We start from the raw sequence: 144,179 nt of genomic DNA, 5'->3' as shown, positions 1-144,179 counted from the left end.
GCTGAGCTGTGTATCTAATCCTATCCTGTGTGATACTGTCTGCTGAGCTGTGTATCTAATCCTATCCTGTGTGATACTGTCTGCTGAGCTGTGTATCTAATCCTATCCTGTGTGATACTGTCTGCTGAGCTGTGTATCTAATCCTATCCTGTGTGATACTGTCTGCTGAGCCGTGTATCTAATCCTATCCTGTGTGATACTGTCTGCTGAGCAGTGTATCTAATCCTATCCTGTGTGATACTGTCTGCTGAGCAGTGTATCTAATCCTATCATGTGTGATACTGTCTGCTGAGCCGTGTATCTAATCCTATCCTGTGTGATACTGTCTGCTGAGCTGTGTATCTAATCCTATCCTGTGTGATACTGTCTGCTGAGCTGTGTATCTAATCCTGTCCTGTGTGATACTGTCTGCTGAGCTGTGTATCTAATCCTGTCCTGTGTGATACTGTCTGCTGAGCCGTGTATCTAATCCTCTCCTGTGTGATTCTGTCTGCTGAGCTGTGTATCTAATCCCATCCTGTGATACTGTCTGCTGAGCCGTGTATCTAATCCTATAATGTGTGATACTGTCTGCTGAGCTGTGTATCTAATCCTATCCTGTGTGATACTGTCTGCTGAGCTGTGTATCTAATCCTATCCTGTGTGATACTGTCTGCTGAGCCGTGTATCTAATCCTATCCTGTGTGATACCGTCTGCTGAGCCGTGTATCTAATCCTATCCTGTGTGATACTGTCTGCTGAGCCGTGTATCTAATCCTCTCCTGTGTGATACTGTCTGCTGAGCTGTGTATCTAATCCCATCCTGTGATACTGTCTGCTGAGCCGTGTATCTAATCCCATCCTGTGATACTGTCTGCTGAGCCATGCATCTAATCACATCCTGTGGGATATGGTGTGCTGAGCTGTGTATCTAACCCTATCCTGTGTGATACTGTCTGCTGAGCTGTGTATCTAATCCTATCCTGTGTGATACTGTCTGCTGAGCTGTGTATCTAACCCTATCCTGTGTGATACTGTCTGCTGAGCTGTGTATCTAATCCTATCCTGTGTGATACTGTCTGCTGAGCCGTGTATCTAATCCTATCCTGTGTGATACTGTCTGCTGAGCCATGCATCTAATCCTATCCTGTGTGATACTGTCTGCTTAACAGTGCATTTAACCCTATCCTATGTGATACTGTCTGCTGAGCCGTGTATCTAATCCTATCCTGTGTGATACTGTCTGCTGAGCCGTGTATCTAATCCTATCCTGTGTGATACTGTCTGCTGAGCCATGTATCTAATCATATCCTGTGTGATACTGTCTGCTGAGCCGTGTATCCAATCCCATCCTGTGATACTGTCTGCTGAGCCGTGTATCTAATCCCATCCTGTGATACTGTCTGCTGAGCCGTGTATCTAATCCTATCCTGTGTGATACTGTCTGCTGAGCTGTGTATCTAATCCTATCCTGTGTGATACTGTCTGCTGAGCTGTGTATCTAATCCTATCCTGTGTGATACTGTCTGCTGAGCTGTGTATCTAATCCTATCCTGTGTGATATTGTCTGCTGAGCTGTGTATCTAATCCTATCCTGTGTGATACTGTCTGCTGAGCTGTGTATCTAATCCTATCCTGTGTGATACTGTCTGCTGAGCTGTGTATCTAATCCTATAATGTGTGATACTGTCTGCTGAGCTGTGTATCTAATCCTATCCTGTGTGATACTGTCTGCTGAGCTGTGTATCTAATCCTATCCTGTGTGATACTGTCTGCTGAGCCGTGTATCTAATCCTATCCTGTGTGATACTGTCTGCTGAGCAGTGTATCTAATCCTATCCTGTGTGATACTGTCTGCTGAGCAGTGTATCTAATCCTATCATGTGTGATACTGTCTGCTGAGCCATGTATCTAATCCTATCCTGTGTGATATTGTCTGCTGAGCTGTGTATCTAATCCTATCCTGTGTGATACTGTCTGCTGAGCCGTGTATCTAATCCTATCCTGTGTGATACCGTCTGCTGAGCCGTGTATCTAATCCTATCCTGTGTGATACTGTCTGCTGAGCCGTGTATCTAATCCTCTCCTGTGTGATACTGTCTGCTGAGCTGTGTATCTAATCCCATCCTGTGATACTGTCTGCTGAGCCGTGTATCTAATCCCATCCTGTGATACTGTCTGCTGAGCCATGCATCTAATCACATCCTGTGGGATATGGTGTGCTGAGCTGTGTATCTAACCCTATCCTGTGTGATACTGTCTGCTGAGCTGTGTATCTAATCCTATCCTGTGTGATACTGTCTGCTGAGCTGTGTATCTAACCCTATCCTGTGTGATACTGTCTGCTGAGCTGTGTATCTAATCCTATCCTGTGTGATACTGTCTGCTGAGCCGTGTATCTAATCCTATCCTGTGTGATACTGTCTGCTGAGCCGTGTATCTAATCATATCCTGTGTGATACTGTCTGCTGAGCCGTGTATCCAATCCCATCCTGTGATACTGTCTGCTGAGCCGTGTATCTAATCCCATCCTGTGATACTGTCTGCTGAGCCGTGTATCTAATCCCATCCTGTGATACTGTCTGCTGAGCCATGCATCTAATCACATCCTGTGGGATATGGTCTGCTGAGCTGTGTATCTAACCCTATCCTGTGTGATACTGTCTGCTGAGCCGTGTATCTAATCCTATCCTGTGTGATACTGTCTGCTTAACAGTGCATTTAACCCTATCCTGTGTGATACTGTCTGCTGAGCCGTGTATCTAATCCTATCCTGTGTGATACTGTCTGCTGAGCCGTGTATCTAATCCTATCCTGTGTGATACTGTCTGCTGAGCCGTGTATCTAATCATATCCTGTGTGATACTGTCTGCTGAGCCGTGTATCCAATCCCATCCTGTGATACTGTCTGCTGAGCCGTGTATCTAATCCCATCCTGTGATACTGTCTGCTGAGCCGTGCATCTAATCACATCCTGTGCGATATGGTCTGCTGAGCTGTGTATCTAACCCTATCCTGTGTGATACTGTCTGCTGAGCTGTGTATCTAATCCTATCCTGTGTGATACTGTCTGCTGAGCTGTGTATCTAATCCTATCCTGTGTGATACTGTCTGCTGAGCTGTGTATCTAATCCTATCCTGTGTGATACTGTCTGCTGAGCTGTGTATCTAATCCTATCCTGTGTGATACTGTCTGCTGAGCTGTGTATCTAATCCTATCCTGTGTGATACTGTCTGCTGAGCTGTGTATCTAATCCTATCCTGTGTGATAATGTCTGCTGAGCTGTGTATCTAATCCTATCCTGTGTGATACTGTCTGCTGAGCTGTGTATCTAATCCTATCCTGTGTGATACTGTCTGCTGAGCTGTGTATCTAATCCTATCCTGTGTGATACTGTCTGCTGAGCTGTGTATCTAATCCTATCCTGTGTGATACTGTCTGCTGAGCTGTGTATCTAATCCTATCCTGTGTGATACTGTCTGCTGAGCTGTGTATCTAATCCTATCCTGTGTGATACTGTCTGCTGAGCTGTGTTTCTAATCCTATCCTGTGTGATACTGTCTGCTGAGCCGTGTATCTAATCCTATCCTGTGTGATACTGTCTGCTGAGCTGTGTATCTAATCATCTCCTGTGTGATACTGTCTGCTGAGCTGTGTATCTAATCCTATCCTGTGTGATACTGTCTGCTGAGCCGTGTATCTAATCCTATCCTGTGTGATACTGTCTGCTGAGCTGTGTATCTAATCATCTCCTGTGTGATACTGTCTGCTGAGCTGGGTATCTAATCCCATCCTGTGTGATACTGTGTGCTGAGCCGTGTATCTAATCCCATCCTGTGTGATACTGTGTGCTGAGCTGTGTATCTAATCCCATCCTGTGTGATACTGTGTGCTGAGCCGTGTATCTAATCCCATCCTGTGTGATACTGTGTGCTGAGCCGTGTATCTAATCCCATCCTGTGTGATACTGTCTGCTGAGCCGTGTATCTAATCCCATCCTGTGTGATACTGTGTGCTGAGCCGTGTATCTAATCCCATCCTGTGTGATACTGTCTGCTGAGCCGTGTATCTAATCCCATCCTGTGTGATACTGTGTGCTGAGCCGTGTATCTAATCCTATCCGGTATAATACTGTGCTGAGCCGTGTAAAGACATTTAAGTTGAACTTTCTTGAGTCACTGCCTCATTACCGCACGGACGTGAAAGCCTCTGCCTTACACCCTATCATGTGTGATACTGTCTGCTGAGCCGTGTATCTAATCCTATCATGTGTGATACTGTCTGCTGAGCCGTGTATCTAATCCTATCCTGTGTGATACTGTCTGTTGAGCTGTGTATCTAATCCTATCCTGTGTGATACTGTCTGCTGAGCCGTGTATCGAATCCTATCCTGTGTGATACTGTCTGCTGAGCTGTGTAGCTAATCCTATCCTGTGTGATACTGTCTGCTGAGCCGTGTATCTAATCCTATCATGTGTGATACTGTCTGCTGAGCCGTGTATCTAATCCTATCATGTGTGATACTGTCTGCTGAGCTGTGTAGCTAATCCTATCCTGTGTGATACTGTCTGCTGAGCTATGTATCTAATCCTATCCTGTGTGATACTGTCTGCTGAGCCATGTATCTAATCCTGTCCTGTGTGATACTGTCTGCTGAGCAGTGTATCTAATCCCTGTCCTGCGTGATACTGTCTGCTGAGCTGTGTATCTAATCCTATCCTGTGTGATCCTGTCTGCTGAGCTGTGTATCTAATCCTATCCTGTGTGATACTGTCTGCTGAGCCGTGTATCTAATCCTCTCCTGTGTGATACTGTCTGCTGAGCTATGTATCTAATCCTCTCCTGTGTGATACTGTCTGCTGAGCCGTGTATCTAATCCTGCCCTGTGTGATACTGTCTGCTGAGCTGTGTAGCTAATCCTATCCTGTGTGATACTGTCTGCTGAGCCGTGTATCTAATCCTGCCCTGTGTGATACTGTCTGCTGAGCTGTGTAGCTAATCCTATCCTGTGTGATACTGTGTGCTGAGCCGTGTATCTAATCCTATCCTGTGTGATACTGTCTGCTGAGCCGTGTATCTAATCCTATCATGTGTGATACTGTCTGCTGAGCCGTGTATCTAATCCTATCATGTGTGATACTGTCTGCTGAGCTGTGTAGCTAATCCTATCCTGTGTGATACTGTGTGCTGAGCCGTGTATCTAATCCTATCCTGTGTGATACTGTCTGCTGAGCCGTGTATCTAATCCTATCATGTGTGATACTGTCTGCTGAGCCGTGTATCTAATCCTCTCCTGTGTGATACTGTCTGCTGAGCTGTGTATCTAATCCTGTCCTGTGTGATACTGTCTGCTGAGCCGTGTATCTAATCCTATCCTGTGTGATACTGTCTGCTGAGCCGTGTATCTAATCCTATCCTGTGTGATACTGTCTGCTGAGCTGTGTATCTAATCCTATCCTGTGTGATACTGTCTGCTGAGCCGTGTATCTAATCCTATCATGTGTGATACTGTCTGCTGAGCTGTGTATCTAATCCTATCCTGTGTGATACTGTCTGCTGAGCTGTGTATCTAATCCTATCCTGTGTGATACTGTCTACTGAGCTGTGTATCTAATCCTATCCTGTGTGATACTGTCTGCTGAGCTGTGTATCTAATCCTATCCTGTGTGATACTGTCTGCTGAGCCGTGTATCTAATCCTATCCTGTGTGATACTGTCTGCTGAGCAGTGTATCTAATCCTCTCCTGTGTGATACTGTCTGCTGAGCTCTGTATCTAATCCTATCCTGTGTGATACTGTCTGCTGAGCTGTGTATCTAATCCTATCCTGTGTGATACTGTCTGCTGAGCTGTGTATCTAATCCTATCCTGTGTGATACTGTCTGCTGAGCTGTGTATCTAATCCTATCCTGTGTGATACTGTCTGCTGAGCCGTGTATCTAATCCTATCCTGTGTGATACTGTCTGCTGAGCAGTGTATCTAATCCTATCCTGTGTGATACTGTCTGCTGAGCAGTGTATCTAATCCTATCATGTGTGATACTGTCTGCTGAGCCGTGTGTCTAATCCTATCCTGTGTGATACTGTCTGCTGAGCTGTGTATCTAATCCTATCCTGTGTGATACTGTCTGCTGAGCTGTGTATCTAATCCTGTCCTGTGTGATACTGTCTGCTGAGCTGTGTATCTAATCCTATCCTGTGTGATACTGTCTGCTGAGCCGTGTATCTAATCCTCTCCTGTGTGATACTGTCTGCTGAGCTGTGTATCTAATCCCATCCTGTGATACTGTCTGCTGAGCCGTGTATCTAATCCTATAATGTGTGATACTGTCTGCTGAGCTGTGTATCTAATCCTATCCTGTGTGATACTGTCTGCTGAGCTGTGTATCTAATCCTATCCTGTGTGATACTGTCTGCTGAGCCGTGTATCTAATCCTATCCTGTGTGATACCGTCTGCTGAGCCGTGTATCTAATCCTATCCTGTGTGATACTGTCTGCTGAGCCGTGTATCTAATCCTCTCCTGTGTGATACTGTCTGCTGAGCTGTGTATCTAATCCCATCCTGTGATACTGTCTGCTGAGCCGTGTATCTAATCCCATCCTGTGATACTGTCTGCTGAGCCATGCATCTAATCACATCCTGTGGGATATGGTGTGCTGAGCTGTGTATCTAACCCTATCCTGTGTGATACTGTCTGCTGAGCTGTGTATCTAATCCTATCCTGTGTGATACTGTCTGCTGAGCTGTGTATCTAACCCTATCCTGTGTGATACTGTCTGCTGAGCTGTGTATCTAATCCTATCCTGTGTGATACTGTCTGCTGAGCCGTGTATCTAATCCTATCCTGTGTGATACTGTCTGCTGAGCCATGCATCTAATCACATCCTGTGTGATATGGTCTGCTGAGCTGTGTATCTAACCCTATCCTGTGTGATACTGTCTGCTGAGCCGTGTATCTAATCCTATCCTGTGTGATACTGTCTGCTGAGCCATGCATCTAATCACATCCTGTGTGATATGGTCTGCTGAGCTGTGTATCTAATCCTATCCTGTGTGATACTGTCTGCTGAGCCGTGTATCTAATCCTATCCTGTGTGATACTGTCTGCTGAGCCGTGTATCTAATCCTATCTTGTGTGATACTGTCTGCTGAGCCGTGTATCTAATCATATCCTGTGTGATACTGTCTGCTGAGCCGTGTATCCAATCCCATCCTGTGATACTGTCTGCTGAGCCGTGTATCTAATCCCATCCTGTGATACTGTCTGCTGAGCCGTGTATCTAATCCTATCCTGTGTGATACTGTCTGCTGAGCTGTGTATCTAATCCTATCCTGTGTGATACTGTCTGCTGAGCTGTGTATCTAATCCTATCCTGTGTGATACTGTCTGCTGAGCTGTGTATCTAATCCTATCCTGTGTGATATTGTCTGCTGAGCTGTGTATCTAATCCTATCCTGTGTGATACTGTCTGCTGAGCTGTGTATCTAATCCTATCCTGTGTGATACTGTCTGCTGAGCTGTGTATCTAATCCTATAATGTGTGATACTGTCTGCTGAGCTGTGTATCTAATCCTATCCTGTGTGATACTGTCTGCTGAGCTGTGTATCTAATCCTATCCTGTGTGATACTGTCTGCTGAGCCGTGTATCTAATCCTATCCTGTGTGATACTGTCTGCTGAGCAGTGTATCTAATCCTATCCTGTGTGATACTGTCTGCTGAGCAGTGTATCTAATCCTATCATGTGTGATACTGTCTGCTGAGCCATGTATCTAATCCTATCCTGTGTGATATTGTCTGCTGAGCTGTGTATCTAATCCTATCCTGTGTGATACTGTCTGCTGAGCCGTGTATCTAATCCTATCCTGTGTGATACCGTCTGCTGAGCCGTGTATCTAATCCTATCCTGTGTGATACTGTCTGCTGAGCCGTGTATCTAATCCTCTCCTGTGTGATACTGTCTGCTGAGCTGTGTATCTAATCCCATCCTGTGATACTGTCTGCTGAGCCGTGTATCTAATCCCATCCTGTGATACTGTCTGCTGAGCCATGCATCTAATCACATCCTGTGGGATATGGTGTGCTGAGCTGTGTATCTAACCCTATCCTGTGTGATACTGTCTGCTGAGCTGTGTATCTAATCCTATCCTGTGTGATACTGTCTGCTGAGCTGTGTATCTAACCCTATCCTGTGTGATACTGTCTGCTGAGCTGTGTATCTAATCCTATCCTGTGTGATACTGTCTGCTGAGCCGTGTATCTAATCCTATCCTGTGTGATACTGTCTGCTGAGCCATGCATCTAATCACATCCTGTGGGATATGGTCTGCTGAGCTGTGTATCTAACCCTATCCTGTGTGATACTGTCTGCTGAGCCGTGTATCTAATCCTATCCTGTGTGATACTGTCTGCTTAACAGTGCATTTAACCCTATCCTGTGTGATACTGTCTGCTGAGCCGTGTATCTAATCCTATCCTGTGTGATACTGTCTGCTGAGCCGTATATCTAATCCTATCCTGTGTGATACTGTCTGCTGAGCCGTGTATCTAATCATATCCTGTGTGATACTGTCTGCTGAGCTGTGTATCTAATCCTATCCTGTGTGATACTGTCTGCTGAGCCGTGTATCTAATCATATCCTGTGTGATACTGTCTGCTGAGCTGTGTATCTAACCCTATCCTGTGTGATACTGTCTGCTGAGTCGTGTATCCAATCCCATCCTGTGATACTGTCTGCTGAGCCGTGTATCTAATCCCATCCTGTGATACTGTCTGCTGAGCCGTGCATCTAATCACATCCTGTGGGATATGGTCTGCTGAGCTGTGTATCTAACCCTATCCTGTGTGATACTGTCTGCTGAGCTGTGTATCTAATCCTATCCTGTGTGATACTGTCTGCTGAGCTGTGTATCTAATCCTATCCTGTGATACTGTCTGCTGAGCCATGCATCTAATCACATCCTGTGGGATATGGTCTGCTGAGCTGTGTATCTAACCCTATCCTGTGTGATACTGTCTGCTGAGCCGTGTATCTAATCCTATCCTGTGTGATACTGTCTACTGAGCCGTGTATCTAATCCTATCCTGTGTGATACTGTCTGCTGAGCCGTGTATCTAATCCTATCCTGTGTGATACTGTCTGCTGAGCCGTGTATCTAATCCTATCCTGTGTGATACTGTCTGCTGAGCCGTGTATCTAATCCTATCCTGTTTGATACTGTCTGCTGAGCCGTGTATCTAATCATATCCTGTGAGATACTGTCTGCTGAGCAGTGTATCTAATCCCCTCCTGTATGATACTGTCTGCTGAGCTGTGTATCTAATCCTATCCTGTGTGATACTGTCTGCTGAGCCGTGTATCTAATCATATCCTGTGTGATACTGTCTGCTGAGCTGTGTATCTAATCCTATCCTGTGAGATACTGTCTGCTGAGCAGTGTATCTAATCATATCCTGTGAGATACTGTCTGCTGAGCAGTGTATCTAATCATATCCTGTGAGATACTGTCTGCTGAGCAGTGTATCTAATCTTATCCTGTGAGATACTGTCTGCTGAGCAGTGTATCTAATCCCCTCCTGTATGATACTGTCTGCTGAGCTGTGTATCTAATCCTATCCTGTGTGATACTGTCTGCTGAGCCGTGTATCTAATCCTATCCTGTGTGATACTGTCTGCTGAGCCGTGTATCTAATCCTATCCTGTGTGATACTGTCTGCTGAGCCGTGTATCTAATCCTATCCTGTGTGATACTGTCTGCTGAGCCGTGTATCTAATCCTATCATGTGTGATACTGTCTGCTGAGCTGTGTATCTAATCCTATCCTGTGATACTGTCTGCTGAGCTGTGTATCTAATCCTATCCTGTGTGATACTGTCTGCTGAGCTGTGTATCTAATCCTATCCTGTATGATACTGTCTGCTGAGCCGTGTATCTATTCCCATCCTGTGTGATACTGTCTGCTGAGCTGTGTATCTAATCCTATCCTGTGATACTGTCTGCTGAGCTGTGTATCTAATCCTATCCTGTGTGATACTGTCTGCTGAGCTGTGTATCTAATCCTATCCTGTATGATACTGTCTGCTGAGCCGTGTATCTATTCCCATCCTGTGTGATACTGTCTGCTGAGCTGTGTATCTAATCCTATACTGTATGATACTGTCTGCTGAGCTGTGTATCTAATCCTATCCTGTGTGATACTGTCTGCTGAGCCGTGTATCTAATCCTATCCTGTATGATACTGTCTGCTGAGCCGTGTATCTATTCCCATCCTGTGTGATACTGTCTGCTGAGCTGTGTATCTAATCCTATCCTGTATGATACTGTCTGCTGAGCCGTGTATCTATTCCCATCCTGTGTGATACTGTCTGCTGAGCTGTGTATCTAATCCTATCCTGTGATACTGTCTGCTGAGCTGTGTATCTAATCCTATCCTGTGTGATACTGTCTGCTGAGCTGTGTATCTAATCCTATCCTGTATGATACTGTCTGCTGAGCCGTGTATCTATTCCCATCCTGTGTGATACTGTCTGCTGAGCTGTGTATCTAATCCTATACTGTATGATACTGTCTGCTGAGCTGTGTATCTAATCCTATCCTGTATGATACTGTCTGCTGAGCCGTGTATCTAATCCTCTCCTGTGTGATACTGTCTGCTGAGCCGTGTATCTAATCCTATCCTGTGTGATACTGTCTGCTGAGCCGTGTATCTATTCCCATCCTGTGTGATACGGTCGGGTTAGGATGTGGTAATGTAATCCTCTGGATATTTGGCCAGCACTGATCACTATTTACAGGTCAACGTTCGTCATGAAGCAAAGGAGTAATAACAACATGGCCGTGATAAGATTGTACCCGCTGGACTCCCCTCCGGCCCCGCACAGCGGACTCTGAACGAGGCGTCAGCGCAATGTCATTATATCGTGTTTACTGAGATTAACGGGCAGATATACCCGGCAGACTGGTGCATGACCGGCCAGGGATTTTTTTTTTAAATAAATTGGGGAACGCGGGATAGTGTGGGGAGTGTTTTTCCAAATATACTATTTTATGTGTGCTTTTATTTTTGACTTCCTCTCCATTACTAACCTCAGGGCTTAATGCCGGATGTGATTTTTGACAAATCACAGCTGAAATCAACCCCAACTACCATTACCCAAATTGCCACCGCAAAGCGCCATGGTTGTCACATCTCATGTGATACTCCACTTCTGGGGCGGCTGAAGCTTATATTCTTAGGCTGGGAAGGACCCAATAACCAGGGACCTTCCCAGCCTGATGATATAAGCTCGCAGCCGTCTGCTTTACCTTGGCTGGTTATGAAAAATAGGGAGGACCCCACTTGGCTTTCTCAATTATTAGGTTAAACAAAGCTAAACACCCTTTAGTGCCACATGAAAGGTACTAAAGGGTGCAAGTTTATTATATGTAGGGGGTTGTAACATTTTAGATCTCCAGTACATCTATCTATTCTATGTATCTATTATCTATCTAATATCTTTCTATCAACTATATATATCTTTATATTAGATTGTTTATTAGTTTTGAAAACTATATTTAAGTTACATAGAGCATTATAATATCTAAAAGATTATGTTACAAACGCATGTCATACTGATGCTAGGTGGAAAAAAATTACACACTCGTCCTACTTTTCTGGATCCACATCAGAGCAATTTTTTTTTTACGCAGATGTGAGTGAGACCTTATTCTACACTGCTCAAAAAAATAAAGGGAACACTTAAACAACAGAATATAACTCCAAGTGAATCAAACTTCTGTGAAATCAAACTGTCCACTTAGGAAGCAACACTGATTGACAATCAATTTCACATGCTGTTGTGCAAATGGAATAGACAATAGATGGAAATTATTGGCAATTATCAAGACACCCTCAAGAAAGGAGTGGTTCTGCAGGTGGGGACCACAGACCACATCTCAGTACCAATGCTTTCTGGCTGATGTTTTGGCCACTATTGAATGTTTGTTGTGCTTTCACACTCGTGGTAGCATGAGATGGACTCTACAACCCACAGAAGTTGCTCAGGTAGTGCAGCTCATCCAGGATGGCACATCAATGCGAGCTGTGGCAAGAAGGTTTGCTGTGTCTGTCAGCGTAGTGTCCAGAGGCTGGAGGCGCTACCAGGAGACAGGCCAGTACACCAGGAGACGTGGAGGAGGCCGTAGGAGGGCAACAACCCAGCAGCAGGACCACTACCTCTGCCTTTGTGCAAGGAGGAACAGGAGGAGCACTGCCAGAGCCCTGCAAAATGACCTCCAACAGGCCACATATGTGTATATGTCTGCACAAACAGTTAGAAACCGACTCCATGAGGGTGGTATGAGGGCCCGACGTCCACAGATGGGGGTTGGGCTCAGAGCCCAACACCATGTAAGACGCTTGGCATTTGCCACAGAACATCAGGATTGGCAAAGTCGCCACTGGCGCCCTGTGCTCTTCACAGGTGAAAGCAGGTTCACACTGAGCACATGTGACAGACGTGACAGAGTCTGGAGACGCCATGGAGAGTGATCTGCTGCCTGCAACATCCTTCAGCATGACCGGTTTGGCAGTGGGTCGGTAATGGTGTGGGGTGGCATTTCTTTGGAGGGCCGCACAGCCCTCCATGTGCTTGCCAGAGGTAGCCTGACTGCCATTAGGTACCGAGATGAGATCCTCAGACCCCTTGTGAGACCATATGCTTGTGCGGTTGGCCCTGGGTTCCTCCTAATGCAGGACAATGCCAGACCTCATGTGGCTGGAGTGTGTCAGCAGTTCCTGCAAGATGAAGGCATTGAAGCTATGGACTGGCCCGCCCGTTCCCCAGACCTAAATCCGATTGAGCACATCTGGGACATCATGTCTCGCTCCATCCACCAACGTCAGGTTGCACCACAGACTGTCCAGGAGTTGGCGGATGCTTTAGTCCAGGTCTGGGAGAAGATCCCACAGGAGACCATCCGCAACCTCATCAGGAGCATGCCCAGGCGTTGTAGGGAGGTCATACAGGCACGTGGAGACCACACACAATACTGAGCCTCATCAGGAGCATGCCCAGGCGTTGTAGGGAGGTCATACAGGCAAGTGGAGGCCACACACAATACTCAGCCTCATCAGGAGCATGCCCAGGCGTTGTAGGGAGGTCATACAGGCACGTGGAGGCCACACACAATACTGAGCCTCATCAGGAGCATGCCCAGGTGTTGTAGGGAGGTCATACAGGCAAGTGGAGGCCACACACAATACTGAGCCTCATTTTGACTTGTTTTAAGGACATTACATCAAAGTTGGATCAGCCTGTAGTGTGTTTTTCCACTTTAATTTTGGGGGTGACTCCAAATCCAGGCCTCCATTGGTTAATAAATGTGATTTCCATTGATGATTTTTGTGTGATTTTGTTGTCAGCACATTCAACTTTGTACAGAACAAAGTATTCAATGAGAATATTTCATTCATTCAGATCTAGGATGTGTTATTTGAGTGTTCCCTTTATTTTTTTGAGCAGTGTATATATCTATATATATAATTGTCTTATCCCGTCTGTCTGTCTGTCTTTCTGTCTGTCCAGGAAATCCCGCGTCGCTCATTGGTCCGGCCGCGGCAAATCAGCGACGTGGGATTTGAGAAAAAGATGGCGGCCGTTAGCGGCTCATCTGCAGGACGGAGGTCAGCGGCGATGCAGCCGGGAGATGAGGCTGCGCGAGGGGTCATCTCCCCGCTGCTGGCAGCAGAAGTATCCCGACCGGCGGCGGCGCCGCTGACCTCCATGTGGCTAGGGTGTCAAGGGAGGACCGGGGAGCGGCGCTGCCGGTCGGGATACTTCTGCTGCGAGCAGCCGCTCATCTCCCGGCTTCTCGCAGCGGAAGTACCCGCACAGGCAACGACGCTCCCCGGTCCTCACCAATACGATTCCGCTCCCCGGTCCTCACCAATACGATTCGCCTCCGGCCGCAACCAATCAGTGATCTTGGCGCAAAATTTAAACAGCGGCCGCGACCAATCAGTGATCTTGGCGCAAAATTTAAACACCGCTGTGCTGATTGGTCGCGGCCGCTGCCCGCGACCAATCAGCGATTTTGGCGCCACATTTAAACAGCGGCCGCAACCAATCAGTGATCTTGGCACAAAATTTAAATACCGCTGTGCTGATTGGTCGCGGCCACTGCCCGCGACCAATCAGCGATTTTGGTGACACATTTAAACAGCGGCAGCAACCAATCAACGATCTTGGCGCCACATTTAAACACTGCTGTGCTGATTGGTCGCGGACGCTGCCCGCGACCAATCAGCGATTTTACCGCAAAATTTAAACAGCGGCCGCGACCAATCAGTGATCTTGGAGCAAAATTTAAACACTGCTGTGCTGATTGGTTGCGGCCGCTGCCCGCGACCAATCAGCGATTTTGGCGCCACATTTAAACAGCGGCCGCGACCAATCAGCGATCTTGGCGCCACATTTAAACACTGCTGTGCTGATTGGTCGCGGGCAGCATCCACGACCAATCAGCGATTTTAGCGCCACATTTAAATACTGCTGTGCTGATTGGTCGCGGACGCTGCCCGCGACCAATCAGCGATTTTCCCGCAAAATTTAAACAGCGGACGCGAACAATCAGCCATTTTGGCACCAAATTTAAACAACGCTCTGCTGATTGGTCACGGCCGCCGGCCGGCCGCGACCAATCAGCGAGATTGGCGCCAAATTTAAACAACGCTCAGCTGATAGGTCGCAGCCGCCAGCGGCGACAAATCAGCGAGACTGGCGCCAAATTTAAACAACGCTCTGCCGCCAGCCGACCGCGACCAATCAGCGAGATTGGCGCCAAATTAAAACAACGCTCTGCTGATTGCAACGGGTCGGCTGCATACATATTCTAGAGTACCCGATGCGTTAAAATCGGGCCACCATCTAGTATACAGTTATATGAAAAAGTTTGGGCACCCCTATTAATCTTAAGCTTAATGTTTTATAAAAAAATTGGTGTTTTTGCAACAGCTATTTCAGTTTGATATATGTAATAACTGTTGGACACAGTAATGTTTCTGCCTTGAAATGAGGTTTATTGTACTAACAGAAAATGTGCAATCTGCATTCAAACTAAATTTGACAGGTGCATAAGTATGGGCACCCTTATCATTTTCTTGTTTTAAATACTACTACCTACTTTTTACTGACTTACTAAAGCACTTTTTTTGAAAAATAAATGATGGTCCAACTAAACACAAACCGGATGGAATAGCATGCTGCTGCAAGATGCTGTGGTAGCCATACTGGTTCAGTATGCCTTCAATTTTGAATAAATCCCCAACAGTGTCACCAGCAAAGCACCCCCACACCATCACACCTCCTCCTCCATGCTTTATTAAAGAAAAGAAGTGGAATATTCTTGAATGGCCAAGTCAGTCACCTGATCTCAACCCAATTGAGCATGCATTTCACTTGTTAAAGACTAAACTTCAGACAGAAAGGCCCACAAACAAACAGCAACTGAAAACCACCGCAGTGAAGGCCTGGCAGAGCATCAAAAAGGAGGAAACACAGCGTCTGGTGATGTCCATGAGTTCAAGACTTCAGGCAGTCATTGCCAACAAAGGGCTTTCAACCAAGTACTAGAAATGAACATATTATTTAATTTGTCCAATTACTTTTGGTCCCTTTAAAAACAGGGTGGCACATGTTAAGGAGCTGAAACTCCTAAACCCTTCATCCAATTTTAATGTGGATACCCTCAAATGAAAGCTGAAAGTCTGAACTTCAACTGCATCTGAATTGTTTTGTTTAAAATTCATTGTGGTAATGTCTAGAACCAAAATTAGAAAAATGTTGTCTCTGTCCAAATATATATGGACCTAACTGTATACACTGCACAGTACCACTTCTCCTGTCCTGTATACTGGGTGTAATTCTCAGTACCTGTATTATTCTGTATATATACACTGCACAGTACCACTTCTCCTGTCCTGTATACTGGGTGTAATTCTCAGTACCTGTATTATTCTGTATATATACACTGCACAGTACCACTTCTCCTGTCCTGTATACTGGGTGTAATTCTCAGTATCTGTATTATTCTGTATATTTACACTGCACAGTACCACTTCTCCTGTCCAGTATACTGGGTGTAATTCTCAGTACCTGTATTATTCTGTATATATACACTGCACAGTACCACTTCTCCTGTCCTGTATACTGGGTGTAATTCTCAGTACCTGTATTATTCTGTATATATACACTGCACAGTACCACTTCTCCTGTCCTGTATACTGGGTGTAATTCTCAGTATCTGTATTATTCTGTATATATACACTGCACAGTACCACTTCTCCTGTCCTGTATACTGGGTGTAATTCTCAGTACCTGTATTATTCTGTATATACTCTGCACAGCACCACTTCTCCTGTCCTGTACACTGGGTGTAATTCTCAGTATCTGTATTATTCTGTATATATACACTGCACAGTACCACTTCTCCTGTCCTGTATACTGGGTGTAATTCTCAGTATCTGTATTATTCTGTATATATGCACTGCACAGTACCACTTCTCCTGTCCTGTATACTGGGTGTAATTCTCAGTACCTGTATTATTCTGTATATATACACTGCACAGTACCACTTCTCCTGTCCTGTATACTGGGTGTAATTCTCAGTATCTTTATTATTCTGTATATATACACTGCACAGTACCACTTCTCCTGTCCTGTATACTGGGTGTAATTCTCAGTATCTGTATTATTCTGTATATATACTGCACAGTACCACTTCTCCTGTCCTGTATACTGGGTGTAATTCTCAGTATCTGTGTTATTCTGTATATATACACTGTACAGTACCACTTCTCCTGTCCTGTATACTGGGTGTAATTCTCAGTATCTGTATTATTCTGTATATATACAATGCACAGTACCACTTCTCCTGCCCTGTATACTGGGTGTAATCCTCAGTATCTGTATTATTCTGTATATACACTCCACAGTACCACTTCTCCTGTCCTGTATACTGGGTGTAATTCTCAGTATCTGTACTATTCTGTATATATACACTGCACAGTACCACTTCTCCTGTCCTGTATACTGGGTGTAATCCTCAGTATCTGTATTATTCTGTATATATACACTGCACAGTACCACTTCTCCTGTCCTGTATACTGGGTGTAATTCTCAGTATCTGTATTATTCTGTATATATACACTGCACAGTACCACTTCTCCTGTCCTGTACACTGGGTGTAATTCTCAGTATCTGTATTATTCTGTATATATACACTGCACAGTACCACTTCTCCTGTCCTGTATATTGGGTGTAATTCTCAGTACCTGTATTATTCTGTATATATACACTGCACAGTACCACTTCTCCTGTCCTGTATACTGGGTGTAATTCTCAGTATCTGTATTATTCTGTATATATACTGCACAGTACCACATTTCCTGTCCTGTATACTGGGTGTAATTCTCAGTACCTGTATTATTCTGTATATACACTGCACAGTACCACTTCTCCTGTCCTGTATACTGGGTGTAATCCTCAGTATCTGTATTATTCTGTATATATACACTGCACAGTACCACTTCTCCTGTCCTGTATACTGGGTGTAATTCTCAGTATCTGTATTATTCTGTATATATACACTGCACAGTACCACTTCTCCCGTCCTGTATACTGGGTGTAATTCTCAGTATCTGTATTATTCTGTATATATGCACTGCACAGTACCACTTCTCCTGTCCTGTATACTGGGTGTAATTCTCAGTACCTGTATTATTCTGTATATATACACTGCACAGTACCACTTCTCCTGTCCTGTATACTGGGTATAATTCTCAGTATCTGTATTATTCTGTATATATACACCGTACAGCACCACTTCTCCTGTCCTGTATACTGGGTGTAATTCTCAGTATCTGTATTATTCTGTATGTATACTGCACAGTACCACTTCTCCTGTCCTGTATACTGGGTGTAATTCTCAGTATCTGTGTTATTCTGTATATATACACTGTACACTACCACTTCTCCTGTCCTGTATACTGGGTGTAATTCTCAGTATCTGTATTATTCTGTATATATACACTGCACAGTACCACTTCTCCTGTCCTGTATACTGGGTGTAATCCTCAGTATCTGTATTATTCTGTATATATACATTGCACAGTACCACTTCTCCTGTCCTGTATACTGGGTGTAATCCTCAGTATCTGTATTATTCTGTATATACACTGCACAGTACCACTTCTCCTGTCCTGTATACTGGGTGTAATTCTCAGTATCTGTACTATTCTGTATATATACACTGCACAGTACCACTTCTCCTGTCCTGTATACTGGGTGTAATCCTCAGTATCTGTATTATTCTGTATATATATACTGCACGGTACCACTTCTCCTGTCCTGTATACTGGGTGTAATTCTCAGTATCTGTATTATTCTGTATATATACACTGCACAGTACCACTTCTCCTGTCCTGTATACTGGGTGTAATTCTCAGTATCTGTATTATTCTGTATATATACACTGCACAGTACCACTTCTCCTGTCCTGTATACTGGGTGTAATTCTCAGTACCTGTATTATTCTGTATATACTCTGCACAGCACCACTTCTCCTGTCCTGTACACTGGGTGTAATTCTCAGTATCTGTATTATTCTGTATATATACACTGCACAGTACCACTTCTCCTGTCCTGTATACTGGGTGTAATTCTCAGTATCTGTATTATTCTGTATATATGCACTGCACAGTACCACTTCTCCTGTCCTGTATACTGGGTGTAATTCTCAGTACCTGTATTATTCTGTATATATACACTGCACAGTACCACTTCTCCTGTCCTGTATACTGGGTGTAATTCTCAGTATCTTTATTATTCTGTATATATACACTGCACAGTACCACTTCTCCTGTCCTGTATACTGGGTGTAATTCTCAGTATCTGTATTATTCTGTATATATACTGCACAGTACCACTTCTCCTGTCCTGTATACTGGGTGTAATTCTCAGTATCTGTGTTATTCTGTATATATACACTGTACAGTACCACTTCTCCTGTCCTGTATACTGGGTGTAATTCTCAGTATCTGTATTATTCTGTATATATACAATGCACAGTACCACTTCTCCTGCCCTGTATACTGGGTGTAATCCTCAGTATCTGTATTATTCTGTATATACACTCCACAGTACCACTTCTCCTGTCCTGTATACTGGGTGTAATTCTCAGTATCTGTACTATTCTGTATATATACACTGCACAGTACCACTTCTCCTGTCCTGTATACTGGGTGTAATCCTCAGTATCTGTATTATTCTGTATATATACACTGCACAGTACCACTTCTCCTGTCCTGTATACTGGGTGTAATTCTCAGTATCTGTATTATTCTGTATATATACACTGCACAGTACCACTTCTCCTGTCCTGTATACTGGGTGTAATTCTCAGTATCTGTATTATTCTGTATATATACACTGCACAGTACCACTTCTCCTGTCCTGTATATTGGGTGTAATTCTCAGTACCTGTATTATTCTGTATATATACACTGCACAGTACCACTTCTCCTGTCCTGTATACTGGGTGTAATTCTCAGTATCTGTATTATTCTGTATATATACTGCACAGTACCACATTTCCTGTCCTGTATACTGGGTGTAATTCTCAGTACCTGTATTATTCTGTATATACACTGCACAGTACCACTTCTCCTGTCCTGTATACTGGGTGTAATCCTCAGTATCTGTATTATTCTGTATATATACACTGCACAGTACCACTTCTCCTGTCCTGTATACTGGGTGTAATTCTCAGTATCTGTATTATTCTGTATATATACACTGCACAGTACCACTTCTCCCGTCCTGTATACTGGGTGTAATTCTCAGTATCTGTATTATTCTGTATATATGCACTGCACAGTACCACTTCTCCTGTCCATACTGGGTGTAATTCTCAGTACCTGTATTATTCTGTATATATACACTGCACAGTACCACTTCTCCTGTCCTGTATACTGGGTATAATTCTCAGTATCTGTATTATTCTGTATATATACACCGTACAGCATCACTTCTCCTGTCCTGTATACTGGGTGTAATTCTCAGTATCTGTATTATTCTGTATGTATACTGCACAGTACCACTTCTCCTGTCCTGTATACTGGGTGTAATTCTCAGTATCTGTGTTATTCTGTATATATACACTGTACACTACCACTTCTCCTGTCCTGTATACTGGGTGTAATTCTCAGTATCTGTATTATTCTGTATATATACACTGCACAGTACCACTTCTCCTGTCCTGTATACTGGGTGTAATCCTCAGTATCTGTATTATTCTGTATATATACATTGCACAGTACCACTTCTCCTGTCCTGTATACTGGGTGTAATCCTCAGTATCTGTATTATTCTGTATATACACTCCACAGTACCACTTCTCCTGTCCTGTATACTGGGTGTAATTCTCAGTATCTGTACTATTCTGTATATATACACTGCACAGTACCACTTCTCCTGTCCTGTATACTGGGTGTAATCCTCAGTATCTGTATTATTCTGTATATATATACTGCACAGTACCACTTCTCCTGTCCTGTATACTGGGTGTAATTCTCAGTATCTGTATTATTCTGTATATATACACTGCACAGTACCACTTCTCCTGTCCTGTATACTGGGTGTAATTCTCAGTATCTGTATTATTCTGTATATATACACTGCACAGTACCACTTCTCCTGTCCTGTATACTGGGTGTAATTCTCAGTACCTGTATTATTCTGTATATACACTGCACACTTCTACTTCTCCTGTCCTGTATACTGGGTGTAATTCTTAGTAGCTGTATTATTCTGTATATATACACTGCACAGTACCACTTCTCCTGTCCTGTATACTGGGTGTAATTCTCAGTATCTGTATTATTCTGTATATGCACTGCACAGTACCACTTCTCCTGTCCTGTATACTGGGTGCAATTCTCAGTACCTGTATTATTCTGTATATATACACTGCACAGTACCACTTCTCCTGTCCTGTATACTGGGTATAATTCTCAGTATCTGTATTATTCTGTATATATACACCGTACAGTACCACTTCTCCTGTCCTATATACTGGGTGTAATTCTCAGTATCTGTATTATTCTGTATATATACACTGCACAGTACCACTTCTCCTGTCCTGTATACTGGGTGTAATTCTCAGTATCTGTATTATTCTGTATATATACTGCACAGTACCACTTCTCCTGTCCTGTATACTGGGTGTAATTCTCAGTATCTGTGTTATGCTGTAGATATACACTGCACAGTACCACTTCTCCTGTCCTGTATACTGGGTGTAATCCTCAGTATCTGTATTATGCTGTATATATACACTGCACAGTACCACTTCTCCTGTCCTGTATACTGGGTGTAATTCTCAGTATCTGTGTTATTCTGTATATATACACTGTACACTACCACTTCTCCTGTCCTGTATACTGGGTGTAATTCTCAGTATCTGTATTATGCTGTATATATACACTGCACAGTACCACTTCTCCTGTCCTGTATACTGGGTGTAATCCTCAGTATCTGTATTATTCTGTATATATACACTGCACAGTACCACTTCTCCTGTCCTGTATACTGGGTGTAATCCTCAGTATCTGTATTATTCTGTATATACACTCCACAGTACCACTTCTCCTGTCCTGTATACTGGGTGTAATTCTCAGTATCTGTACTATTCTGTATATATACACTGCACAGTACCACTTCTCCTGTCCTGTATACTGGGTGTAATCCTCAGTAGCTGTATTATTCTGTATATATACACTGCACAGTACCACTTCTCCTGTCCTGTATACTGGGTGTAATTCTCAGTATCTGTATTATTCTGTATATATACACTGCACAGTACCACTTCTCCTGTCCTGTATACTGGGTGTAATTCTCAGTACCTGTATTATTCTGTATATACACTGCACAGTACCACTTCTCCTGTCCTGTATACTGGGTGTAATTCTTAGTAGCTGTATTATTCTGTATATATACACTGCACAGTACCACTTCTCCTGTCCTGTATACTGGGTGTAATTCTCAGTATCTGTATTATTCTGTATATATACTGCACAGTACCACATTTCCTGTCCTGTATACTGGGTGTAATTCTCAGTACCTGTATTATTCTGTATATACACTGCACAGTACCACTTCTCCTGTCCTGTATACTGGGTGTAATCCTCAGTATCTGTATTATTCTGTATATATACACTGCACAGTACCACTTCTCCTGTCCTGTATACTGGGTGTAATTCTCAGTATCTGTATTATTCTGTATATATACACTGCACAGTACCACTTCTCCCGTCCTGTATACTGGGTGTAATTCTCAGTATCTGTATTATTCTGTATATATGCACTGCACAGTACCACTTCTCCTGTCCATACTGGGTGTAATTCTCAGTACCTGTATTATTCTGTATATATACACTGCACAGTACCACTTCTCCTGTCCTGTATACTGGGTATAATTCTCAGTATCTGTATTATTCTGTATATATACACCGTACAGCATCACTTCTCCTGTCCTGTATACTGGGTGTAATTCTCAGTATCTGTATTATTCTGTATGTATACTGCACAGTACCACTTCTCCTGTCCTGTATACTGGGTGTAATTCTCAGTATCTGTGTTATTCTGTATATATACACTGTACACTACCACTTCTCCTGTCCTGTATACTGGGTGTAATTCTCAGTATCTGTATTATTCTGTATATATACACTGCACAGTACCACTTCTCCTGTCCTGTATACTGGGTGTAATCCTCAGTATCTGTATTATTCTGTATATATACATTGCACAGTACCACTTCTCCTGTCCTGTATACTGGGTGTAATCCTCAGTATCTGTATTATTCTGTATATACACTCCACAGTACCACTTCTCCTGTCCTGTATACTGGGTGTAATTCTCAGTATCTGTACTATTCTGTATATATACACTGCACAGTACCACTTCTCCTGTCCTGTATACTGGGTGTAATCCTCAGTATCTGTATTATTCTGTATATATATACTGCACAGTACCACTTCTCCTGTCCTGTATACTGGGTGTAATTCTCAGTATCTGTATTATTCTGTATATATACACTGCACAGTACCACTTCTCCTGTCCTGTATACTGGGTGTAATTCTCAGTATCTGTATTATTCTGTATATATACACTGCACAGTACCACTTCTCCTGTCCTGTATACTGGGTGTAATTCTCAGTACCTGTATTATTCTGTATATACACTGCACACTTCTACTTCTCCTGTCCTGTATACTGGGTGTAATTCTTAGTAGCTGTATTATTCTGTATATATACACTGCACAGTACCACTTCTCCTGTCCTGTATACTGGGTGTAATTCTCAGTATCTGTATTATTCTGTATATGCACTGCACAGTACCACTTCTCCTGTCCTGTATACTGGGTGCAATTCTCAGTACCTGTATTATTCTGTATATATACACTGCACAGTACCACTTCTCCTGTCCTGTATACTGGGTATAATTCTCAGTATCTGTATTATTCTGTATATATACACCGTACAGTACCACTTCTCCTGTCCTATATACTGGGTGTAATTCTCAGTATCTGTATTATTCTGTATATATACACTGCACAGTACCACTTCTCCTGTCCTGTATACTGGGTGTAATTCTCAGTATCTGTATTATTCTGTATATATACTGCACAGTACCACTTCTCCTGTCCTGTATACTGGGTGTAATTCTCAGTATCTGTGTTATGCTGTAGATATACACTGCACAGTACCACTTCTCCTGTCCTGTATACTGGGTGTAATCCTCAGTATCTGTATTATGCTGTATATATACACTGCACAGTACCACTTCTCCTGTCCTGTATACTGGGTGTAATTCTCAGTATCTGTGTTATTCTGTATATATACACTGTACACTACCACTTCTCCTGTCCTGTATACTGGGTGTAATTCTCAGTATCTGTATTATGCTGTATATATACACTGCACAGTACCACTTCTCCTGTCCTGTATACTGGGTGTAATCCTCAGTATCTGTATTATTCTGTATATATACACTGCACAGTACCACTTCTCCTGTCCTGTATACTGGGTGTAATCCTCAGTATCTGTATTATTCTGTATATACACTCCACAGTACCACTTCTCCTGTCCTGTATACTGGGTGTAATTCTCAGTATCTGTACTATTCTGTATATATACACTGCACAGTACCACTTCTCCTGTCCTGTATACTGGGTGTAATCCTCAGTAGCTGTATTATTCTGTATATATACACTGCACAGTACCACTTCTCCTGTCCTGTATACTGGGTGTAATTCTCAGTATCTGTATTATTCTGTATATATACACTGCACAGTACCACTTCTCCTGTCCTGTATACTGGGTGTAATTCTCAGTACCTGTATTATTCTGTATATACACTGCACAGTACCACTTCTCCTGTCCTGTATACTGGGTGTAATTCTTAGTAGCTGTATTATTCTGTATATATACACTGCACAGTACCACTTCTCCTGTCCTGTATACTGGGTGTAATTCTCAGTATCTGTATTATTCTGTATATATACACTGCACAGTACCACTTCTCCCGTCCTGTATACTGGGTGTAATTCTCAGTATCTGTATTATTCTGTATATATGCACTGCACAGTACCACTTCTCCTGTCCTGTATACTGGGTGTAATTCTCAGTACCTGTATTATTCTGTATATATACACTGCACAGTACCACTTCTCCTGTCCTGTATACTGGGTATAATTCTCAGTATCTGTATTATTCTGTATATATACACCGTACAGCACCACTTCTCCTGTCCTGTATACTGGGTGTAATTCTCAGTATCTGTATTATTCTGTATGTATACTGCACAGTACCACTTCTCCTGTCCTGTATACTGGGTGTAATTCTCAGTATCTGTGTTATTCTGTATATATACACTGTACACTACCACTTCTCCTGTCCTGTATACTGGGTGTAATTCTCAGTATCTGTATTATTCTGTATATATACACTGCACAGTACCACTTCTCCTGTCCTGTATACTGGGTGTAATCCTCAGTATCTGTATTATTCTGTATATATACATTGCACAGTACCACTTCTCCTGTCCTGTATACTGGGTGTAATCCTCAGTATCTGTATTATTCTGTATATACACTCCACAGTACCACTTCTCCTGTCCTGTATACTGGGTGTAATTCTCAGTATCTGTACTATTCTGTATATATACACTGCACAGTACCACTTCTCCTGTCCTGTATACTGGGTGTAATCCTCAGTATCTGTATTATTCTGTATATATATACTGCACAGTACCACTTCTCCTGTCCTGTATACTGGGTGTAATTCTCAGTATCTGTATTATTCTGTATATATACACTGCACAGTACCACTTCTCCTGTCCTGTATACTGGGTGTAATTCTCAGTATCTGTATTATTCTGTATATATACACTGCACAGTACCACTTCTCCTGTCCTGTATACTGGGTGTAATTCTCAGTACCTGTATTATTCTGTATATACACTGCACACTTCTACTTCTCCTGTCCTGTATACTGGGTGTAATTCTTAGTAGCTGTATTATTCTGTATATATACACTGCACAGTACCACTTCTCCTGTCCTGTATACTGGGTGTAATTCTCAGTATCTGTATTATTCTGTATATGCACTGCACAGTACCACTTCTCCTGTCCTGTATACTGGGTGCAATTCTCAGTACCTGTATTATTCTGTATATATACACTGCACAGTACCACTTCTCCTGTCCTGTATACTGGGTATAATTCTCAGTATCTGTATTATTCTGTATATATACACCGTACAGTACCACTTCTCCTGTCCTATATACTGGGTGTAATTCTCAGTATCTGTATTATTCTGTATATATACACTGCACAGTACCACTTCTCCTGTCCTGTATACTGGGTGTAATTCTCAGTATCTGTATTATTCTGTATATATACTGCACAGTACCACTTCTCCTGTCCTGTATACTGGGTGTAATTCTCAGTATCTGTGTTATTCTGTATATATACACTGCACAGTACCACTTCTCCTGTCCTGTATACTGGGTGTAATCCTCAGCATCTGTATTATGCTGTATATATACACTGCACAGTACCACTTCTCCTGTCCTGTATACTGGGTGTAATTCTCAGTATCTGTATTATGCTGTATATATACACTGCACAGTACCACTTCTCCTGTCCTGTATACTGGGTGTAATCCTCAGTATCTGTATTATTCTGTATATATACACTGCACAGTACCACTTCTCCTGTCCTGTATACTGGGTGTAATCCTCAGTATCTGTATTATTCTGTATATACACTCCACAGTACCACTTCTCCTGTCCTGTATACTGGGTGTAATTCTCAGTATCTGTATTATCCTGTATATATACACTGTACAGTACCACTTCTCCTGTCCTGTATACTGGGTGTAATTCTCAGTATCTGTATTATTCTGTATATACACACTGTACAGTACCACTTCTCCTGTCCTGTATACTGGGTGTAATTCTCAGTATCTGTATTATTCTGTATATATACACTGCACAGTACCACTTCTCCTGTCCTGTATACTGGGTGTAATTCTCAGTACCTGTATTATTCTGTATATACACTGCACAGTACCACTTCTCCTGTCCTGTATACTGGGTGTAATTCTTAGTATCTGTATTATTCTGTATATATACACTGCACAGTACCACTTCTCCTGTCCTGTATACTGGGTGTAATCCTCAGTATCTGTATTATTCTGTATATACACTGCACAGTACCACTTCTCCTGTCCTGTATACTGGGTGTAATTCTCAGTATCTGTATTATTCTGTATATACACACTGTACAGTACCACTTCTCCTGTCCTGTATACTGGGTGTAATTCTCAGTATCTGTATTATTCTGTATATATACACTGCACAGTACCACTTCTCCTGTCCTGTATACTGGGTGTAATTCTCAGTACCTGTATTATTCTGTATATACACTGCACAGTACCACTTCTCCTGTCCTGTATACTGGGTGTAATTCTTAGTATCTGTATTATTCTGTATATATACACTGCACAGTACCACTTCTCCTGTCCTGTATACTGGGTGTAATTCTCAGTATCTGTATTATCCTGTATATATACACTGTACAGTACCACTTCTCCTGTCCTGTATACTGGGTGTAATTCTCAGTATCTGTATTATTCTGTATATACACACTGTACAGTACCACTTCTCCTGTCCTGTATACTGGGTGTAATTCTCAGTATCTGTATTATTCTGTATATATACACTGCACAGTACCACTTCTCCTGTCCTGTATACTGGGTGTAATTCTCAGTACCTGTATTATTCTGTATATACACTGCACAGTACCACTTCTCCTGTCCTGTATACTGGGTGTAATTCTTAGTAGCTGTATTATTCTGTATATATACAGTGGGTACAGAAAGTATTCAGACCCTTTTAAATTTTTCACTCTTTGTTTCATTGCAGCCATTTGGTAAATTCTAAAAAGTTCATTTTTTTCTCATTACAGTACACTCTGCACCCCATCTTGACTGAAAAAAAACAGAAATGTAGAAATGTTTGCAAAATTAAAAAGAAAAGCTGAAATATCACATGGCCATAAGTCTTCAGACCCTTTGCTCAGACACTCATATTTAAGTCGCATACTGTCCATTTCCTTGTGATCCTCCTTGAGATGGTTCTACTCCTTCATTGGAGTCCAGCTGTGTTTAAGTAAACTGATAGAACTTGATTTGGAAAGACACACACCTGTCTATATAAGACCTCACAGCTCACAGTGCATGTCAGACCAAATGAGAATCATGAACTCAAAGGAACTGCCCAAGGAGCTCAGAGACAGAATTGTGGCAAGGCACAGATCAGGCCAAGGTTATAAAAGAATTTCTGCAGTACTCAAGGTTCCTAAGAGCACAGTGGCCTCCATAATCCTTAAATGGAAGAAGTTTGGGACCACCAGAAGTCTTCCTAGACCTGGCCGTCCAGCCAAACTGAGCAATCGTGGGAGAAGAGCCTTGGTGAAAGAGGTAGCAGCCCTCCACCAGTCGGGCCTTTATGGCAGAGTGGCCCGACTGAAGCCTCTTCTCAGTGCAAGGCATGAAAGCCCGCATAGAGTTTGCTCAAAAACACATGAAGGACTCCCAGACTATGAGAAATAAGATTCTCTGGTCTGATGAGACGAAGATAGAACTTTTTGGTGATAATTCTAAGCGGTATGTGTGGAGAAAACCAGACACTGCTCATCACCTGCCCAATACAATCCCAACAGTGAAACATGGTGGTGGCAGCATCATGCTATAGGGGTGATTTTCAGCTGCAGGGACAGGACGACTGGTTGCAATTGAAGGAATCATGAATGCGGCCATGTACAGAAATATCCTGGATGAAAACCTCTTCCAGAGTGCTCTGGACCTCAGACTTGGCCGAAGGTTCACCTTCCAAAAAGACAATGACCCTAAGCACACAGCTAAAATAACAAAGGAGTGGCTTCAGAACAACTCTGTGACCATGTGATATTTCAGTTTTTCTTTTTTAATAAGTTTGCAAAAAACTCTACATTTCTGTTTTTTTTTCAGTCAAGATGGGGTGCAGAGTGCACTTTAATGAGAAAAAAATGAACTTTTTAGAATTTACCAAATGACTGCAATGAGTGAAAAATTTAACCCCTTAAGCCCCGGAGCATTTTTCGTTTTTGCATTTTCGTTTTTGCTCCCCTTGTTCCCAGAGCCATAGCGTTTTTATTTTTTGGTCAATATGGCCATGTGAGGGCTTATTTTTTGCGGGACGAGTTGTACTTTTCAACGCCATTACTAGTTTTATCATATCCTGTACGGGAAAACAGGAAAAAAATTCCAAGTGCGGTAAAATTGCAAAAAAAGTGCAATACCCCAGTTGTTTTTTATTTATTTTTTTTACCATGTTCACTGAATGCTAAAACTGACCTGCCCTTCTTATTCTACAGGTCATTACGAGTTCATAGACACCAAACATGTATAGGTTCTTTTATATTTAAGTGGTGAAAAAAAATTCCAAAATTTGGTAAAAAAAAAAAATAAAAAAATAGCGCCATTTTCTAAGACCCGTAGCGTCTCCATTTTTCGTGATCTGGGGCTGGTTGATGGCTTATTTTTTGCGTGCCAGGCTGATGTTTTTATTGATAACATTTGGGGTAGATCCGATGTTTTGATCGCCCGTTATTGCATTTTATTGCAATTTTGCGGCGACCAAAAAACGTAATTCTGGCGTTTAGAATTTTTTTCTCGCTACGCCGTTTACCGATCGGAATAATTCTTTTTTTATTTTGATAGATCGGGCGATTCTGAACGCGGCAATACCAAATATGTGTATGTGGGGTTTTTTTTTATATATTTTATTTTGAATGGGGCGAAAGGGGGGTGATTTAAACTTTTATATTTTTTTATTTTTTTTTATATTTTTAAAAACTTTTTTTTTTTACTTTTTGCATGCTTCTATAGTCTCCATAGGAGACTAGAAGCAGCAACTGTCCGATCGCCTCTGCTACATACAGGGGACCAGCAGATCCCCTGCATGCAGCAGAAATGGTCCTGTGCTATGAGCGCCGACCACTAGGTGGCGCTCATAGCGACAAGATCATGACAACCACAGGCGTCTGCTGCAGACCCTGGGTTGTCATGCACGCCCATCGGCGACCCGCGATCACGTGACGGGGTCGCCGGTGGGCGGGGCTTATGACGCGCTACCCGGAAGCGCGCGTTAAATGCTGCTGTCGGAGATTGACAGCAGCATTTAACTGGTTAACAGCCGCGGGTGGATCGCGATTCCACCCGCGGCTGTTGCGGGCACATGTCAGCTGTAAGAATCAGCTGACATGTGCTCGGTTCAGTGAGGGCTCAGCGCCGGAGCCCTCACTGAACCGGCGGTACGCAGATATGCGTACTAATACGTCCCCGGTAAGTAAGGGGTTAAAGAGGTCTGAACACTTTCCGTACCCACTGTATACATTGCACAGTATCACTTCTCCTGTCCTATATACTGGGTGTAATTCTCAGTATGTGTATATACAGGTGCTTCTCACAAAATTAGAATATCCTCAAAAATTTTATTCATTTCAATTTTTCAATACAAAAAGTGAAGCTCCTATATTATATAGAGTCATTACACACAGAGGGATCTATTTCACGTGTTTATTTCTGTTAATGTTGAGGATTATGGCTTACAGCCAATGAAAACACAAAAGTCATTATCTCAGTAAGTTAGAATACTTTATAACAACAGCTTGAAAAATGTTTTTAAAATCTGAAATGTTGTCCTAGTGAAATGTATGTTCAGTAAATGCCCTCAATACTTGGTCGGGCTCCTTTTGCATCAATTACTGCATCAATGCGGCAATGTGGCATGGAGGCGATCAGCCTGTGGCCCTGCTGAGGGGTTATGGAAGCCCAGGTGGCTTTGATAGCCGCCTTCAGCTCATCTGCATTGTTGGGTCGGGAGTCTCTCATCTTCCTCTTGACAATACCCCATAGATTCTCTATAATAGATTCTCTATGGGGTTAAGGTCAGGAGAGTTTGCTGACAATCAAGCACAGTGATTCGGTTGTGTGTAAACCAGGTATTGGTACTTTTGGCAGTGTGGACAGGCGCCAAGTCCTGCTGGAGAATGACATTTCCATCTCCATAAAGCTTGTCGGCAGAGGGAAGCATGAAGTGCTGTAAAATGTCCTGGTAGACGGCTGCGCTGACTTTGGTCTTGATAAAACACAGTGGACCTACCCCAGCAGATGACATGGCCCCCCAAACCATCACTGATTGTGGAAACTTCACACTAGACCTCCAGCAGCTTGGATTGTGGCCTCTCCACTCTTCCTCCAGACTCTGGGACCTTGATTTCCAAATGAAATGCAAAATTTACTTTCATCTGAAAACACCTTGGGTCACTGAGCAGCAGTCCGGGTGTTTTTCTCCTTGGTACAGGTAAGACGCTTCTGGCGTTGTCTATTGGTCATGAGGGGCTTGACACAAGGAATGTGACACTTGTAGCCCATGTCCTGGATACATCTGTGTGTGGTGGCTCTTGAAGCAATGACTCCAGCAGCAGTCCACTCCTTGTGAATCTCCCACAAATGTTTGAATGGCCTTTTGTTAACAATCCTTTCAAGGCTGCGGTTATCCCGGTAGCTTGTGCACCTTTTTCTACCACACTTTTTCCTTCCACTTCCCATTAATATGCTCGGATACAGCACTCTGTGAACAGTCAGCTTCTTTACCAATGACCTTTTGTGAATTACCCTCCTTGTGGAGTGTGTCAATGACTGTCTTCTGGACATCTGTCAAGTCAGCAGTCTTCCCCATCATTGTGGAGCCTACTGAAACAGACTAAGGGACATTTTTAAATGCCCCTGAATCCTTTGCAGGTGTTTTTTTTTATATCTAATTTACTGAGATAATGACTTTTGTGTTTTCATTGGCTGTAAGCCATAATCATCCACATTAACAGAAATAAACTCTTGAAATCGATCACTCTGTGTGTAATGACTCTATATAATATAGGAGGTTCACTGTTTGTATTGAAGAACTGAAATAAATTACATTTTTGATGATATTCTAATTTAGTGAGAAGCACCTGTATATACAGGACAGGAGCAGTGGTACTGTGCAGTATACGCTGTAGGAGCAGATACAGACATTATGTGGGCTGACATGCGGCCGTTCTGTATCTGTATTAGTCGGTGATGTCGTCTTCGCCTCAGTCCCTTCTTCAAGGACGTTTGATTTTCTGGATCCATTTACAGTGTCTGGATGGGAATATTCTCCTGGGGGGCGGAGGATATAAATAGTGACATTGTATCAGCGGGGGGTCGGGGTTGTTATCATGTAACACAGGCGAGCGATGTCACACTGCTATTGGCTACTGACAGGTCATGTGACTGCGGGAATTCTCAGACAGGAGATGGTCAATGAGAGCCCTGATAGTATCTGTATGCAGGGTAATGATTAACACTAGGCAGCAGCTGATAACAGAGAGTAATAGCTCTCCTGATGTGATATTGCCCCTGGTCAACCTGTAATGATTTTGGACTGGTCTCCAGCGCAGGTTATTGGTAAATTCACTGGTTAACCTGCGGTCGCTCATCAATCCCATGATCATTACCTGTGGCCACATTACCCGGCAGGCACCGGCCCGCTCACGGATTCCTGTAGCTCCTGGTGCGGTAAATCACCCATCATGGAGTGACGCAGCGCCCGCTGATAAGGAGACATCGCCCATCAGGGGTCACGTCTCCAATGTGAGATCCGGAAAATCAGAGGAGACAAGCAACAACAATATCATCACTTGTCACGAGGCTCCCGGGGTTTACTGGTAAATCAGGGTACAGGATAATGACACTGGGGGTACAGGATAGTGATACTGACACTCGGGGTACAGGATAGTGACACTGACACTGGGGGTACAGGATAGTGACACTGACACTGGGGGTACAGGATAGTGACACTGACACTCGGGGTACAGGATAGTGACACTGACACTGGGGGTACAGGATAGTGACACTGACACTGGGGGTACAGGATAGTGACACTGACACTGGGGGTACAGGATAGTGACACTGACACTGGGGGTACAGGATAGTGACACTGACACTCGGGGTACAGGATAGTGACACTGACACTGGGGGTACAGGATAGTGACACTGACACTCGGGGTACAGGATAGTGACACTGACACTCGGGGTACAGGATAGTGATACTGACACTCGGGGTACAGGATAGTGACACTGACACTGGGGATACAGGATAGTGACACTGACACTGGGGGTACAGGATAGTGACACTGACACTCGGGGTACAGGATAGTGACACTGACACTGGGGGTACAGGATAGTGACACTGACACTCGGGGTACAGGATAGTGACACTGACACTGGGGGTACAGGATAGTGATACTGACACTCGGGGTACAGGATAGTGACACTGACACTGGGGATACAGGATAGTGACACTGACACTGGGGGTACAGGATAGTGACACTGACACTCGGGGTACAGGATAGTGACACTGACACTCGGGGTACAGGATAGTGACACTGACACTGGGGGTACAGGATAGTGACACTGGGGGTACAGGATAGTGACACTGACACTGGGGGTATAGGATAGTGACACTGGGGGTACAGGATAGTGACACTGACACTGGGGGTACAGGATAATGACACTGGGGGTACAGGATAGTGATACTGACACTCGGGGTACAGGATAGTGACACTGACACTGGGGGTACAGGATAGTGACACTGGGGGTACAGGATAGTGACACTGACACTGGGGGTATAGGATAGTGACACTGGGGGTACAGGATAGTGACACTGACACTGGGGGTAAGGATAGTGACACTGGGGGTACAGGATAGTGACGCTGACACTCAGGGTACAGGATAATGACACTGGGGGTACAGGATAGTGACACTGGAGGTACAGGATTGTGACGCTGACATTCGGGGTACCGGATAATGACACTGGGGGTAAAGGATAGTGAAACTGGGGGTAAAGGATCGTGTCACTGGGGGTACAGGATCATAACACTGACACTCGGGATACAGGATACTGACACTTGGGGTACAGGTTGACGACACTGACACTTGGGGTACGGGATAATGACACTGGGGTATGGGATAATGACACTGACACTTGGGGGTACAGGATAATGACACTGAGGGTAAGGGATAATGACACTGACACTTGGGGTACGGGATAATGACACTGACACTGGGGGTACAGGATAATGACACTGGGGGTACAGGATAATGAAATTGACATGACACTTGGGGTACGGCATAATGACACTGACACTTGGGGGTACGGGATAATGACACTGAGGGTACAGGATAATGACACTTACACTCGGGGTACAGGATAATGACACTGACACTTGGGGGTACAAGATAATAACACTGACACTCAGGGTACAGGATAATGACACTGACACTGGGGGTACGGGATAATGACACTGGGGGTACAGGATAATGACGCTGACACTGGGGGTATGGGATAATGCCACTGGGGGTACAGGATAATGACGCTGACACTGGGGGTACGGGATAATGACACTGGGCTACAGGATAATGACGCTGACACTGGGAGTACGGGATAATGACCATGGGGTACAGGATAATGACACTGACACTGGGGGTACGGGATAATGACGCTGACACTGGGGGTACAGGATAATGACGCTGACACTGGGAGTACGGGATAATGACCATGGGGTACAGGATAATGACACTGACACTGGGGGTACGGGATAATGACACTGGGCTACAGGATAATGACGCTGACACTGGGGGTACGGGATAATGACACTGGGCTACAGGATAATGACGCTGACACTGGGGATACAGGATAATGACACTGACACTGGGGTACAGGATAATGACACTGACACTGGGGTACAGGATAATGACACTGACACTGGGGTACAGGACAGTACTATTGGTGGAGATATTACTACCACCTTCCATCCTCCATCCTCCTTTGTGCTGTTTGTTATTTGCTGTCAGTGCTGGTGATATAATCACTATCATTACTGACATTTCTGGTTGCACAGATCTCATTGTATCAATGTTTCTGATGTTTCCAAAATCTGTGTAGAGCAAAACATTCAGACAATGAGGTATCACTGTGTGTCTGTCAAGTGGTGGAGGAGCGATGTTCTGCAGAGAGGTCGGTAGTGTAATAATCTGCAGGATATATCACTGTGTGTCTGTGAAGAGGTGGAGGAGCGATGTTCTGCAGAGAGGTCAGTGGTGTAATAATCTGCAGGATATATCACTGTGTGTCTGTTAGGAGGTGGAGGAGCAATGTTCTGCAGAGAGGTCAGTGGTGTAATAATCTGCAGGATATATCACTATGCGTCTGTTAGGAGGTGGAGGAGCAATGTTCTGCAGCGAGGCCGGTGGTGTGGAGGACAGTAACAAGTGTAGCGTAGAGTAGCCAGTGTCAGGGAGGACCAGTGTCCGGTGTGTGGGGTCCGGTGGGGGCAGTAGCAGCCCCGGGGCATCCTCCTCGGAGCGTCCTGGTGCAGGATTCCTCCGCACTCGCCCTCCGCTGCAGCTTTCTCCATCCCTGCTGAGGATGATGTGAGGCAGCGCCGGCTGCGGATGTGCCAGGATGTGAGGAGCAGGTGGGGGGCAGAGACCACCGCTCACACCTGCAGGGCAGCGGCAGCAGACGGAAGGAGCGGTAGCAGACATCTGCAATGAATGACCTCTAGCAGGGGTACGGAGCTGCAGACCCCACATCTCCCCCAGGGCTGGACGCCTGACATCCGCAGCACTGCAGACCCTGGTGAGCTCTGCTGGGGCACTTCTCCTTCTACAGTGTCCAGCAGGGGAGCTGCGTACACCGCTGGATGTCACCTCGCCTTCCATGAAGGTAGGAGGGAGGCATGGGAGCAGGGGAGACGGATAGACGGGTCCTTTTCCTAGTTATGTCAACTTCCCCAGAGTTTAGATTGCAGGGAATCGCTCACTCCCGATTTATGAGATTTTGGGAAAGCTGACAACCATCTCCAGCTATTGGGAGATTGCTTTGTGGTCGCAGAGCTGCTTATGTCCAGCAGAGGGCGCGGCAGATGACCCTCCTGTAGATATTTGTTACACTTTCTAAGGTGGGATGAATATACACATGACCCAACGCAGTGTACGAGGGCCGCTGACGCTATAGGGGGCACCTCCACTGACAGTTTTGTACCAGAGCAGATGTTACAACGTTAAATAGTCCTTTCCCTTTAAGGTTGGTATTATAGCAGTGGATAGCAGTATATATCAGTATACCGCACCCCCACCTACATACAATATACCTGCCTCCCATTACCGGCTCCTGAGTCACATAATGGGGGAACAACGTGCCAGCACTATGTGATTAACTGCTGAGCCCCCAGAACAGAACAAAACCGCCGACCCCCCGGCCCCCGCACACTCACATCATAGCACCCTATAAATAAATAATCACGTCCCGACATCAAGACTCAAATTGACTTTTTCACCCGAGCAGTAAAATTAGCTGCGTCTTAACCCCTGAATAGCAGTCGTGATGTTTGCTGCTTTTCATGATCGCGTTTTGAAAGTCAGAACATTTCTGATATTGTCACTATGGCGGTATAAGCGCGGTTTACTGAACACTTCTATGGCGCCATTAAGTTTTCTCAGAGATATTAATACACTGCCAGTATCTGCTGTGGTGCATGGAAGAGATCAAGGAACGAACAACAAGCAGCTAGTAGATAAGAGCGTTATTATAGTAGTTATATTCTTGTACATAGGGGCAGTATTATAGTAGTTATATTCTTGTACATAGGAGCAGTATTATAGTAGTTATATTCTTGTACATAGGGGGCAGTATTATAGTAGTTATATTCTTGTACATAGGGGCAGTATTATAGTAGTTATATTCTTGTACATAGGAGCAGTATTATTGTAGTTATATTCTTGTACATAGGGGACAGTATTATAGTAGTTATATTCTTGTACATAGGAGCAGTATTATAGTAGTTATATTCTTGTACATAGGAGCAGTATTATAGTAGTTATATTCTTGTACATAGGAGCAGTATTATAGTAGTTATATTCTTGTACATAGGAGCAGTATTATTGTAGTTATATTCTTGTACATAGGGGACAGTATTATAGTAGTTATATTCTTGTACATAGGAGCAGTATTATAGTAGATATATTCTTGTACATAGGAGCAGTATTATAGTAGTTATATTCTTGTACATAGAGGGCAGTATTATAGTAGTTATATTCTTGTACATAGGAGCAGTATTATTGTAGTTATATTCTTGTACATAGGGGACAGTATTATAGTAGTTATATTCTTGTACATAGGAGCAGTATTATAGTAGATATATTCTTGTACATAGGAGCAGTATTATAGTAGTTATATTCTTGTACATAGGGGGCAGTATTATAGTAGTTATATTCTTGTACATAGAGGGCAGTATTATAGTAGTTATATTCTTGTACATAGGAGCAGTATTATTGTAGTTATATTCTTGTACATAGGGGACAGTATTATAGTAGTTATATTCTTGTACATAGGAGCAGTATTATAGTAGATATATTCTTGTACATAGGAGCAGTATTATAGTAGTTATATTCTTGTACATAGGGGCAGTATTATAGTAGTTATATTCTTGTACATAGGGGCAGTATTATAGTAGTTATATTCTTGTACATAGGAGCAGTATTATTGTAGTTATATTCATGTACATAGGGGACAGTATTATAGTAGTTATATTCTTGTACATAGGAGCAGTATTATAGTAGATATATTCTTGTACATAGGAGCAGTATTATAGTAGTTATATTCTTGTACATAGGGGCAGTATTATAGTAGTTATATTCTTGTACATAGAGGGCAGTATTATAGTAGTTATATTCTTGTACATAGGAGCAGTATTATTGTAGTTATATTCTTGTACATAGGGGACAGTATTATAGTAGTTATATTCTTGTACATAGGAGCAGTATTATAGTAGATATATTCTTGTACATAGGAGCAGTATTATATTAGTTATATTCTTGTACATAGGGGGCAGTATTATAGTAGTTATATTCTTGTACATAGAGGGCAGTATTATAGTAGTTATATTCTTGTACATAGGAGCAGTATTATTGTAGTTATATTCTTGTACATAGGGGACAGTATTATAGTAGTTATATTCTTGTACATAGGAGCAGTATTATAGTAGATATATTCTTGTACATAGGAGCAGTATTATAGTAGTTATATTCTTGTACATAGGGGCAGTATTATAGTAGTTATATTCTTGTACATAGAGGGCAGTATTATAGTAGTTATATTCTTGTACATAGGAGCAGTATTATTGTAGTTATATTCTTGTACATAGGGGACAGTATTATAGTAGTTATATTCTTGTACATAGTGGGCAGTATTATAGTAGATATATTCTTGTACATAGGAGCAGTATTATAGTAGTTATATTCTTGTACATAGGGGGCAGTATTATAGTAGTTATATTCTTGTACATAGAGGGCAGTATTATAGTAGTTATATTCTTGTACATAGGGGGCAGTATTATAGTAGTTATATTCTTGTACATAGAGGGCAGTATTATAGTAGTTATATTCTTGTACATAGAGGGCAGTATTATAGTAGTTATATTCTTGTACATAGGGGCAGTATTATAGTAGTTATATTCTTGTACATAGGGGCAGTATTATAGTAGTTATATTCTTGTACATAGAGGGCAGTATTATAGTAGTTATATTCTTGTACATAGGAGCAGTATTATAGTAGTTATATTCTTGTACATAGAGAGCAGTATTATAATAGTTATATTCTTGTACATAGGGGGCAGTATTATAGTAGTTATATTCTTGTACATAGAGGGCAGTATTATAGTAGTTATATTCTTGTACATAGGGGCAGTATTATAGTAGTTATATTCTTGTACATAGTGGGCAGTATTATAGTAGTTATATTCTTGTATATAGGAGCAGTATTATAGTAGTTATATTCTTTTACATAGGAGCAGTATTATAGTAGTTATATTCTTGTACATAGGAGCAGTATTATAGTAATTATATTCTTGTACATAGGGGCAGTATTATAGTAGTTATATTCTTTTACATAGGGGTAGTATTATAGTAGTTATATTCTTGTACATAGGAGCAGTATTATAGTAGTTATATTCTTGTACATAGGGGCAGTATTATAGTAGTTATATTCTTGTACATAGGGGCAGTATTATAGTAGTTATATTCTTGTACATAGGAGCAGTATTATAGTAGTTATATTCTTGTACATAGGGGCTGTATTATAGTAGTTATATTCTTGTACATAGGGGCAGTATTATAGTAGTTATATTCTTGTACATAGGGGGCAGTATTATAGTAGATATATTCTTATACATAAGGGGCAGTATTATAGTAGTGATATTCTTATACATAGAGGGCAGTATTATAGTAGTTATATTCCTGTACATAGGGGCAGTATTATAGTAGTTATATTCTTATACATAGAGGGCAGTATTATAGTAGTTATATTCCTGTACATAGGGTACAGTATTGTAGTAGTTATATTCTTGTACATAGGGGCAGTATTATAGTAGTGATATTCTTATACATAGAGGGCAGTATTATAGTAGTTATATTCTTGTACATAGGGGGCAGTATTATAGTAGTTATATTCTTGTACATAGGGGGCAGTATTATAGTAGTTATATCCTCGTACATAGGGGCACTATTATAGTAGTTATATTCTTGTACATAGGGGGCAGTATTATAGTAGTTATATTCTTGTACATAGGGACAGTATTATAGTAATTATATTCTTGTACATAGGGGAGCAGTATTATAGTAGTTATATTCCTGTACATAGGGGGCAGTATTATACTAGTTATATTCTTGTACATAGGAGCAGTATTATAGTAGTTATATTCTTGTACATAGGAGCAGTACTATAGTAGTTATATTCTTGTACATAGGAGCAGTATTATAGTAGTTATATTCTTATACATAGGAGCAGTATTATAGTAGATATATTCTTGTACATAGGAGCAGTATTATAGTAGTTATATTCTTGTACATAGGGGGCAGTATTATAGTAGTTATATTCTTGTACATAGAGGGCAGTATTATAGTAGTTATATTCTTGTACATAGGGGGCAGTATTATAGTAGTTATATTCTTGTACATAGAGGGCAGTATTATAGTAGTTATATTCTTGTACATAGAGGGTAGTATTATAGTAGTTATATTCTTGTACATAGGGGCAGTATTATAGTAGTTATATTCTTGTACATAGCGGGCAGTATTATAGTAGTTATATTCTTGTACAAAGGGGGCAGTATTATAGTAGTTATATTCTTGTACATAGAGTGCAGTATTATAATAGTTATATTCTTGTACATAGGGGGCAGTATTATAGTAGTTATATTCTTGTACATAGAGGGCAGTATTATAGTAGTTATATTCTTGTACATAGGGGGCAGTATTATAGTAGTTATATTCTTGTACATAGAGGGTAGTATTATAGTAGTTATATTCTTGTACATAGGGGGTAGTATTATAGTACTTATATTCTTGTACATAGAGGGCAGTATTATAGTAGTTATATTCTTGTACATAGGGGGCAGTATTATAGTAGTTATATTCTTGTACATAGGAGCAGTATTATAGTAGTTATATTCTTGTACATAGAGAGCAGTATTATAATAGTTATATTCTTGTACATAGGGGGCAGTATTATAGTAGTTATATTCTTGTACATAGAGGGCAGTATTATAGTAGTTATATTCTTATACATAGGGGCAGTATTATAGTAGCTATATTCTTGTACATAGGGAGCAGTATTATAGTAGTTATATTCTTGTACATAGGAGCAGTATTATAGTAGTTATATTCTTGTACATAGAGAGCAGTATTATAATAGTTATATTCTTGTACATAGGGGGCAGTATTATAGTAGTTATATTCTTGTACATAGAGGGCAGTATTATAGTAGTTATATTCTTGTACATAGTGGGCAGTATTATAGTAGTTATATTCTTGTATATAGGAGCAGTATTATAGTAGTTATATTATTTTACATAAGGGACAGTATTATAGTAGTTATATTCTTGTACATAGGGGCAGTATTATAGTAGTTATATTCTTGTACATAGGGGCAGTATTATAGTAGTTATATTCTTGTACATAGGAGCAGTATTATAGTAATTATATTCTTGTACATAGGGGCAGTATTATAGTAGTTATATTCTTGTACATAGGGGTAGTATTATAGTAGTTATATTCTTGTACATAGGAGCAGTATTATAGTAGTTATATTCTTGTACATAGGGGCAGTATTATAGTAGTTATATTCTTGTACATAGGGGCAGTATTATAGTAGTTATATTCTTGTACATAGGAGCAGTATTATAGTAGTTATATTCTTGTACATAGGGGCTGTATTATAGTAGTTATATTCTTGTACATAGGGGCAGTATTATAGTAGTTATATTCTTGTACATAGGGGGCAGTATTATAGTAGTTATATTCTTATACATAAGGGGCAGTATTATAGTAGTGATATTCTTATACATAGAGGGCAGTATTATAGTAGTTATATTCTTGTACATAGGGGGCAGTATTATAGTAGTTATATTCTTGTACATAGGGGGCAGTATTATAGTAGTTATATTCTTGTACATAGGGACAGTATTATAGTAATTATATTCTTGTACATAGGGGAGCAGTATTATAGTAGTTATATTCCTGTACATAGGGGGCAGTATTATACTAGTTATATTCTTGTACATAGGAGCAGTATTATAGTAGTTATAGTATTGTACATAGGGGACAGTATTATAGTAGTTATATTCCTGTACATAGGAGCAGTATTATAGTAGTTATATTCTTGTACATAGGAGCAGTATTATAGTAATTATATTCTTGTACATAGGGGCAGTATTATAGTAGTTATATTCTTGTACATAGGGGTAGTATTATAGTAGTTATATTCTTGTACATAGGAGCAGTATTATAGTAGTTATATTCTTGTACATAGGGGCAGTATTATAGTAGTTATATTCTTGTACATAGGGGCAGTATTATAGTAGATATATTCTTGTACATAGGAGCAGTATTATAGTAGTTATATTCTTGTACATAGGGGCTGTATTATAGTAGTTATATTCTTGTACATAGGGGCAGTATTATAGTAGTTATATTCTTGTACATAGGGGGCAGTATTATAGTAGTTATATTCTTATACATAAGGGGCAGTATTATAGTAGTGATATTCTTATACATAGAGGGCAGTATTATAGTAGTTATATTCTTGTACATAGGGGGCAGTATTATAGTAGTTATATTCTTGTACATAGGGGGCAGTATTATAGTAGTTATATTCTTGTACATAGGGACAGTATTATAGTAATTATATTCTTGTACATAGGGGAGCAGTATTATAGTAGTTATATTCCTGTACATAGGGGGCAGTATTATACTAGTTATATTCTTGTACATAGGAGCAGTATTATAGTAGTTATAGTATTGTACATAGGGGACAGTATTATAGTAGTTATATTCCTGTACATAGGAGCAGTATTATAGTAGTTATATTCTTGTACATAGGAGCAGTATTATAGTAGCTATATTCCTGTACATAGGAGCAGTATTATAGTAGTTATATTCCTGTACATAGGGGGCAGTATTATAGTAGTTATATTCTTGTACATAGGAGCAGTATTATAGTAGTTATATTCCTGTACATAGGAGCAGTATTATAGTAGTTATATTCTTGTACATAGGGGCAGTATTATAGTAGTTATATTCTTGTACATAGGGGCAGTATTATAGTAGTTATATTCCTGTACATAGGGGGCAGTATTATAGTAGTTATATTCCTGTACATAGGAGCAGTATTATAGTAGTTATATTCCTGTACAAAGGAGCAGTATTATAGTAGTTATATTCCTGTACATAGGAGCGTTATTATAGTAGTTATATTCCTGTACATAGGAGCAGTATTATAGTAGTTATATTCTTGTACATAGGAGCAGTATTATAGTAGTTATGTTCTTGTACATAGGGGCAGTATTATAGTAGTTATATCCTCGTACATAGGGGCACTATTATAGTAGTTATATTCTTGTACATAGGGGGCAGTATTATAGTAGTTATATTCTTGTACATAGGGACAGTATTATAGTAATTATATTCTTGTACATAGGTGAGCAGTATTATAGTAGTTATATTCCTGTACATAGGGGGCAGTATTATACTAGTTATATTCTTGTACATAGGAGCAGTATTATAGTAGTTATAGTATTGTACATAGGGGACAGTATTATAGTAGTTATATTCCTGTACATAGGAGCAGTATTATAGTAGTTATATTCTTGTACATAGGAGCAGTATTATAGTAGCTATATTCCTGTACATAGGAGCAGTATTATAGTAGTTATATTCCTGTACATAGGGGGCAGTATTATAGTAGTTATATTCTTGTACATAGGAGCAGTATTATAGTAGTTATATTCTTGTGCATAGGAGCAGTATTATAGTAGTTATATTCTTGTGCATAGGAGCAGTATTATAGTAGTTATATTCCTGTACATAGGAGCAGTATTATAGTAGTTATATTCCTGTACATAGGAGCAGTATTATAGTAGTTATATTCTTGTACATAGGGGCAGTATTATAGTAGTTATATTCTTGTACATAGGGGCAGTATTATAGTAGTTATATTCCTGTACATAGGGGGCAGTATTATAGTAGTTATATTCCTGTACATAGGAGCAGTATTATAGTAGTTATATTCCTGTACAAAGGAGCAGTATTATAGTAGTTATATTCCTGTACATAGGAGCGTTATTATAGTAGTTATATTCCTGTACATAGGAGCAGTATTATAGTAGTTATATTCTTGTACATAGGAGCAGTATTATAGTAGTTATGTTCTTATACATAGGGGCAGTATTATAGTAGTTATATTCTTGTACATAGGAGCAGTATTATAGTAGTTATATTCTTGTACATCGGGGCAGTATTATAGTAGTTATATTCTTGTACATAGGAGCAGTATTATAGTAGTTATATTCTTGTACATAGGAGCAGTATTATAGTAGTTATATTCTTATACATAGGGAGCAGTATTTTAGTAGTTACATTCTTGTACATAGGGGCAGTATTATAGTAGTTATATTCTTGTACATAGGAGCAGTAGTATAGTAGTTATATTCCTGCACATAGGAGCAGTATTATAGTGGTTATATTCTCTACATAGGGGCAGTATTATAGTAGTTATATTCTTGTACATAGGAGCAGTACTATAGTAGTAACATTCTTGCACATAGGAGCAGTATTATAGTAGTTATATTCTCTACATAGGGGCAGTATTATAGTAGTTATATTCTTGTACATAGGGGTAGTATTATAGTAGTTATATTCTTGTACATAGGAGCAGTATTATAGTAGTTATATTCTTGTACATAGGGGCAGTATTATAGTAGTTATATTCTTGTACATAGGGGCAGTATTATAGTAGTTATATTCTTGTACATAGGAGCAGTATTATAGTAGTTATATTCTTGTACATAGGGGCTGTATTATAGTAGTTATATTCTTGTACATAGGGGCAGTATTATAGTAGTTATATTCTTGTACATAGGGGGCAGTATTATAGTAGTTATATTCTTATACATAAGGGGCAGTATTATAGTAGTGATATTCTTATACATAGAGGGCAGTATTATAGTAGTAATATTCCTGTACATAGGGGCAGTATTATAGTAGTTATATTCTTATACATAGAGGGCAGTATTATAGTAGTTATCTTCCTGTACATAGGGTACAGTATTGTAGTAGTTATATTCTTGTACATAGGGGCAGTATTATAGTAGTGATATTCTTATACATAGAGGGCAGTATTATAGTAGTTATATTCCTGTACATAGGAGCAGTATTATAGTAGTTATATTCTTGTACATAGGGGCAGTATTATAGTAGTTATATTCTTCTACATAGGGGCAGTATTATAGTAGTGATATTCTTATATATAGAGGGCAGTATTATAGTAGTTATATTCTTGTACATAGGGGGCAGTATTATAGTAGTTATATTCTTGTACATAGGGGGCAGTATTATAGTAGTTATATCCTCGTACATAGGGGCACTATTATAGTAGTTATATTCTTGTACATAGGGTGCAGTATTATAGTAGTTATATTCTTGTACATAGGGGCAGTATTATAGTAATTATATTCTTGTACATAGGGGAGCAGTATTATACTAGTTATATTCCTGTACATAGGGGGCAGTATTATAGTAGTTATATTCCTGTACATAGGGGGCAGTATTATACTAGTTATATTCTTGTACATAGGAGCAGTATTATAGTAGTTATAGTATTGTACATAGGGGACAGTATTATAGTAGTTATATTCCTGTACATAGGAGCAGTATTATAGTAGTTATATTCTTGTACATAGGAGCAGTATTATAGTAGCTATATTCCTGTACATAGGAGCAGTATTATAGTAGTTATATTCCTGTACATAGGGGGCAGTATTATAGTAGTTATATTCTTGTACATAGGAGCAGTATTATAGTAGTTATATTCTTGTGCATAGGAGCAGTATTATAGTAGTTATATTCTTGTGCATAGGAGCAGTATTATAGTAGTTATATTCCTGTACATAGGAGCAGTATTATAGTAGTTATATTCCTGTACATAGGAGCAGTATTATAGTAGTTATATTCTTGTACATAGGGGCAGTATTATAGTAGTTATATTCTTGTACATAGGGGCAGTATTATAGTAGTTATATTCCTGTACATAGGGGGCAGTATTATAGTAGTTATATTCCTGTACATAGGAGCAGTATTATAGTAGTTATATTCCTGTACAAAGGAGCAGTATTATAGTAGTTATATTCCTGTACATAGGAGCGTTATTATAGTAGTTATATTCCTGTACATAGGAGCAGTATTATAGTAGTTATATTCTTGTACATAGGAGCAGTATTATAGTAGTTATGTTCTTATACATAGGGGCAGTATTATAGTAGTTATATTCTTGTACATAGGAGCAGTATTATAGTAGTTATATTCTTGTACATCGGGGCAGTATTATAGTAGTTATATTCTTGTACATAGGAGCAGTATTATAGTAGTTATATTCTTGTACATAGGAGCAGTATTATAGTAGTTATATTCTTATACATAGGGAGCAGTATTTTAGTAGTTACATTCTTGTACATAGGGGCAGTATTATAGTAGTTATATTCTTGTACATAGGAGCAGTAGTATAGTAGTTATATTCCTGCACATAGGAGCAGTATTATAGTGGTTATATTCTCTACATAGGGGCAGTATTATAGTAGTTATATTCTTGTACATAGGAGCAGTACTATAGTAGTAACATTCTTGCACATAGGAGCAGTATTATAGTAGTTATATTCTCTACATAGGGGCAGTATTATAGTAGTTATATTCTTGTACATAGGGGTAGTATTATAGTAGTTATATTCTTGTACATAGGAGCAGTATTATAGTAGTTATATTCTTGTACATAGGGGCAGTATTATAGTAGTTATATTCTTGTACATAGGGGCAGTATTATAGTAGTTATATTCTTGTACATAGGAGCAGTATTATAGTAGTTATATTCTTGTACATAGGGGCTGTATTATAGTAGTTATATTCTTGTACATAGGGGCAGTATTATAGTAGTTATATTCTTGTACATAGGGGGCAGTATTATAGTAGTTATATTCTTATACATAAGGGGCAGTATTATAGTAGTGATATTCTTATACATAGAGGGCAGTATTATAGTAGTAATATTCCTGTACATAGGGGCAGTATTATAGTAGTTATATTCTTATACATAGAGGGCAGTATTATAGTAGTTATATTCCTGTACATAGGGTACAGTATTGTAGTAGTTATATTCTTGTACATAGGGGCAGTATTATAGTAGTGATATTCTTATACATAGAGGGCAGTATTATAGTAGTTATATTCCTGTACATAGGAGCAGTATTATAGTAGTTATATTCTTGTACATAGGGGCAGTATTATAGTAGTTATATTCTTCTACATAGGGGCAGTATTATAGTAGTGATATTCTTATATATAGAGGGCAGTATTATAGTAGTTATATTCTTGTACATAGGGGGCAGTATTATAGTAGTTATATTCTTGTACATAGGGGGCAGTATTATAGTAGTTATATCCTCGTACATAGGGGCACTATTATAGTAGTTATATTCTTGTACATAGGGTGCAGTATTATAGTAGTTATATTCTTGTACATAGGGGCAGTATTATAGTAATTATATTCTTGTACATAGGGGAGCAGTATTATACTAGTTATATTCCTGTACATAGGGGGCAGTATTATAGTAGTTATATTCCTGTACATAGGGGGCAGTATTATACTAGTTATATTCTTGTACATAGGAGCAGTATTATAGTAGTTATAGTATTGTACATAGGGGACAGTATTATAGTAGTTATATTCCTGTACATAGGAGCAGTATTATAGTAGTTATATTCTTGTACATAGGAGCAGTATTATAGTAGCTATATTCCTGTACATAGGAGCAGTATTATAGTAGTTATATTCCTGTACATAGGGGGCAGTATTATAGTAGTTATATTCTTGTACATAGGAGCAGTATTATAGTAGTTATATTCTTGTGCATAGGAGCAGTATTATAGTAGTTATATTCTTGTGCATAGGAGCAGTATTATAGTAGTTATATTCCTGTACATAGGAGCAGTATTATAGTAGTTATATTCCTGTACATAGGAGCAGTATTATAGTAGTTATATTCCTGTACAAAGGAGCAGTATTATAGTAGTTATATTCCTGTACATAGGAGCGTTATTATAGTAGTTATATTCCTGTACATAGGAGCAGTATTATAGTAGTTATATTCTTGTACATAGGAGCAGTATTATAGTAGTTATATTCTTGTACATAGGAGCAGTATTATAGTAGTTATGTTCTTGTACATAGGGGCAGTATTATAGTAGTTATATTCTTGTACATAGGAGCAGTATTATAGTAGTTATATTCTTGTACATCGGGGCAGTATTATAGTAGTTATATTCTTGTACATAGGAGCAGTATTATAGTAGTTATATTCTTGTACATAGATGCAGTATTATAGTAGTTATATTCTTATACATAGGGAGCAGTATTTTAGTAGTTATATTCTTGTACATAGGGGCAGTATTATAGTAGTTATATTCTTGTACATAGGAGCAGTAGTATAGTAGTTATATTCCTGCACATAGGAGCAGTATTATAGTGATTATATTCTCTACATAGGGGCAGTATTATAGTAGTTATATTCTTGTACATAGGAGCAGTATTATAGTAGTAATATTCTTGCACATAGGAGCAGTATTATAGTAGTTATATTCTCTACATAGGGGCAGTATTATAGTAGTTATATTCTTGTACATAGGAGCAGTATTATAGTAGTTATATTCTTTTACATAGGGGCAGTATTATAGTAGTTATATTCTTGTACATAGGGGGCAGTATTATAGTAGTTATATTCTTGTACATAGGGGCAGTATTATAGTAGTTATATTCTTGTACATAGGGGGCAGTATTATAGTAGTTATATCCTTGTACATTGAGGGCAGTATTATAGTAGTTATATCCTTGTTCATAGGGAGCAGTATTATAGTAGTTATATTCTTGTACATAGGGGCAGTATGATAGTAGTTATATTATTGTACATAGGGACAGTATTATAGTAGTTATATTCTTGTACATAGGAGCAGTATTATAGTAGTTATATTCTTGTACATAGGGGCAGTATTATAGTAGTTATATTCCTGTACATAGGAGCAGTATTATAGTAGTTATATTCCTGTACATAGGGGGCAGTATTATAGTAGTTATATTCTTGTACATAGGAGCAGTATTATAGTAGTTATATTCTTGTGCATGGGAGCAGTATTATAGAAGTTATATTCCTGTACATAGGAGCAGTATTATAGTAGTTATATTCCTGTACATAGGGTACAGTATTGTAGTAGTTATATTCTTGTACATAGGGGCAGTATTATAGTAGTGATATTCTTATACATAGAGGGCAGTATTATAGTAGTTATATTCTTGTACATAGGGGGCAGTATTATAGTAGTTATATTCTTGTACATAGGGGGCAGTATTAAAGTAGTTATGTCCTCGTACATAGGGGCACTATTATAGTAGTTATATTCTTGTACATAGGGGACAGTATTATAGTAGTTATATTCTTGTACATAGGGGCAGTATTATAGTAATTATATTCTTGTACATAGGGGAGCAGTATTATAGTAGTTATATTCCTGTACATAGGGGGCAGTATTATACTAGTTATATTCTTGTACATAGGAGCAGTATTATAGTAGTTATAGTATTGTACATAGGGGACAGTATTATAGTAGTTATATTCCTGTACATAGGAGCAGTATTATAGTAGTTATATTCTTTTACATAGGAGCAGTATTATAGTAGCTATATTCCTGTACATAGGAGCAGTATTATAGTAGTTATATTCCTGTACATAGGGGGCAGTATTATAGTAGTTATATTCTTGTACATAGGAGCAGTATTATAGTAGTTATATTCTTGTGCATAGGAGCAGTATTATAGTAGTTATATTCTTGTGCATAGGAGCAGTATTATAGTAGTTATATTCCTGTACATAGGAGCAGTATTATAGTAGTTATATTCCTGTACATAGGAGCAGTATTATAGTAGTTATATTCTTGTACATAGGGGCAGTATTATAGTAGTTATATTCTTGTACATAGGGGCAGTATTATAGTAGTTATATTCCTGTACATAGGGGGCAGTATTATAGTAGTTATATTCCTGTACATAGGAGCAGTATTATAGTAGTTATATTCCTGTACAAAGGAGCAGTATTATAGCAGTTATATTCCTGTACATAGGAGCGTTATTATAGTAGTTATATTCCTATACATAGGAGCAGTATTATAGTAGTTATATTCTTGTACATAGGAGCAGTATTATAGTAGTTATGTTCTTGTACATAGGGGCAGTATTATAGTAGTTATATCCTCGTACATAGGGGCACTATTATAGTAGTTATATTCTTGTACATAGGGGGCAGTATTATAGTAGTTATATTCTTGTACATAGGGGCAGTATTATAGTAATTATATTCTTGTACATAGGGGAGCAGTATTATAGTAGTTATATTCCTGTACATAGGGGGCAGTATTATACTAGTTATATTCTTGTACATAGGAGCAGTATTATAGTAGTTATAGTATTGTACATAGGGGACAGTATTATAGTAGTTATATTCCTGTACATAGGAGCAGTATTATAGTAGTTATATTCTTGTACATAGGAGCAGTATTATAGTAGTTATATTCCTGTACATAGGGGGCAGTATTATAGTAGTTATATTCTTGTACATAGGAGCAGTATTATAGTAGTTATATTCTTGTGCATAGGAGCAGTATTATAGTAGTTATATTCTTGTGCATAGGAGCAGTATTATAGTAGTTATATTCCTGTACATAGGAGCAGTATTATAGTAGTTATATTCCTGTACATAGGAGCAGTATTATAGTAGTTATATTCTTGTACATAGGGGCAGTATTATAGTAGTTATATTCCTGTACATAGGGGGCAGTATTATAGTAGTTATATTCCTGTACATAGGAGCAGTATTATAGTAGTTATATTCCTGTACAAAGGAGCAGTATTATAGTAGTTATATTCCTGTACATAGGAGCGTTATTATAGTAGTTATATTCCTGTACATAGGAGCAGTATTATAGTAGTTATGTTCTTGTACATAGGGGCAGTATTATAGTAGTTATATTCTTGTACATAGGAGCAGTATTATAGTAGTTATATTCTTGTACATCGGGGCAGTATTATAGTAGTTATATTCTTGTACATAGGAGCAGTATTATAGTAGTTATATTCTTGTACATAGGAGCAGTATTATAGTAGTTATATTCTTATACATAGGGAGCAGTATTTTAGTAGTTATATTCTTGTACATAGGGGCAGTATTATAGTAGTTATATTCTTGTACATAGGAGCAGTAGTATAGTAGTTATATTCCTGCACATAGGAGCAGTATTATAGTGGTTATATTCTCTACATAGGGGCAGTATTATAGTAGTTATATTCTTGTACATAGGAGCAGTATTATAGTAGTAATATTCTTGCACATAGGAGCAGTATTATAGTAGTTATATTCTCTACATAGGGGCAGTATTATAGTAGTTATATTCTTGTACATGGGGGTAGTATTATAGTAGTTATATTCTTGTACATAGGAGCAGTATTATAGTAGTTATATTCTTGTACATAGGGGCAGTATTATAGTAGTTATATTCTTGTACATAGGGGCAGTATTATAGTAGTTATATTCTTGTACATAGGAGCAGTATTATAGTAGTTATATTCTTGTACATAGGGGCTGTATTATAGTAGTTATATTCTTGTACATAGGGGCAGTATTATAGTAGTTATATTCTTGTACATAGGGGGCAGTATTATAGTAGTTATATTCTTATACATAAGGGGCAGTATTATAGTAGTGATATTCTTATACATAGAGGGCAGTATTATAGTAGTAATATTCCTGTAGATAGGGGCAGTATTATAGTAGTTATATTCTTATACATAGAGGGCAGTATTATAGTAGTTATATTCCTGTACATAGGGTACAGTATTGTAGTAGTTATATTCTTGTACATAGGGGCAGTATTATAGTAGTGATATTCTTATACATAGAGGGCAGTATTATAGTAGTTATATTCCTGTACATAGGGGCAGTATTATAGTAGTTATATTCTTGTACATAGGGGCAGTATTATAGTAGTGATATTCTTATACATAGAGGGCAGTATTATAGTAGTTATATTCTTGTACATAGGGGGCAGTATTATAGTAGTTATATTCTTGTACATAGGGGGCAGTATTATAGTAGTTATATCCTCGTACATAGGGGCACTATTATAGTAGTTATATTCTTGTACATAGGGTGCAGTATTATAGTAGTTATATTCTTGTACATAGGGGCAGTATTATAGTAATTATATTCTTGTACATAGGGGAGCAGTATTATAGTAGTTATATTCCTGTACATAGGGGGCAGTATTATAGTAGTTATATTCCTGTACATAGGGGGCAGTATTATACTAGTTATATTCTTGTACATAGGTGCAGTATTATAGTAGTTATAGTATTGTACATAGGGGACAGTATTATAGTAGTTATATTCCTGTACATAGGAGCAGTATTATAGTAGTTATATTCCTGTACATAGGGGGCAGTATTATAGTAGCTATATTCCTGTACATAGGAGCAGTATTATAGTAGTTATATTCCTGTACAAAGGAGCAGTATTATAGTAGTTATATTCCTGTACATAGGAGCGTTATTATAGTAGTTATATTCCTGTACATAGGAGCAGTATTATAGTAGTTATATTCTTGTACATAGGCGCAGTATTATAGTAGTTATGTTCTTGTACATAGGGGCAGTATTATAGTAGTTATATTCTTGTACATAGGAGCAGTATTATAGTAGTTATATTCTTGTACATGGGGGCAGTATTATAGTAGTTATATTCTTGTACATAGGAGCAGTATTATAGTAGTTATATTCTTGTACATAGGAGCAGTATTATAGTAGTTATATTCTTATACATAGGGAGCAGTATTTTAGTAGTTATATTCTTGTACATAGGGGCAGTATTATAGTAGTTATATTCTTGTACATAGGAGCAGTAGTATAGTAGTTATATTCCTGCACATAGGAGCAGTATTATAGTGGTTATATTCTCTACATAGGGGCAGTATTATAGTAGTTATATTCTTGTACATAGGAGCAGTATTATAGTAGTAATATTCTTGTACATAGGAGCAGTATTATAGTAGTTATATTCTCTACATAGGGGCAGTATTATAGTAGTTATATTCTTGTACATAGGAGCAGTATTATAGTAGTTATATTCTTGTACATAGGGGCAGTATTATAGTAGTTATATTCTTGTACATAGGGGCAGTATTATAGTAGTTATATTCTTGTACATAGGGGCAGTATTATAGTAGTTATATCCTTGTACATTGAGGGCAGTATTATAGTAGTTATATCCTTGTACATAGGGAGCAGTATTATAGTAGTTATATTCTTGTACATAGGGGCAGTATGATAGTAGGGGAGGAGTCCTGAGGAGATAATTTGCATATTCCCACTGCATTTTGGGGTAAGTGAAGAGTCTCCGCGAGCTCAAAGAACACTGAATTTTGGCTGTTGGAGCTGAAAAGAGGACATCGGTAAACCAGGGGAGGAGTCCTGAGGAGATAATTTGCATATTCCCACTGCATTTTGGGGTAAGTGAAGAGTCTCCGCGAGCTCAAAGAACACTGGATTTTGGCTGTTGGAGCTGAAAAGAGGACATCGGTAAACCAGGGGAGGAGTCCTGAGGAGATAATTTGCATATTCCCACTGCATTTTGGGGTAAGTGAAGAGTCTCCGCGAGCTCAAAGAACACTGGATTTTGGCTGTTGGAGCTGAAAAGAGGACATCGGTAAACTAGGGGAGGAGTCCTGAGGAGATAATTTGCATATTCCCACTGCATTTTGGGGTAAGTGAAGAGTCTCCGCGAGCTCAAAGAACACTGGATTTTGGCTGTTGGAGCTGAAAAGAGGACATCGGTAAACCAGGGGAGGAGTCCTGAGGAGATAATTTGCATATTCCCACTGCATTTTGGGGTAAGTGAAGAGTCTCCGCGAGCTCAAAGAACACTGGATTTTGGCTGTTGGAGCTGAAAAGAGGACATCGGTAAACCAGGGGAGGAGTCCTGAGGAGATAATTTGCATATTCCCACTGCATTTTGGGGTAAGTGAAGAGTCTCCGCGAGCTCAAAGAACACTGGATTTTGGCTGTTGGAGCTGAAAAGAGGACATCGGTAAACCAGGGGAGGAGTCCTGAGGAGATAATTTGCATATTCCCACTGCATTTTGGGGTAAGTGAAGAGTCTCCGCGAGCTCAAAGAACACTGGATTTTGGCTGTTGGAGCTGAAAAGAGGACATCGGTAAACCAGGGGAGGAGTCCTGAGGAGATAATTTGCATATTCCCACTGCATTTTGGGGTAAGGGAAGAGTCTCCGCGAGCTCAAAGAACACTGGATTTTGGCTGTTGGAGCTGAAAAGAGGACATCGGTAAACTAGGGGAGGAGTCCTGAGGAGATAATTTGCATATTCCCACTGCATTTTGGGGTAAGTGAAGAGTCTCCGCGAGCTCAAAGAACACTGGATTTTGGCTGTTGGAGCTGAAAAGAGGACATCGGTAAACCAGGGGAGGAGTCCTGAGGAGATAATTTGCATATTCCCACTGCAATTTGGGGTAAGTGAAGAGTCTCCGCGAGCTCAAAGAACACTGGATTTTGGCTGTTGGAGCTGAAAAGAGGACATCGGTAAACTAGGGGAGGAGTCCTGAGGAGATAATTTGCATATTCCCACTGCATTTTGGGGTAAGTGAAGAGTCTCCGCGAGCTCAAAGAACACTGGATTTTGGCTGTTGGAGCTGAAAAGAGGACATCGGTAAACCAGGGGAGGAGTCCTGAGGAGATAATTTGCATATTCCCACTGCATTTTGGGGTAAATGAAGAGTCTCCGCGAGCTCAAAGAACACTGGATTTTGGCTGTTGGAGCTGAAAAGAGGACATCGGTAAACCAGGGGAGGAGTCCTGAGGAGATAATTTGCATATTCCCACTGCATTTTGGGGTAAGTGAAGAGTCTCCGCGAGCTCAAAGAACACTGGATTTTGGCTGTTGGAGCTGAAAAGAGGACATCGGTAAACCAGGGGAGGAGTCCTGAGGAGATAATTTGCATATTCCCACTGCATTTTGGGGTAAGTGAAGAGTATCCGCGAGCTCAAAGAACACTGGATTTTGGCTGTTGGAGCTGAAAAGAGGACATTGGTAAACCGCGCGCCTACCGGCACGCGCATTTTTAAGCTTTTTTTTTAAGCTTTTTTCACGGTTTTCAGAACATTAACAATAAGAACATGGAAGAGTCCAGGAGCCATTTGGTGAGCTGCATATCCTGCTACATGTTCACAGACTTGCCAGTGGAAAAGCCAAACTTCACATGCCAGAAATGCAAGCTTGTGTCCCTGTTGGAGGAAAAGTTGCGAAATCTAGAAGAGAGGTTAACTACCTTGAAAATCATTAAGGAAGGTGAAGAGTTCTTAGACAGAGCAGAATTATCTCTTCATGATTCAGAAAGAGAAGAAATTCGAACTGCACCTGACGAAACAGAGGAATGGAAGCATGTGACCCACAGAAGCAGGAGGATCGAGAGGCAGTCAGCACCCATACTGCTCAGGAACCAGTACCAGGCTCTCTCACAGGAGCACCATGAAGAAATACAGCAAGATAACACTTTTCCAGCAATGAATAACCTTGTAAGCCCTCAGAATCCTCCTGGATGGAGAAAGAAGAATGTTGTGAAGAAAAAACGGAGAGTGGTCGTCATGGGGGATTCCCTGTTAAGAGGAACAGAGGCCGCTATCTGCAGACCGGACATAACCTCAAGAGAAATGTGCTGTCTTCCAGGAGCAAAAATTAAAGATGTGTCTGACAGGATATCAAGACTCTTCAGACCTACAGATCACTACCCATTCCTGCTAATACATGTGGGGACAAATGACACCGCAAGAAAGGACCTGGAAACCATCTGCAGTGACTTTGAAGACTTAGGCAAGAAAGTGAAAGAATTGGGAGCGCAGGTGGTCTTCTCATCCATCCTCCCAGTGGATGGCCATGGAACAATGAGGTGGAATAAGATTCTACAGGTGAACAACTGGCTACGTCGATGGTGCCGTCAACAAGGATTTGGATTTCTGGATCACGGAATGAATTACCTATACGATGGACTACTTGCTAGAGATGGGGTGCACCTTACGAAGACTGGAAAACATGTATTTGGAAGTCGCCTTGCTACACTCATCAGGAGAGCTTTAAACTAGAACAATGTGGGAAGGGAAGCAAAAGGCCAGAAAAAGCCATACAGCTGACAAATACTATTGAGATCTCTGGAAGTGGAAAGGAAGAACAAAGACAAAACAATTTAAATAATAAAAATATGGGAGGAAGAGAAACCAATCACAAACTAAAATGTTTTTATACAAATGCACAAAGCATGGGCAACAAACAAGGAGAATTGGAACTACTAATGCAGGAAAAGGAATATGATGTCATTGGAATCACTGAAACTTGGTGGGACGATACACATGATTGGAATAAAAGGCTAAAAGGATACAACTTATTTGCAAGAAACAGACTTGATAAACGAGGAGGAGGTGTCGCATTGTATGTTAGAAAAGCGTATATCTGCACAGAGATTGAAGCTTCAGAGACTGGGAGTTCTGTGAAAACTGTTTGGGTAAGAATACAAGGAGAGAACAACGGAAAGGACACCATTGTAGGCATTTACTACAGGCCACCTGGGCAAGCTGAAGATATGGATGAACTCTTTATGTATCAAATGACCAAGTTCTCCAAAAAATATGACGTAGTGGTCATGGGAGATTTCAACTATCCAGACATTTGTTGGGAATCTCTCTCAAGTAAAACTAACAGGTCAACCAAATTCTTATCCTCTCTTGCTGACAACTTTATCTTCCAAAAGGTAGGGGAGAAAACAAGGGCATCTGCTACTTTGGATCTAATCCTTATAAACAGGGAGGAAATGGTTGAGGAGGTAAAGGTGGCTGGGACCCTAGGAGGCAGCGATCATGCTATTATAGAATTTTGGATAACTAGAGGAGGAAGACATGTGAAGACTCAAACTTCAAGGTTAGATTTTAGAAAGGCAGATTTTAAGAGACTCAGAAAGAGAATAGGAGGGATCCAATGGCTGGATGTCCTTAAGGACAAAAATGTCCAGGAAGGATGGGAAATTTTTAAAAATGAGATTCTCAAAGCACAATCGTTAACAATCCCGAAAAGTAGGAAGAATGGGAAGCATTTAAGGAAACCAGGATGGATGAACACAGAACTTAAACACATGCTAAAAAGAAAGAAAGAAATGTTTATTAAATGGAAAGAGGGAGGCATATCTAAAGAAGATTATAATGCAGTCTGCAGATCCTGCAGGGCACGTATCAGGTTAGCTAAAGCTGACAATGAATTAAGGCTTGCAAGAGATGTCAAAAGCAATAAAAAAGGATTTTGGGGTATGTCAAAAGTAAAAGAAAAGTCAAAGATGCTATAGGATTTTTACAGGATGAAAATGGAGAAATGGTAAGAGAGGATGTTGAGAAGGCCGAACTTTTTAATTCCTATTTTGCATCTGTTTTCTCTCAGAAAGAAAATGTAACATCAACTGATCTTCACTGTCCTTTTAAAGGAATAGAGGAATCAAAGATATCTGTAAACAGAAAGATTGTGAGGGAATATTTAGCTAACATAAATGAGTTCAAGTCTCCAGGTCCAGATGAATTACACCCCAGAGTACTGAAGGAGATCGTAGAAGAAATTTTAGAACCACTCTCCATAATCTTTGAAAATTCTTGGAGAACAGGAGAAGTCCCAGAAGACTGGAGAAGAGCAAATGTTGTTCCTATCTTCAAAAAGGGGAAGAAGGTGGACCCAGGGAACTATAGGCCGGTGAGTCTGACTTCTATACCAGGAAAGATCTTTGAACAAATTATTAAACAACATGTATGTAAGAACATGGATAAGAATGAAGTGATTAACCAGAGTCAGCATGGGTTTGTAACTAACAAGTCATGTCAGACTAACTTAATTTCCTTCTATGACAGAATCACTGACTGGGTGGATCAGGGAAATGCTGTAGATATAGTATATCTTGACTTCAGCAAAGCATTTGACAAAGTATCTCACACCATCCTTATTGAAAAAATGACCAAGTATGCAATGGACCAGGCAACTGTTAGGTGGATTCATAACTGGCTTAGTGATCGGACTCAAAGGGTGGTTGTAAATGGCTTCACATCCAGCTGGATGAATGTCTCAAGTGGGGTACCACAGGGCTCCGTCCTGGGACCTGTATTGTTCAACATCTTTATCAATGATTTAGATGAAGGAATTGAGGGTAAACTGATTAAATTTGCTGATGACACAAAGCTAGGAGGGATAGCTAATACTAGAGAAGAGAGAGAGAGGATTCAAAAAGACCTAAATAAACTGGAGCAGTGGGCAGCAACCAACAGAATGGTTTTTAACAGGGAAAAATGCAAAGTACTACATCTGGGCAATAAAAATGAAAAAAGCATATACAGAATGGGAGGAATAGAGCTAAGCAACAGTACATGTGAAAAAGACTTAGGTATACTAATAGATCATAGACTGAACATGAGTCAGCAGTGTGATGCAGCAGCAAAAAAGGCAAATACAATTCTGGGATGTATTAACAGAAGCATACAGTCTAGATCACGTGAAGTCATTATCGGTCTTTACTCCTCTTTGGTCAGACCTCATCTGGAATACTGTGTACAGTTTTGGGCACCACATTTTAAAAAAGACATAGACAAACTGGAGCAAGTTCAGAGAAGAGCGACCAGAATGGTGACTGGTCTGCAAACCATGTCCTATGAGGAACGGTTGCAGGATTTGGGAATGTTTAGCTTGCAAAAAAGAAGACTGAGAGGAGACTTAATAGCTGTCTACAAATATGTCAAGGGCTGTCACATTGTAGAAGGATCATCTTTATTCTCATTTGCACAAGGAAAGACTAGAAGCAATGGGATGAAACTAAATGGGAGGAGACACAGATTAGATATTAGAAAAAACTTTTTGACAGTTAGGGTGATTAATGAGTGGAACAGGAGCCACGAGAGGTGGTGAGTTCCCCTTCAATGGACGTCTTCAAACAGAGGCTGGACAGACATCTGTCTGAGATGATCTAGTGAATCCTGCTTTGAGCAGGGGGTTGGACCAGATGACCCAGGAGGTCCCTTCCAACTCTACCATTCTATGATTCTATGATTCTAGTTATATTATTGTACATAGGGACAGTATTATAGTAGTTATATTCTTGTACATAGGAGCAGTATTATAGTAGTTATATTCTTGTACATAGGGGCAGTATTATAGTAGTTATATTCCTGTACATAGGAGCAGTATTATAGTAGTTATATTCCTGTACATAGGGGGCAGTAGTATAGTAGTTATATTCTTGTACATAGGAGCAGTATTATAGTAGTTATATTCTTGTGCATGGGAGCAGTATTATAGTAGTTATATTCCTGTACATAGGAGCAGTATTATAGTAGTTATATTCTTGTACATAGGGGCAGTATTATAGTAGTTATATTCTTGTACATAGGGGCAGTATTATAGTAGCTATATTCCTGTACATAGGGGGCAGTATTATAGTAGTTATATTCCTGTACATAGGGGGCAGTATTATAGTAGTTATATTCCTGTACAAAGGAGCAGTATTATAGTAGTTATATTCCTGTACATAGGAGCAGTATTATAGTAGTTATATTCCTGTACAAAGGAGCAGTATTATAGTAGTTATATTCTTATACATAGGAGCAGTATTATAGTAGTTATATTCTTGTACATAGGAGCAGTATTATAGTAGTTATGTTCTTGTACATAGGGGCAGTATTATAGTAGTTATATTCTTGTACATAGGGGCAGTATTATAGTAGTTATATTCTTGTACATAGGAGCAGTATTATAGTAGTTATATTCTTGTACATAGGGGCAGTATTATAGTAGTTATATTCTTGTACATAGGAGCAGTATTATAGTAGTTATATTCTTGTACATAGGAGCAGTATTATAGTAGTTATATTCTTATACATCGGGAGCAGTATTATAGTAGTTATATTCTTGTACATAGGGGCAGTATTATAGTAGTTATATTCTTGTACATAGGAGCAGTATTATAGTAGTTATATTCCTGCACATAGGAGCAGTATTGTAGTGGTTATATTCTCTACATAGGGGCAGTATTATAGTAGTTATATTCTTGTACATAGGAGCAGTATTATAGTAGTTATATTCTTGCACATAGGAGCAGTATTATAGTAGTTATATTCTTGCACATAGGAGCAGTATTATAGTAGTTATATTCTCTACATAGGGGCAGTATTATAGTAGTTATATTCTTGTACATAGGAGCAGTATTATAGTAGTTATATTCTTGTACATAGGGGCAGTATTATAGTAGTTATATTCTTGTACATAGGGGGCAGTATTATAGTAGTTATATCCTTGTACATTGAGGGCAGTATTATAGTAGTTATATCCTTGTACATAGGGAGCAGTATTATAGTAGTTATATTCTTGTACATAGGGGCAGTATGATAGTAGTTATATTATTGTACATAGGGGCAGTATTATAGTAGATATAGTCTTGTACATGGAGGCAGTATTATAGTAGTTACATTCTTATATAGGGGCAGTATTATAGTAGTTATATTCTTGTATATACGGGGCAGTATTATAGCAGTTATATTCTTGTACATAGGGGGCAGTATTAGTTATATTCTTGTACATAGGAGGCAGTATTATAGTAGTTATATTCTTGTACATAGGAGCAGTATTATAGTTATAGTCTTGTACATAGGGGCAGTATTATAGTAGTTATATTCTTGTACATAGGGGGGCAGTATTATAGTAGTTATATTCTTGTACATAGGAGCAGTATTATAGTAGTTATATTCTTGTACATAGGGGCAGCATTATAGTAGTTATATTCTTGTACATAGGGGGGCTGTATTATAGTAGTTATATTCTTGTACATAGGGGACAGTATTATAATAGTTATGATCTTATACATAGGGAGCAGTATTATAGTAGTTATATTCTTGTTCATAGGGGGCAGTATTATAGTAGTTATATTCTTGTACATAGAGGGCAGTATTATAGTAGTTATATTCTTGTACATAGGGGGCAGTATTATAGTAGTTATATTCTTGTACATAGTGGCAGTATTATAGTAGTTATATTCTTGTACATAGGGGGGCAGTATTATAGTAGTTATATTCTTGTACATAGGGGGCAGTATTATAGTAGTTATATTCTTGTACATAGGGGGCAGTATTATAGTAGTTATATTCTAGCATATAAGGGCAGAATTATACTAAATTCCATATATATGAAGTTGTAGTACTTGTAACTGGATGTATAAAGGTTTGTACGTTGTTTTTGTGTTGCAGGGATTGTTAGCTCCTCATCAATGCTGATGTAGAAGATATTTGGATTGGACCCACAGAATAGATCTCCTGAGTCCTGACACCAGGGACCGAGATCTCCTCCTCTGAGGATCTGTCATGTACCTGGAGCTTGGAGTGGACTCGTGTTTAGGAGTGCTGTATGGTATGAGGCTATAAATGTATGGACAGAGATGTCAACCATGGTCACTTATATGTGAAGATGCCCCTTGTCGGATCGGAGCAGATAAGATGCATTTATGCGTGATGCAGAACTTGTCATACAGATTTGGACCACACGAATAAAGACCTTCAACAGCGTCACCTTCTTCTTCACAGGTCTTCCATATTCTAGTTTCCTCATGAAATCCAAGATGAATGTGAGTGATGAAGCCGCTGAGAAAGGGTCATCGGCACCCCCAAGTCTCTGCTTGTTTAGGGGGTTGAACCTTAGTTGTATACGTGCCAGTGGGTTTGAGAGACCAGATGGTCCTAATACAACATTTCTGAAGGAAGACCACTTTGTGTTGCCCACATTCTCCATGGCGGCCAAGGTCCGTGTAGCCATCACCTGTGTCCTTTTTGTCTCTTCTGCTTGTTTCAACATGGCCACTCTGTGGACTATAATCCACAAGTACAGGAAAAAATCCCACATCCGCATTCTCATCATGAATTTGGTGGCCGCTGATCTCCTTATTACTTTTGTGGTCATGCCCTTGGACGCAGTATGGAACATCACCATTCAGTGGTACGCTGGTGATGTCGCCTGCCGGATCTTGATGTTCCTCAAACTAGTGGCCATGTATTCTTCTGCCTTCGTCACTGTGGTCATCAGTCTTGACCGACGTGCTGCCATCTTAAACCCCCTGGGAATAGGAGATGCCAAGAAAAAAAATAAAACAATGCTGTCTGCGGCCTGGACGCTGAGCCTTTTACTGGCTACTCCGCAGGTAAGTCCTCCTGATCCAAACAAAGTCTCCATGTTCTCTGGTGTCAATAATCAACTCTGGGAGATTGGGCAGCAAATCTAATCACTTATGAAATGTTCAATCCAAATCCTTTCCCTTTTCAGGTCTTTGTGTTTCACACGGTCAGCAGGTCGTATCCAGTCCAATTTATCCAGTGTGCCACGCTGGGCAGCTTCCAGGAGCACTGGCAAGAGACGCTATACAATATGTTCACCTTCTGCTGCCTCTTTCTGCTCCCACTGATGATCATGGTCTTCTGCTACACACAAATCCTTATAGAAATTTCTCAAAAGATGAAGAAAGCCTGTGGTGAGTAATGGAAGTGTAATACTGCCCCTTATGTACAAGAATATAAGTACTATAATACTGCCCCCTATGTACAAGAATATAACTACTATAATACTCCCCCCTATGTACAAGAATATAACTACTATAATACTGCCCCTATGTATAAGAATATAACTACTATAATACTGCTCCTATGTACAAGAATATAACTACTATAATACTCCCCCCTATGTACAAGAATATAACTACTATAATACTGCTCCTATGTACAAGAATATAACTACTATAATACTGCTCATATGTACAAGAATATAACTACTATAATACTGCCTCCTATGTACAAGAATATAACTAGTATAATACTGCCCCCTATGTACAAGAATATAACTACTATAATACTGCTCCTATGTACAAGAATATAACTACTATAATACTGCTCCTATGTACAAGAATATAACTACTATAATACTGCCCCCTATGTACAAGAATATTACTACTATAATACTGCCCCTATGTACAAGAATATAACTACTATAATACTGCCCCTATGTACAAGAATATAACTACTATAATACTGCTCCTATGTACAAGAATATTACTACTATAATACTGCCCCTATGTACAAGAATATAACTACTGTAATACTGCCCCCTATGTACAAGAATATAATTACTATAATACTGCTCCTATGTACAACACTATAACTACTATAATACTGCTACGATGTACAAGAATATAACTACTATAATACTCCCCCCTATGTACAAGAATATAACTACTATAATACTGCTCCTATGTACAAGAATATAACTACTATAATACTGCTCCTATGTACAAGAATATAACTACTATAATACTGCCCCCTATGTACAAGAATATTACTACTATAATACTGCCCCTATGTACAAGAATATAACTACTATAATACTGCCCCTATGTACAAGAATATAACTACTATAATACTGCTCCTATGTACAAGAATATTACTACTATAATACTGCCCCTATGTACAAGAATATAACTACTGTAATACTGCCCCCTATGTACAAGAATATAATTACTATAATACTGCTCCTATGTACAACACTATAACTACTATAATACTGCTCCTATATACAAGAATAAAACTACAATACTGCCCCCTATGTACAAGAATATAACTACTATAATACTGCCCCCTATGTAGAAGAATATAACTACTATAATACTGCTTCTATGTACAAGAATATAACTACCACAATACTGCCACCTGTATACAAGAATATCACTACTATAATACTGCCCCTATGTACAAGAATATAACTACTATAATACTGCTCCTATGTACAAGAATATAACTACTATAATACTGTCCCCTATGTATAAGAATATAACTACTATAATACTGCTCCTATGTACAAGAATATAACTACTATAATACTGCTCCTATGTACAAGAATATAACTACTATAATACTGCCCCCTATGTACAAGAATATAACTACTATAATACTGCTCCTATGTACAAGAATATAACTACTATAATACTGCTCCTATGTACAAGAATATATCTACTATAATACTGCCCCTATGTACAAGAATATAACTACTATAATACTGCCCCCTATGTACAAGAATATAACTACTATAATACTGCCCCTTATGTACAAGAATATAAGTACTATAATACTGCCCCCTAGGTACAAGAATATTACTACTGTAATACTGCCCCCTATGTACAAGAATATAACTACTGTAATACTGCCCCCTATGTACAAGATTATAACTACTATAATACTGCTCCTATGTACAAGAATATAAGTACTATAATACTGCTCCTATGTACAAGAATATTACTACTATAATACTGCCCCTATGTACAAGAATATAACTACTATAATACTGCTCCTATGTACAAGAATATTACTACTATAATACTGCCCCTATGTACAAGAATATAACTACTATAATACTGCTCCTATGTACAAGAATATTACTACTATAATACTGCCCCTATGTACAAGAATATAACTACTGTAATACTGCCCCCTATGTACAAGAATATAATTACTATAATACTGCTCCTATGTACAACACTATAACTACTATAATACTGCCCCCTATGTACAAGAATATAACTACTATAATACTGCCCCCTATGTAGAAGAATATAACTACTATAATACTGCTCCTATGTACAAGAATATAACTACCACAATACTGCCACCTGTATACAAGAATATCACTACTATAATACTGCTCCTATATACAAGAATATAACTACTATAGTACTGTCCCTATGTATAAGAATATAACTACTATAATACTGCCCCCTATGTACAAGAATATAACTACTATAATACTGCCCCTATGTACAAGAATAAAGCTACAATAATACTGTTCCCCTATGTACAAGAATATAACTACTATAATACTGCCCCCTATGTAGAAGAATATAGCTACTATAATACTGCTCCTATGTACAAGAATATAACTACCACAATACTGCCACCTGTATACAAGAATATCACTACTATAATACTGCTCCTATATACAAGAATATAACTACTATAATACTGCTCCTATGTACAAGAATATAACTACTATAATACTGCCCCCTATGTACAAGAATATAACTACTATAATACTGCCCCTATGTACAAGAATATAACTACTATAATACTGCTCCTATGTACAAGAATATAACTACTATAATAGTGTCCCCTATGTATAAGAATATAACTACTATAATACTGCTCCTATGTACAAGAATATAACTATTATAATACTGCTCCTATGTACAAGAATATATCTACTATAATACTGCCCCTATGTACAAGAATATAACTACTATAATACTGCCCCCTATGTACAAGAATATAACTACTATAATACTGCCCCCTATGTACAAGAATATAAGTACTATAATACTGCCCCCTATGTACAAGAATATAACTACTATAATACTGCCCCCTAGGTACAAGAATATTACTACTGTAATACTGCCCCCTATGTACAAGAATATAACTACTGTAATACTGCCCCCTATGTACAAGAATATAACTACTATAATACTGCTCCTATGTACAAGAATATAAGTACTATAATACTGCTCCTATGTACAAGAATATTACTACTATAATACTGCCCCTATGTACAAGAATATAACTACTATAATACTGCTCCTATGTACAAGAATATTACTACTATAATACTGCCCCTATGTACAAGAATATAACTACTGTAATACTGTCCCCTATGTACAAGAATATAATTACTATAATACTGCTCCTATGTACAACACTATAACTACTATAATACTGCCCCCTATGTACAAGAATATAACTACTATAATACTGCCCCCTATGTAGAAGAATATAACTACTATAATACTGCTCCTATGTACAAGAATATAACTACCACAATACTGCCACCTGTATACAAGAATATCACTACTATAATACTGCTCCTATATACAAGAATATAACTACTATAATACTGTCCCTATGTATAAGAATATAACTACTATAATACTGCCCCCTATGTACAAGAATATAACTACTATAATACTGCCCCTATGTACAAGAATATAACTACTATAATACTGCCCCCTATGTACAAGAATATATCTACTATAACACTGCCCCCTATGTACAAGAATATAACTACTATAATACTGCCCCCTATGTACAAGAATATATCTACTATAACACTGCCCCCTATGTACAAGAATATAACTACTATAATACTGCCCCCTATGTACAAGAATATAACTACTATAATACTGCTCCTATGTACAAGAATATAACTACTATAATACTGCCCCCTATGTACATGAATATAACTACTATAATACTGCCTCCTATGTACAAGAATATAACTACTATAATACTGCCCTCCTATGCACAAGAATATATCTACTATAATACTGCCCCTATGTACAAGAATATAACTACTATAATACTGCCCCTATGTACAAGAATATAACTACTATAATACTGCCCCCTATGTACAAGAATATAACTACTATAATACTGTCCCTATGTACAAGAATATATCTACTATAATACTGCCCCCTATGTACAAGAATATAACTACTATAATACTGCCCCCTATGTACAAGAATATAACTACTATAATACTGCCCCTATGTACAAGAATACAACTACTATAATACTGCTCCTATGTACTAGAATATAACTACTATAATACTGTCCCTATGCACAAGAATACAACTACTATAATACTGCTCCTATGTACTAGAATATAGCTACTATAATACTGCTCCTATGTACAAGAATATAACTACTATAATACTGCCCCCTATGTACAAGAATATAACTACTATAATACTGCTCCTATGTACAAGAATATAACTACTATAATACTGCCCCTATGTACAGGAATATAACTACTATAATACTGCTCCTATGTAGAAGAATATATCTACTATAACACTGCCCCCTATGTACAAGAATATAACTACTATAATACTGCTCCTATGTAGAAGAATATATCTACTATAACACTGCCCCCTATGTACAAGAATATAACTACTATAATACTGCTCCTATGTACAAGAATATAACTACTATAATACTGCCCCTATGTAGAAGAATATAACTACTATAACACTGCCCCCTATGTACAAGAATATAACTACTATAATACTGCTCCTATGTCCAAGAATATAACTACTATAATACTGCTCCTATGTACAAGAATATAACTACTATAATACTGCCCCCTATGTAGAAGAATATTATTTTCGGGTTCTTTGCTTTTTCTTTCAGTTTCTTCTAGAGAGTTCCACCTCCGTCGCTCTCATAATAACATCCCTCGTGCTCGGATGAGGACTTTTAAGATGTCGTTAGTGATAGTGCTGACGTTTATCATTTGTTGGACTCCTTACTACCTCCTCGGGATCTGGTACTGGTTTTCTCCGGATATGCTGACCCGACGAAAAGTTCCGCCATCCCTCAGCCACATCCTGTTCCTCTTCGGCCTGTTTAACGCGTGCCTGGACCCCATCATCTACGGCCTCTTCACCATTCACTTCCGCAGGGAGATCAGCAGAGTCTGCCGCTGCTCCTCTCCAGGTCCGGATGATACCACCTCTTTGGGGACTGGGTCTTTCCGAACTTCCACAGCCGCTGTATCCTTGAAGAGGCCCACTGGAGGCTCCTGCAAGTTTGACCTGGAGGTCACAAGAGTCGGCCTCAACCCAGGAAAATGTGAGCAGTGTAAGAGGAAGGTGGAAGAGAGCTTCATGTGAGCGGCGGCCTCAAAGCACAGACATGAGCACAGTGGCGGCAGACAGTACGAAGAGGGGTGGACTGCGGTGCAACCTCCCAGGGCGGATATAGAAGTTACCGCCACACCAGAGACGAGCGAGGGGGGAAAGCGGGCGGGGCAGTGACAACTTCTGCACAATGATGTCACTGTGTGCGGAGTTACTTTACATGATGTCATCATCACAGAGGGGACATCTCATAAATGTTCGGCTGTGGGATTTCTACTCACGGGGTACTTATTCCTTACGGATGTTACAGGCACTATTAAAGTGAGCGGTGCGCTACGTCTGGGCGGTGATTTCATCATGTACAGGAGACGTGAGGCGTATGTATAACTGTGCGGTATACAGTACAGACCAAAAGTTTGGACACACCTTCTCATTTAAAGATTTTTCTGTATTTTCTTGACTTTGAAAATTGTACATTCACACTGAAGGCATCAAAACTATGAATTACCACATGTGGAATTATATACTTAACAAAAAAGTGTGAAACAACTGAAAATATGTCTTATATCCTAGGTTCTTCAAAGTAGCCACCTTTTGCTTTGATGACTGCTTTGCACACTCTTGGCATTCTCTTGATGAGCTTCAAGAGGTAGTCACCGGAAATGGTTTTCACTTCATAGGTGTGCCCTGTCAGGTTTAATAAGTGGGATTTCTTGCCTTATAAATGGGGTTGGGACCATCAATTGTGTTGTACAGAAGTTAGGTGGATACACAACTGATAGTCCTACTGAATAGACTGTTAGAATTTGTATTATGGCAAGAAAAAAGCAGCTAAGTGTAGAAAAACAAGTGGCTATCATTACTTTAAGAAATGAAGGTCAGTCAGTCAGAAAAATTGGGAAAACTTTGAAAGTGTCCCCAAGTGCAGTTGCAAAAACCATCAAGTGCTACAAAGAAACTGGCTCACATGAGGACCGCTCCAGGAAAGGAAGACCAAGAGTCATCTCTGCTTCTGAGGATAAGTTTATCCGAGTCACCAGCCTCAGAAATCGCAGGTTAACAGCAGCTCAGATTAGAGACCAGGTCAATGCCACACAGAGTTCTAGCAGCAGACACATCTCTACAACAACTGTTAAGAGGAGACTTTGTGCAGCAGGCCTTCATGGTAAAATAGCTGCTAGGAAACCACTGCTAAGGACAGGCAACAAGCGGAAGAGACTTGTTTGGGCTAAAGAACACAAGGAATGGACATTAGACCAGTGGAAATCTGTGCTTTGGTCTGATGAGTCCAAATTTGAGATCTTTGGTTCCAATCACCGTGTCTTTGTGCGGCGCAGAAAAGGTGAATGGATGGACTCTACATGCCTGGTTCCCACCGTGAAGCATGGAGGAGGAGGTGTGATGGTGTGGGGGTGCTTTGCGGTGACACTGTTGGGGATTTAATCAAAATTGAAGGCATACTGAACCAGCATGGCTATCACAGCATCTTGCAGCGGCATGCTATTGTTATGTTCTGCTACCAGAGCTAAGGAAAGAGAGGAGATCTGTCCCTACGATAGAACTCAGCTTAATCCCTACGATGTAACAGGGGACCTGATCCTGCGATCAGACCTGCTAAAGTCCTAAGCTAGTCTGTACGGAGACCTATAGATGTGGGGAAGGAATCCCTACAAGTACTAAGGACTGGGAGGAATATGGGACACCTCCTAACAGAAATAGTAGCAGACAGACGAACAAACAAAATATACAGAACATAGAGGTCCGTAGACCAAGCAAACTAACAGAGCAAGACACAGAGCACAGGCTAGCTAGAAAGTAGATATACAATGAAGTCCAGCAAAGCCAGAAGGGCGGAGCAGGATTAAATAGGCCAACAAGGTCATGTGACCAGCAAAGGAAAAAAAACCTAAGAGCAAGGTTCTAACAGTACCCCCCCTTCTAAGAGGATCCTCCGGATCCCCTAGGACCAGGCTTATCAGGAAATCTCCTGTGAAACGCTCTGATAAGTCTGGACGCGGAAACATCATCCGACCTCACCCAAGAGTTATCCTCGGGACCGAAACCTTTCCAGGCCACAAGATACTGCAAAGTACCTCTATACCGTCTAGAGTTAAGGATGCGAGAAATTTCATATTCCCCGTCCTCCACCACCGGAGGAACAGAGGCAGAGGCGTCACAATCCGATACAACAGCTTTTTTCAACAGAGAGACATGAAATACTGGATTAATTCTCCAGGAGGTAGGAACCTCCAACCTAACAGCAGATTGGTTGACAACCTGAAGCACCTTAAAGGGCCCTACAAACTTGGGACCCAATTTCTTTGAAGGAATCCTCAACCGCAGATTCCTAGAGGACAACCAAACCATGTCACCAACAGCGAACAAAACCTCCTGTCGTTTCCTATCAAAGTAGTCTTTAGATTTTCTGTTGGCCTCCTGAAGATTACCACGCACATCCGTCCAAACTCTCTCCAAATCACCGGAAAAATTCTCCTCCTCAGGCACGGCAGATCCCAACTTGGAGAACGACCCAAACGACGGATGTCTCCCAGAACAACAAAAAAAAGGCGAACAACCAGCAGAAGAAGATGTATGATTGTTCAGAGCAAATTCAGCAAGTGGCAGAAACTCAGACCACCCCTCATGATTGTCTGCCACAAAACAACGCAAGAACTGCTCAACATCCTGGTTTTTCCTTTCTGTCTGGCCATTAGATTCAGGATGATATCCAGACGAGAACGACAAATGAACTCCCAACCTATCACAAAAGGCACGCCAAAAACGAGCCACGAACTGAGGACCCCTATCAGAAACAATGTCAGTAGGAACGCCATGAAGTCTGACAATTTCCTTGACAAAGGCCTTAGCGAGAGTTTTAGCGCAGGGCAGTTTGACGAAAGGAACCAAGTGACACATCTTGCTAAAACGGTCCACGACCACCCAGATGACAGTAAAACCCTCAGAGGGGGGAAGGTCAGTTATAAAGTCCATAGCCAAATGTGTCCAAGGAGCACTGGGGACCTCCAAAGGACAAAGCAACCCCGCAGCAGGAGTATGTGAGGACTTAGATCTAGCACATATAGTACATTGACGCACCCACTTAATGACTTCCTTCTGCCATCCAGGCCACCAAAAACTGCGACCCACCAGTCTCTTGGTCTCAGAGATTCCGGGATGACCTGCCAACCGAGATTCGTGACACTCAACAAACAAATCTCTCCTAAAGGTCCCAGGCACAAACAACCTCCCATGAGGAGTGTTAGAAGGGGCATTCTCCTGTGCTTTAAGAATCTCATTTTCCAAAACGGAGTCCAAAGCAGCTATCACAACACCTTCTTGTAAAATGTTCTCCTCTTTCTCAGCACCGACTATGGGAGAAAAACTGTGAGACAAGGCATCCGCCTTAACATTCTTAGTACCAGGGATGTAAGTAACGGAGAAATTAAACCGCGAGAAAAACAGTGCCCACCTAGCCTGACGGGCATTCAGGCGCTTGGCAGCATCAAGATATATCAGATTTTTATGATCCGTAAGAACCTGAACGGGTGTAACATACCTGGCGGCGTCCTTGCATGGTGGTCCATCTCCCACTGTGCAAGAGAGCGCACTTGATCTCCTGTCCAGAGTGTCTCTCTGGCTTCCCTCCATGCTGTCTGTTTGTGTCTGTCTCTGCTGCTTAAGGGCGGCGCCCGATCACTTCCTGCTTTTTGTACCTGCTGTGGGTCACACCCCTTGTGCGTCCTCAGCCTATTGCTGTCTGTCACTTGGTATATAGCTCAGCAGCTCCCTTCTATCCCTGCCTGAGCATAGTGTTTCATTCAGTGTGTGCTTGCACTCTGAAGGTGCCAGGTCCCGTTCTGTGTTCTCTTTTCTGCCTATCCTGGAGGCTGTATTTCCAGGCCTGTCTGAACACGCTCCTAGCCTGTTCCTCCTGCCTTCTAGGGGCCGATTTCCTAGACCCGTTCCTGTATCTTGTCTGACCTGTCTGAACACGCTCCTAGCCTGTTCCTCCCGCCTTCTAGGGGCCGATTACCTAGACCCGCTCCTGTATCTTGTCTGTCCTGTCTGAACACGCTCCTTGCCTGTTCGTCCTGCCTCTCTGGGGGCCGTATTCCCAGACCCGCTCCTGTATTCCGCTGCAGTGTCGGTCTCCTCCGTACACTCAGTTCCAGTCTGAACTCTCTCCTGTCCTTTACCTGTTTTGCCTCTATGTCCATTCCCTTCCTTTTTCTGCAGAGTCTGAACTCGTACCTAACTCCTGCTTGTTGTCTCTGTACTCCCGTTCGTGAGTTTGTGGTCCACTCGCTACTTCACTGCAAGTACCCTGTGGGTGTCTGGCTCTGCCTTTCCCTTCCTGTCTGTTCCGTGTGAACAGAGCCCTGTCCCCCCTACTCAGCCTAGCCTGCTCTGACTCCTCTGCCCGCTGCTCCGGCAGTCCTGTCCTGCCCTGCTTCTGCCCGCTGCTCCGGCAGTCCTGTCCTGCCCTGCCTCTGCCCGCTGCTCCGGCAGTCCTGTCCTGCCCTGCTTCTGCCCGCTGCTCCGGCAGTCCTGTCCTGCCCTGCTTCTGCCCGCTGCTCCGGCAGTCCTGTCCTGCCCTGCTTCTGCCCGCTGCTCCGGCAGTCCTGTCCTGCCCTGCTTCTGCCCGCTGCTCCGGCAGTCCTGTCCTGCCCTGCTTCTGCCCGCTGCTCCGGCAGTCCTGTCCTGCCCTGCTTGTGCTCGCTGCTCCGGCAGTCCTGTCCTGCCCTGCTTGTGCTCGCTGCTCCTGCAGCCCCGTCCTGCTCTGTTCTTGCCCACCGCTTCGGGCGTTCCCTCTCTGCTGTGGTTGTCTACCGCATCTGCGGTTCTGTGACCCAGTCTGTACTGGGTCTTAACCTTTCTGTGCTCCAGCCCGTCCTTTCGGCCAGTACCTCCCTGCCTGCATACTCGCCTGTATCCACCCATCTGCATACCTGCCGTGTTTGCTTATATCCACCAGTCTGTGCCAGCCTAACCTGCCTGTTCCTGAGTCCCAGTGTGTACTGGGTCCTATCCCGCCTGTGTTCCTACCTGCTAGTGCCTCCCTGTCTGCACTCTAGCTGTGCTTGCCTTTACCCCCCTGCCTGCATACCCGCCTGCCTGCATACCAGTCGTGCCTGCCTATACCCTCCAGTCTGTGTGCCAGCCTACCAGCCTGTTCCTGTATTTCCCTGTGTGGGTCAACAGCCGTGTCCGGGGTCTGTCCTGGAGTAGCACCTGGTCCCTCTGCTCGGTTCCTCCTTGGTGCACTGGCGTCGTATGCCGTCGTGCGACCCTGGTCGGATCGGGTGAATACTTAGTCACGCCCCTCCAGGCATTCACTCTCCGGCACGGTCCAGTGGAATCACTACCAATCACACGCACACGCCGCTTAGCCCGGGCGTGTGCATAACAACGGGAAATTCCGCACCTTCCAAGAAGTGGCGCCAGTGTTCAAATGCGAGTTTAATAGCCAATAATTCCCGATTACCAATATCGTAATTCAATTCAGTCTCCGAAAATTTTTTTGAAAAAAAGGCACAGGGATGTAATCCATCCCCGTTATCCTGAGACAATACTGCGCCAACCCCCACAGAGGAAGCATCAACCTCAACCAAAAACGGCCTAGTAACATCAGGCTGCATAAGGATGGGAGCAGAGGTGAACCTCTCCTTGAGATACACAAAAGCTTCAATGGCCTCAGAAGACCACTGAACCGCATCAGCACCTTTCCTGGTGAGATCGGTCAGAGGTTTGACAATACTAGAAATTTTTTTTATGAATTTTCTGTAGTAATTGGCGAAACCCAAAAACCTCTGTATCGATTTCAAACCAATAGGCCTAGGCCATTCCTGCACAGCCTGAACCTTAACCGGATCCATCTCAAAACCCTCGCTGGAGATAATGTAGCCCAAAAAACTAATTCTTTGTACAGCGAACTCACATTTCTCCAGCTTAGCAAAAAGCGAATTGTCCATTAATAACTGTAATACCTCACGCACGCTCCGCCAATGAGACTCCAGATCCGGCGAATAAATCAAAATGTCATCCAAATACACAACCACATTTTTGCCGATCAAAGGTCTAAGGATGTCATTAATCAGATTCTGAAAAAATGCAGGAGCATTAGTAAGACCAAAAGGCATAACCAGATTCTCAAAATGACCCACAGGAGTGTTAAAAGCAGTCTTCCATTCGTCACCCTCCTTCATGCGCAACAGATTGTATGCCCCCTTAAGGTCAATTTTAGAGAACCACTTGGCCCCCATTAACTGGTTAAACAGATCAGGAATCAATGGCAGTGGGTAAGGATTGCGTACAGTAATTTTGTCAATCTCACGAAAATCCAGACAAGGACGTAAACCGCCGTCCTTTTTTTTTTTACAAAAAAAAATCCAACCGCCACAGGAGACTTAGAGGGCCTAATGTGACCGGCGGCCAAACTTGTCTGTATGTATTCCTCCAAAGCCTTCCTCTCAGGAATAGTAAGGTTAAATAAACGACTTTTAGGAAGAGTCGCTCCAGGGACAAATTCAATAGAACAATCATAGTCTCTATGGGGAGGCAAAACCTGCGATTCCTTCTCAGAAAAAACTCTCCAAAAATCCTGAATAGGAACAGGCAATTCTCCCCTATCCAAAGCTGCAATACGCCCGTTACAACACTTGTCATAACATTTATGGCTCCAGGATTTAATTTCACTGGTAGACCAATCCAGTACAGGATTGTGAAATTTTAACCAGGGCAATCCCAATATTACTGGAGAAGGCAAGTTATTCAAAACTACCAAATCCAATTTCTCATGGTGAACACCATTAATAGTGAGAGGAAATTCACAGACCTTGAGAGTAATATTCTTCAAAGGGGAACCATCCACAGAAACCACAGCAATGGGGGATGATAAAGGTTCAGGTTTTAAATTGAGTCTTTCCACGAATCCCCCATCAATAACATTCAGAGTAGACCCACAATCGACAAACACCAGAAATTCCATTAATTTTTCCTGAGCAATCGTGGAAGCAGCTAAAAATACACCCTTGGAATTTAAACAGGCAATACGGGCGTGACTGACCATTTTTTTTTCTTTCTTCATACGAAGCTCACAGCCTTTAATCAAATGACCAGATTTTCCGCAATAGAAACACAAGCCTTCAGAAAATCGACGGTCTTTTTCTTGAGAGCGAGGTGCCACCGATCCAATCTCCCTCGGTTCACCACTGTTAGTACACACATTCTCATAACCAGAAACTGACATAGCAGAGGATTTGCTCTCATTAACCCTTGCACGCAGTCTTCTATCCACCCGTATAGCTAATTGCATAGCCTGTTGCAAATCTTCAGGTGTAGGATAAGCAATTAGCAGGTCTTTAACCCTTTCACTGAGCCCAGCAAGAAATAGACTTTTCAGAGCAGAATCGTTCCACCCTGTTTGAGTAGACCAACGACGGAAATGAGTACAATATTTTTCCACATTACCTGATCCCTGTTTTAAACGTCTCAACTAAGTCTCAGCTGATGCGACACGGTCAGGATCATCATATAATAGTCCCAAAGCAGAAAAAAAACTATCCACTGATCTGAAGCATGTATCACTAGGTTGCAAAGAAAAGGCCCACTCCTGAGGCTCTTTGCGCAAAAGTGACATTATGAACCCTACGCGCTGGGATTCATCCCCAGAGGACTTAGGTCTCAAACGAAAATACAATAAGCAAGCATTTTTAAATGAAAAAAATTCTCGGTGTTCACCAAAAAATAAATCCGGCAAACATACCTTAGGCTCCAAGAAATGTGCTCCAGGACAGTTACTCACGTGCTGACGGAGCTCGGCCACCTCCAGAGAGAGTCCCTGCAGGCGATGAACCAAATCCTGAACCGACACCATGATGGAACAGAAAAATCTTTCCTTAGAGAATTTGCTGGCTGGACTTACTGTTATGTTCTGCTACCAGAGCTAAGGAAAGAGAGGAGATCTGTCCCTATGATAGAACTCAGCTGAATCCCTACGATGTAACAGGGAACCTGATCCTGCGATCAGACCTGCTAAAGTCCTAAGCTAGTCTGTACGGAGACCTATAGATGTGGGGAAGGAATCCCTACAAGTACTAAGGACTGGGAGGAATATGGGACACCTCCTAACAGAAATAGTAGCAGACAGACGAACAAACAAAATATATAGAACATAGAGGTCAGTAGACCAAGCAAACTAACAGAGTTAGATACAGAGCACAGGCTAGCTAGAAAGTAGTTATACAATGAAGTCCAGCAAAGCCAGAAGGGCGGAGCAGGATTAAATAGGCCAACAAGGTCATGTGACCAGCAAAGGAAAAAAAACCTAAGAGCAAGGTTCTAACAGCTATTCTATCCGGTTTGCATTTAGTTGGACCATCATTTATTTTTCAACAGGACAATGACCCCAAACATACCTCCAGGCTGTGTAAGGGCTATTTGACCAAGAAGGAGAGTGATGGGGTGTTACGCCAGATGACCTGGCCTCCACAGTCACCAGACCTGAACCCAATTGAGATGGTTTGGGGTGAGCTGGACCGCAGAGTGAAGGCAAAAGGGCCAACAAGTGCTAAGCATCTCTGGGAACTCCTTCAAGATTGTTGGAAGACCATTTCCGGTGACTACCTCTTGAAGCTCATCAAGAGAATGCCAAGAGTGTGCAAAGCAGTCATCAAAGCAAAAGGTGGCTACTTTGAAGAACCTAGAATATAAGACATATTTTCAGCTGTTTCACACTTTTTTGTTAAGTATATAATTCCACATGTGTTAATTCATAGTTTTGATGCCTTCAGTGTGAATGTACAATTTTCATAGTCATGAAAATACAGAAAAATGTTTAAATGAGGTGTGTCCAAACTTTTGGTCTGTACTGTATGTACGTACAGGAGATGTGAGGCGCATGTATAACTGTGCAGTATACGTACGTACAGGAAACATGCGCCGTATGTATAACCGCGCGGTATACGTACGTACAGGAGACGTGCGGCGTATGCATGTATATAGTAATAGAATAGAAAAAAGGGAAATGAAGTCTTAACGGTTGGTACAAAATTATAACAACTTTATTGATACAAAAAATACACATTTAAAAGTCTGCAAGTGCAAGGGATGTGTGTACAAAAGAATGGCAATACCGAAAAGCAGCAGGGACACATAGAGGTAGAGAATAGATCAATCAATCCTGCATTTATGAGAATGCACGGGACTCGATAGGGATAGATGGAGAGGAGCGGTAGTATATCACAAGAGATGAATATATAAACAATATTGTAAAGCTTAGAGCTGTATCTCCTGCATGACATAGTGCAATCATATAGGCAGTAATGCTCGTCTCCTAGAGCCCACAGCTCAATGATATAGCTGTGCTTTATCATAATCGATCCCCCTAAGTACCCCATGAACATCCATGTATATCAACAAAATCATTACCTCAAAGTATAAAAATGTGCCCCACCAGGTGGTAAGGACTAGTGCCTCTCCCTCCCGACGCACGTTTCGCAGGGAACACGTTCAGCTTTCCATGGGGTACTTAGGGGGATCGATTATGATAAAGCACAGCTATATCATTGAGCTGTGGGCTCTAGGAGACGAGCATTACTGCCTATATGATTGCACTATGTCATGCAGGAGATACAGCTCTAAGCTTTACAATATTGTTTATATATTCATCTCTTGTGATATACTACCGCTCCTCTCCATCTATCCCTATCGAGTCCCGTGCATTCTCATAAATGCAGGATTGATTGATCTATTCTCTACCTCTATGTGTCCCTGCTGCTTTTCGGTATTGCCATTCTTTTGTACACACATCCCTTGCACTTGCAGACTTTTAAATGTGTATTTTTTGTATCAATAAAGTTGTTCCATTTTCGTACCGACCGTTAAGACTTCATTTCCCTTTTTTCTATTCTATGCGTTTGAAGTGGTTGTTTCAGTGAAACCCATCTGCAATTTTTTGTAGAGGTCTGTCCACTGTTTCTGAGACTTGTGGTTCTAAAAAATAATGTATATAGAAATGTATATACAGTATGAGGTATATTTATGTATATATGCGGTACATGTGCACATGATCTCCCCCCAGTGAGGACGCCTTTCCGCTCTGCACTATGGACTGGGCCAGGCTCCGGCACACCACACCACGGCCTTGACTTGTCACGCTGCCCTCCCCCGCTCACTTGCTGCATGTGCCCTGTATTCCAGGAATCACAGCCTCTGACTCACTTATCTCTCCCAGCTGGAGTTAGCCAACTACAAGTCTCAGCATGCCCTGACAGTGGTGTGGTAGGCTCCAGTGGTATGTATGGGGTGTGAGGATCCCTAGAGACCCCCCTACTGATCAAAAACTGGTGATACTACATCAGGCAGTAATATGTTAGTGCGGTGACAGGGCGCCCTCTGCTGGGAGTCTCCGGGTATACCCGATGTATCACACTGGCAACAGTGCAGGTGCCACCTGCTGGGACTAACCCAAACTGCATCACAGATCCACAACCTGTTCTGTACACTCATTCTGCTGGGGGTTTGTTAAAATGTATCAGTCCAGGCCATTGTCTGTGCAGCAGCCGTACAACTCTCCAACGTCCTGTGGTTTAAACATAGAACGTTATAGTTGGTGGGGACGTCCAGGGTCATCGTATCCAACCTGCAGGAGTCACCAAACCATCTCAGACAGATGTCTGTCCAGCCTCTGTATGAAGACTTCTATTGAAGGAGAACTCACCACCTCTCGTGGCAGCCTGTTCCACTCATTGATCACCCTCACTGTCAAAAAGTTTTTTCTAATATCTAATCTGTATCTTCTCCCTTTCAGTTTCATCCCATTGCTGCAAGTCTATCTTCATGCAAATGAGAATAAAGCTGAACCCTCTACAGTATGACTGCCCTTGAGATATTTGTAGACAGCTATAAAGTCTCCTCTCAGTCTTCTTTTTTGCAAGCTAAACATTCCCAAATCCTGCAACCGTTCCTCATAGGACATGGTTTGCAGACCGGTCACCATTCTAGTCGCTCTTCTCTGAACTTGCTCCAGTTTTTTTTATGTATTTTTAAAATGTGGTGCCCAAAACTGGACGCAGTATTCCAGATGAGGTCTGACCAAAGAGGAGTAAAGACCGATAATGACTTCGCGTGATCTAGACTGTATGCTTCTGTTAATACATCCCAGAATTGTATTTGCCTTTTTTGCTGCTGCATCACACTGTTGACTCATGTTCAGTCTATGATCTATTAGTATACCTAAGTCTTTTTCACATGTACTGTTGCTTAGCTCTATTCCTCCCATTCTGTATATGCTTTTTTCATTTTTATTGCCCAGATGTAGGACTTTGCATTTCTCCCTGTTATAAACCATTCTGTTAGTTGCTGCCCACAGTTCGTTTGTTTAGATCTTTTTGAATCCTCTCTCTCTGTTCTCTAGTATTAGCTATCCCTCCTAGCTTTGTGTCATCAGCAAATGTAATCAGTTTACCCTCAATCCCTTCATCTAAATCATTGATAAAGATGTTAAATAAAACACAGGTCCCAGGACAGAGCCTTGTGGTACCCCACTTGAGACATTCTTTCAAGTGGTATGCAACCATTTATGACCACTCTGAGTCCAATCACTAAGCCAGTTATGAATCCACCTAACAGTTGCCTGGTCCATTCCATAGTTAGTCATTTTTTCAATAAGGATGGTAGGAGATACTTTGTCAAATGCTTTACTGAAGTCAAAATATACTATTTCTTCTGCATTTCCCTGATCCACCCAGTCAGTGGTTATGTCAAAGAAGCAAATTAAGTTAGTCTGACATGACTTAGTGTGCTTTGAGAATCTAATTTTTCAAAATTTCCCATCCTTCCTGGACATTTCTGTCCTTAAAAGACATCCAGCCACTGGATCCCTCATATCCTCTTTTCTGAGTCCCTTAAAAATCTGCTTTTCTCAAGTCCAACCTTAAAGTCTGACTCTTCACAGGTCTTCCTCCTTTAGTTATCCAAAATTCTATGATGGCACAATCGCTGCCTCCTAGGGTCCCAGCCACCCTTACCTCCTCAACCATTTCCTCCCTGTTTATGAGGATTAGATCCATGGTAGCAGATCCCCTTGTTTTCTCCCCTACCTTTTTGAAGATTAAGTTAAGTTGTCAGCAAGAGAGGATAAGAATTTGCTGGACTTGTTACTTTAGCCTGAGATTCCCAACAAATGTCTGGATAGTTGAAATCTCCCATGACCACTACATCTATTTTTTGGAGAACTTGGTCATTTGATACATAAATTTTTCATCCATCTCTTCAGCTTGCCCAGGTGGCCTGTAGTAAATGCCTACAATGGTGTCCTTTCCGTTGTTCTCTCCTTGTATTCTTACCCAGTTTCCACAGAACTCCCAGTCTCTGAAGCTTCAATCTCTGTGCAGATATACGCTTTTCTAACATACAATGCGACACCTCCTCCTCGTTTATCAAGTCTGTTTCTAGCAGATAAGTTGTATCCTTTTAGCCTTTTATTCCAATCATGTGTATCATCCCACCAAGTTTCAGTGATTCCAATGACAACAACAATTTAAGGAGGGCACCATCTGGTGATTGGGATCCACCTGCCACACGCAAAAAGTAACATAAACTTAAAAGGCAGAAAAAGAACGTGTATTTATGCAGTGATCACCAAAATAATAAGCGAAGGGAGATATATGAATAATAATGAATACCCTGAATATAAAGTACATCGATTAATTTTATTTTTATTGAGATAGAATCAGACACAAGTAAAAGGACATACCAACAAATTTAAAACACCATTAAAAAAGTGGAATGAACCACTATATAAGGAGCCAGCTACTAAAGAAACCTTCCCATGATATTAAAGAATGCAGTGCAAAAAGTGCACATAATCCAGTCAAACCGCACAGGCTGTATAGAATATCTGTAGTGGTCAATAGTTGCACAAGCCCTATATTGCACACATCTAAGGCAAGGAATGGTACATAGCACAATGTGTTTGCATGATCAAAAAAATGAGTAAAGATTTTAGCTCAATCCCTATATGCCTGGGTGCCAGGCCAATGGCATAATACACATATATAGTTGGAATAATCAGGGTATAGACAATAATTATTCAATAAGCCAACAATATACACAGGCTGTATAGAATATCTGTAATGGTCAATAATTGCACAAGCCCTATATTGCACATATCCAAGACAAGGAATGATACATAGCACACTGTGTTTGCATGATCAAAAATGAGTAAAGATTTTAACTCAATCCCCATATGCCTGGGTGCCAGGCCAATGGTATAATACACATATATATATAGTTGGAGTAATCAGGATATAAACAATAATTATTCAGTAAGCCAACAATATACCAAAAAATGAATATCTGCAAACAGTTAATAAGTCACCATGACTATAAAGGCAGAAAAAGTGGCTCCCCGCACAATATGACAATCTAGACCCACAACATGACCCTAAATAAATATACTTAAATCAAAACAGCATGTGCTCTGGAAGGTGAAGCTGGGACCTCAGTGGCACCCAGGCATATGGGGATTGCCTTAGATGTGTGCAATATAGGGCTTGTGCAACTATTGACCACTACAGATATTCTATACAGCCTGTGCGGTTTGACTGGATTATGTGCACTTTTTGCACTGCATTCTTTAATATCATGGGAAGGTTTCTTTAGTAGCTGGCTCCTTATATAGTGGTTCATTCCACTTTTTTAATGGTGTTTTAAATTTGTTGGTATGTCCTTAACTTGTGTCTGATTATATCTCAATAAAAATAAAATTAATTGATGTACTTTATATTCAGGGTATTCATTATTATTCATATATCTCCCTTCGCTTATTATTTTGGTGATCACTGCATAAATACACGTTCTTTTTCTGCCTATTAAGTGATTCCAATGACATCATATTTCCATTCCTGCGTTAGTAGCTCCAGTTCTCCTTGTTTGTTGCCCATGCTCTGTGCATTTGTATAGAAATCTTAGCTTGTGATCGTTTTCTCTTTCTCCAATATTTTTATTATTCTGACTTTTCTGTCTTTGTTCTTCCTTTCCACTCCTAATAGCAGAGCTCTCAATAGTATGTGTTCGCTGTATGGCTTTCCCTAGCCTTTTGCTTCCCTTCCCACAATGTTCTCATCTCCTGATGAGTGTAGCAAGGGGACTTCAAAATATGTGTTTTCCAGTCTTGGAGAAGCCCATCTGTAGCAAGTAGTCCATCGTACAGGTAATTCACTCCGTGATCCACAAGTCCAAATCCTTGCTGACGGCACCATGGACGTAGCCAGTTCTTTACCTGTAGAAACTTGTTCCACCTCCTTGTTCCATGGCCATCCGCTGGGAGGATGGATGAGAAGACCACCTGCGCTCACAGTTCTTTCACTATTTTGCCTAAGTCTTTAAAGTCACTGCAGATGGTTTCCAGGTCCTTTCTTGCGGTGTCATTTGTCCCCACATGTATTAGCAGGAATGGGTAGTCATCTGTAGGTCTAAAGAGTCCTGATATCCTGTCAGACACATCTTTGTTTTTCTTCCCCTGGAAGACAGCACATTTCTCTTGAGGTTATGTCTGGTCTGCAGATAGCGGCCTGTTCCTCTCACCAGGGAATCCCCCATGACCAACACTCTCCATTTCTTCTTCTTTCTCCATTCAAGAGGACTCTGCCCACAAAGGACAACCTTGTAAGCACTCAAAGTCTTATCTTAATGTATTTGATCATCGTTCACCTGCGTGAAAGCCCTGTACTAATCCCTGAGTAGTCTGGGTGCTGTCTGCCTCCGATCCTCCGGGTCACATGCATCCATTCCTCTGTTTCTTCAGGGGCATTACAAATATCTTCTTCTGTATTCTGAAGGGATACTTCTGCTCTAACAATTCCTCACCTTCCTTAATAATTTTCAAGGTAGTTAACCTCTCTTCTAGACTTTGCAACTTTTCCTCCAACAGGGACACAAGCTGCATTTCTGGCAAGTGAAGTTTGGCTTTTCCACTGGTCTGAACGTGTAGCATGCAATGCAGCTCAGAAAATGGCTACTGGCCTCTTCCATGTTCTTAATGTTTATATGATGTCAAAGATCGTGCCAAAATTCATGTGGTTTTCAGAGCTTGGATGTAACCAAGAGCGCTCCATTCACTGACAGCAAGCAGAGGTCTTACAAAGTGGGAATAAAGTTATGGAGACGCCTGTGATGTGCTCACGAGGAAACTTTATTAAGAACACGCAGCCTCAGACATCATACAAAATTTACCCCCCCCCCCCCACCACAAATAAAAAGTGGCAAAATAAAAGTTTTACACCCCACCCAACCCTCCAGAGACCCCCATGGGCCCAGCTCCTACCCTCCCATGACATTGTGACCTGTACTACGCCCCCGTCGTCTGGTCTGCTGCAATCCCCATGGATGAGGCGTAGAATAAAGTCGCCTCAACTAGTAAAAACTAAAACAGAACGGACAAACGAGAGAAAGGAAATTGTGCGAGGCGAGCGGCGCGGGATTCAGCGCCTCCTCCTGTCAGGGCTCCGGCTCCTCCTGCGACCACTCCTGAAAGACAGACATCCAGCACATGAGGTGAGCCCAACACCACAGCCGCTGTACCCACAACATCTCCAGCAAAGCACTGACCACCAGCTTGGGGGGTGAGCGGAGGATACAGGAATTGCGAATTGGTTTTAGATAAGTAATGTTAGTAGGGGCGGAGAGCAGGCGGCTGGGAAGGGGGGAGCGCGGGCGGCTCGGGAGGGACGCAGACAATGAAGTGTCACCACAGTATTAGCAGTGTTATGGGAGTTACCCCCAACGATGCTCGTTCTCGTCGCATAATCTGCCGTCGCCCCCCTCCACCCTGCCAGCCACCTGCCGTCGCCCCCATCCATCCAGCCACATCCTATCATACCCATCCTCCCGCCACCCCCATCATCCCTGTAACATGCAGAACCCTACTGCTGATCCTATAAATCAAGGACTACATAGAACCCCCCCACCATCCCAAATACGCGCAGTGGCAGATGTCACAGTTGGGGGATGGGCTTCTTACCTTCTCTTTCCCTTCGGAGGTCCCCGGACAAAACACCAGTCCACGTTGATCGGCTGCCCCATCATGTCCTGACCATTTAACCCCTCCATGGCCGCCAGGGCTTCTTTGTAAGTTTCATACTCCACCAAAGCATAACCCTGCGGTGAGAGATCACATGAGATGGGGGGCCAGGCTCGGGCGATGGGGCCAGGCAGCCATGCTTGCTCCTCCCTTACCTTCAAGAAGCCCGTCCTCCGGTCCAGATTCAGATGGACGTTCTTGATCTCCCCAAATTCGCCAAATTTATCGTGGATATCCTCCTCTGTGGCTTCTTCATGGACCCCGGTGATAAATAGGATCCAGCCCTCGACGGCTGAGAGACAACAACGGGATTACAGACCAGCAGGTAATTAACAGGACCGAGCGCCCTAATGGGGTGTACAGGGTGGGGGTTGTTAGGCGAGAAATGACAGGCGCCAATACTTACATCTCTGAGGACCCGGCTCATCCCCGTCCTGCTCCACGCTGTCATAGTCTTCTCGAATTCGGGCCCGCGAGCCCTCCTCTGTGCAGAGAGAAGACCGCACTGTTAGTGCGGGGACGTGTACGACGCTGCCTTATAGGGCCGCCATCCAACATATCAGGGGGAGGACGTGTACGACGCTGCCTTATAGGGCCGCCATCCAACATATCAGGGGGAGGACGTGTACGACGCTGCCTTATAGGGCCACCATCCTACATATCAGGGGGAGGACGTGTACGACGCTGCCTTATAGGGCCGCCATCCTACATATCGGGGAGGACGTGTACGACGCTGTCTTATAGGGCCGCCATCCTACATATCAGGGGGAGGACGTGTACGACGCTGCCTTATAGGGCCACCATCCTACATATCAGGGGGAGGACGTGTACGACGCTGCCTTATAGGGCCGCCATCCTACATATCAGGCAGAGGACGTGTACGACGCTGCCTTATAGGGCCACCATCCAACATATCATGCGGGGGACGTGTACGGCGCTGCCTTATAGGGCCACCATCCTACATATCAGCGGAAGGGCGACGTGTACGACACTGCCTTATAGGGACGCCATCCTACATATCAGGCGGAGGACGTGTACGACACTGCCTTATAGGGCCGCCATCCTACATATCAGGTGAAGGACGTGTACGACGCAGCCTTATAGGGCCGCCATCCTACATATCAGGCGGAGGACGTGTACGACGCAGCCTTATAGGGCCGCCATCCTACATATCAGGCGGAGGACGTGTACGACACTGCCTTATAGGGCCGCCATCCTACATATCAGGGGATGATGACATGTATGACACTGCCTTATAGGGCTGCCATCCTACATATCAGGGGAAGGACGTGTACGACGCTGCCTTATAGGGCCGCCATCCTACATATCAGGGGAAGGACGTGTACGACGCTGCCTTATAGGGCCGCCATCCTACATATCAGGCGGAGGATGTGTACGACGATGCCTTATAGGGCTGCCATCCTACATATCAGGCGGAGGACGTATACGACGCGGTCTTATAGGGCCGCCATCCTACATATCAAGGGGAGGATGTGTACGACGCTGCCTTATAGGGCCGCCATCCTACATATCAGATGGAGGATGTGTACCACACTGCCTTATAGGGCCGCCACCCTGCATATCGGGGAGGATGTGTACGACACTGCCTTATAGGGCCACCATCCTACATATAAGGGGAGGGCGGGAGGGGTGTACGACGCTGCCTTATAGGGCTGCCATCCTACATATCAGGGGGAGGATGTGGACGACGCTGCCTTATAAGGCCGCCATCCTACATATCAGATGGAGGATGTGTGCCACACTGCCTTATAGGGCCGCCATCCTGCATATCAGGGGGAGGATGTGTACGACGCTGCCTTATAAGGCCACCATCCTACATATCAAGGGGGGGGGGGGGTGAGTACAACGCTGCTTTATAGGGCCGCCATCCTACATAACAGGGGGAGGACATGTACCACGCTGCCTTATAGGGTCGCCATCCTACATATAAGGGAGGGGGGTAGGGATGCGTACGACACTGCCTTATAGGGCCGCCATCCTACATATAAGGGGAAAGAATGTGTACGACGCTGCCTTATAAGGCCACCATCCTACATATCAAGGGGGGGGGGGGGGCGAGTACAACGCTGCCTTATAGGGCTGCCATCCTACATAACAGGGGGAGGACATGTACCACGCTGCCTTATAGGGCCGCCATCCTACATATAAGGGAGGGGGGTAGGGATGCGTACGACACTGCCTTATAGGGCCGCCATCCTACATATAAGGGGAAAGAACGTGTACGACACTGCCTTATAGGGCCGCCATCCTATATATAACGGGAAAGGCCGTGTACGACGCTGCCTTATAGGGCCGCCATCCTACATATCCCATCTGCCTCCATCTTTACTGGCTGATAACAGAGAACACACCCTGCACGCACTCACCAGCCCCAAATCCTCTTCCTTTCCTTTTCTTCGCCTTCTCCTTTAATTTGTGGATACTTTCTGTAGTAGAGAAAGAGACGAGAGATCAGTGTCACACAGTGGCCGGGCCGAGACCCCAGCACATTCTCGTATAAGGGGCTCCCGTATACAGAGACCCTAGACCTGCCGTTTAAGGCTATGTGCCCACGATGCAGAAATGCTGCATATTTTTTACGCTTCTCCTTGGCTGGAAAAACGAATGAGGTTTTTACATGCGTTTTTCCCGCCAGGTAGAAGCGTTTGTCAAGCGTCTTTGCATGCATTTCCGCATGCGGGTTGTCAAGCGCTTTTGCAAGCAATTTTAGCATAACTTATAAAAGTGCTCAACAACTTGGTCACACTATATAAATCCACGCAACCAGCATGGATTTATATAGTGTGACCAAGTTAATAGTTAAAAAAAAGAATGAATAAGAATGGTAAAAAATAAAAAACAAAGATTATACTTACCTTCCGATGGCCCATGGTCTCCCCGGTGCCTTGTGGAGGTGTGAAGGACGTGCGATGATGTCACTGAGTCATGTGACAGGGTAATGCGACTGCCGACGTCAGCAGTCATGTAACAGGTCACAAGACTCAATGACGTCATGTCAGGTCCTCACACCACAGTGAGCCGCCCAACACATCGCACGCATTGATGAGGAGGCCGGGGGCCATCGGAAGGTGAGTATAATCTTTATTTTTTATTTTAAATTCTTTTTTTTACAGTTTTCTTTGGTACCCAGGTCTGGATGAGAGTCTCATCATCTCCAGACGCGGGTGCCATCCGCACATTGAATCGCTTCATATCCGTGTGTGCAAATGTACTGACACGGATATTATGCGTTTCAATGCAAGTCAATGGAGGCGATTACGCTGCGTGTCGGCAAAATTAATGTACATGCTGTGGATTTTTCCGCAATGATAATCCGCAGCATGTGCACAGCACATGCGGATTATCATTGGGGACTATGGGGCACGGATTACCAAGCGTTTTTTAAGCGTTTTCGCTGCGGAAATTCCGTGGCAAAAACGCTTTAAAAACGCATAGTCGGCACGCAGCCTAAGGGTCTCATGCTGCCGGTGCCTTACCTGGACGGGTATTCCATGGTTAATACTACCTGCAGGGTACAACCAGACATTGAGGACACTACCACTTTAAGGGGGCAGCTATGCTACACGGACGCCACATTACTGTGCCCGGCCTCATACACACCGTCACCGTCCTCGTCCATGGCGAAGTCCTCGCCTCCAGCCTCGTGTAGATCCAGCACATCGGCCATGTCTGCAGCGTGAGAGCTCCGAGAGCCACTGAGACAGGAACCACGGGCGACAGGAACAGAAACAGCGCACAGTGATGACGCAGCAGGAAAACGGCTGTAGGGAGCGGAAGTGACGTCACGGTAGGACTACGCCGCCATGTTGAGAAGGTCAGATGCTGATAACTGATATATATGAGCGAAAATCAAAGAAACTTCGGCACTCCAATGTAGATGCACAAAAAATTATATTTTATTTTATAGGTAGAAACCCCACAGAAAGTAGATCGGCCACCATTTCGACCTAAAAGGTCTTTATCAGGGCCTTTTCTGGTAGATGGGGGAATGTATGAGACAGGTGAAGCGGCGGCATGTCATCGCTTCACCTGTCTCATACATTCCCCCATCTACCAGAAAAGGCCCTGATAAAGACCTTTTAGGTCGAAACGGTGGCCGATCTACTTTCTGTGGGGTTTCTACCTATAAAATAAAATATAATTTTTTGTGCATCTACATTGGAGTGCCGAAGTTTCTTTGATTTTTGCTAGTAATATATTACTTCAGTGCACCCGTATATTTGACAGTGAAGCGATCCCTTACTTTATTGATATATATGAGCGAGCATCGTCCAATAACCTAATATAATAGATGAGGCGGTGACAAAAGGCGGGTCATAGTCCTGTCCTAACCCCAAAGAAAATGGAGATCTTCTTATTACCAGTCCTGATGTAATAAATTAGTGATGTCATCACCAGGGGGCGGGGCTGACAACTAGCACAGCATATAGTATACAGGCTGGTTGTCAGCAGTACCAGAATTGTGATGTAGGCGGCGCTCCACTCTCAGTACAGGACTTTCCACATCAGTAAACGCACCGTGTTCTTGTAAATAGTTTTTTATTTGTGTATACGGCCATACAAAGAGCGGATAGTGATATAAAACCCAGTCTATTGGTCCGGTACCAGTCGTGGAGACCTTGTTAGGTAGTAAGAAAAGTACAGCTATAAAATCGTCCTTTATACATTATAATACTGTAGTGTCCGTCCTCGCCTCCCGCGCTGGGCGCACTTATTGCTTCCGTCACCTGTATAGGAACATGGCGCCTCCTCCTCCGTTATTGCACAGTCTGCTCACTCTCCATAGAAATGCCACATACTATAGATATAATAACCAATCAGAAGGCTAGAAAGAAGCTCCACCCCCGAGGAGCCAGAACTGCAGAGAAGTGTGTCATGTGACCCCTTCGTGGGATGAACTAGAGGCAGAGCATAGATACTGGTTATCTGACCCCTGTTCTGCTCTCTATACTGGGGGGCTCAGAATTATTAGGGCATCTGTGAGGGCACAGGGAGTCTGGATATATTTCAATACTTGGCAGAATCCCCCCTGTATGATCGGGGGGGGGGCAAGCAAAGATGACATTATTATTATGGGCCCTGCCACCTTCCTGAGATCTCCCAATGTCCTACCACCATACCCAGCACTCTACTCACTGGTCACACTATGTCCAGGGCTGAATGGCAGCACCTGACCCTGAAGGCCACGTCTCAGTATGTGCTCCTGTCATGTTATGTCCAGCAGCCATGCCTGAACCTACTGTCTGGTGCCTGTACAATAATGTATCTCTGAGCCTCCATCATGAAGCTTCTATTACACCAGCACAGAACTCCCTGGCCGTGCATGCTCCATAGAGGATGTGTCTCACCACCAGGGCTGTGGAAGCGGAGCCCATTTTGGTGGAGTCGGTATAAAATGAACCAACTCCGACTCCTAAAATATATAATAAATTGGGTACAGTAGTTCAATGCAGTTTGTGGGGAACATTTTTTCATAAGAATTTGGGAAAGTTATGAAATGTCCTATAAATGTCTGTCCTATTCCTGATCTAAGGGTTAGAAACTTAATGATGGATGTGTGAGACACATCCTCTATGGAGCATGCACGCCCAGGGAGTTCTGTGCTGGTGTAATAGAAGCTTAATGACGGAGGTGTGAGACGCATCCTCTATGGAGCATGCACGGTCAGGGAGTTCTGTGCTGGTGTAATAGAAGCTTAATGACGGAGGTGTGAGACGCATCCTCTATGGAGCATGCACGGTCAGGGAGTTCTGTGCTGGTGTAATAGAAGCTTAATGACGGAGGTGTGAGACGCATCCTCTATGGAGCATGCACGGTCAGGGAGTTCTGTGCTGGTGTAATAGAAGCTTAATGACGGAGGTGTGAGACGCATCCTCTATGGAGCATGCACGCCCAGGGAGTTCTGTGCTGGTGTAATAGAAGCTTAATGACGGAGGTGTGAGACGCATCCTCTATGGAGCATGCACGGTCAGGGAGTTCTGTGCTGGTGTAATAGAAGCTTAATGACGGAGGTGTGAGACGCATCCTCTATGGAGCATGCACGGTCAGGGAGTTCTGTGCTGGTGTAATAGAAGCTTAATGACGGAGGTGTGAGACACATCCTCTATGGAGCATGCACGGCCAGGGAGTTCTGTGCTGGTGTAATAGAAGCTTAATGACAGAGGTGAGCATGCACACCCAGGGAGTTCTGTGCTGGTGTAATAGAAGCTTAATGACAGAGGTGTGAGACACATCCTCTATGGAGCATGCACGCCCAGGGAGTTCTGTGCTGGTGTAATAGAAGCTTAATGACAGAGGTGAGCATGCACACCCAGGGAGTTCTGTGCTGGTGTAATAGAAGCTTAATGACAGAGGTGTGAGACACATCCTCTATGGAGCATGCACGGCCAGGGAGTTCTGTGCTGGTGTAATAGAAGCTTAATGACGGAGGTGTGAGACACATCCTCTATGGAGCATGCATGGTTAGGGAGTTGTGTGCTCGTGTAATAGAAGCTTAACTCTATGGAGCATGCACGGCCAGGGAGTTCTGTGCTCGTGTAATAGAAGTTTAATGATGGAGGTGTGAGACACATCCTCTATGGAGCATGCACGGTCAGGGAGTTCTGTGCTGGTGTAATAGAAGCTTAATGGTGGAGGCGCTGAGACACATCCTCTATGGAGCATGCACGGCCAGGGAGTTCTGTGCTGGTGTAATAGAAGCTTAATGATGGAGGTGTGAGAGACATCCTCTATGGAGCATGCACGGCCAGGGAGTTCTGTGCTCCTGTAATAGAAGCTTAATGGTGGAGGCGCTGAGACACATCATCTATGACCTATGCCTCCCTAAGACATGGACACATGACCAGGGAAGAGAAGGCTGATTAGGAGGTAGAGAAAAGATTGCACCTGAGTGGCCAGTTTAGCTTCCTGACATTTTTTTTGGAGTACATTCTCATGTCGTCTATGCACAGCTCCCTTCTGTTGTGCCTTCAGGCTGTGCTTGTGATACGCGAGTGCAGGACGGTCTAATACACGGCGGCAGACAATACTAATCTGTCTTGTTAAGCCCTTCCCCCACATTTACACACAGTCCCCTCATTCATTCTACGTATAAAAGATACAGAAGTGAAAATACTAAAAAAAAATCCGACACTTATAAAAATCCCCCCCCCCCCCCGGCCCTGGGCACAGGCCGCGGGCAAGCAGAAGGGGTGAAGCCTAAGACTGCAGGCAGCGCAGAACGGCTATCAAAATATAGAATATATATATATATATAAAAGACGTAGACAAGACACAGGTCACCGGAGTATAAACCACGGCGCGCGTACAAACATGTGCAAAGCCGGGACCGCAGCAGGAGGGCACGGGCGTGCTGCCCGGCCAGCAATACTCTATACCACGGTAGTGTATTCAGTGCTGCCGTCGGAGCCAAGGTGGCGACAGAATATGAGTAATAGCTGACGCCGGCCTGAATATTAACACAAGTCTCTAGTTCTGGGGTTTGTTAATAATGTATGAAGAAGAAGTTACAGTGTACAGCTCCCAAAACCTCTCCAGTCATCCCCGACACCAGGACAGAACCCACAAAACTGGGTCACATGATGCCTTCCTGAACTGCGGACCAGCCACAAATGCTCACTGCTTAGTGGAAAGTCACTACATATGCCCTTTACTTAACTGGTGCAGTGTTTTTATACGTTCCACCCCTGGGAGCTTGGGGAGTTTAGTTTGGTGTTATCGGGTCAGTCCTGGTAACAGGTTTCCTTTCGAAGAAACACTCTGGATTTTGCTCTGGAGGCACCAGAGAGGTATGCAGGGCGTTGTACACTGTAAGTTCTGTTAGGTGCCCAGGGTCTCCTTCATAACAATGCCAATCACAGGGAGCAGAGCCTGCCATCCCAGCCTAGCAGCTGGAGGAGTGAATGTTCCCCAACTGCCCAGCAGCAAGCATCAGGATATCCTTCTTTTCCTTGTGGTAGCGCAGCTCCTTTCCAGCGAGCCGAGCCTCATCAAGTTGCCTCTCGGTTGCGGCTAGCTCTCTGGTGAGGATCCCGGGGATGTCCTGCTCCCGGTTCACCCAGTCCATGGCCATCTGGTTCCTCATATCATCATCCAGTGCCCGATGAGAGTAGTGAGCCAACACCTCCTGCACAGAAGACAAACATCAGCTGATCAGGACACAAGTGAATAAAGAGTGAAGATAACAAAAGCGGAACGAAACCAGACCTGACGGGAGCACTGACGTTCCCTCATCGCTTTTAGGCTGCCATTCCAGTGCAAGAGCTGAAAGACAGTCATCAGCTCCTAGGAAAGAAAGCAGTATAGTAGTTACATTCTTGTACATAGGGGGCAGTATTATAGTAGTTACATTCTTGTACATAGGGGGCAGTACGATCAGTCAGTGTTGCCCTCTTCTCTGGTCGGTGTATACCTGGAATTCCAGCATGGATTTGCCCTTGTTGGACTCCAGCATGAACCGGAAGGCCCCGATTCCTGTGTTGGGGTTGTCGGCTTCCTCGCGGTTCCCCTATGAGGACAGACAGATGGGAGGACTCAGCGTTGGCAGTGACATCTGCAGACTATTACATTGTTGCTGTCGGGATCATCTGCTTTTAATTGGTGACACCACATTTGGAGGGGAGGCATTTTCTGGGAGAGATCAGCGGCCGTCCGCACTAATTGTTCTCAGAGGCTTCGTGGGTGTCATTGTAACGAGACTAAAATTAAACCAGTGCCTCCAATTCTCGTAACCTTCCGACGAGCGTGACAGGACGCACCGGGGTGGGGCAGAGAAATACCAGCATACAAAATTAATTTATTAGAGAATATGGGGCGATTTTCCGATGCCGATCACATGAGCGAAACAAAGGAAACTTTGTCCAGCAGCGAGGAGCTGTACAACCGTCAGCTAATGGGAACATTCAGTAGTCAGAAAATGGTGATATCTTGTTGTCACAGCATCTCTACAATCCCATATATTCCTCCTGCACTGATACATTGTACCAAACAGTCAGCACAGGAGGGATTTGTGCCGCTGATGTCCTTACTTTGTAACTGTCACGCCATGTCCGGCCTGTCGGGGGGAGGGGGGGGGGAATGGGATTCGTCACGCCGCGTTCGGCCCATACAGGGGGCAGCATTCGTCAAGCTGCATCCGGCCCGTACAGGGGGGATTCGTCACTCTGTGTGAGGGCGTCCCTTACGTTGAACGTGGCCAGGGCCTCGCAGACGCTCTTCTCTATGAACTCGTCTGTGATCCTGCGGGACGGGTGCTCGTTGAACACGGAGTTCATCAGCGCGATCTTCGCCGCACTTCTTCGCGCTTCCGCTTTAGTTGGACAGAACTAGACAGAAAATAAATTCAATAAGGAAAAACAGCGAAAAATGGAAATGACACAGCGGGCGTCCGGCAGCCGGTACCTGGAAGCTCCCGAAGCAGCTGCCCCCGGGCAGGGTGACGTAGCAGACGTACGGCGGGCTGTTAGACGGCACCATCTCGTACACCACCAGGGCGCCGTTCTTCAGCTCCGCCCCCCGCGTCTGCTTCATCTGCCAGAACTCCTGCAGCGCCTCCACCACGTTCACTGCGGAGAAGATCACATGTGAGAGCCACTGGGGGGACGCTGCGCCCCCATATTCATGTCAGGACGGTATCAAGCCTATATTTCAGGAGCCCACCAGCACCCCTCCCTGCCCCCCCATTCAGGAGCCCCCTGTGCCACAGACCTCCGGCACCCCCCCCCCCTGTCCCTCCATTCAGGAGCCCTCCAGCCCCCCATCCAAGAGCCCTCCAGCCCCCACTTCGTCCTATTCAGGAGCCCTCCAGCCCCCAATATCCCATCCGCTTTGTGGGTCACAGGCAGGGCCCTTCCCGGGTGTTTGGGGCCACTCTCCGCCCCCCATACACAGGAGAGCCCCCCACAGACCCCCGGCAGCACTGCCGGCCCCGCCGCCTCTCACCTCGCCCGTAGCCCTGGGTGTGTTTGGCGAAGCTCCGCACCACAGCCTCCACCGCCTCCCGCAGCACCGCCGGGCTGCCCGCACTCCCCGGGATCCCCAGGCCGAGCGGGGGCGGAGGGGCCGAGGCCTGCGAGGTGGGGTACGAGCCCCCGGTGACTCCGGGCCGCAGGGAGCGCAGGGAGCCCGTAGACACCCCGGGGCCGACCCCCGGCTGTAACCGCTGAGAACGGAGAGACTCCATGGGCGAATAACGGGACTAAGGAGACGGAGCTGTCACTCAAACTGACAACCAATCAGCAGCCGCGACCTGCAGAAGGGGCGGGACACTTCAGCGAGATAACGGGACACGCAGGCTAAGCTGTCACTCATACAAGTAAAAAGGAGGGGCTACGTGCTGCTATCCAATCACCTTCCACCTTTAACTATAGTGGGTGTGGCCTGACCTAGAAGTAACGGGACAGGATAATAACACCAATTAGCCATTATCTCCGGCACCAATCAGAGACGGCAAAACTAGACGGGGCGGAGTTAGATCGTGCAATAAAAGGATTGTGGATGAGCGGGGCTGAGTGATATTAGCTAATCAGACGCTTTCCCATCTCTACCATTGGGATAATACAAATAAGGTAACAAGAGCTGGAGAACATATCATAAGCCTGATAGCAGGCGGAGGCGTGTCGAGGTTGTCATAGTGACGCGCGCAGCCTATTCCGTACAATAGTTGTAGGTTGCCAATCCCTAGTTCCGCGCTTTCAGGAGGTTTGGCTCCACCTGCGCCCCGTCCTCCTCCCGGAAGTGCGCTCTTGTGATCTTTACACTCTGAGTGCAGCCCGCGGACACGCATGGACTCCTGGGTCCGGTTCAGCAGCCAGAGCCAGGCCAAGGAGCGGCTCCTCAGGTGACCTCCCCGGCCACTACTACTGAGCCCAGCATACCCTGCAGATAGATAGAACCACAAATACAAGAATGACCGCGGAGGACTACAAGGCTCAGCAAGGGCCTAGATACAGCTCAGCAGACAGTGTCACACAGGAGAGGATTAGATACGACAGACAGTATCACACCGGACAGGATTAGATACAGCAGACAGTATCACACCGGACGGGATTAGATACAGCAGACAGTATCACATCAGACGGGATTAGACGCAGCAGACAGTATCACACCGGACAGGATTAGATACAGCAGACAGTATCACATTGGACAGGATTAGATACAGCAGACAGTATCACTTCAGACGGGATTAGATACAGCAGACAGTATCACATCAGACGGGATTAGATACAGCAGACAGTATCACATCAGACGGGATTAGATACAGCAAACAGTATCACACCGGACGGGATTAGACACAGCAGACAGTATCACACCGGACGGGATTAGACACAGCAGACAGTATCACACCGGACAGGATTAGATACAGCAGACAGTATCACATCAGACGGGATTAGATACAGCAGACAGTATCACATCAGACGGGATTAGATACAGCAGACAGTATCACATCGGACGGGATTAGATAGAGCAGACAGTATCACACCGGACAGGATTAGATACAGCAGACAGTATCACACCGGACGGGATTAGACACAGCAGACAGTATCACACCGGACGGGATTAGACACAGCAGACAGTATCACACCGGACGGGATTAGACACAGCAGACAGTATCACACCGGACGGGATTAGACACAGCAGACAGTATCACACCGGACGGGATTAGATACAGCAGACAGTATCACACATGATGGGATTAGATGCGGGGCGCGGTTCTCCCTGGTCAGTACACCGGCTCCTTTCTCCGTGGTGCAGCAGTCCGGGGTCGCTGTGCTTTGTGGTGTCGCACTGTTTGGCTCTTTCATTACACACAGATCTAGGAGTCCATGTCCGGCGTGGCGCCCCCTTGTGAGCTTCTGCTCGTGTTCTCATTTGTGTTTTTTTTTTCCTGCTCCAATCAGTTCGCAATCAGACTAAAAAAAGAGCAGCACGCTGGATTCAGATCGCACGTATATAAGTCTATGGGTGCATGTGAAACATAGCACTGCACTCGGATATCATACGAGTGCAGTGCGATTCCCACCGACGCCAGCAACAGAGGAGATGGAGAAATTACTTTCTGCTTCTCTTCCGCAGATTCCCTGATGTGAGAGGACCGGAGCACTGACAGTCAGCTCACGCCCGCAGCAGAGACAGGAGCACAGAGCACTGACAGTCAGCTCACGCCCGCAGCAGAGACAGGAGCACAGAGCAGTGACAGTCAGCTCACGCCCGCAGCATAGACAGGAGCACAGAGCACTGACAGCTCACACCCGCAACAGAGCAGGAGCACAGAGCAGTGACGGCTCACACCCGCAGCAGAGACAGGAGCACAAAGCACTGACAGTCAGCTCACGCCCGCCGCAGAGACAAGAGCACAGAGCACTGACAGCTCACGCCCGCAGCAGAGACTGGAGCACAGAGCACTGACTGTCAGCTCACGCCCGCAGCAGAGACAGGAGCACAGAGCACTGACAGCTCACGCCCGCAGCAGAGACTGGAGCACAGAGCACTGACAGTCAGCTCACGCCCAAAGCAGAGACAGGAGCACAGATCCTTGACAGCTCACGCCCGCAGCAGAGACAGGAGCACAGAGCAGTGACAGTCAGCTCACGCCCGCAGCAGAGACAGGAGCACAGAGCAGTGACAGTCAGCTCACGCCCGCAGCAGAGACTGGAGCACAGAGCACTGACAGTCAGCTCACGCCCAAAGCAGAGACAGGAGCACAGATCCTTGACAGTCAGCTTATGCCCGCAGCAGAGACAGGAGCACAGAGCAGTGACAGTCAGCTCACGCCCGCAGCAGAGACAGGAGCACAGAGCACTGACACTCTGATCACACCCGCTGCAGAGACAGGAGCACAGAGCAGTGACAGTCAGCTCACGCCCGCAGCAGAGCAGGAGCACAGAGCAGTGACAGCTCACGCCCGCAGCAGAGACAGGAGCACAAAGCACTGACAGTCAGCTCACGCCCTCAGCAGAGACTGGAGCACAGAGCACTGACAGCTCACGCCCGCAGCAGAGACTGGAGCACAGAGCACTGACTGCTCACGCCCGCAACAGAGCAGGAGCACAGAGCAGTGACAGCTCACGCCCGCAGCAGAGACAGGAGCACAAAGCACTGACAGTCAGCTCACGCCCGCAGCAGACAGGAGCACAGAGCACTGACAGTCACCTCATGCCTGCAGCAGAGACAGGAGCATAGAGCACTGACAGCTCACGCCCGCAGGAGCACAGAGCACTGACACTCTGATCACACCCGCAGCAGAGATAGGAGCACAGAGCACTGACAGCTCACACCCACAGCAGAGACAGGAGCGCAGAGCACTGAGAGTCAGCTCACACCCGCAGCAGAGACAGGAGCACTGACAGTCAGCTCATGCCTGCAGCAGAGACAGGAGCACAGAGCACTGACAGTCAGCTCACGCCCGCAGCAGAGACAGGAGCACAGAGCAGTGACAGCTCACACCCGCAGCAGAGACAGGAGCACAGAGCAATGACAGTCAACGCACGTCCGCAGCAGACACAGGAGCACAGAGCACTGACAGTCAGCTCACACCTGCAGCAGAGACAGGAGCACTGACAGTCAGCTCACACCCGCAGCAGTGACAGGAGCACGGAGCACTGACAGTCAGCTCACGCCCGCAGCAGAGACAGGAGCACAGAGCCCTCACAGTCAGCTCACGCCCGCAGCAGAGCAGGAGCACAGAGCACTGAGAGTCAGCTCACGCCCACAGCAGAGACAGGAGCACAGAGCAGTGACAGTCAGCTCACGCCTGCAGCAGAGACAGGAGCACAGAGCACTGACAGTCAGCTCACGCCCGCAGCAGAGACTGGAGCACAGAGCACTGACAGTCAGCTCACGCCCAAAGTAGAGACAGGAGCACAGATCCTTGACAGTCAGCTCACGCCCAAAGCAGAGACCGGAGCACAGAGCACTGACAGTCAGCTCACGCTCTCAGCAGAGACAGGAGCACAGAGCACTGACAGTCAGCTCACGCCCGCAGCAGAGACAGGAGCACAAAGCACTGACAGTCAGCGCACGTCCGCAACAGAGCAGGAGCACAGAGCAATGACAGTCAGCGCACGTCCGCAGCAGACACAGGAGCACAGAGCACTGACAGTCAGCGCACGTCCGCAGCAGACACAGGAGCACAGAGCACTGACAGTCAGCTCATACCCGCAGCAGTGACAGGAGCACGGAGCACTGACAGTCAGCTCATGCCCGCAGCAGAGACAGGAGCACAGAGCCCTCACAGTCAGCTCACGCCCGCAGCAGAGCAGGAGCACAGAGCACTGAGAGTCAGCTCACGCCCACAGCAGAGACAGGAGCACAGAGCAGTGACAGTCAGCTCACGCCTGCAGCAGAGACAGGAGCACAGAGCACTGACAGTCAGCTCACGCCCGCAGCAGAGACTGGAGCACAGAGCACTGACAGTCAGCTCACGCTCTCAGCAGAGACAGGAGCACAGAGCACTGACAGTCAACTCACGCCCGCAGCAGAGACAGGAGCACAAAGCACTGACAGCTCACGCCCGCAGCAGAGACAGGAGCACAGAGCACTGACATTCAGCTCACACCCGCAGCAGAGATAGGAGCACAGAGCACTGACAGTCAGCTCACACCCGCAGCAGAGACAGGAGCACAGAGCCCTCACAGTCAGCTCACGCCCGCAGCAGAGCAGGAGCACAGAGCACTGAGAGTCAGCTCACGCCCACAGCAGAGACAGGAGCACAGAGCAGTGACAGCTCACGCCTGCAGCAGAGACTGGAGCACAGAGCACTGACAGTCAGCTCACGCTCTCAGCAGAGACAGGAGCACAGAGCACTGACAGTCAGCTCACGCCCACAGCAGAGACAGGAGCACAAAGCACTGACAGCTCACGCCCGCAGCAGAGACAGGAGCAGAGAGCGCTGACATTCAACTCACGCCCGCAGCAGAGACAGGAGCACAGAGCACTGACATTCAGCTCACGGCCGCAGCAGAGACAGGAGCACAGAGCACTGACATTCAGCTCACGCCCGCAGCAGAGTCAGGAGCACAGAGCACTGACATTCAGCTCACGCCCGCAGCAGAGACAGGAGCACAGAGCACTGACATTCAGCTCACACCCGCAGCAGAGATAGGAGCACAGAGCACTGACAGTCAGCTCACACCCGCAGCAGAGACAGGAGCACAGAGCACTGACAGCTCACGCCCGCAGCAGAGACAGGAGCTGAGGGTCATCAGCATATTGCATTTGGCGGTCTCGCCTCGGATATGATTCGCTAGTGGGACCCGGGCCTCTGTGTGAGATCAGCGGCTCCCGTGCAGCCTCTAGTGAGTCCCAGCGGGTGGTCTCCTGGTGAGCTGAGCAGGGCATGCTGGGATGTGTAGTTCCTTAGAGGGGGATTTCTGTCTGGTATGGGGGTGACATCCTTTCCTGCAGTCCGGGAGCGATGTGCTCATGGCGGCCATACTGGCTGTAGTGACACGGTAAGTCCTCCCGGTGACATCCTCTGCTTGTCGCCCCTCTTACCCGCACACCTCTGTGTCTTGCAGAGCGGCCCAGTATGCCTGCACGTTATTGGGGTACTCGCTGCAGAAGAATGGGGTCAGTACTGATGTCATTACCACCATCAAACAGTTGGAAGCGCACCTGAGCCTGGGCCGGAAGTGTGAGTACCACCTCTGCCCCTCTGTATTCTCCACCTGCTGCCGCTCGGCTCCCGTATTACAGACACCCTCCTCTATCTGCAGTGTTCAGACTGGGGAACTCTGTGGACGCCTTGGAGTCAGCGAAGCGCGCCATCCACCTGTCAGATGTGGTACTGCGGCTCTGCATCACCGTCAGCCACCTGAACAGAGCCATGTACTTCGCCTGCGATAACATCCTGTGGTTGGGGAAGACCGGACTGTCCAAGAACATGGACCAGGAGAAGTGGAGCCAGCGCTCCTTCAGGTGGGCGCTCCTGCATGGACCTGCAACACTAGCATAGTACTCCACTCACCTCCATAGCTGCATTCACATTTCAAGTTACATGTAGAGCTGCATTTGTAATTAGTCACCTTTATATCTACTTTCACTATTTTACACACCAGTCATGTATCATCAGTCTCTTTCCGAGTGGCATTCTTTATAGTTGCAGCTCTGGAGGAGGCTAGAGTTTATTTTCCGTTCATATTGTACATACAGCTCTGGCTGTGAGTGGAGCGGTGGTCACCCTCTCTTCTCCTCCGCAGGTATTACCTTTTCTCTCTCATCATGAACCTGAGCCGTGATCTCTATGAGATAAAATTACTGATGGAAACAGAAACTGGCGCAAAACGCTCCTCCTCCAAGATGGAGAATGGCGCAGTGACCCGGGGCGATCGCCCTCCGCAGCACATCCTGGCACTCCAGCTGCGTCTTCTAGTGCACGTCCTGCGGGGTAACCCCCCACTCCTGCTGGACGTTGTGAAGAATGCCTGCGACCTCTTCATCCCGCTGGACAAACTGGGACTGTACAAGACCAACCCGGGTGTGGTGGGCCTGTGCGGCCTGACCTCCTCCATACTGGGCATCCTCACCATCCTGCACCCCTGGCTGAAGATGAAGCCCTGACTCCGCACACAGACTTGTCACCCCCCCTGACAAGTCACCATCAAACAGCTGCCTCCATAACTAGCCACCCACTCCCAACTGTCCAACTCCCTTACTAGTCACCATCTCTTTGACTGACTGCCTCCCTGGCTAGTCACCATCCCCCTGACTGACCGCCTCCCTGGCTAGTCACCATCCCCCTGACTGACCGCCTCCCTGGCTAGTCACCATCCCCCTGACTGACCGCCTCCCTGGCTAGTCACCATCCCCCTGACTGACCGCCTCCCTGGCTAGTCACCATCCCCCTGACTGACCGCCTCCCTGGCTAGTCACCATCCCCCTGACTGACCGCCTCCCTGGCTAGTCACCATCCCCCTGACTGACCTCCTCCCTGGCTAGTCACCATCCCCCTGACTGACCGCCTCCCTGGCTAGTCACCATCCCCCTGACTGACCGCCTCCTTGGCTAGTCACCATCCCCCTGACTGACCGCCTCCCTGGCTAGTCACCATCCCCTGACTGACCGCCTCCCTGGCTAGTCACCATCTCCCTGACTGACCGCCTCCCTGGCTAGTCACCATCCCCGTGACTGACTGCCTCCCTGGCTAGTCACCATCCCCCTGACTGACCGCCTCCCTGGCTAGTCACTATTCCCCCGACTGACCGCCTCCCTGGCTAGTCACCATCCCCGTGACTGACCGCCTCCCTGGCTAGTCACCATCCCCCTGACTGACCGCCTCCCTGACTAGTCACCATCTCCCTGACTGATCGCCTACCTGACTAGTCACCTGAAACCTCCATATCTCACCACCTACCTGAGAAGTCTACCCCCTGCCTGACTTACCCAGACTCCTTGGTGCCCTCCGGTGGGTGGCACTCGTATTTCTGGGGCTGCACTTTCTTATAATGGATTGTGATCACTGTATAATTCTACGTGTGATGTCTGTAGGAGCGCGGGACCCTCACAGCATCTTCTCCTGCCCTCTCTTTTGACAACCCACTTTTTTCCTATTGTGGTGGGTGTCAGGCGCTCTCTGCCCTCGCTCCCGTGCCTGTTTTAACCCTATGCTGGCCGTACGTCTCCTGCAGTAACACGACCTGTATATAATGTATGATTGTAATTGTGTAAATAATCCGAAGCCTCAGATTAAAGATTCACCTTTTATAATAGTGTCCGAGGGTCAGCGACCTCTGCAGTCCTACAACACGGGACCTTATTACTGCTGACAACCAGCCTGTGCACCCTGTGTGAGAGGTTGTCAGCCCCTGGTGATGACGGCACAGATCAGTGGCCGGCGGTGGTTTCCCCTTTATATAACACCCCGTCAGGCTTTTCCTTTGGTCACACTTTAGTTCTGCAGATACAGAATTATTCACAGGAAAAGCCGGAGCCGAGAATCACAACACACCCTGCACCGAATATAACCAGCCGGGCAGAGAGGAGAGCTCCGGAGAAAGGCAGGTACCCCCCCATACATACACCCCGAAATGCCCTACAGATCATTACACCACTGATCACTGCAGAACATCCCTCCTCTAACTCCTGACAGACTGGTTACTGCCCCCACCGGACATCAGCAACTGGATACTAATCCCACCCAGACAATGGGTACTGTAAGTACTCTACACTGCTTACACTGGGGACTTACTCCGAGTAACCTACGCCAGGTGCTGTCCTCTACGCCGGGTCCTCTCCATTACATTGGGTGCTCTCCTCTACACTGAGTACTGTCCCCTACCCTGAGTGAGATGTGGATGACTACACCATGTGTTGTCCTCCACATCTGCTGCTTTCCTCTACACTGGGTGCTGTCCCCTACACTGGGTGCTCTCCTCTACACCCGGGTGCTCTCCTCTACACCCGGGTACTGTCCTCTACACCCGGGTACTGTCCTCTACACTGTGTACTGTCCCCTACACCCTGGTGCTCTCCCCTACACCTGGTACTCTCTCCTACACTGGGTTCTGTCCTCTACACTCCCCTACACCCGGGTTTAGAGGAGAGCACCCGGGTGTACGGGAGTGTAGAGGACAGCACCCAGTGTAAGGGAGAGCACCAGGTGTAGGAGACAGCACCCGGGTGTAGGGGAGTGTAGAGGACAACAACCAGTGTAGAGGACAGCACCCGGGTGTAGGGGAGCGCACCTGGGTGTAGAGGGTGTACATCGGGTGCTCTCCCCTACACCCGGGTGCTCTCCTCTACACCCGGGTGCTCTCCCCTACACTGGGTGTTGTCCTCTACACTCCCCTACACCCGGGTGCTGTCCCCTACACCCAGGTGCTCTCCTCTACACTCCCCTACACCCGGATGCTCTCCCCTACACCCTGGTGCTCTCCCCTACACCTGGTGCTCTCCCCTACACTGGGTGCTGCCCTGTACACTCCCCTACACCCGGGTGCTGTCCCCTACACCCGGGTGCTCTCCTCTACACTCCCCTACACCCGGATGCTCTCCCCTACACCTGGGTGCTCTCCCCTACCTCTACACCCGGGTGCTCTCCCCTACACCCTGGTGCTCTCCCCTACACTGGGTGCTGCCCTGTACACTCCCCTACACCCGGGTGCTCTCCTCTACACCCGGGTGCTCTCCTCTACACCCGGGTGCTCTCCCCTACACCCGGGTGCTCTCCCCTACACCCGGGTGCTGTCCCCTACACTGGGTGCTGTCCTCTACACTGGGTGCTGTCCTCTACACCCGGGTACTGTCCTCTACACTGGGTGTTGTCCTCTACACCCGGGTGCTCTCCCCTACACCCGAGTGCTCTCCCCTACACCCGAGTGCTCTCCCCTACACCCGAGTGCTGTCCCCTACACCCGGGTGCTGTCCTCTACACTCCCCTACACCCTGGTGCTCTCCCCTACACCCTGGTGCTCTCCACTACACTGGGTGCTGTCCTCTACACTCACCTACACCCGGGTGCTCTCCCCTACACTCGGGTGCTCTCCCCTACACTCGGGTGCTGTCCCCTACACCCGGGTGCTCTCCCCTACACCCGGGTGCTCTCCCCTACACCCGGGTGCTCTCCCCTACACTGGGTGCTGTCCTCTACACCCGGGTGCTCTCGTGCTGTCCTCTACACCCAGGTGCTCCCTATACTGGGTGCTCTCCCCTACAACGGGTGCTGTCCTCTACACTCCTCTACACCCGGGTGCTCTCCTCTACACCCGGGTGCTGTCCTCTACACTCCTCTACACCCGGGTGCTCTCCTCTACACCCGGGTGCTCTCCTCTACACCCGGGTGCTCTCCTCTACACTCTCTTTACACCCGGGGGCTCTCCGCTACACCCGGGGGCTCTCCCCTACACCCGGGGGCTCTCCCCTACACCCGGGGGCTTTCTTTTACTAGTCTTCTGACCTTGGCCATTGAAGATTTGGTGCTACTCCCTTTGCCCTTTGCATAGCGGCTACATTATTGCTCTGCTTTTCTAGATACAGATATGACCTCTCCACAGATCTGCAGGACATTGCTCCTCTAACCCAAAAGATACATGGTGATATATCCTGCAGATTATTATACCACTGATCTCTCTATAGATCTGCAGAACATCTTTTTGCGTCCTTAACCCTTTGGTAGGAACAGTATTGATTTTTTTTTGTTAATTATGAGATATTGTTTTCTTTTCTGCAGTTACAAAATTTATAAAGGAAATGGCTGAAAGAGGAGAAAACCAGACTGTAAGCATCATGTCCGTCTGTCTATTATCTCTCTATGATCCATCCATCTCTCTGTTACATACATGTGTTGTTGTCTAGGTCAGCGTGGTTCTGCGGGTTGCCCGCTTGCCCCTCGTCCAGTCGGCCTCTCAGATCCTGTCGTTTGCGTACCAGGATGTGAAGTCTGTGCACCCCCTGGTGGAGTACGTCTGCGATGTTTCGGAGAGAGGGGTGCGAGCAGTGGGTGGAGCGGCCGCTCTCGGGGTCTCTCCCATTTTAAAGCTTGTGGAACCTCAGCGTAAGTCCAGTGGGATCTATGATGCTGCCCTATTGGTTTTATGCATGGGCACTGCCCGACTGTCAGGTCCATGGTAATACTTTACAGTTTATTTGGTGGTTTTGGGATTAGATTGTTAGTGGTGGGCACATTCCTGGCACTATATCCCCACATGAGGCAGACCTGCGGGACAGTCACGTAATGAAGTGGTCAGACCGGTGCCAAATCTCTGACCCCATTTTATAAAAGGGGAGCAGGAATCTAGTTAATGTGCCCGGCAGGAGGAAGAAGCAGTGGCACGTGGCACGGCTCGTGACGGCGATATCAGGGGGCCGCATGTTAGCCTGCCCTTCTATAATGGGCCATCAGAGCAGAACCTCCAGCTACGCCCGACTCTCGCTGACTCTCTAATCTGATGCCAGGGGCTGGCTGTGCCTGAGGGCACAAGACAGCTGAGCCAGGGCGGATTCTGCCACGGCCATGTGAGCACAGAAAGAAGACACTGCTGAGGTCTAAACAGGCGGGAGCCGGGCACAGACAGGAAAACACAGACTGTCAATGATCACTGATGTCTACAAGACAGAAATAATCTTCTGCAGCCCAGGAGACCAGTGCCAGGCGCATACAGCGCAGGACGTGTGGACTCGTAGAGGTCACCATAGTGTTCAGTACTACCCCCCTATCACCAGGACAAAGAGAGGTCACTATAGTGATCAGTACAACCCCCCTATCACCAGGACATAGAGAGGTCACTATAGTGATCAATACTGCCCCCCGATCACCAGGACATAGAGCGGTGATATCACTGTATATACATCACTGGGGAGAGGTCACTATAGTGATCAGTATTACCCCCCTATCACCAGGACATAGAGAGGTCACTATAGTGATCAGTACAACCCCCCCGATCACCGGGACATAGAGAGGTCACTATAGTGATCAGTACAACCCCCCCCCCCGATCACCAGGACATAGAGAGGTCACTATAGTGATTAGTACAACCCCCCGATCACCAGGACATAGAGCGGTGATATCACTGTATATACATCACTGGGGAGAGGTCACTATAGTGATCAGTACTACCCCCCGATCACCAGGACATAGAGCGGTGATATCACTGTATATACATCACTGGGGAGAGGTCACTATAGTGATCAGTACTACCCCCCCGATCACCAGGACATAGAGCGGTGATATCACTGTATATACATCACTGGGGAGAGGTCACTATAGTGATCAGTACTACCCCCCCGATCACCAGGACATAGAGCGGTGATATCACTGTATATACATCACTGGGGAGAGGTCACTATAGTGATCAGTACTACCCTCCGATCACCAGGATATAGAGCGGTGATATCACTGTATATACATCACTGGGGAGAGGTCACTATAGTGATCAGTACTACCCTCCGATCACCAGGACATAGAGCGGTGATATCACTGTATATACATCACTGGGGAGAGGTCACTATAGTGATCAGTACTACCCTCCGATCACCAGGACATAGAGCAGTGATATCACTGTATATACATCCCTGGGGAGAGACCACTATAGTGATCAGTACTACCCCCCCGATCACCAGGACATAGAGCGGTGATATCACTGTATATACATCACTGGGGAGAGGTCACTATAGTGATCAGTACTACACCCAGATCACCAGGACATAGAGCGGTGATATCACTGTATGTACATCACTGGGGAGAGGTCACTATAGTGATCAGTACTACCCCCCGATCACCAGGACATAGAGCGGTGATATCACTGTATATACATCACTGGGGAGAGGTCACTATAGTGATCAGTACAACCCCCCGATCACCAGGACATAGAGCGGTGATATCACTGTATATACATCACTGGGGAGAGGTCACTATAGTGATCAGTATCCTCCCAGATCACCAGGACATAGAGCGGTGATATCACTGTATACACATCACTGGGGAGAGGTCACTATAGTGATCAGTACTACACCCAGATCACCAGGACATAGAGCGGTGATATCACTGTATGTACATCACTGGGGAGAGGTCACTATAGTGATCAGTACAACCCCCCGATCACCAGGACATAGAGCGGTGATATCACTGTATATACATCACTGGGGAGAGGTCACTATAGTGATCAGTACAACCCCCCGATCACCAGGACATAGAGCGGTGATATCACTGTATATACATCACTGGGGAGAGGTCACTATAGTGATCAGTACAACCCCCCGATCACCAGGACATAGAGCGGTGATATCACTGTATACACATCACTGGGGAGAGGTCACTATAGTGATCAGTACTACACCCAGATCACCAGGACATAGAGCGGTGATATCACTGTATGTACATCACTGGGGAGAGGTCACTATAGTGATCAGTACTACACCCAGATCACCAGGACATAGAGCGGTGATATCACTGTATATACATCACTGGAGAGAGGTCACTATAGTGATCAGTACTACACCCAGACCACCAGGACATAGAGCGGTGATATCACTGTATACACATCACTGGGGAGAGGTCACTATAGTGATCAGTACTACACCCAGACCACCAGGACATAGAGCGGTGATATCACTGTATATACATCACTGGGGAGAGGTCACTATAGTGATCAGTACAACCCCCCGATCACCAGGACATAGAGCGGTGATATCACTGTATATACATCACTGGGGAGAGGTCACTATAGTGATCAGTACAACCCCCCGATCACCAGGACATAGAGCGGTGATATCACTGTATATACATCACTGGGGAGAGGTCACTATAGTGATCAGTACTACACCCAGATCACCAGGACATAGAGCGGCGATATCACTGTATATACATCACTGGGGAGAGGTCACTATAGTGATCAGTACTACACCCAGATCACCAGGACATAGAGCGGCGATATCACTGTATATACATCACTGGGGAGAGGTCACTATAGTGATCAGTACTACACCCAGATCACCAGGACATAGAGCGGTGATATCACTGTATATACATCACTGGGGAGAGGTCACTATAGTGATCAGTACTACACCCAGATCACCAGGACATAGAGCAGTGATATCACTGTATATACATCCCTGGGGAGAGACCACTATAGTGATCAGTACTACCCCCCCCCCCCCCCCCCCGATCACCAGGACATAGAGCGGTGATATCACTGTATATACATCACTGGGGAGAGGTCACTATAGTGATCAGTACTACCCCCCCGATCACCAGGACATAGAGCGGTGATATTACTGTATATACATCACTGGGGAGAGGTCACTATAGTGATCAGTACTACCCCCCCGATCACCAGGACATAGAGAGGTCACTATAGTGATCAGTATCCCCCCCGATCACCAGGACATAGAGCGGTGATATTACTGTATATACATCACTGGGGAGAGGTCACTATAGTGATCAGTACTACCCCCCCGATCACCAGGACATAGAGAGGTCACTATAGTGATCAGTATCCCCCCCGATCACCAGGACATAGAGCGGTGATATCACTGTATATACATCACTGGGGAGAGGTCACTATAGTGATCAGTACTACACCCAGATCACCAGGACATAGAGCGGTGATACTTTGGATCTCATTGGGTACTGTTTTTTTCCTGACTAGTTGCGGTGATGAATGGTGTTGCGTTATGTGTTGTTGATGAGCTGGAGGATCGTCTCCCTGTGCTTGACGAACCAGCGGATGAGGTAAATAATATATATATGTGACGTCATCGTTGTCCTGACCTGTCATTGTGTCCATTGAATATTGGGATCATTTATCCTCGTTCACGCTCATTGCTAATCTCATATTATAGGTGGCGGCAGATATCCACATCAAGCTGGTGATGGGTGTGAGCGCGGTGAGGACGCGGGCGATGGGTCGGGCACAGGACATGATAAACAGGACCCAGACTATGGTCAGAGAAGTCTATGAAGTCACTTCTTTAGGGATGCTTTCTCTGGGGACCCTCAGGGCCTGGGAGGTGGTGAGATTGGGAGCTGAACTGGCTGTGAGCCACGCAGAAGAATTGGTGGATCTGTACCTCCCGAAACAAGACGAGGAAGGAGACGCACGGGGTAAGATACATCTGTATTTGTTGACACTTGTTTCTGGGTGTTTACCCCTCAGCAGTGCAAATCAACAGGTCTGATTATGCTGGATGAGAGGCCTCTGATGAGATATAAGGGGTAACATCGCCTTTTGGGCTTGTTAAAGGGTCAATATTGAGTTCAAGTCCCCTACTTCTCTGAAGAGACAATTTGTATATATAATTTCCCAGAGGAGCACTGCATGGCCACTAAGTCTCCTTACACGAGCTTGGCACTTTCCACAAGGAGAGATGATACCCCTAAATCCTATCCTGTGTGATACTGTCGGCAGAGCTGCTGTCTCTGGGTGCAGTACAAGGTTGTGCCCAGCAGGTGGCGATAAACTCTCACTCCTCACATGTACAGGCTGTGACTATAGGACAATGTGTACGCTGCAATCACTTGGTGAGGTGGACATGTGTATGCTGGGAGTTGTAGTTGCACAGTAACTGAAAAGTCATAGTTGTCAGAGCACTGGCTTATCATATCATTCGCACATGTACCCCAGTTATTATCTAATTATATCAGTGATGTCATCACTAGGGGGCGGGGCTGACAACATCTCACACAGGGGATACAGCTGGTTGTCAGCATTAATATAGTCCCATGTTGCAGGACTGCGGAGCGGCGGTATTGAGGAGGCGGATGAGGAGTCGGAGTCTGGCTCGGTGTCTCGTCTCTGGATGTTGGGTGGTGTTGTTCTTACACGATGTGTCTCTAGACTGTACTCCTCCCTGGATCAGGTCTTCTCGTTCCTCCATGTCGCCCTCCACCTGGTTTATGGTGTCCTTACACAGGTAAGGTCTCTACATAGAGCTCTGGTCTCACATGTAACGGTAAGGTTATGCTGGGACTTGTAGTTATATAGCCAGATCATCCATGTAGTGATGGCGCCCCCTGAGGTCACTTTGTGAATATTCGGAGGACACGTCATCTCCCCTGCATCCTCCATACTCAGACACATTTATTTCGGTCACAATAAACTGAATTCGGAGAATATTTTTAGCCTGGAGATGGAGGATCGATCCGTCCTCCGCCACGTCCCAGATAATGTGACCGCCTGAGCGTCCTGCGGAGGAACCAGCGGCTGCAGCGCCTGATACCGCGTGTATGCGAGTACTGATGATGGGGGAGATTGTGAGCTCCTCAGACGAGAGGATGGCCCAGTATATAATATATATATATATATATATATATATATGTATATATATATATATATATATATATATATATATATATATATACACACACACATACAGTATATATATATATATATATATATATATATATATATATATATATACACAGTATATATAAATATATATTGTGGGGTTTTACTCACTCAGCAGCAGTTGAGGTCAGCACAGTAAGCGGCTTCAGTAAAATGTCCTGGCTGGTTTATTAGAACTACATAGTCCATACCAAATGGCGGGTCCGCCCGCTCACGTTCAGTGTCCTTTAGCACAAACACACTGGAGGTCTCCACACCTCCAGCCACAGACAGTGAATGAGACACTCGGTCTCCATTTTATCTGCCAAAGTAGCCCTCGATGCCCAGGAAGGCTCTGACCTGCTTCTTTGAGAGAGGTTCTGGCCATCCCTGGATCACTTCAGTTTTATTTATTTGAGGCTTTATCACGCCTCTGCCTATGACATAGCCCAAATATCTGGCCTCATCCATGCCCTTGGCACATTTCTTCGGGTTGATGGAAAACCCCACCTTCCGTAGAGCATTGAATATTGCCTGGACTTTGCTCAGATGGCTTCCCCAATCCTGGCTGTAGATCACAATATCATCCAGGTAAGCCACTGCATACTCCTTGTGGGGAGCTAGGGTCTGGTCCATGGCTCTCTAGAAGGTAGCTGGAGCACCTTGCAACCCAAACGGCATCCTGGTGTACTGGAAGCAGCCGTTTGGCGTTGAGAAGGCCATCTTCTCTTTGGTGTCTTGGGACATAGAAATTTGCCAATACCCTTTTGTGAAGTCAAGGGTGGTAATGTCCCTGGCCGGCCCTAACCTTTCAATCAATTCATCGACACGGGGCATTGGGTAGGTGCCGAACTTAGAGACCTCATTCAGCATCTGGGCGACATGTTCAATTACACTCCTGTAGGGTGTAGACTCTGCCTCCCAGGTGTCCTTCCTATATCCAGGAGTCCACAGGGGTGTCGGCCATACAAGAGCTCAAAAGGGGAAAAATCAGAAGAGGCCTATGGGACTTCACTGATGGAGAATAGAAGGTATGGCAGTAGACAGCAACCTACTTCAACATGGCCTTCAAGGTTTTATTAAACCTTGCAACCAAACTGTCCATCTGTGGATGGTAGACTGAGGTCCTGAGTTGTGTGTCCAGTCCCCCCACACACAGTACCCTACAGTCCCCCCACACACAGTACTGTTCCTCACAGTTCCCCCACACACAGTACGCTACCATACAGTCCCCCCACACAAAGTACATTACCATACAGTCCCCCCACACACAGTACGGTAACCCACAGTTCCCCCACACACAGTATGGTACCCCACAGTACGCTAACACAGTATTGTACCTCACAATCCCCCACACACAGTATTGTACCTCACAATCCCCCACACACAGTATTGTACCTCACAATCCCCCACACACAGTACTGTACCACACAGTCCCGCCCCCCCCCCCCCCCCACACACACACACAAAGTATGGTACCCACAGTCTAATCCTACTGATACTGTCTGCTGAGTCATGTATCTAATCCTACTGATACTGTCTGCTGAGTCATGTATCTAATCCTTTATGATACTGCTTGCTAAACCGTGTATCTAATCCTATCATATCTGTCTTTTGTCCTCTGGTACAGTGATGTCTGCTCGGATGCATGGTAGCTCAGCAGAGTGGTACGTGCTGCCTGCAGTGTCGCCTCCTGTGCTGCCGGCAGCGTCGCCTCCTGTGCAGCCGGCAGCGTCGCCTCCTGTGCTGCCTGCAGCGTCGCCTCCTGTGCGGCCGGCAGCGTCGCCTCCTGTGCTGCCGGCAGCGTCGCCTCCTGTGCGGCCGGCAGCGTCGCCTCCTGTGCGGCCGGCAGCGTCGCCTCCTGTGCTGCCGGCAGCGTCGCCTCCTGTGCGGCCGGCAGCGTCGCCTCCTGTGCGGCCTGCAGAGTCGCCTCCTGTGCGGCCGGCAGCGTCGCCTCCTGTGCGGCCGGCAGCGTCGCCTCCTGTGCTGCCTGCAGTGTCGCCTCCTGTGCTGGCGTTGATTATCATCCCTGGGGATCGGCCTGCCAGGCCTGGGAATAATGCTGGTAATTGCCTGCAGTCCCATGTAAGGGCACAGACCGTCCTCCGCCTGCGGCAATCCTCCGCCTCAGAGCCACTTTCCCGAGGTTCAAAGAGAACTGAAAATATGAAACTGCATCATGGGAAATATCATCCCTCTTCAGAGACATGCTGGGGGTTGTAGTGCTGCTCCAGGTCTCAGGATGTGGAGGCCTCTGCTCCGGGGACGTGGTGATTCCTCTTTGGCCTCGAGCTTTCCCAGTAATTACATTAGCAGAGGACGTTACGGCACAATGTCCGGACGCTCCGTCATTGACCATTCTGTTAATGATATATCTCAATGACATACTGACATAGATCATTGTTTTAGTCAATACTGATACTTTCTAATAATACCCCTCTGTTACTCCTCCTGGAACTGGATAAAGTAAGTGGTGACTGAGGGTTACAATTCCCTTTATTGGTATGGATGGTCCCTACATGCTGATGGTCTCTGGTCAGTGCTTGTTGGCCCCCTGTACACTCAGTTGTCAGTTTATTCCTGCATTTCCAGGAGGGGTAATAGAGGAACAATATAATAATCAGACATGCCAGGAGAGGTGACCTCTCCGGTAGGCGGCCAGCCCCTGCCACCTCTGCCGCTCTCTGCTTGTCGTGAGGTCCCGATAGTACGTGACGGCGTCCTCGCTCCTCACACATGGCCGCCGGCTCGGGTTCTCCTGTTCTCACAGGATTGGATTATAGGAGCTGTAATGTAATAAGCTGATAATGTACAGAAGCTGTAATTGTGTTACCCCGGGACGGACGTCAGCGGCGGCAGGGACAGACCGCCATGTGTCAGCAGAAAACCTAATGTGTTAAAGGGCCGGAGCCTACGCTGACCCCCCACAACTCGGGCACGGTCCCCAATGTGTGCGCACGCCGCAGGCTGTCAGATGTCTGCACCGTCGCCTCGTGTTCAGCGACCTCCTGAAACAGCCAACAATGGCCGTCACACGTATCTCCAGCGCTGCACCGTCCCCCGCAGAGACACACAATGCAGAGCGAGGAGCCGCACGTGACACCAACACAGCGCCATTGTCTGCCTCACAGCAGCTCAGCCCCGCGGCACAGGAAGGGTTAACTGTCATTACATAACTGCTGTATACACATCACCCGGTGTCCCCAACATATAGGGGCGTACAGGGGGACGGAAACTGGGGGTACGGGATAATGACACTGAGGGTACAGGATAATGACACTGACACTGGGGGTACGGGATAATGACACTGGGGGTACAGGATAATGACACTGACACTGGGGATACAGGATAATGACGCTGACACTGGGGGTACGGGATAATGACGCTGACACTGGGGGTACTGGATAATGACACTGGGGGTACAGGATAATGACGCTGACACTGGGGGTACGGGATAATGACGCTGACACTGAGGGTACAGGATAATGACACTGACACTGAGGGTACAGGATAATGACACTGACACTGGGGGTACGGGATAATGACACTGACACTGGGGGTACAGGATAATGACGCTGACACTGGGGGTACAGGATTATGACACTGACACTGGGGGTACGGGATAATGACACTGACACTGGGGTATGGGAGAATGACACTGAGGGTACAGGATAATGACACTGACACTGGGGGTAAGGGATAATGACGCTAACACTGGGGGTACAGGATAATGACACTGGGGGTACGGGATAATGACGCTGACACTGAGGGTACAGGATAATGACACTGACACTGGGGGTACGGGATAATGACACTGACACTGGGGGTACAGGATAATGACACTGACACTGGGGTATGGGAGAATGACACTGAGGGTACAGGATAATGACACTGACACTGGGGGTAAGGGATAATGACGCTAACACTGGGGGTACAGGATAATGACACTAGGGGTACAGGATAATGACACTGACACTGGGGGTACAGGATAATGACACTAGGGGTACAGGATAATGACACTAGGGGTACAGGATAATGACACTGACACTGGGGGTACAGGATAATGACACTGACACTGGGGGTACGGGATAATGACACTGAGGGTACAGGATAATGACGCTGACACTGGGGGTACAGGATAATGACGCTGACACTCGGGGTATAGGATAATGACACTGACACTCTGAATGTTGGGGTGCTGTGTTATTTCGCGCCCCCTGACTGCGGAGCTGTGAGGGGGACGCTCCTGTGCCGTGCTGTCACACAGGTGACGTCCTCCTCGCTCCCCCGGGTTGTAGCCGCCATTATTTGACATTCTTGAGATTCCAGACATCGCTGTGACATAGTTACATTTCCAGGTGAGGCTGCAGGTCAGGTACAATGAGGACTCGGCCGGGGTGACTCCCATGGAGCCGATGAGGTGAGTGCGGTCAGTAGAGCGGAGTATTGCCACTGTCCCTGTGATGACCTAAAGCCCCCGGTGTGCGCTGCTCTCAGACTGTTCTGTGCCCAGTGCGAGACCCCAAATACCTGTCCTAGATCTTACCAGTGGTGGTTCTCCAGCATCCTTGTGCTCCCTAGCCTGATCCCTGGTGGCATGGTGCTCTGATGAACCACAGTTTTCTGAAAAACTGTGGTATAATTTCTGGCGGTCTTGTCATATAACGATCTCTATTTCTGAGATATCACGGTGGCAAGTGGCTGTAAGATGGAATGTGTGGTATGATCCCTGGTGGTCCAGTAGTCTGATGATCTCCACTTTCCTTGTTATCTCTGGTATGATCCCTGGTGGTCCAGTAGTCTGATGATCTCCACTTTCCTTGTTATCTCTGGTATGATCCCTGGTGGTCCAGTAGTCTGATGATCTCCACTTTCCTTATTATCTCTGGTATGATCCCTGGTGGTCCAGTAATCTGATGATCTCCACTTTCCTTATTATCTCTGGTATGATTCCTGGTGGTCCAGTAATCTGATGATCTCCACTTTCCTTATTATCTCTGGTATGATCCCTGGTGGTCCAGTAGTCTGATGATCTCCACTTTCCTTATTATCTCTGGTATGATCCCTGGTGGTCCAGTAATCTGATGATCTCCACTTTCCTTATTATCTCTGGTATGATCCCTGGTGGTCCAGTAATCTGATGATCTCCACTTTCCTTATTATCTCTGGTATGATCCCTGGTGGTCCAGTAGTCTGATGATCTCCACTTTCCTTGTTATCTCTGGTATGATCCCTGGTGGTCCAGTAGTCTGATGATCTCCACTTTCCTTGTTATCTCTGGTATGATCCCTGGTGGTCCAGTAGTCTGATGATCTCCACTTTCCTTATTATCTCTGGTATGATCCCTGGTGGTCCAGTAATCTGATGATCTCCACTTTCCTTATTATCTCTGGTATGATTCCTGGTGGTCCAGTAATCTGATGATCTCCACTTTCCTTATTATCTCTGGTATGATCCCTGGTGGTCCAGTAGTCTGATGATCTCCACTTTCCTTATTATCTCTGGTATGATCCCTGGTGGTCCAGTAATCTGATGATCTCCACTTTCCTTATTATCTCTGGTATGATCCCTGGTGGTCCAGTAATCTGATGATCTCCACTTTCCTTATTATCTCTGGTATGATCCCTGGTGGTCCAGTAGTCTGATGATCTCCACTTTCCTTGTTATCTCTGGTATGATCCCTGGTGGTCCAGTAGTCTGATGATCTCCACTTTCCTTGTTATCTCTGGTATGATCCCTGGTGGTCCAGTAGTCTGATTATCTCCACTTTCCTTATTATCTCTGGTATGATCCCTGGTGGTCCAGTAGTCTGATGATCTCCACTTTCCTTATTATCTCTGGTATGATCCCTGGTGGTCCAGTATTCTGATGATCTCCACTTTCCTTATTATCTCTGGTATGATTCCTGGTGGTCCAGTAATCTGATGATCTCCACTTTCCTTATTATCTCTGGTATGATCCCTGGTGGTCCAGTAGTCTGATGATCTCCACTTTCCTTATTATCTCTGGTATGATCCCTGGTGGTCCAGTAATCTGATGATCTCCACTTTCCTTATTATCTCTGGTATGATCCCTGGTGGTCCAGTAATCTGATGATCTCCACTTTCCTTATTATCTCTGGTATGATCCCTGGTGGTCCAGTAATCTGATGATCTCCACTTTCCTTATTATCTCTGGTATGATCCCCGGTGGTCCAGTAATCTGATGGTCTCCAGTTTCCTTATTATCTCTGGTATGATCCCTGGTGGGCCAGTAATCTGATGATCTCCACTTTCCTTATTATCTCTGGTATGATCCCCGGTGGTCCAGTAGTCTGATGATCTCCACTTTCCTTATTATCTCTGGTATGATCCCTGGTGGTCCAGTAATCTGATGATCTCCACTTTCCTTATTATCTCTGGTATGATCCCTGGTGGTCCAGTAATCTGATGATCTCCACTTTCCTTATTATCTCTGGTATGATCCCTGGCGGTCCAGTAGTCTGATGATCTCCACTTTCCTTATTATCTCTGGTATGATCCCTGGTGGTCCAGTAGTTTGATGATCTCCACTTTCCTTATTATCTCTGGTATGATTCCTGGTGGTCCAGTAGTCTGATGATCTCCACTTTCCTTATTATCTCGGGTATGATCCATGGCGGTCCAGTAATCTGATGATCTCCACTTTCCTTATTATCTCTGGTATGATCCCTGGTGGTCCAGTAATCTGATGATCTCCACTTTCCTTATTATCTCTGGTATGATCCCTGGCGGTCCAGTAGTCTGATGATCTCCACTTTCCTTATCTCTGGTATGATCCCTGGTGGTCCAGTAGTCTGATGATCTCCACTTTCCTTATTATCTCTGGTATGATCCCTGGTGGTCCAGTATTCTTATGATCTCCACTTTCCTTATTATCTCTGGTATGATTCCTGGTGGTCCAGTAGTCTGATGATCTCCACTTTCCTTATTATCTCTGGTATGATCCCTGGTGGTCCAGTAATCTGATGATCTCCACTTTCCTTATTATCTCTGGTATGATCCCTGGTGGTCCAGTAGTCTGATGGTCTCCAGTTTCCTTATTATCTCTGGTATGATCCCTGGTGGTCCAGTAATCTGATGATCTCCACTTTCCTTATTATCTCTGGTATGATCCCTGGTGGTCCAGTAATCTGATGATCTCCACTTTCCTTATTATCTCTGGTATGATCCCTGGTGGTCCAGTAGTCTGATGATCTCCACTTTACTTATTATCTCTGGTATGATCCCTGGTGGTCCAGTAATCTGATGATCTCCTCTTTCCTTATTATCTCTGGTATGATTCCTGGTGGTCCAGTAGTCTGATGATCTCCACTTTACTTATTATCTCTGGTATGATCCATGGCGCTCCAGTAGTTTGATGATCTCCACTTTCCTTATTATCTCTGGTATGATTCCTGGTGGTCCAGTAGTCTGATGATCTCCACTTTCCTTATTATCTCTGGTATGATCCCTGGCGGTCCAGTAATCTGATGATCTCTAGTTTCCTTATTATCTCTGGTATGATCCCTGGTGGTCCAGTAGTCTGATGATCTCCAGTTTCCTTATTATCTCTGGTATGATCCCTGGTGGTCCAGTAATCTGATGATCTCCACTTTCCTTATAATCTGCAGTATGATCTCTGGTGGTCCAGTAGTTTGATGATCTCCAGTTTCCTCATTATCTCTGGTATGATCCCTGGTGGTCCAGTAATCTGATGATCTCCAGTTTCCTTATTATCTCTGCTATGATCTCTGGTGGTCCAGTAGTTTGACGATCTACACTTTCCTTATTATCTCTGGTATGATCCCTGGTGGTCCAGTATTCTTATGATCTCCACTTTCCTTATTATCTCTGGTATGATCCCTGGTGGTCCAGTAGTCTGATGATCTCCACTTTCCTTATTATCTCTGGTATGATCCCTGGTGGTCCAGTAATCTGATGATCTCCACTTTCCTTATTATCTCTGGTATGATCCCTGGTGGTCCAGTAGTCTGATGATCTCCACTTTCCTTATTATCTCTGGTATGATCCCTGGTGGTCCAGTAGTCTGATGATCTACACTTTCCTTATTATCTCTGGTATGATCCCTGGTGGTCCAGTAGTCTGATGATCTACACTTTCCTTATTATCTCTGGTATGATCCCTGGTGGTCCAGTAATCTGATGATCTCCACTTTCCTTATTATCTCTGGTATGATACCTGGTGGTCCAGTAATCTGATGATCTCCACTTTCCTTATTATCTCAGGTATGATCTGTGGCGGTCCAGTAGTCTGATGATCTCCACTTTACTTATTATCTCTGGTATGATCCCTGGTGGTCCAGTAATCTGATGATCTCCTCTTTCCTTATTATCTCTGGTATGATCCCTGGTGGTCCAGTAATCTGATGATCTCCACTTTCCTTATTATCTCTGGTATGATCCATGGCGGTCCAGTAGTTTGATGATCTCCACTTTCCTTATTATCTCTGGTATGATTCCTGGTGGTCCAGTAGTCTGATGATCTCCAGTTTCCTTATTATCTCTGCTATGATCTCTGGTGGTCCAGTAGTTTGACGATCTACACTTTCCTTATTATCTCTGGTATGATCCCTGGTGGTCCAGTAGTTTTGATGATCTCCGGTTTCCTTATTATCTCTGGTATGATCCCTGGTGGTCCAGTAGTTTGATGATCTCCACTTTCCTTATTATCTCTGGTATGATCCCTGGTGGTCCAGTAGTCTGATGATCTCCAGTTTCCTTATTATCTCTGGTATGATTTCTGGTGGTCCAGTAGTCTGATGATCTCCAGTTTCTTTATTATTTCTGGTATGATCCCTGGTGGTCCAGTAATCTGATGATCTCCGCTTTCCTTATAATCTACAGTATGATCTCTGGTGGTCCAGTAGTTTGATGATCTCCAGTTTCCTCATTATCTCTGGTATGATCCCTGGTGGTCCAGTAGTTTGATGATCTCCAGTTTCCTTATTATCTCTGGTATAATCCCTGGTGGTCCAGTAGTCTGATGATCTCCAGTTTCCTTATTATCTCTGCTATGATCTCTGGTGGTCCAGTAGTTTGACGATCTACACTTTCCTTATTATCTCTGGTATGATCCCTGGTGGTCCAGTAGTTTTGATGATCTCCGGTTTCCTTATTATCTCTGGTATGATCCCTGGTGGTCCAGTAGTTTGATGATCTCCACTTTCCTTGTTATCTCTGGTATGATCCCTGGTGGTCCAGTAGTTTTGATGATCTCCAGTTTCCTTATTATCTCTGGTATGATCCCTGGTGGTCCAGTAGTTTGATGATCTCCACTTTCCTTATTATCTCTGGTATGATCCCTGGTGGTCCAGTAATCTGATGATCTCCACTTTCCTTATTATCTCTGGTATGATCCTTGGTGGTCCAGTAGTCTGATGATCTCCACTTTCCTTATTATCTCTGGTATGATCCCTGGTGGTCCAGTAGTCTGATGATCTCCACTTTCCTTATTATCTCTGGTATGATTCCTGGTGGCCCAATAGTCTGATGATCTCCACTTTCCTTATTATCTCTGGTATGATCCCTGGTGGTCCAGTAATCTGATGATCTCCAGTTTCCTTATTATCTCTGGTATGATCCCTGGTGGTCCAGTAGTCTGATGATCTCCAGTTTCCTTATTATCTCTGGTATGATCCCTGGTGGTCCAGTAGTCTGATGATCTCCAGTTTCCTTATTATCTCTGGTATGATCCCTGGTGGCCCAATAGTCTGATGATCTCCACTTTCCTTATTATCTCTGGTATGATCCCTGGTGGTCTAGTAATCTGATGATCTCCAGTTTCCTTATTATCTCTGGTATGATCCATGGCGCTCCAGTAGTTTGATGATCTCCACTTTCCTTATTATCTCTGGTATGATTCCTGGTGGTCCAGTAGTCTGATGATCTCCACTTTCCTTATTATCTCTGGTATGATCCCTGGTGGTCCAGTAATCTGATGATCTCCAGTTTCCTTATTATCTCTGGTATGATCCCTGGTGGTCCAGTAGTCTGATGATCTCCAGTTTCCTTATTATCTCTGGTATGATCCCTGGTGGCCCAATAGTCTGATGATCTCCACTTTCCTTATTATCTCTGGTATGATCCCTGGTGGTCCAGTAATCTGATGATCTCCACTTTCCTTATTATCTCTGGTATGATCCATGGCGCTCCAGTAGTTTGATGATCTCCACTTTCCTTATTATCTCTGGTATGATTCCTGGTGGTCCAGTAGTCTGATGATCTCCACTTTCCTTATTATCTCTGGTATGATCCCTGGTGGTCCAGTAGTCTGATGATCTCTAGTTTCCTTATCACGAGTCTCTCAATACGTCTCCCAAGTCTCTGCCAGTTGTGACTGTGAAGCTCGAGGACGAGATCCTGACACATTGTGAGACGTGCTGCCATCATCCAGCCATTATCTGGTGACTCCGGGCCTCGTCATTAGCAGCGAAATCTGAAGTCTCATTAAAGGCCGAGGCGGGTCTGATCACCACCACCACATGGAGGCCGGTGCGAGCCGACCGAGGCTGGTCAGGAGCCTCGCACTGCACAGGCCTCAGCAGATCTCACAGGACTGGCAGCAGAAGTACAGGGGGCACTAATTTATGGAGTCTCATCACCTGAGTTATAGTACGTCTGTCCTCATCACCTGCTCCCTGCACCCTAATATATAGGTGCATCTCACTAAATTAGAATATCATCAAAAAGTTAATTTATTTCAGTTCTTCAATACAAACAGTGAAACTCCTATATTATATAGAGTCAATACACACAGAGTGATCGATTTCAAGGGTTTATTTCTGTTAATGTTGATGATTATGGCTTACAGCCAATGAAAACACAAAAGTCAGTATCTCAGTAAATTAGAATAATTAACATAAAACACCTACAAAGGCTTCCTAAGCATTTAATAAGGTCCCTTAGTCTGTTTCAGTAGGCTCCACAATCATGGGGAAGACTGCTGACTTGACAGATGTCCAGAAGGCAGTCATTGACACACTCCACAAGGTCCCAGAGTCTGGAGGAAGAGTGGAGAGGCCACAATCCAAGCTGCTGGGGGTCTAGTGTGAAGTTTCCACAATCAGTGATGGTTTGGGGGGCCATGTCATCTGCTGGTGTAGGTCCACTGTGTTTTATCAAGACCAAAGTCAGCGCAGCCGTCTACCAGGAGATTTTAGAGCACTTCATGCTTCCCTCTGCTGACAAGCTTTATGGAGATGGAAGTTTCATTCTCCAGCAGGACTTGGCCCCTGTCCACACTGCCAAAAGTACCAATACCTGGTTTACAAGCAACAGTATCACTGTGCTTGATTGGCAGCAAACTCGCCTGACCTCAACCCCATAGAGAATCTATTATAGAGAATCTATGGGGTATTGTCAAGAGGAAGATGAGACACCAGACCCAACAATGCAGACGAGCTGAAGGCGGCTATCAAAGCCACCTGGGCTTCCATAACCCCTCAGCAGGGCCACAGGCTGATCCCTCCATGCCACATTGCCGCATTGATGCAGTAATTGATGCAAAAGGAGCCTCGACCAAGTATTGAGGGCATTTACTGATCATACATTTCAGTAGGATAACATTTCGGATTTTAAAAACATTTTTCAATCTGTTGTTATAAAGTATTCTAATTTACTGAGATAATGACTGTTGTGTTTTCATAAACAGAAATAAACACGTGAAATAGATCACTCTGTGTGTATTGACTCTATATAATATGAGTTTCACTTATTGTATTGAAGAACTGAAATAAATTAACTTTTTGATGATATTCTAATTTAGTGAGATGCACCTGTACTGTATGTACAATTCTCCACACCCTAATCCCAAACTTATCCTCTGTGACCAAATTACCTCCCATGGAGGAAGGCGGCAGGAGGGCAAGTCAATAATACACACAGCAAATTCCTGCCAGGTTAAATATTCACCAACAGATTATACGGAAAACTACAAAGATCGCGGCGGGAGGGAGGGGGGAGGTGCGGTACATTTCCAGTGATGTCAGCGCTGATCTCTAGTGATGGATAGGCGGCATTCTCAGTGATGTCACCGCTGATCTCTAGTGATGGATAGGCGGCATTCTCAGTGATGTCACCGCTGATCTCTAGTGATGGATAGGCGGCATTCTCAGTGATGTCACCGCTGATCTCTGGTGATGGATAGGCGGCATTCTCAGTGATGTCACCGCTGATCTCTGGTGATGGATAGGCGGCATTCTCAGTGATGTCACTGCTGATCTCTAGTGATGGATAGGCGGCATTCTCAGTGATGTCACCGCTGATCTCTGGTGATGGATAGGCGGCATTCTCAGTGATGTCACTGCTGATCTCTAGTGATGGATAGGCGGCATTCTCAGTGATGTCACCGCTGATCTCTAGTGATGGATAGGAGGCATTCTCAGTGATGTCACCGCTGATCTCTAGTGATGGATAGGCGGCATTCTCAGTGATGTCACCGCTGATCTCTGGTGATGGATAGGCGGCATTCTCAGTGATGTCACCGCTGATCTCTGGTGATGGATAGGTGGCATTCTCAGTGATGTCACCGCTGATCTCTAGTGATGGATAGGAGGCATTCTCAGTGATGTCACCGCTGATCTCTAGTGATGGATAGGCGGCATTCTCAGTGATGTCACCGCTGATCTCTGGTGATGGATAGGCGGCATTCTCAGTGATGTTACCGCTGATCTCTAGTGATGGATAGGCGGCATTCTCAGTGATGTCACCACTGATCTCTAGTGATGGATAGGCGGCATTCTCAGTGATGTCACCGCTGATCTCTAGTGATGGATAGGCGGCATTCTCAGTGATGTCACCACTGATCTCTAGTGATGGATAGGCGGCATTCTCAGTGATGTCACCGCTGATCTCTAGTGATGGATAGGCGGCATTCTCAGTGATGTCACCGCTGATCTCTAGTGATGGATAGGCGGCATTCTCAGTGATGTCACCGCTGATCTCTAGTGATGGATAGGCGGCATTCTCAGTGATGTCACCGCTGATCTCTAGTGATGGATAGGCGGCATTCTCAGTGATGTCACCGCTGATCTCTAGTGATGGATAGGCGGCATTCTCAGTGATGTTACCGCTGATCTCTAGTGATGGATAGGCGGCATTCTCAGTGATGTCACCGCTGATCTCTAGTGATGGATAGGCGGCATTCTCAGTGATGTCACCGCTGATCTCTAGTGATGGATAGGCGGCATTCTCAGTGATGTCACCGCTGATCTCTAGTGATGGATAGGCGGCATTCTCAGTGATGTCACCGCTGATCTCTAGTGATGGATAGGCGGCATTCTCAGTGATGTCACCGCTGATCTCTAGTGATGGATAGGCGGCATTCTCAGTGATGTCACCGCTGATCTCTAGTGATGGATAGGTGGCATTCTCAGTGATGTCACCGCTGATCTCTGGTGATGGATAGGCGGCATTCTCAGTGATGTCACCGCTGATCTCTAGTGATGGATAGGTGGCATTCTCAGTGATGTCACCGCTGATCTCTGGTGATGGATAGGCGGCATTCTCAGTGATGTTACCGCTGATCTCTAGTGATGGATAGGCGGCATTCTCAGTGATGTCACCACTGATCTCTAGTGATGGATAGGCGGCATTCTCAGTGATGTCACCGCTGATCTCTAGTGATGGATAGGCGGCATTCTCAGTGATGTTACCGCTGATCTCTAGTGATGGATAGGCGGCATTCTCAGTGATGTCACCGCTGATCTCTAGTGATGGATAGGCGGCATTCTCAGTGATGTCACCGCTGATCTCTAGTGATGGATAGGCGGCATTCTCAGTGATGTCACCGCTGATCTCTAGTGATGGATAGGCGGCATTCTCAGTGATGTTACCGCTGATCTCTAGTGATGGATAGGCGGCATTCTCAGTGATGTCACCGCTGATCTCTAGTGATGGATAGGCGGCATTCTCAGTGATGTCACCGCTGATCTCTAGTGATGGATAGGCGGCATTCTCAGTGATGTCACCGCTGATCTCTAGTGATGGATAGGCGGCATTCTCAGTGATGTCACCGCTGATCTCTAGTGATGGATAGGCGGCATTCTCAGTGATGTCACCGCTGATCTCTAGTGATGGATAGGCGGCATTCTCAGTGATGTCACCGCTGATCTCTGGTGATGGATAGGCGGCATTCTCAGTGATGTCACCGCTGATCTCTAGTGATGGATAGGCGGCATTCTCAGTGATGTCACCGCTGATCTCTAGTGATGGATAGGCGGCATTCTCAGTGATGTCACCGCTGATCTCTGGTGATGGATAGGCGGCATTCTCAGTGATGTCACCGCTGATCTCTGGTGATGGATAGGCGGCATTCTCAGTGATGTCACCGCTGATCTCTAGTGATGGATAGGCGGCATTCTCAGTGATGTCACCGCTGATCTCTAGTGATGGATAGGCGGCATTCTCAGTGATGTCACCGCTGATCTCTAGTGATGGATAGGCGGCATTCTCAGTGATGTCACCGCTGATCTCTAGTGATGGATAGGCGGCATTCTCAGTGATGTCACTGCTGATCTCTAGTGATGGATAGGCGGCATTCTCAGTGATGTCACCGCTGATCTCTAGTGATGGATAGGAGGCATTCTCAGTGATGTCACCGCTGATCTCTAGTGATGGATAGGCGGCATTCTCAGTGATGTCACCGCTGATCTCTAGTGATGGATAGGCGGCATTCTCAGTGATGTCACCGCTGATCTCTAGTGATGGATAGGCGGCATTCTCAGTGATGTCACCGCTGATCTCTAGTGATGGATAGGCGGCATTCTCAGTGATGTCACCGCTGATCTCTAGTGATGGATAGGCGGCATTCTCAGTGATGTCACCGCTGATCTCTAGTGATGGATAGGCGGCATTCTCAGTGATGTCACCGCTGATCTCTAGTGATGGATAGGCGGCATTCTCAGTGATGTCACCGCTGATCTCTAGTGATGGATAGGCGGCATTCTCAGTGATGTCACCGCTGATCTCTAGTGATGGATAGGCGGCATTTTCAGTGATGTCACCGCTGATCTCTAGTGATGGATAGGCGGCATTCTCAGTGATGTCACTGCTGATCTCTGGTGATGGATAGGCGGCATTCTCAGTGATGTCACCGCTGATCTCTGGTGATGGATAGGTGGCATTCTCAGTGATGTCACTGCTGATCTCTAGTGATGGATAGGCGGCATTCTCAGTGATGTCACCGCTGATCTCTAGTGATGGATAGGCGGCATTCTCAGTGATGTCACCGCTGATCTCTAGTGATGGATAGGCGGCATTCTCAGTGATGTCACCGCTGATCTCTAGTGATGGATAGGCGGCATTCTCAGTGATGTCACCGCTGATTTCTAGTGATGGATAGGCGGCATTCTCAGTGATGTCACCGCTGATCTCTGGTGATGGATAGGCGGCATTCTCAGTGATGTCACTGCTGATCTCTAGTGATGGATAGGCGGCATTCTCAGTGATGTCACCGCTGATCTCTAGTGATGGATAGGAGGCATTCTCAGTGATGTCACTGCTGATCTCTAGTGATGGATAGGCGGCATTCTCAGTGATGTCAGCGCTGATCTCTGGTGATGGATAGGCGGCATTCTCAGTGATGTCACCGCTGATCTCTGGTGATGGATAGGCGGCATTCTCAGTGATGTCACCGCTGATCTCTAGTGATGGATAGGCGGCATTCTCAGTGATGTCACCGCTGATCTCTAGTGATGGATAGGCGGCATTCTCAGTGATGTCACCGCTGATCTCTAGTGATGGATAGGCGGCATTCTCAGTGATGTCAGCGCTGATCTCTGGTGATGGATAGGCGGCATTCTCAGTGATGTCACCGCTGATCTCTAGTGATGGATAGACGGCATTCTCAGTGATGTCACCGCTGATTTCTAGTGATGGATAGGCGGCATTCTCAGTGATGTCACCGCTGATCTCTGGTGATGGATAGGCGGCATTCTCAGTGATGTCACCGCTGATCTCTGGTGATGGATAGGCGGCATTCTCAGTGATGTCACCGCTGATCTCTAGTGATGGATAGGCGGCATTCTCAGTGATGTCACCGCTGATCTCTAGTGATGGATAGGCGGCATTCTCAGTGATGTCACCGCTGATCTCTAGTGATGGATAGGCGGCATTCTCAGTGATGTCACCGCTGATTTCTAGTGATGGATAGGCGGCATTCTCAGTGATGTCACCGCTGATCTCTGGTGATGGATAGGCGGCATTCTCAGTGATGTCACTGCTGATCTCTAGTGATGGATAGGCGGCATTCTCAGTGATGTCACCGCTGATCTCTAGTGATGGATAGGAGGCATTCTCAGTGATGTCACTGCTGATCTCTAGTGATGGATAGGCGGCATTCTCAGTGATGTCACCGCTGATCTCTAGTGATGGATAGGCGGCATTCTCAGTGATGTCACCGCTGATCTCTAGTGATGGATAGGCGGCATTCTCAGTGATGTCACCGCTGATCTCTAGTGATGGATAGGCGGCATTCTCAGTGATGTCACCGCTGATCTCTAGTGATGGATAGGCGGCATTCTCAGTGATGTCACCGCTGATCTCTGGTGATGGATAGGCGGCATTCTCAGTGATGTCACCGCTGATCTCTAGTGATGGATAGGCGGCATTCTCAGTGATGTCACCGCTGATCTCTAGTGATGGATAGGCGGCATTCTCAGTGATGTCACTGCTGATCTCTGGTGATGGATAGGCGGCATTCTCAGTGATGTCACCGCTGATCTCTGGTGATGGATAGGTGGCATTCTCAGTGATGTCACTGCTGATCTCTAGTGATGGATAGGCGGCATTCTCAGTGATGTCACCGCTGATCTCTAGTGATGGATAGGCGGCATTCTCAGTGATGTCACCGCTGATCTCTAGTGATGGATAGGCGGCATTCTCAGTGATGTCACCGCTGATCTCTAGTGATGGATAGGAGGCATTCTCAGTGATGTCACCGCTGATCTCTAGTGATGGATAGGCGGCATTCTCAGTGATGTCACCGCTGATCTCTGGTGATGGATAGGTGGCATTCTCAGTGATGTCACTGCTGATCTCTAGTGATGGATAGGCGGCATTCTCAGTGATGTCACCGCTGATCTCTAGTGATGGATAGGCGGCATTCTCAGTGATGTCACCGCTGATCTCTAGTGATGGATAGGCGGCATTCTCAGTGATGTCACCGCTGATCTCTAGTGATGGATAGGCGGCATTCTCAGTGATGTCACCGCTGATCTCTGGTGATGGATAGGCGGCATTCTCAGTGATGTCACCGCTGATCTCTAGTGATGGATAGGCGGCATTCTCAGTGATCTGGACTCTGTGTCTGCGGACGCTCTTTCCTCTGTGGAGCAGATATAATGTAGTTTATAATAAACCTGTCGTCGAGTGGTTAATGATTACGGGGCATTCTGGGGCTCCTTGCAGGGAGTGTAGATAAATGGATGATTCCGGCTCTTGTGACTGGACACCAGGGATCCTCTCTGTCACATTGGTAATTATCTCGTTATTTTGTCGTCCATTACATCTTCCTCTCGTCTCTTCCAGAGTCCTGAATGGCTGTGTGTCGGCCATGTTTGTGGTCACCCAGCTTTCCCAGTAATGTCTGCTTATTCTCCTCAGATTTCTCCTTCTCATGAAGAGCCCAGTCCTGTGTACAATTTCTCCCTCAGTCGCCTGTTTGGGGGCCATAAACGTGGCCGGCTGGCGCTGTGCGGTCTCGCTGCGTGTCGGCCATGTGCTGCTGGATTCCTGCCTCCTTCCATTGTCAAGCTCCTCATCCTGACCCACATACAGGATAATGTGCGGTGCAGAGTGAGCGGCCTGTAGTGTATCCCCACAGTCTGTCCGATGCCACCGATCACATAACACCATGTCTGCACACAGTCCTGCTCATCGTTATTGGCAGCCATGATGTGTAAGTACATAATGTGGAAAATCTCCTGAAAAAAATGAATCAAGTGAAACAGTTTTTGTATAGAGACTCGTGTTACATACAAAAGAGCAAATGATAAATAATAATTCAAAACCAAAAGCAATGGCAGGGAATACAGAAAAACCTAAAGCTTCCTGTGACACTGGTATTGGCACCTTTACTTTTATTTAGTATGGAAACACTTCTTGACTCGCCTGTGCTAAATCACAAAAGAGATTCAACTGTGATTAATTGTTGGTGCCCATGTGACATGAATTAGCCAATGAATGATGGCTTCAGTGTTTTAAAAAGCCACATGGTAGGCCCTGATCCTTTGTCACAATGGTGAATACAAAGGAGCTGTCTGAGGACATCAGAACTACTATTATTAGCAAACAAGACTTCCAAAGGGTATAAGGCCATCTCCAAAGACTTAGGTATCCCAGTTTCAACAGTGCACAATGTTATTAAGAAGTTTGCCAAGCATGGAACTGTCAAGAACCTCCCTGGACATGGGGGAAAGAGGAAAATTGACAAGAGATGTCTTCGAAGGTTGGTGCGAATGGTGGAAAAAACACCACATCTAACATCCAAAGACCTGAAGGCCAACCAGGAAACAGTCTTGGGTCATTGTTTCAACAAATACCATACGCCGCACAATAAACCAAGCTGAGCTTTATGGGCGAAGGCCAAGGAAGAAACCATTGCTAAAGAAAAGACATAAAAAGGAATGACTGATCTTTGCCAAAGAGTACCTTCACAAACCACAATCCTTCTGGGAAAATGTTGTGTTGACAGATGAAACAAAAATAGAGCTTTTTGTCAATGCAAAGCAACAGTTTGTTTACAGGCAGCGCAATGAAGCTTATAAGGAAAAGAACACCTTACTAACAGTTAAGCATGGTGGAGGATCTATAATGTTGTGGGGTTGCTTTGCTGCGTCTGGTACTGGAGGCCTTGTCCGTATCACATAAATCATGAAATCCGAGAATTATCAAGAGATTTTAGAGTGAAATGTCCTACCCAGTGTAAGAAAACTTGGTTTGAGTTGAAGATCATGGGCCCTCCAGCAAGACAATGACCCAAAGCAAACATCCGAAAGTACACAGGAATGGTTGAAAAAGAAAAAATGGACTGTTTTAAAATGGCCAGCAATGAGTCCTGACGTCAATCCCATTTAAAATCTTTGGGGTGAGCTGAAATCCGCCATTGGGAAAAAGAACCTGCAAACATTCAAGAGCTTGAACAAACTGCAAAGGAAGAGTGGGAGAAAATCCAGCTGAGAAGTGCAAGAAGCTTATAGATGGCTACAAGAAACGTTTGGAGGCTGTCAGCAATGCCGAAGGGTGTGCAACCAAGTATTAATTAGGGGGGCCTTTATTGCTGCATGTGCTGGTTATTCTGTTACTTCTTTGAAACTGAAACATGGAAGTTGAAACACAATGTTTTATTGTTGTATTACTTTGGACCACTAATTAAAAAATCCTGAGGATATAACTTTGGTACATTTCCATTTATTTCTGAAGATATTGTACAGTTTATGAAAAAAATGAAGGGGTGCCAATAATGGTGAGCAGCACTGTATGTATCCTCCACGGGCTCGTTGTACACTGTTTAACGCTTTGTGCTCTGTTGCTACCACAGTCGGCCATTTTGGGAACATTGGCACCGACCTTTCTGGTCACCCGGTCACAAACGTTTTCATCCTTTATTTCTGTCAGACTTGTCTGCGTTTTGTAATTTTTTCTCATGTTAAGGCCACATGACTGCCCACGTGCCATCCTGGCTGATAACAGGAAAGAATAGATATGTTATGGAGAGGCGGCAGGTGGAGCGCCTTATTTTCATGTCGCCTTCGCTCCACGTTTCGCAGTGAGCCGTGTCCTGTACTGTACATTTCTTTGTCTTTTCCAAGAAGTGGCGTATAATTGTGGCTGCCGGAGTCCTGTCAGGACAGTGAGTGATATCTGACACAGGTCAAGAGCTTTGTAATGTCACTGTAATGTTCTCCCAGGATGCCGCGGGACACTTCACTCCAGATGTATTTGTCTTAAGAGACACTGAAGTGGTGACAGCCATTGTCTCCGAGATCTCCCATTACCGCTCCTTGCCGCGGAGATTGCCTCAACTCCTGCTTCTAGTACAGTAGAAAATCGACCATTGATGTTAAAGGGCACGTCCACTTAGCATGGCCCAGAAAAGAACGGAAAGATTTCTTCTATTTATTTTTTTCTTATTTTTTTTTTATAACTCTTGCCTGGCTTCTTGAAGGTGACCGTGCGCTTGTCATAAATGTGTAATTTTTTTTCTTTCCTGGTGTAAATACCGCTCTTCTCCTGATTCCAGCAATGTTTTCCTTTTATCCCTGCACCATCCCCGGTCCTGAGTTTTGCTTTCCAGAAGGTTTCGAGAAGCTTCAGCAGTGCCTGAGAGTTTCGCTAACTCCTTCAGGAGATCTTCCCTTTTTTTCCAGGGTTTGCGTTGATACTCCGGGATAGTTGACAAATATGATATCTGGTACCAGCTGATGTGTACTATTAATGTTCTCACAGAGGGAAGTGTTATAAGGAGACCTGATTATTATCCCCATGAGGGTTAACAGGAAAGCTTTTTCTTGTGATAGGAAGTGAAAGCTGTAGAACTGTAGAGTCAGCCTTATTGGTGGTCACCTATCTTATGAATGTCCAATAACCACCATGTTTTCTTGCAGCTGAAGAGATCCTCCGATACCACCCCGGAGGCTCTGAACATCTCCAAGGAAGATCCAAAGCAGAAGGACCAGGTGGAGTCCTCCTTGGTAGACGCTCCAAACAGGAGACACTCAATACACTCCCCAATTGGTGTGTCTGGCTTGCAATTCTTCAGCGATGACAATCATGGCTTCTGTGATGTAAGCGAACCGGACCGGAGATGCCAGAGTCTGTACAGCTCCTTGTCCCCCTCCCCGATCCAGGAGGACTAGGTGCATTGTGTCTGGAAGTGCTGGTGACTACCGGTATTAGGCTCCGTCCACATCTGCATTAGATCCTCTGTTGTAGATTTATGTTAGAAATATGTCAGAAGATACTTAAAAGTTGAGCTCCCCTTTATCTAACAATCTTCAGTCCTGATACGCAATGTATATGGTGAAGTCCTTATATACAGCTTTTCCGTAGCACTAAGAGCCCTAACAAGACAATCCTTGTGTTTACTGACCCCATCCTAACCCGACTAATAACATAGTAATATTTGTGGGGGGGATTTGAGGGTGGAAAGGCAAAGTGGATGGAAGAGATAGGGGCAGGAGCGAATGGGACTCGACACTGAGGGTAGAGAGTAGCAATGATATAAGCTGGGCACACACAGAACACTTTAATTGGCCAGCTCAGGTAGGCAGGTGGAACTCTGCACAGTGGCAAATGATCAGCCGAATACTGAGATTTTGCCATGTTCTTGTATTTTTGGATGAAAATTTCCACTTTACAGATCACAACTTTAGTAGACAATTGTCTGCTGTCAGCCGTTCTCCTGACCACTACCCCATATATATATATATATATATATATATATATATATATATATGCACACTCAACTCAGCTGTGTAAGTATGTTTTGTGATTGTGGATAGGGGAGTAAACCACAGATAGACCCTGTCTTTCTGACGCCACTGCCCCTCTCCAAACTTTTCAGTCATCCTTTCCTCCAGACTTCTTTGTATCCTCGCTCCTCCAGACTTCTCATTCACCCCCTCCTCCAGACCCTTCTGTCCTCCCTCATCCAGACTTTTTTGTGTCCTGCCTCCTTCAGAACTTTTTGTCCCCCCTCGTTGAGATTTCTTTGTGTCCTCCCTCCTCAAAACTTTGTATCCTGCATTCTACAAACTTCTCAGTCACCCCTTCCTCCAGACCCTTCTGTCCTCTCTCGTTCATACTTCTTTGTGTCTTCTTTCCTCTAGACTTCTGTGTCCTCCCTCCTACAAACTTCTGTCACCCTCTTCTCCTGACCCTTCTGTCCTCCCTCCTCCAGACTGTGTCCTCCATTCTACAAACTACTCAGTCACCCCTTCCTCCAAACCATTCTATCCTCCCTCCTCTATACTTCTTCATGTCCTCCCTCACCTAAACGTCTGTCACCCTCTTCTCCAGTCTTTTCAGTCCTCCCTCGTCCAAACTTCTGTGTTCGCCCTCCTCCAGGCTTCTTTGTATCCTCCCTTCTCCAAACTTCTCAGTCACCCCCTCCTCCAGACTATTGTCCTCCTCCTCCACACTTCGTGTCTACCCTCTTCCAGAATTTTGTGTGCTCCATTCTACAAAAGTCTAAGTCAACCCCTCTTCCAGACCCTTCTGTCCTCCCTCTTCTAGACTTCTTTGTGTCTTCCCTCCTCTAAACTTCTCAGCCACTCCCTTCTCCAGACCTTTCGGTCCTCCCTCATTCAAACTTCTTTGTGTCCTCCTTCCTCTAGACTTCGTTTCCTCCCTCCTCCAAACTTCTCAGTCACCCCCTCGTCCAGACTATTGTTTTTCTCCTCCAGACCCTTCTGTCCTCCCTCCTCCAGACTTCTTCTTAACCCCCTCCTCCAAACTTCTTTGCCTCTTCCCTTCTCTGTCCCCATAATCCACCAAACTTTGCTGTTCTCCTCTTCCTCCAGACGCCTTTGTCGTACCATTACCAGACTTTTCTGTCCCCATTCTCTTCCGGACTCTTCTGTGTGCCCCTCCTCCAGACTCCTTTGTGGCCTCCTCTATGCAAGTATGTTTTGAGATTGTGGATAAGGAAGCAAACCACTGGTAGATCCTCTGTCCCTTCCCCCTCCTCCAGCCCCACTGCCCCCCATAAAAACTTTTGAGAGACCCTTCTGCCCTCCCTTTTCCAGAATTCTTTGTGTTTTCCCTCCTCCAGACTTTGCTATCCCTCTCTTTCAAACTTTGTGTCCTCCTCCTCTGGACTTATAGTTGTCCCATTATTCCAGACTCCTTTGTGGCCTCCTCCTCCAGACTTCTCAGTCACCCACTCGTCCAGACGCCTCTGTTCTCCTCCATACTCCTCTGTGCGCCCCCCCCCCCCCCCTTCCAGACTTCTCTGTCATCATCCTCCTCATCCTCCTCCTCCTCCTCCAGGTCCTCCCTCCTACTGACTATTGTGTCCCCCTCCTCATGTATTTTCTGTGTCCTCCCTCATCTCTAATATTAATAAATATATATATATATATATATATATATATATATATATATATATATATTTGGTTGTTACGGACTCTTAGAGATCTTGAAAATGCGGCCTTCACCCCCCAGGACTGATGATGGATGACTGGGACTATATTGTGTGCAGATGATTGCTTATGTTCTTTATGCTTCACTTATAACTACAATATAGTATATACACACTCGCACGCACCTATATATAGAGATGCAAGCACAGGTTGGTGACACTGCCATACAGTTATGTGAAGTGCGCAGCCTGAGAGCTAACAGGAAAGCAGCATGTACCTTATTCACTCACCTGACCTGTTGATTTTATGTTTTGTTTTTTAAATATAACATCATTTTTCAACAATAAATATTTTATTTTCAGAAAACAAAAAAAAAATTACAAATTTACAGAGACGGTGTAAAAAAATAAATATCTTTATGTAAACAATGCAAAGGTTTAACTGTCCATTGTGCAATTTTTATATCGCCCGTAAAAGGGTCACCAATACTTTGGTTTGATTTCAGGGTGGTTCACTACTGAACGCTTTAGATCAGTTTGTACATTTCTCCCCATACCTTCTAGAAGGGCTACAGAAAGCTTGGTGGAACGCTACCATAGTGTGCCCCCTTTCTGCCAAATAGTGCAAATAACACTCCTAAGGAGCTAGGTTATAACCGTCCTGCCCCAGTGCATTGTGGGACAGCTGACACCACACAGCTCAGCATGCTCCAGTGTGTGGTGCTGCCACGTGCCAGCGAAAACTCTTCCAAAAGTTTGCATAATAGTCTGCATTCCTCAGAGTCCGACCGCAACAGCTAACGTCCCAAGGGGTGTCCCGGGCATGGAGGCGATCACTTTGAGGACAGTGATGCAACCAAGGATCAGTCATTTGCATTCCCTAAGTGGGCAAGGTGGAGAAGAAGGTGTTATAGTCTGTCTCCAAAGGGTTAAGTCCACCAGGGATGAGGTTGGGTCTTCCTGCCTCACTCGGTCCTTCTTCTCCCGAAAACAGCAGACATGCTCCTCACGATGCCCTTGATGCCCACATTCTTCTTGCTCAAGGTCCGGCTCACCCTCACTGTCTCCAGCAGCTGATGGAAAACCACTAAGGAGCCATGGTAGGTCTCTGCTGCCGAGATCTCGAAAAAGTCACAGTCCGAAGAAATGGCAAGAAGGCGGCCCTCCTCGCTGGAGATCTGACGCCGGTGCTGGAGGTCCCGCTTGTTGCCCACGATGATGACGGGCGCGGAGCTGTGCCGCTTCTTCAGCTGGCGGATTCGCTGGAGCAGCTGCCGCACCACATTGAAGCTGTCACTGTCACAGATGCTGTAGACGAGGATGAAACCGTCTGCCCAGCGCAGCTGCTCCTCGCTCACACAGCTCTGCAAGCTCGGCTTCTGCGGGGAGAGGGGAGGAGATCAGATATCTGCTCCCGGGAAAGCTGGGCCATAGCCAATACAGTGCAAAAACCAAAGGAGTGATGTTCTGCAGAGGTGTAATCATCTGCAGGATATATCTGTCAGGAGGTGGAGGAGCGATGTTCTGCAGAGATGTCGGTGGTGTAATAATCTGCAGGATATATCACTATGTATCTGTCAAGAGGTGGAGGAGTGATGTTCTGCAGAGATGTCGGTGTTGTAATAATCTGCAGAATATATCACTATGTATCTGTCAGGAGGTGGAGGAGCGATGTTCTGCAGACTGGTCAGTGGTGTAATAATCTGCAGGATATATCACTATGTATGTGTCAGGAGGTGGAGGAGCGATGTTCTGCAGAGAGGTCAGTGGTGTAATAGTCTGCAGACTAGGGGCAGTTATTATGGTACGGTGTATAATGGGTGGTTACCTCGGGGCAGACGGAGTCCCAGATGCTGAAGGAGGTCTCTCTGCCGTCCAGGCTGACATGGTGGGTGTAGATGGACTCTGTAATATATAATAGAGGGTGAGTATAATATCCCCAGGACTATACATTATAATCCATTTTATTATCACCTGGGTTATAATCCCGCTCACCTGTGCCCACGTATTCTCCAATAAACCTCCGTGTCAGGAAGCGAACGGTGAGAGCTGCAGAGAGGAAGACGACGGAGGTAAGAAAGGACTTGTCAGAAGAGCTGGCCATCTAGTGACCGTACAATAATTCCTATAATTATAATTCTTATAATGGCCACGTACCGGATTTGCCCACGCTTTCGGCTCCCAGGACCAGGATGTTGGCTTGCGCCTTGTGCTGCTGGTGGCCGGAGTCGGTCATCCTGGGAAGCTGCTGTACCACCATTTGTAATCCGGGCTCAGGCAGCAGACGAGAAGGAAGGAGAAGTGTGAGCCGGCGGCCGGAGAGCGCAGATTTATAGGAGGAGGGCGGGCAACGCCAGGGAGACTGACAGCAGCCGCCACCAATCACAGGGGACCTCATGGGGTGTGCTGTTTACAGGACCAAAGCAGCGAGACCTGCGGGGGGTCCGACACTGCTCCGACTAATGTCATCAATCAGTGCCCCCAAAGTGCACCCCCCAGAGACAGAACCTGTGCAGAAAGCTACGGGGAGGTGGACGGAAATATCTATCTACATCGGTCTATCCCCTACATACAGTATCGGGTGATTCCAGACTCCACGGAGGAGGTGTCCATTACAGCTCATCGCTGGCACAGCGCCCCCTGTGTGCCCTGCACAATATGACAACTAGTCATACAGAGCATGACACCACCGAACTCTCTGCAGAACATCGCTCCTCTACCCCCTTGCCAGACACAGTGATATATCCTGCAGATTATTGCACCCCGCCTGTAGATGGAATCAGCTGGCAGGTGATGGGAACAAATAGATGACCTGGTAAATGGAACCCAAGGTTTGTTCCCGGGTTAACTGCTCACATATAAAGCTGGTAATAAATCACCAACAATCCTCATGGACTTGGATCTTGTGACAATGGTCTTCGCTAGTTTTGTATTTATTGAGATAAAACAAGAAATATTGACTTGTGTTTTATCATAGAAACAATCAACATTTCACTACAAATGCAATTATTCTGAAACTCTACCACTGCTGCATAGAATATAATAATATACTTATCATTCTCAACTGGTGCATATTAAATGAGACTAGATAACTCACATCTGAGGATGCTAGTAAGGGTAAATCACCACCCATAAAGACTCATAGAAGAAAAAAGCGATCAAGATCGCCCAAAAGAATGTTTCTTAATATAAAACACAAATTTTATTGTATGAATATAAAATGCAAAATGCAATACACATGCTTGACAAGAATGGTGCAAATACATACACTATAAAAAATCCATCGTAATGTAGGACCGACGGGGTCCGTTCTGTGAGAATCACAACAGCTCAGTGGCCATGTGCACTGTCATTAAGTGACCCACCAAGCCATACTAGAGTCCAAGTAAATGTACAAGTATTTAAAGATGTCCAGGAAAATAATACTGGTCTATAGTAAATAATACTGGTCTATAGTAAATAATACTGATCTATAGTAAATAATACTGGTCTATAGTAAATAATACTGGTCTATAGTAAATAATACTGATCTATAGTAAATAATACTGGTCTATAGTAAATAATACTGGTCTATAGTAAATAATACTGATCTATAGTAAATAATACTGATCTATAGTAAATAATACTGATCTATAGTAAATAATACTGATCTATAGTAAATAATACTGATCTATAGTAAATAATACTGGTCTATAGTAAATAATACTGGTCTATAGTAAATAATACTGATCTATAGTAAATAATACTGGTCTATAGTAAATAATACTGGTCTATAGTAAATAATACTGATCTATAGTAAATAATACTGGTCTATAGTAAATAATACTGGTCTATAGTAAATAATACTGATCTATAGTAAATAATACTGGTCTATAGTAAATAATACTGATCTATAGTAAATAATACTGATCTATAGTAAATAATACTGGTCTATAGTAAATAATACTGATCTATAGTAAATAATACTGATCTATAGTAAATAATACTGGTCTATAGTAAATAATACTGATCTATAGTAAATAATACTGGTCTATAGTAAATAATACTGGTCTATAGTAAATAATACTGGTCTATAGTAAATAATACTGATCTATAGTAAATAATACTGGTCTATAGTAAATAATACTGATCTATAGTAAATAATACTGGTCTATAGTAAATAATACTGGTCTATAGTAAATAATACTGGTCTATAGTAAATAATACTGATCTATAGTAAATAATACTGGTCTATAGTAAATAATACTGGTCTATAGTAAATAATACTGATCTATAGTAAATAATACTGATCTATAGTAAATAATACTGGTCTATAGTAAATAATACTGATCTATAGTAAATAATACTGGTCTATAGTAAATAATACTGGTCTATAGTAAATAATACTGATCTATAGTAAATAATACTGGTCTATAGTAAATAATACTGATCTATAGTAAATAATACTGATCTATAGTAAATAATACTGGTCTATAGTAAATAATACTGATCTATAGTAAATAATACTGATCTATAGTAAATAATACTGGTCTATAGTAAATAATACTGATCTATAGTAAATAATACTGGTCTATAGTAAATAATACTGGTCTATAGTAAATAATACTGGTCTATAGTAAATAATACTGATCTATAGTAAATAATACTGGTCTATAGTAAATAATACTGATCTATAGTAAATAATACTGGTCTATAGTAAATAATACTGGTCTATAGTAAATAATACTGGTCTATAGTAAATAATACTGATCTATAGTAAATAATACTGGTCTATAGTAAATAATACTGATCTATAGTAAATAATACTGGTCTATAGTAAATAATACTGGTCTATAGTAAATAATACTGGTCTATAGTAAATAATACTGATCTATAGTAAATAATACTGGTCTATAGTAAATAATACTGGTCTATAGTAAATAATACTGATCTATAGTAAATAATACTGGTCTATAGTAAATAATACTGGTCTATAGTAAATAATACTGATCTATAGTAAATAATACTGATCTATAGTAAATAATACTGGTCTATAGTAAATAATACTGATCTATAGTAAATAATACTGGTCTATAGTAAATAATACTGATCTATAGTAAATAATACTGGTCTATAGTAAATAATACTGGTCTATAGTAAATAATACTGATCTATAGTAAATAATACTGATCTATAGTAAATAATACTGATCTATAGTAAATAATACTGGTCTATAGTAAATAATACTGATCTATAGTAAATAATACTGGTCTATAGTAAATAATACTGATCTATAGTAAATAATACTGGTCTATAGTAAATAATACTGGTCTATAGTAAATAATACTGATCTATAGTAAATAATACTGGTCTATAGTAAATAATACTGATCTATAGTAAATAATACTGATCTATAGTAAATAATACTGGTCTATAGTAAATAATACTGATCTATAGTAAATAATACTGGTCTATAGTAAATAATACTGATCTATAGTAAATAATACTGATCTATAGTAAATAATACTGGTCTATAGTAAATAATACTGATCTATAGTAAATAATACTGGTCTATAGTAAATAATACTGATCTATAGTAAATAATACTGGTCTATAGTAAATAATACTGATCTATAGTAAATAATACTGGTCTATAGTAAATAATACTGATCTATAGTAAATAATACTGGTCTATAGTAAATAATACTGGTCTATAGTAAATAATACTGATCTATAGTAAATAATACTGATCTATAGTAAATAATACTGATCTATAGTAAATAATACTGATCTATAGTAAATAATACTGGTCTATAGTAAATAATACTGATCTATAGTAAATAATACTGATCTATAGTAAATAATACTGGTCTATAGTAAATAATACTGGTCTATAGTAAATAATACTGATCTATAGTAAATAATACTGGTCTATAGTAAACAGTTTACTAAAGACCAGTATTATTTTCCTGGACATCTTTAAATACTTGTACATTTACTTGGACTCTAGTATGGCTTGGTGGGTCACTTAATGACAGTGCACATGGCCACTGAGCTGTTGTGATTCTCACAGAACGGACCCCGTCGGTCCTACATTACGATGGATTTTTTATAGTGTATGTATTTGCACCATTCTTGTCAAGCATGTGTATTGCATTTTGCATTTTATATTCATACAATAAAATTTGTGTTTTATATTAAGAAACATTCTTTTGGGCGATCTTGATCGCTTTTTTCTTATATAATATAATATAATAATAATAGCTCAAAAATGATTATATTTTCTGGATTTGTGACTGTATTGTATATTACTTTCACAAATCAGTCCTCAAATCTACTCTCCCATCACGTTCTCGTCATACTGTCCTTGGTAATGGCGTTCAACGTTCATTATGTCCTGGTGACAGCGCTCGTCTTGCTCCTCTGAATAAGCTCCCATGTTCTCTTCTAATTTATCAAGATGGCCATCAAGGATATGTTTGTCACCCTGGCCTGGATGCCACTAATGTATAATAAAGCTGTGTCTGAGAGCAAGGGGGAGGTTCTCTGGTCAGGGGACCATTAGCATGCAGCACCTCCTGTCCCAGGCCAGTAGGGGGAGCAGGCTGCCCCTATAAAAGCTGGAGCTGGGGGCAGGGTTAGAGAGAGCTGGACGACCTGTCTCTGGAGTGAGAGGTGTCCCAGAGAAGGGAGAGCCCGTTCAGCTGAGGCTGAGGAAGACGAGTGGCAGCAGAGGAGCCACGAGCCAGGGACGGAAGGCGAGGGAAGCCTGTCCTGGCTGAGAGAGAAACTGAACTACCGGACTTTGGTGTCCGAGGCTGTTAGGATTCCAAGTCCTACAGAAAATAACCAGTCCGCAGGGGATTGTATGTTCCTTGGCCTAAGAAGCACGGAGGTTCCGCCACAGCAGAAGGGACCAGCAGAGCTGCACAAAGCCAAGAGTAGAAAGGGACCCAAATTGCAAGCGATACGGGCGAGAAGACACGGTGAGCTCAGGAACGTGGGCTGTTACACCACAAGGAGGGAAATAGCCAGAAAGAGCGCAGGGAATATGGTAGGCCTACACCCTCACCCTGACCAGGGCCAGCTTCCCACTTGTTCTCAGACATCCAGGCCCCCTCCTAGCCGGGACTGTTTTTGGGTCGTCTCACCTGTTCTAATAAAGACCCTGAACTGTTTAAGAGGCCTCCGTTTCCTGGCTATTGCGGTCGGAATCATCCCCTCCATCATCCATCTATATACTGCCCTGGGGCCATACTCCTCCTGTGGGGAGTTGTACTATTCAGTGCTGCACATTTACATCTGCCCCAGCGGTCTGCACTGCAGCGGCGGTTAACCCTGACCGCAATCCACGGGTGGCGTAGTCGGACATTTAAAACCTTACAAATAGACTGCCACAACATTTGGTCTGACCACCCTGAGCCACGGACCGGGTTGCCACTACTACCCCCATTATTGCCCTGTTGCCCGGCTCCGAGTGCACCACAGCCCAGGGGGCGAGTCAGCTTTGGCGTAGTCAGCAGGATTGTGACCAACCCGCCACAGATGGGTATTGCGTGCCTGAAAAAGACTGTACACGTACCTTAAAAAGAGGTTTCCCGCCATCCAGAGCCGTTTCCCGCCATTTTCAGCCATCTCCCGCCATCTTTAGCAGTTTCCCGCCATCTTCAGCCGTTTTCCCACTATCGGACGCCATCTGCAGGACGCCGCGCGGGAAGAAGAGGGGCGTGGACGTCCAAACCGCGCGAGACCTGAAGCTCCGCCCTACGCACCGACGCTGCGCAAGGTCCTGAAAGGGAGAGAGAGCGACGCTGACGTCACCAGGACGCGACGCAAGGTCCTCGCCCGGAGCAGCACCAGCGGAGCAGCGGCCTACGGAAGAGGATCAACGGAAGGTAGGCCACGGTTAACTAGGGGGGAGGAAGATGACGGATGCGGAGGGACCCCCTACCACCAGTGTGGCTGCAGCAGCGGTGATGCCATTCTCCATGCCCTACATCCCCGGAGCAGCCTGGCTGCCCCAATACTCAGGGGAATCCCATACATTAACTGACTTTAAGGAAAGACTGCACAGTTTATTTAAAGTTTATCTCCTGACAGAGGAACAGAAAGTGAGCATTCTGACGGGGCAGCTCACCGGTGCAGCCCAGCGGGAAGTGAAATCATGGTCAGATGAAGAGAAAAGAACAGTAAAGGACATTCTGACCCGGCTGCGGAGTACCTTTGATACCCGTACCTCAGCAGAAATTAAAATGCGGTTCTATGGCTGTAAGCAGCGAGCCCAGGATAGTATCAGAGACTATGCCTTGAACCTGCAAGAAGCCCTGAGAGCTATCAAACAAGCTGACCCTGGTAGCGTGCAGGACTCTGATAAACTGTTGACTGACCAGTTCATAGAAGGTCTGCTGTCCAGCGCCCACAGGACCCAGTTGCGCCTCATGGCCCTACAGAACCCCGATTTGACTTTTGCGCAGTTCAAGGATAGGGCCATCCGGGTGCTCCGAGAACCCCCACCAAGTGGCGCTGTAGCTTCCCGGCGCCCTGCCATTACTTACCACCAAGGGGCGGGGCCCTACCCTGCAGACCTTGTGGGGGCTGATGCGCAGGTCTCAAGCCCATCCCCACCTGCAGACCTGCACCATCAGGTCCAGGAACTAACCAGAAGTGTTGCTGCATTGACCAGGACCGTACAGTCGTTACAGGTGGACCCGTCAGGACCCATCAAGCTGGCTTCCAGTCCGGAGGATGTCCCGTGGCGTCGACAAAGGAGGATCCCGCCGTTCAGAGGGAGGCCCGCCGACTGCTACACTGAGGATGGACAGCCGATTGCAGTCAGCCAGGACACATAGCAAGGTACTGTACTTTAAATGGGCCCGACCTGGGGCCGAGGGCCAACCCCCAGGCATAAGGTCATCAGGCCCGTCTAATTGGCGTGATAAGTACGTGGGGGGACGCCCGGTCTTACCCGTAGTGCTGGACGGTATCTCCATGAGTGCACTGCTGGACACCGGGTCTCAAGTGACTACCATCCCCTACGTACTTTTCAAGCGGTACTGGAATGACGCGGATATAACTCGTTATCCAGACGATGACTTAAGCATCATCGCCAGCAATGGCCAACCTGTGCCGCAAGTGGGGTTCAGAGAGATGACCATCAAGATTGGTAAGGTTGAACTGCCGGCACAGGGAGTGATCATTGTGGACATTGATCGTCGTGAGAGTCACCCTAAAATAACTGTGGGTACTAACGTGATTGAAAACTGTCTTTCAGAAGTAATTATGATTTTGCAGCAGGTGGCGATGAATGCTAGTTCCAGCCAACAGAGGGTCCTCAACAAAGAGATAAGAGCCCTGATGAGACGGCAGCAGGTAGAACTGTCTGGTGGTGAGATCGGTAGCGTAAGAATGAGTGACCCATTCCCCATTTCCATGCCTCCCAAAAGTGAAATGATGATCTGGTGTCGGACAGCAATCGGGTTGAGAGGTAGAGACTACCAAGCCATGGTAGAACCCGTGTACTCAGACAGCAGGCCCACCATTTTGACAGCCCGGGGGGTGGTTGATGTCCGTCATGGGAGGGTGCCCGTTCGCATTCTCAACATTGGGGAGAGGGAGGTACACTTACCCAGGTACGCTACACTTGCCAAACTGTTTGCTGTTGAACACAAAGCTATCAGGGCCGTGGAACCTTTGCCTCCATCTCCACAGGCAGAGGGTAATGGCTCCCAGAAACAAAAGGAGGACTGGTGCCAGAAACTCCACGTGGGTGCTGACTCCACTCCCCTGCACCAAAAACAAGGAGTCTACCGGGTGGTTCAGGAGTACGAGAGAATTTTTAGTAAGCACCCGCTAGACTTCGGCAGAGTAAAAGGGATAGAACACCACATCCCCACGGGGAGCCACCCACCAATAAAAGAGAGGCACAGACCTGTACCCCCTGCACATTATCAGAACGAAAAGGGCATGCTAAGAGAAATGAAAGAAGCTGGGGTCATTAGAGATAGCTGTAACCCCTGGGCAGCTCCCTTAGTTTTGGTAAAAAAGAAAGACGGTACCATGAGAATGTGCGTGGACTATAGAAAGGTCAATCGTATCACCCATAAAGACGCGTATCCGCTACCTAGGATAGAGGAGTCTTTAGCAGCCCTAAAATCAGCTAACTTCTTCTCTACTTTGGATCTTACTAGCGGGTACTGGCAGGTTCCTGTGGCAGAGGCTGGCAAGGAGAAGACCGCCTTCACCACCCCGATGGGACTGAGCGAGTTCAACTGTGTGCCCTTCGGGCTCTGCAACGCACCAGGGACCTTCCAGAGGCTGATGGAATGCTGTCTAGGGCACCGAAACTTCGAGACGGTCCTACTTTACCTGGACGACGTGATTGTCTATTCGAAGACTTACGAGGACCATCTAAAGCACCTGGCCGAGGTGTTCGAAGCCCTGGCAGGCTATGGCCTGAAGGTGAAACCTTCAAAGTGTCACGTGTTGAAACCAAAGGTCCAGTATCTAGGACACGTGGTGAGTGCAGAGGGAGTAGCCCCCGACCCCGACAAAGTGACAGCCATCAAGAGCTGGCCAAGCCCCTCTAACATCAAAGAAGTGAGGCAATTCCTCGGGTTGGTAGGCTACTACCGAAGGTTCATCCCCGGGTTCACTAAGATGGCAGCCCCTATGCAGGACCTCCTGATAGGACAGTATAAGTCCAGAAGCCAAAAGCCACCCTTCAAGTGGGACAAGCCGGAAGAGGAGTCCTTCCGCCAGTTGAAGATGGCCCTCACAGGAGATGAGATCCTGGCCTACCCGGATTATAGCCAGCCTTTTATCCTCCACACGGACGCCAGTAATGTGGGGCTGGGAGCCGTACTATCACAAAACCAACAGGGCAGAGAAAGGGTGATCGCGTACGCCAGCCGGAAGCTGAGACCCACCGTGAGAAACCCGGAGAATTACAGCTCTTTCAAGCTAGAATTCTTGGCAGTGGTGTGGGCCGTAACGGAGCGTTTCAAGCATTACCTGGACTCTGCGAAGTTCACTGTGTACATGGACAACAATCCGTTAACGCATCTGGACAATGCTAGACTTGGTGCCCTAGAGCAGCGGTGGATGGCCCGTGTGATGAACCTGTAGCCGCCATCTTGGTAATGATAAATCATATCCAGGGATGGCCACACTTCAGCAGCCCCCACCCTTGGGACCTTCTGTTAAAACTAGATAGTTTCCCCCCATCCAGGCTCCTGTAAGATAAGAAGCCTACTTAACACTTGAATGCTAGGAGCTTCAAAGACTTCGAGAGGAAACACAGCCAGCAGGGGGGGGTGCTTCGTCCATCTGTAACTGACCATTTGTCCCATAGGACTAGTTTCTTTGTCTGTCACAAGCATGGAGGCATAAGATATAGAAACATGAAAAGTACACGCATGTTGCGTGGGATGGGCCAATAAAAAAATATCACGGCGTCCCGGAGCCATTGCGCACACAAGCCTCCGCGGTAGACGTTTGTACGTGCTCTGGAAGCCAAGATATAGCGCTGAGCCATTCCTGAGGACCGTATGGTATCATAATTGATATCAAAAGGTCGGTTACGGCGGCCCGAATCCGTGGGAACCCCTGTGGGTATCCTGAGACCATCCCAGAAGAAGTTATTGGGTTCCTTAGAATTTGGGCTTCTGATCGAAGTTAGACCTGAGGGTGGAGACTGAGCCAGCTGACCTCACCAGCAGTGGGCGGGACGGGGCAGGTAAGATAGCAGGACAGACAAGAGATAAGTCAGTCTTGACCCAAGAGTGGTGTGCTGAACATCTGAGCACCAGCTGAGGCCACCAAGGGGAGGAGCAGTTTGACCATGCGGTGGTAGGCCTCAGCCTGTAACAAAGAACCGTGCCTGCGATCGCAGAATCCTCTCCCTGCGTCACAAGAAAATCAAGAAACCGGTAACTGATATGCTGTGGTGATTCTGTGTGTTGTATTCCATTGTTGTATAGTTTAGCCTGACCTTATACCTGTGTATATTTAGTTGTATATCGTGTATCTAGTGT

The 144,179-nt window shown here is 44.4% G+C and overlaps 6 protein-coding genes across 7 annotated transcripts; 3 read left to right on the top strand and 3 right to left on the bottom strand.

Moving 5' to 3' along the window:
- Window positions 1-32,144: 32,144 nt before the first annotated feature.
- LOC141152956 (gonadotropin-releasing hormone II receptor-like) lies at window positions 32,145-67,571 on the top strand. 2 transcript variants are annotated; one of them, XM_073637611.1, is made up of 4 exons: window positions 32,145-32,380; window positions 60,738-61,681; window positions 61,804-62,008; window positions 66,759-67,571. In XM_073637611.1, exons 2-4 carry the CDS (start codon window positions 60,992-60,994, stop codon window positions 67,238-67,240), a joined length of 1,377 nt encoding a protein of 458 aa, XP_073493712.1. In that variant the 5' UTR covers window positions 32,145-32,380; window positions 60,738-60,991; the 3' UTR covers window positions 67,241-67,571. The 2 variants fall into 2 exon arrangements, with proteins under 2 accessions (XP_073493712.1, XP_073493713.1); XM_073637612.1 differs by lacking the exon at window positions 32,145-32,380 and adding an exon at window positions 34,928-35,442.
- A 14,940-nt stretch (window positions 67,572-82,511) lies between these two features.
- RBM8A (RNA binding motif protein 8A) lies at window positions 82,512-87,071 on the bottom strand. Its single transcript, XM_073637609.1, has 6 exons — window positions 86,913-87,071; window positions 85,679-85,738; window positions 83,698-83,775; window positions 83,447-83,583; window positions 83,232-83,368; window positions 82,512-82,738 (listed from the first exon to the last, which is right to left on the bottom strand). Exons 1-6 carry the CDS (start codon window positions 86,977-86,979, stop codon window positions 82,693-82,695), a joined length of 525 nt encoding a protein of 174 aa, XP_073493710.1. The 5' UTR covers window positions 86,980-87,071; the 3' UTR covers window positions 82,512-82,692.
- Window positions 87,072-88,847: 1,776 nt separating this feature from the next.
- Window positions 88,848-93,568, bottom strand: LIX1L (limb and CNS expressed 1 like). The gene is made up of 6 exons (XM_073639261.1): window positions 93,252-93,568; window positions 92,712-92,875; window positions 92,495-92,635; window positions 91,723-91,818; window positions 91,518-91,595; window positions 88,848-91,437 (listed from the first exon to the last, which is right to left on the bottom strand). The coding sequence occupies exons 1-6, from the start codon at window positions 93,490-93,492 to the stop codon at window positions 91,195-91,197; spliced, it is 963 nt and encodes a 320-aa protein (XP_073495362.1). The 5' UTR covers window positions 93,493-93,568; the 3' UTR covers window positions 88,848-91,194.
- Window positions 93,569-94,011: 443 nt separating this feature from the next.
- On the top strand, window positions 94,012-101,015 carry PEX11B (peroxisomal biogenesis factor 11 beta). Its single transcript, XM_073639260.1, has 4 exons — window positions 94,012-94,149; window positions 98,828-98,943; window positions 99,026-99,227; window positions 99,509-101,015. Exons 1-4 carry the CDS (start codon window positions 94,094-94,096, stop codon window positions 99,867-99,869), a joined length of 735 nt encoding a protein of 244 aa, XP_073495361.1. The 5' UTR covers window positions 94,012-94,093; the 3' UTR covers window positions 99,870-101,015.
- Window positions 101,016-101,159: 144 nt separating this feature from the next.
- On the top strand, window positions 101,160-132,603 carry LOC141153948 (perilipin-2-like). Its single transcript, XM_073639257.1, has 7 exons — window positions 101,160-101,305; window positions 103,477-103,523; window positions 103,602-103,800; window positions 107,393-107,475; window positions 107,586-107,847; window positions 108,475-108,656; window positions 129,692-132,603. The coding sequence occupies exons 2-7, from the start codon at window positions 103,497-103,499 to the stop codon at window positions 129,941-129,943; spliced, it is 1,005 nt and encodes a 334-aa protein (XP_073495358.1). The 5' UTR covers window positions 101,160-101,305; window positions 103,477-103,496; the 3' UTR covers window positions 129,944-132,603.
- Window positions 131,486-134,611, bottom strand: LOC141153949 (ras-related and estrogen-regulated growth inhibitor-like protein). The gene is made up of 4 exons (XM_073639259.1): window positions 134,326-134,611; window positions 134,164-134,217; window positions 133,997-134,073; window positions 131,486-133,547 (listed from the first exon to the last, which is right to left on the bottom strand). The coding sequence occupies exons 1-4, from the start codon at window positions 134,564-134,566 to the stop codon at window positions 133,134-133,136; spliced, it is 786 nt and encodes a 261-aa protein (XP_073495360.1). The 5' UTR covers window positions 134,567-134,611; the 3' UTR covers window positions 131,486-133,133.
- Between the last annotated feature and the right edge of the window lie 9,568 nt (window positions 134,612-144,179).

Source organism: Phyllobates terribilis, unplaced genomic scaffold (assembly GCF_046119375.1).
Source record: "Phyllobates terribilis strain yellow unplaced genomic scaffold, ASM4611937v1 Scaffold_7__3_contigs__length_470593459, whole genome shotgun sequence".
NCBI lineage: Eukaryota > Metazoa > Chordata > Amphibia > Anura > Dendrobatidae > Phyllobates > Phyllobates terribilis.
Note: the sequence above shows the minus strand (reverse complement) of the source record. Positions and strands in the feature narration are given on the sequence as shown.

What these genes read in the sequence shown, in the direction of transcription:
- LOC141152956 (XM_073637611.1), top strand. Translation starts at nt 60,992, where the DNA reads ATGCGTGATGCAGAACTTGTCATACAGATTTGGACCACACGAATAAAG. An exon ending in TTTTACTGGCTACTCCGCAG is followed by an intron (nt 61,682 to 61,803) that starts GTAAGTCCTCCT and finishes TTCCCTTTTCAG; the next exon opens with GTCTTTGTGTTTCACACGGT. An exon ending in AAAGATGAAGAAAGCCTGTG is followed by an intron (nt 62,009 to 66,758) that starts GTGAGTAATGGA and finishes TTTTTCTTTCAG; the next exon opens with TTTCTTCTAGAGAGTTCCAC.
- PEX11B (XM_073639260.1), top strand. Translation starts at nt 94,094, where the DNA reads ATGGACTCCTGGGTCCGGTTCAGCAGCCAGAGCCAGGCCAAGGAGCGG. An exon ending in GCCAAGGAGCGGCTCCTCAG is followed by an intron (nt 94,150 to 98,827) that starts GTGACCTCCCCG and finishes TGTGTCTTGCAG; the next exon opens with AGCGGCCCAGTATGCCTGCA. An exon ending in CCTGAGCCTGGGCCGGAAGT is followed by an intron (nt 98,944 to 99,025) that starts GTGAGTACCACC and finishes CTCTATCTGCAG; the next exon opens with TGTTCAGACTGGGGAACTCT.
- RBM8A (XM_073637609.1), bottom strand. Translation starts at nt 86,979, where the DNA reads ATGGCCGATGTGCTGGATCTACACGAGGCTGGAGGCGAGGACTTCGCC. An exon ending in CATGGACGAGGACGGTGACG is followed by an intron (nt 85,739 to 86,912) that starts GTGTGTATGAGG and finishes TCTCTACTACAG; the next exon opens with AAAGTATCCACAAATTAAAG. An exon ending in AGGAAGAGGATTTGGGGCTG is followed by an intron (nt 83,776 to 85,678) that starts GTGAGTGCGTGC and finishes CTCTCTGCACAG; the next exon opens with AGGAGGGCTCGCGGGCCCGA.
- LIX1L (XM_073639261.1), bottom strand. Translation starts at nt 93,492, where the DNA reads ATGGAGTCTCTCCGTTCTCAGCGGTTACAGCCGGGGGTCGGCCCCGGG. An exon ending in GCTGCTTCGGGAGCTTCCAG is followed by an intron (nt 92,636 to 92,711) that starts GTACCGGCTGCC and finishes TTTTCTGTCTAG; the next exon opens with TTCTGTCCAACTAAAGCGGA. An exon ending in AATCCATGCTGGAATTCCAG is followed by an intron (nt 91,596 to 91,722) that starts GTATACACCGAC and finishes TTTCTTTCCTAG; the next exon opens with GAGCTGATGACTGTCTTTCA.
- LOC141153948 (XM_073639257.1), top strand. Translation starts at nt 103,497, where the DNA reads ATGGCTGAAAGAGGAGAAAACCAGACT. An exon ending in AAAGCTTGTGGAACCTCAGC is followed by an intron (nt 103,801 to 107,392) that starts GTAAGTCCAGTG and finishes TTTCCTGACTAG; the next exon opens with TTGCGGTGATGAATGGTGTT. An exon ending in TTTATGGTGTCCTTACACAG is followed by an intron (nt 108,657 to 129,691) that starts GTAAGGTCTCTA and finishes GTTTTCTTGCAG; the next exon opens with CTGAAGAGATCCTCCGATAC.
- LOC141153949 (XM_073639259.1), bottom strand. Translation starts at nt 134,566, where the DNA reads ATGAGGTCCCCTGTGATTGGTGGCGGCTGCTGTCAGTCTCCCTGGCGT. An exon ending in CGAAAGCGTGGGCAAATCCG is followed by an intron (nt 134,218 to 134,325) that starts GTACGTGGCCAT and finishes TCCTCTCTGCAG; the next exon opens with CTCTCACCGTTCGCTTCCTG. An exon ending in GGGACTCCGTCTGCCCCGAG is followed by an intron (nt 133,548 to 133,996) that starts GTAACCACCCAT and finishes CTCTCCCCGCAG; the next exon opens with AAGCCGAGCTTGCAGAGCTG.